This window comes from Astatotilapia calliptera, chromosome 15 (assembly GCF_900246225.1).
Source record: "Astatotilapia calliptera chromosome 15, fAstCal1.2, whole genome shotgun sequence".
In the NCBI taxonomy this organism is placed as follows: Eukaryota; Metazoa; Chordata; class Actinopteri; order Cichliformes; family Cichlidae; genus Astatotilapia; species Astatotilapia calliptera.
Window position 1 is genome coordinate 39,970,790 of NC_039316.1, and position 125,994 is coordinate 40,096,783.

The 125,994-nt window shown below is 45.5% G+C and overlaps 6 protein-coding genes, 1 long non-coding RNA gene and 1 pseudogene across 12 annotated transcripts; 3 read left to right on the top strand and 5 right to left on the bottom strand.

Moving 5' to 3' along the window:
• Window positions 1-7,108: 7,108 nt before the first annotated feature.
• Window positions 7,109-25,407, bottom strand: cd59a (CD59 molecule (CD59 blood group) a). Its single transcript, XM_026142471.1, has 4 exons — window positions 25,249-25,407; window positions 24,032-24,133; window positions 23,800-23,873; window positions 7,109-8,199 (listed from the first exon to the last, which is right to left on the bottom strand). Exons 1-4 carry the CDS (start codon window positions 25,307-25,309, stop codon window positions 8,077-8,079), a joined length of 360 nt encoding a protein of 119 aa, XP_025998256.1. The 5' UTR covers window positions 25,310-25,407; the 3' UTR covers window positions 7,109-8,076.
• A 14,472-nt stretch (window positions 25,408-39,879) lies between these two features.
• Window positions 39,880-48,157, top strand: dytn (dystrotelin). Of its 5 annotated transcripts, XM_026142392.1 has the most exons (15): window positions 39,881-40,068; window positions 41,098-41,123; window positions 41,948-42,022; window positions 43,563-43,761; window positions 43,889-43,974; window positions 44,099-44,178; window positions 44,245-44,316; window positions 44,387-44,550; window positions 44,625-44,736; window positions 46,326-46,459; window positions 46,536-46,695; window positions 46,784-46,830; window positions 46,968-47,109; window positions 47,192-47,603; window positions 47,866-48,157. In XM_026142392.1, exons 1-15 carry the CDS (start codon window positions 40,034-40,036, stop codon window positions 47,988-47,990), a joined length of 1,869 nt encoding a protein of 622 aa, XP_025998177.1. In that variant the 5' UTR covers window positions 39,881-40,033; the 3' UTR covers window positions 47,991-48,157. The 5 variants fall into 5 exon arrangements, with proteins under 5 accessions (XP_025998175.1, XP_025998176.1, XP_025998178.1 ...); XM_026142390.1 differs by having other exon boundaries at window positions 39,880-40,068; window positions 44,099-44,316; XM_026142391.1 differs by having other exon boundaries at window positions 39,880-40,068; window positions 43,892-43,974; window positions 44,099-44,316.
• zdbf2 (zinc finger, DBF-type containing 2) lies at window positions 47,963-69,199 on the bottom strand. 2 transcript variants are annotated; one of them, XM_026142389.1, is made up of 11 exons: window positions 68,911-69,199; window positions 61,132-61,320; window positions 59,325-59,359; window positions 59,197-59,227; window positions 59,015-59,111; window positions 58,783-58,934; window positions 51,646-52,186; window positions 51,454-51,570; window positions 51,033-51,379; window positions 49,469-49,631; window positions 47,963-49,397 (listed from the first exon to the last, which is right to left on the bottom strand). In XM_026142389.1, exons 3-11 carry the CDS (start codon window positions 59,344-59,346, stop codon window positions 48,609-48,611), a joined length of 2,259 nt encoding a protein of 752 aa, XP_025998174.1. In that variant the 5' UTR covers window positions 59,347-59,359; window positions 61,132-61,320; window positions 68,911-69,199; the 3' UTR covers window positions 47,963-48,608. The 2 variants fall into 2 exon arrangements, with proteins under 2 accessions (XP_025998174.1, XP_025998173.1); XM_026142388.1 differs by lacking the exon at window positions 68,911-69,199 and having other exon boundaries at window positions 61,132-62,084.
• Window positions 69,200-70,181: 982 nt separating this feature from the next.
• eef1b2 (eukaryotic translation elongation factor 1 beta 2) lies at window positions 70,182-74,838 on the bottom strand. The gene is made up of 7 exons (XM_026143150.1): window positions 74,709-74,838; window positions 74,233-74,355; window positions 74,026-74,158; window positions 73,889-73,955; window positions 73,590-73,715; window positions 70,416-70,483; window positions 70,182-70,288 (listed from the first exon to the last, which is right to left on the bottom strand). Exons 1-7 carry the CDS (start codon window positions 74,786-74,788, stop codon window positions 70,202-70,204), a joined length of 684 nt encoding a protein of 227 aa, XP_025998935.1. The 5' UTR covers window positions 74,789-74,838; the 3' UTR covers window positions 70,182-70,201.
• A 3,316-nt stretch (window positions 74,839-78,154) lies between these two features.
• LOC113006979 (collagenase 3-like) lies at window positions 78,155-80,025 on the bottom strand (annotated as a pseudogene).
• A 3,754-nt stretch (window positions 80,026-83,779) lies between these two features.
• LOC113037132 (uncharacterized) lies at window positions 83,780-84,426 on the top strand. Its single transcript, XR_003274586.1, has 3 exons — window positions 83,780-83,837; window positions 83,970-84,082; window positions 84,302-84,426. It is a non-coding gene; the product is annotated as an uncharacterized LOC113037132 (long non-coding RNA).
• A 28,180-nt stretch (window positions 84,427-112,606) lies between these two features.
• ebpl (EBP like) lies at window positions 112,607-114,079 on the top strand. Its single transcript, XM_026142786.1, has 5 exons — window positions 112,607-112,723; window positions 112,880-113,056; window positions 113,257-113,326; window positions 113,496-113,634; window positions 113,712-114,079. Exons 1-5 carry the CDS (start codon window positions 112,631-112,633, stop codon window positions 113,956-113,958), a joined length of 726 nt encoding a protein of 241 aa, XP_025998571.1. The 5' UTR covers window positions 112,607-112,630; the 3' UTR covers window positions 113,959-114,079.
• Window positions 114,080-124,173: 10,094 nt separating this feature from the next.
• LOC113006485 (uncharacterized) lies at window positions 124,174-125,028 on the bottom strand (the record flags this gene model as incomplete). The annotated part of the gene is made up of 1 exon (XM_026142483.1): window positions 124,174-125,028. A coding segment is annotated over exon 1 (855 nt), but the record flags the coding sequence as incomplete, so codon positions are not given.
• Between the last annotated feature and the right edge of the window lie 966 nt (window positions 125,029-125,994).

Here is a 125,994-nt window from a genome sequence, read left to right on the forward strand (position 1 = left end):
CAAAAAAAAAAACAAACAGAGGAGACAGCAAACAACAAAGAGCAACATAATAATAGAGAAAACAAAGCACCATCACAATAAACTAGCTAGTCATAGATATCAATATTTACTAAATAATAAACGATATTGTGCAGCACGCAAGAGAGACAGCGCACAGTGTGCTTTGAGGCAGCAGCCAAGAAAGCTGTAGTCCGCGTCTGTGAATACCCATGTGTGCATACCTGTGTGGATCAGCATGCTTGCATTCCAAAGGTTTCTCCATGTAATGATCTGCTAGGGAGTGTGGGGGGGCCACAGCCCCGTCCTCCAGGGTGTGAAGCGGGTATGGAGGAGATCAAAACTCCAGACATCCAGAGGCCCCCAGAACACAAGAGCACCCTTTAAAACTTTAAAGAAAATTACTACTAATCCCTTTGTAAAAAACACTGTTGTTGTTTGGCATGAAGTACAAAAAATGTTGAATGAATCTTCTGAGTTGTCCTGTTTCTCCCCAATTTGGGGTAATGAACTCTTGGCCCCGGCTAAGAATGACATGGGCTTTAAAGCTTGGCTGAACAAGGGCATTGCGAAACTACAGGACGTATATGAGGAATATTCTCTAATGTCATTCAGTGAATTAAGGGCAAAGTTTGATTTACCGCAGAAACACTTTTTTAAGTATCTGCAACTTAGAAGTTTTATTCTGGCACACTTAAACAATTCAGTGCACCAACCCTCACTCTCCATCCTAGAAACTCATGTTACAAAAAACTGTTTTGGTAAAAGACTGGTGTCCCAGTTTTATAGCCTGTTAGTTGAACACCATAAGGATAACTCTGATAGTAAAAGACGGGAGTGGATTAATGACTTACAAGAAGATATTTCATATACTGAATGGGGTAAAATATGTTCAAAAACACACACTCAGACCATTAACACTCGTTTGAGAATGATACAATTTAATTGGATAATGCGAACATACATATCCCCTGTACAATTAAATAAATTTGATCCTAATATAATTGATCTATGCTATAAGTGTAATAGGCATCAGGGTACACTATATCACTGCCTGTGGAAATGTGAAGAGATCCAAAAATTTTGGAGCTCTGTGTTAAAATATATCTCTCAGATCACAACTTCTCCTGTACTGCTTTGCCCTAAGTTATGCATTTTAGGCTTGTATCCAGATGACTACTCTGTCTTGTGAGGAAAGAAAAATGGTCGATCTTTGTTTGCTACAGGCCAAACGCTGTATCGCCTTATGCTGGAAGAATGTTGGTTGCCCCTCTTTTAACCACTGGTTAAATAACTTAACATCGAGTTTAGCTCTTGAGAAACTGACCTATATTGTTAGAAAGAAGGCTTCTGAATTTTACAACATCTGGAAGATATTTTTGGATCTACTGAGGAGTGGGGATGTGGGGGGGGGGGGGGGGGGGGGGCGGGCGGTGAGTGAATAAGACAACTAGATAATGAATAATGTCTGACTTGCTGTTGGGAATATACTAGGTAACCTATATTATGATTTATTTTTTTATTTTTGTTTATTTATTTATTTATTTTTATTTATTTTTTATTTATTTTTATTTTTTTAATTGTATTTATTCGTATGGTTTAATTTAATTTATTTAACTATGCATTTATTTGGAACCCTTTAGGATTAACACTTCAATTATCGTTATTACTATTACTATTATTATTATTATTATTAGTGTTGTTACTATTATTATTATTATTTTAATGACTGCCATACGTTCATTTTATGTTGGTGTTGATACTGTTGAAAAAACAAATAAACATACGTTTAAAAAAAAAAAAAAAAAAAGTACAGTTAAAAACTGTAGAAACACAAAAATAAACAGTGCGTCATAAAACTGTATGATTGTTGTTACAGTGAAACACACATGTGGGGACTCGGGCTTCACTCTGTCTGCTGTGTGTGGTCTCTGGGGGGCTGGGTGGGCTTGCCCTTCCCCAGCCAAACTACAGCTACACCCACAGGTTGGAGTAAACGCTCCTGAAATCTTAAAGTTTGTGTGTTTTCTGGAAAACAAAGACGTGTTGTTGATTCGGAAACAATTTCTTTGCTCTGGTCGATAAACGTTCGTCCTCTCTCGCCAAATGTTAAAGCATGTTGTTGCACACAGGTGGGGATGCTCACATAGGAGGAAGTAGAACTACAATCAGGAACTCCAGAAAACCAACCTTCACACTAAAACAGGAAGTAACCAAAAGACTAAACACACAGAGACACCAACACTGACCCAGGGAGGAGAGTGAACAGAGACAGGAGAAGTAACCTGTAAGCAGGAAGCAGCGCTCTAAGAGTGTCCCTGAAACAAATGAGTCACATTAGAAACAGGTAAACAAAGAGCAGCGCAGCAGGAAGATGAAAGTGAGTCAGCGTCATGTTGATGAATCCAGGGTCCTGCACATTTTTAAACCTCACAGCTGGAACTCAGAATGACTGCAATGATGTCAGTCATGTATAGGGTCACACTTCATGTTTCTAGACTCTATCAAACCTTTAAAATGCTGTTGGACATCTTTAATGACAGAATCTCAGTAATGTTTCAGCGTAAAATGTAACCAGATTACAATCAAACTGTCTCTAAGTCCATGTAGTTTAAGTCTTACGGTGTGTTCACACCGAATGCGATAGAGGTGGCCAGAGCGTCAGGTTTACATGTAAAGTCAATGGAAAAAGCGCGATGATGAAATTGGGAAGCAGATTTGTATCGCGCAAACGCGTGAAACGGGCGTCAGTGTACCGCGTCTGCCGCGTTTGGCTCGCAAATAAAACCACACGCGTCAGTTTTTGTGTTGCATTTGTGCATACGCGCGTTTCGCGTCTACCGCTCGAGTTGGAAAGATCTGAACTCAAGCGTCAAATCACGCCACGACAACCAATCAGGAGCCTGCTGACGTGGCTCTGACCAAAGGGGAAATGGTCAAAGGAGCAGGTCCAGCCAAAGCCCTTCATTCTTCATTCAGTATGGAGGAAAAGCTCATCACTGCCGTGGACCCTAGCAATCAGTCGTTTTCTGATGAGGCAGCAGCTCTCCAGGGCAGAAACAGTGCTGTTATTTTTCCCCTCCTTCTCCCTGAGGCTCTTCCACTCCAAGCTGGGTCCTTTTTATTCCTGTCTCTCTGTAAATAGTTACATTTTATATATTTATGTTTAATGTTTTTGTTAGTGAATTTATATATTTTTTCCAATAAACATTTGTAATGACTAATGTCTCTGTTCTACTACACAGCAAATATTGGCACCCGACTTGACACAAGTAGAATTTATTTCATATTACACTAATGAAAAAATATACCAATACAGTGGGATGCAAAAGTTTGGGCAACATTGTGAAAAGTAATTATTTTCCTGTACAAATCGTTGGTTGTCACAATAAAAATTGTCAGTTAAATACATCATACAGGAGACACACACAGTGATATTTGAGAAGTGAAATGCAGTTCACTGGATTTACAGAAAGTGTTCAATAACTCTTTAAACTAAATCAAGAAGGTGCATAAATTGGCAACACAAAAAAAGAGAAATGAAATGAATATTTAGTGTATATCAATGTGTGTGTCTCCTATATGATATATGCAAGTGACATTTTTTACTGTAACAGCGATTCATACAGGAAAATAATGACTATTAATAAGGTTGCCCAAACAGTTGCATCACACTGTATATAGGAACATAGTGAAGACAAGTTATTTAAGAGAGTAAAGAGAGGTCAGTTTATTTTGGAGTAGAGCTGCATTTATTAAGAAAAATTAAAAAAGACAGGAACACTCTTTAGAGGTTTGTGGGTGGCTCTTAAAAGAGCCGTTGTGGGGAAGTCACTCAGACTTCAAACAGGCTACTCCTTTGGTTGCCAAGACACAGCTCCCTCCGCCAAGAAGTGGGCCATGAACTTCTCCCTCACCAGGACAGCCTCTCTGGAGGAGTTGTTTGCTGCTACATGACCCAGGCCTTGCAACGGCTCCACCACAGCAGGTGCCACACCCCTCACAGCAGGTGCCCCTCTCTCATCCAAACAGCGCAGAAAATTGTGGAGAACACAAGTTGCCTTCACGCATTTCTCCGCAATTTCAGGACGGAGCTCCATGGAGCGCAGATACAACCTCTACTGTGATGGAGAGAGGGAAGTTCCAGCGCTCCTGGAATCCCTCTGCAATGGACCGCCAGTCTGCAGTTGAAGGCACAGCCATGAAATCATCCACTAGACAGTCCCAGATGGCCGTCGCTACCTGGGAGATGATCTGGCTCACCGTGGACACACCAACTCGAAAACTGAATGCGATGGTCCTGAAGGTAGGGCTGTTTGATATAACGATATATATCGGATGACGATATAAAAACGTCTATCGTTTCATTTTACGCTGTCGTTTGTTTCGTGTTGTTGCAAAATAAACTGTTTACGACAATATTTTCTCATGGTTCTGATGGTCCCTGTAGTGGTTATATTCATTTCTTAAAGTTCTCTCTTTCTCTTATATTTAATATAACCGCACTACAGACGGACAAGGGCCTGTTTTTGTGCGTTGTGGTTAGCAACAACAACGGTAACACCATCGCGTGTCCGCTTGTTTATGTTCCACATAAACCTTTCACAATAAAGCTCAAGATCCTGTTGAGACTTTTCAAAATAAACTGAATCACATGAAAGAGCAGATTATTTACGGATGAGAAGTAAAAAGAGCCGCCAGGTGCTAAAAAATAAACCTTAGACTCAAACGTTAGAACAGGCTTTTCCCCGCAGCACGCCGTGTAATAAATACAAAGAAAACGGCGGCCGTTACAACTTATGTCTCAAATGTATTGTTTCATGCATCGGTTAAAACACTCGACTCCAGCTACACGACGCGCAGCTGGAAACACTTCACGCAAGTCGAGCTGCCCGAGATTCACAGAATTGACAGAAAATGTTACATTTTTGTGATTTATATCGTTATCGGACGATAGATGTCTTATATCGGGATATGAGATTTTGGTCATATCGCACAGCCCTACCTGAAGGAGTCCCCGGTGGCAAGGAACCTGGACAAAATTGTTTAAAATTAGTATTATGTGTACTGCAGTTACAAAATACATTATTCCAATTCCAAAACACTTTTGTGATTCAGATTTAAATTACAAAGCATAAATCTTACATAAAACCTTTTGTAATTATAAGGATAATTACATAATGTATATTAGATATAATCTAAAACAGTCTGCAGGGATTATATACAAATATTCAACTATCCCAGAATTAAACCAGGTCTAAATAAAAGAAAGGAGTGAGTGTCACAACAAAGATTAACCCTGTGGTCCTCGTACGACAGTTTGATATCAGCAAACACCGAGAGCATACACTGATAGACACTACAGCCATGCTATCATTGCAAACACTGATAACAGCATAAATCGAATTAAATCGGGACTTGATGAGACCTTTCGAGTATCACTAGAAATATTATACACAGTCGTCTCCGTACCACAGTTTGCTTTCAGTAAACACCAACAGCATGCACTGTTATCATAGCACATCCATGTTACCAGTGTATAAACGGATGGTTTAGCATATATTAGCACAGGTATCAATAAAGGACTACCGTATTAAACACTTTTACTAACCTCAGGCAGACGGACAGGCGCTCTGCAGGTAGGATTGAGCGCCTGTAATTGGTGTCTAGGCGGGCGATGCTTGGACCAACGCGGGACAGCAGGTCCTCAAACTGGGCGAGGGGAAGATATCGCTGAAATAAACGTCATCCAGGTGCAGCTCCTGGAGCAAGTGGTGAAACTCACCAAACTGCTCACGCGTCTGGAGGACCTGATGGACCCAGGTACGGCGAGGACGTCCTTAACGCCGCTGCTCTGCTCTCCACAGTAAATAGAGAAGGGAGACTCTCTCTTCAAACGCTAGCTCGACAGCTGCCATGTAGCAAAGATACCGTCCGGCACAACTTCCTCCCACATCCCTCCCACATTTCCGGTTCACGCGCGTATTTTGACACACGAGGAATTCGCGTTGGACACGCGTCGAGGTGCGAATGTGCACACGTCAAATTAGGGGCGTCTGGGCCGTTTTCGCTCGCGTCTATCGTGTTCGGTGTAAACACACCGTTACAGACACAAGATAAACCAGATAACTCTGCACTGAGCTCCATCTGAAGGTTTAAGACAAGTTCAAATACGATAAAGCACAGAGGTAGCAAAAACAAGTCAGATGTCATGAAAATCAAAAACATGTCTCAATAATGAAACGAGCTGTTACACCGGAGACTCATACTGAGTCATGTCAGTGATTACTTCAGCTGTTTCCTGGAATACAGCTCCTTCCTGGAGGACTGAACGGGTGGAGGCTAGGATGGAGGAGCTCTCTGACATCCGGTGCTGACGGTCCCATCAGGGTAAAGGACGGCAGGTGGGCTGTGTTAACAATGCTGGTTTCAGACAGTGTTCCCGGGCACATTTGGTAAGCAGCACAATCATGCTGATGAGGAATGCAGTGTGGTCCACAGGTGTCCAATAAAGGAGTGCAGCCTCGTCCCACACACACACTCTGGTGTGACGCACTGCAGACCATGGCGAAGTCTTTGTGTTGTTTATGAAGTACTCCACAGTCTTTTAAAACCTCTGCCATCTTTACCTCTAAACATCTTTACATCTTTACCCCTAACCCTACCCTAACTTATTACCAGCTGAACCGTCTTGCTTTTTCAGACATTTTTACCTTGTGCCAACTTTATTGGGACCTGCAGCAAGCATCAAATATAGTTTAAACATTTGTTATTTCTGTTCTGTAGTGAATTGTAGTGAATCTTGCCTCATGTGACTGAAAGTCTTTAAATATTTCACATTGAAAGAACTTTTGTGGTTGTAACAGTCTTGTTTCCTCTGGGTTAAAAAATGATTCTGACTATGAAAGCTCAGCCACCGGGATCAGTCAGTTGTGTTGCCGATCGTGGACTAATAGTGATATCACACGATTCCTGCAGTAGAAGGAATTGATCGATAGATAGATAGATAGATAGATAGATATAGACGTCAAACCTGAGTCAGCCAGCAGGGGGCAATGCTGTCCAACTCTTCAGCATCATCATCAGCTTTTACAGAAACACAAACATCAGAGACTGCAGACTGCTCTGAAAGCAGCAGAAGGCCTTTAATCATTCAAATGTAGTCACACCATCAGAGATAACATTATTTTGACTTTATTTTGAAAGACAGGAGCAGAAACCTTTATTCATGTACACAGAGATGAGTGAGAGCAGCTTTCAGGGCTCGGCGTTAGCTTTGACTTTACTGAAGGTTTCCTCTTATGCTTTGTGCTTCTGCAAACAGCAGCAGAACAAACGCCACACAAATCATCATTTAAGGGTTTTAGTTTTATTTAAGCAGCTGCTTCGAGGAAGGCCTTCAGGCTTCTACAGAGAGCTAAACCTCAGTCACATATCAGCTCAGACGCAATGTTCAGAATCAGAGAGGCTTCCACTTCTTATCCATAACTGAACCTCCAGAAACCTGACAGAGAGAAACCCAGTCAGAACCTGCCTGAGAATCTGTCTGATTTAAGTTCCTGTCTGTGATGCAGAGACAGCCACAGGGAGCTGCTCACAACTTATTTTATTTTGAAAATCTGACTGAGAACCGCAGAAAGAGCTATGTTGAAGCTGTAGTGTGTAAGTGTGAAGTACACAAGTGGGTTAAAATGAATAAAATCTTCATGTTTTCTCACAAACACTGGCCTGAAACATCAATCACTCCCTCAGTGCAGGTCTCGGTCAGTCTTCAGGTGTTTGTGATGCGTCTTTGCTGAGATGTGACTGATCAGCGATCGATCAGGCTGAATATTCATGTTTGATCAGCAGCTGGGATGCTGCAGGATTCACTTTTAAACATTTATGGGAGCTTCGTGATCGATCAAAGGTCGGGATGTTGGATCTTTAAGGCTGAAACTGATCGATTAATTATCAATAATGTAACAAAGTGAGGAGGACTGGCTGATTGATCAGTGAGCATCAGTACTGCGATTGATGAGAAGCTGCCGTGGTTAAAGAGGACTCAGGGGGGCACCGCAGAGCTGCTCAGGTCGCCCTTCAGTGGATGCACCACCACATGACCGCCAGCGAGGCCAGTACACCAATCACAGAGCTTGTTGCAGAGGAGGGGGCGGAGTTACACAGGTCAGAGTTGCAGCACTTGAAGGTAAAACTGGAAACCTGGAAGTAATTGATGATGTCACAAATCAGTGATCAGACAAAACACGCACAGCAGTAGGAGCATATTCATAATCAATACACTAATTCCTCCTTGTTAGGGTATCGATCACACTGGAGTCTGGACTCCAGAAACTTCAAGAACTGCAGGAACCTTCAGGAACCTTTAAGGCGGTTCTAAAGGAGGGTTTTGAACATGCCAGAGGAGAAGAGTTTACAACAGCACTGCAGTTATGTGCAATGTTCCCTCTAAGCTGCACGCGTGCGCAATTGTGCACTGCTGGCTCGGTCTCTGCGCACAGAAAAGCTGCGCACAAAAATAAATCTAACCTGAATTGAGATTAAAATTAATACTTTAACAATTCAGTTTTGCAGTGTGAGTCAGTGACTGGCTGCTCCCGTATGGGATCAGAACGATGCCACCTTATCCCAAAGTCCAGCCAATGATGCGATGCACATTCGTATATATGCAGCTAATCAACGTGGTTGACAGGCTATGACAGCGTCCTTATGTGCTGGTGTTTTAGCGAGCAAAGCGGCTGATGTGGAGTGAAGCCACGTTAATGACAACGTGTACGACCATTGGAGATGTGAGCAGGACAGACGGAACAACTGACGGACAAAGTGTGGACTTTATACCAGTTTTTAAATTGTGTTGATCGGCCGCGTAAAACCAGAGTTATGATAAAATATCTGCAATGTTTGTTTTTCTTCCTGAATACTGTCGTTGTTTATATTTACTGCAGGAAGAAACGGTAAAAACGGCGTTTTATAAGGAAAACGCTGGAAAGCCTGTGAGCAAAAACACCCCCCCCCCCCCCCCCCCCCCCCACACACACACACACACACACACAAAAGGCATTTAGTTGTTAAGGGAGGGGGAAGTTTTAGGAGTGACGGCGTGTTTGAGATGTGAGAGATTTGAGACGTTTAGCACAACACAAATCTTGTGTAGTCAGTGTGTAGTCAGTGTGTAGTGAGTGTGTAGTCAGTGTGTAGTCAGTGTGTAGTTAGTGTGTAGTGAGAGTGTAGTCAGTGTGTAGTTAGTGTGTAGTTAGTGTGTAGTCAGTGTGTAGTTAGTGTGTAGTTAGTGTGTAGTTAGTGTGTAGTGAGAGTGTAGTTAGTGTGTAGTCAGTGTGTAGTTAGTGTGTAGTCAGTGTGTAGTGTAGTCAGTAGTGTTGTTGTGTGTCAGAACAATGAGGCGCCTGCTGAGTGTTACAGGTGTTACAGCAGTGACACATCTGCTGTTGTCAGGCCTGCAGGTATCAGGCTGTTGTTCTCCTTCATCTCATAGTGGACAGAAATTATTTTTGGAGCGGCACAAATAATTTGTGTGGCATCAGATTTGATGCAGAACAGCTGATTGTTCTGTAAATAGTTTGAAATGTTTGTTTAAAAAATGCCTTGGCTGCATTTTTAGGTAAACAGCTGCAAAAAACTTTGTTGTTTGCAAAACTCAGTTATTTTTTTGAAGAAGTAACTATATAATTAATTGCCCAACATTGGTCATTATTTACTGTATTTTACAGACAGAGTTACAGACTCTCTAACTGTTACGTTCCCCTGAGGGGTCTAGGCGTTGAGGGGGAAGTAACAAAAAGTGTCCAGGTCAGAAAAAGGAGACAAGGCATGAGGGTTAAATTAAGGAGTTTTATTAAAGTAGTGTGGAGATTAATTTGTTATCATATGTTACCTTATATATGAGATCAAAGTAGTTGCATTATAATATGGTATGTAGTTTTAGTTTGCATTAGACCTCTGACTTAGAAGAGTGTGAAAATCATTAGATCTGTTGGATTGACCTGTATTATGTTGAATGTCTTACATTGTTTCAAAGGAGTTGTTAGGATAATGGATGTTATTTTAATCTCACTGATATCATTTACATGCACTGTTGTAAGTTCATTATTACTTCATTAGTCTGCATCAGTTTATCAGTTTCTTAGTTTCTTAGTAAATCGGCTACAAGGTAATTCTCCACCAGCTTACTTTCTCTCTGCTTAAACTGTTGCAACATCACCACTCCACTCGAGCTGGACTGTTACATTCAGTTATGCACGTAGTCAGGCCTCACTAACGTGCACATATATACAGACTTATGTAACACACGCACGTTCCCTCACATAAACACTTATTAACAAAGGGAGGTCGTCTCAGGACATCCTCTCTAGTGGACTCACAGTTTCACAAAATGCACAACAGATCACACACTTGTTTTTCTCTAAAAGTACCATCTGATGTCTATATAAGGAAGACTTTTGGGATTGTGGGGACTTGATATCATTTCCAGTAAGGTCTGTGTGACGTCATCATGAATAATATAAAAGATATGGAGAGCCGCCGCCCGGCGGAGATCTGTGGCTGTACGCTTGTCTTCCCATGCTTCTGTCTTAGAAGTGTGTAATAAAGATCACTATTCTGGCATCTACTGAGACCATGCAGTCGTTTGTCTTCTCCTCAAAACTCGAATCATGACAGTAGCTCAACTAAAAGAGACGGACAAGCCGCTATCACCATTTAAGGAAAACAAACAAAACTCAGGCATTGGTCAATAAAGTACAACCTAAGTCAAAAAGAGTGCAGCTCACTAGCTGTAACCACACTAATGGCACTCTGGCCCAGAGCTCACCTTTCCCTGGGCTTAAATACTTTAAATTACTGATGTGAGTCAGCTGTGTAACAGGGAAAGGTGGCACCTCAGGCAGAAGAGGTGGTGGGACACGCCCACACAGGCACCTTCAGGAGGAGGCCCTGCTAACCTCCACCATCCAACAAAGAACCTGTGTTTTGATTCATTGCTGTGTAGAGTTTCTTTGACAAAGTTATTTGCAAGTATAACCTCGTGTGTGTGTGTGTCTGGCGTTAGTACTTCAATTTTGTAAATAGCTGTAAATAGATTTGTCAAGTAGCTATCGTGTATTTTGTTCACCTTGTATATATCCTTCACTGCAGCAGCCTAGTAGGCGTGAGAAGCCATTTTTGTTGATTAAGTTTTCTCCTGTTTTTCATTTAGAAAGTTAGGTAAGTGAATTGTCTTTTGTTTGGTTTTCATTTTGTGTAGGAAAGCGTAGGGACCATTAGGGAGTTTTGTTTGTTATTTTTGGCATTGCTCACTGCTGAAGAAAATAAATGGCTGCTTAGCACTTTAAAAAGATATTGTTGTTGGTGTTCTTGCTTGGGTGGTGTGTGAGTGGGCCAGCTTCTTGTTGCGTTCAATACTCGCCTAGACTAAGAACGTAACATTAATTAATTGCATAACTCAGTTACTTTTTTGAACAAGTAACTATATAATTAATTGCCCAACATTGGTCATTATTTACTGTATTTTACAGACAGAGTTACAGACTCTCTAACAGACCACAGACTCATAATACAAGTCAGAGCTTTATAAATATATAAAAAAAGAAAGTTGTGTTTTCAAAGTTGGAGTTGAAGTTATTTTTCCTTCCAATAGTGTTAACATGCTGCACAGGTCATCAACAAGATCTTCTTTAAATTTTCATTGTAAGTGGGCTGAAGCAGTTAATTAAAAGTAGTCTAACAGAAATGCTGTAATTTGATTATTTTAATAAACATGTAACTTGGATGCTGGCGTGACCACAGTGCTCACGTCTGCTGTTGCTCACAGTGGTCCAAGTGTCGGCTCAGGGAGTTTGTGTGTTCGCTCAGACACGTGAAACATTAGAGGGAACATTGTTTATGTGATGTTATTTCTTCAGAGAAATCTCGAAGAACTGAGTTCAGATTTGTTTTTACATTTTGGATTTTGGATTGTTTGTTCAGCCACAGCTCTCTGATTTTTACAGGTTTGTGAGGAGGACTCATGAAGCACAGACTGATTATTGAAAATGTCTGTGCGGGTTCTCTGTGGCGGTCTTAATCAATGGAAGTGAAAAAAAAATGAAGATGCCTCTTTGATAAGAGGTGAAATAGCTTCATGAAACATCTGTTGAGCTGTGACTTTTTGATTATTCGAGGGTTTTTTTGCAGTGAAGTAAATCATCTGCATTTGAAGCAAAGCTTTCTTTAAACTATCAGCAGCCTCACTTTAGTGTAAAATACAGATGGTGTGTCTCAGTGACGTCCATGGATGCACAGAGTTAGCTAAACCCTCTCATGTGTTGGTCCAGACATGGGATGTCAACCTCATTTTACACTGTGGGCTGGAAGTTGACCTTAGGTGGGCCAGATCCTCTTTATTTACACATTTAATGCCTGACATATATAAATAGTTAAATTCCAACAGCATGTTTGCATGATGAAGAAAAAAAATGCTGCTCGGATTACATTTACAAAACATTTTTATAGTTAATAAGGAAAACATGGAATTTTTCTATTATTTCATGACTTTCATGAACCGTCATGGGGGAGGTTTTTATGAGTAACAATAAACCTAAAAAACTTGTGAAAATACAGTTCAAAATTTAAAAAAATCATGCCCTTCTGTACATTTTGCAAAGGCTTCATGTGGGCTTCTTTGCTGTGCCTGATTTTGGCCCCCAGGCCTTATGTTTGTTACCCCTGGTCTAGACTCTGAACTGAACACTTCCTTAGCAGAAAAAGTCCTTGCAGCTAAAATGTCCCAGAAATAAAGAAATGTTAAAACTTGGACATGTCCTTAAAGGAAATATTTGTGTGGCAGGATGAATGTTATCCCTCGGTCCAACCCACTTTCAGCCTGGCCCATTAGGGGGCGCTAGTATAAATAGTGGCCATTTGAGTGTCTCTGCATCGCTTGCCTGTGATCTCCTTTTTGGTCACCTGACTTCCTCGGTGTGGTAGAGATCGTTTGTGGGTTACTCCTCTAAAGTCTCCATCGCGGCTGGTCGTAGCTATAGAAGCCTCCTCTGAGCTATTCTGCTTACGTTCTGTGACCCGGCTTACTTGGTACGTAATCAACTTTTGTTACGCTCTCTGCCTTCTATTGTTCTTTTATAGTAATTATTTATTATGTTTCGCAGGAAGTGTGGACCGTAGTTTTGCGCCAAGCTACGCGAACTGAAGTGCTGCTGTTTTGCCTTGCTGTGCTTTTACCGTCTGTTCCCGTTGTGAGAATTCTTTCCCTGCTGCTGTCAGCTTTTACAGTGGACGTCGGCGTGGACAACGGCCATATGCATGCCGGTTATCGGAGTCAGCTGGCGTGCCTATTGATTGACTGTTAACTTATCGTCGTGTGGACGGCAAGTTGGAGCAGTACGGCGATTCCGTTTGCTCCAGATTTTAGAGTTTTATCCAGATTGTATGTTGTTTTATTGCTTTTGATTTGTACTTTGGATTTTTGTTACACCACTGGTGGGAGGCCCTTTTTCTAGCTGTAGATCACCAGTGTGGTCCTGCAGTTGGGTTATCCCCCGGTGCTACACATTAGTTTGTTGTAATATATTAAAATTTTCTTTGTTTCTTTTTATTCAGATGCGGAGTGCCGACGTGGAGGAGACTAGGGTGCCTTGGTGGTGGGATCCCTTGAGTGTACACACCTGCCTTGTTTAGTTTATTAGTGTGAGTGTGTGTGTGATAGTGTGCTGCACTTGTGTTTTGGGTGTGTTTTCTTTCTTTAGTTTGTGTGTGGCATCCCTGCCCCTCCACTGGTAAGCCTCAGCTCTGAATACCTTTTTAAGCATATTTGTACTTGAATATTTATGATTGTGCTTTTATATGGTGTTTTAAATAATTATTAATAAATTGTGAATTTGTTGATCATTGAACCTCGTCTCTGGACTGAGTATAGCGAACCTAAGTGCCTTTCTGGTGATTTAGTGTCATTTCCAGTATTCTCTGGGTGAAATTCCCAGGGTGGCGTTGTCTTTTTAAAACTGCAAAGAGTATTTACTTTATATCCCAACCTCGTCTCGCCACAAACTTGGCGTTGTCGACAGGATATACTCTTTAAAACAGAGACGTGTGTTCTTCTTTTTTGTTTGGTGTAACGTAAATTGTTTTTTTATATTATTTTGTACAGAATAAAGGCAAAGCAGCAGCTACTTTGGTGTGGGATTTCACAGCTGTCTTACAGAGATGGAGGAAGAGTTACAGGAACTCAGGGACTTGATCGCGCAGCTGAAAGCAGACAACGAGAGGCTGCGTCAGGAGAGGGCTGTTGGGTCAGGTACTAGTGCTACACCTTCTACTTCAACTGCATCATCTGTTAACCCCCCAACGGCTGGTGTCTCTGTAGCAGAGAGACTAGTTTTTGTGCCCCGTGACAGAAAGTGCCCTATGTTTAGAGGAAAATCAGGTATAGGGTTGAATGAATGGTTGGAGGAATTAGAAGGTTGTGCTAGAGCACGTCATTTGTCTTTGGCTGATAAAGCATTTTTCCTGTTTGACCACCTAGAAGGAGAAGCACGTGAGGAGATTAAATATCGCTCTAGTGCAGAGAGGACTGATCCTGCTAAGATAATTACTATATTGCAAGAACTTTATGGCTGTTCGGACTCCTATGTAGCATTGCAGGAAGCTTTCTTCTCTAGAAAACAGCAGGAAAGTGAGACGCTGCAAGAGTTTTCCCTCGCTCTCTTGGGTCTTATGGAGAAAGTTAAATCGAGTGCCCCCAATGGCATGCCCAATGCTGACGTTTTATTAAGAGATCAATTTGTTGAACAGGTCTTAGATAGTACCTTGCGGCGGGAGTTAAAGCAGCTAGTAAGGAGGCAGCCAACACTGACATTGCTGGAGATTAGAGGGGAAGCTATTAGGTGGGAACGTGAAGGGTTGCCTAGTGGCGTTAGGCATAGAAGCAGTTCTGTCCCTTCTGTTTATGGCATTCAGTATGGGGTCCATAGCGGTCCCTCAGGAATAGCTCAGTCTACCCATTTGTCTGAGATGAGCGAGATGAAGGAATTGTTAAAGCGCCAGCAGGAGCAACTTAATCAGCTCACTCAGAGCATTGCTCGATTGCAGGGCCCCCATCGAATGCCTCGCTCAGGACGGGGCGACTCCATTATATGCCGTCGTTGTCAGCAACCTGGACATTTTGCTCGGGAGTGTGATGGGGAACGCGTTCCTCGTTCCCGGCCTCCTTCGCAGGCCCCTCTGCATAATCGCAGGCACTCTCCTTTAAATACGGCTTCGGAAAACTAGCACCCTCCGTATTGCCGAGCCACAGTTCGGGTGGGGTGTCTATTGGCTCAAGGGTTGTTTCTAATGGTCCAGAGGCAGTCTCGAAATTAATTTCATCCTGTCCTCATATAGATGTGGACATGGGCGGTATAAAAGTACCTTGTTTGGTTGATACGGGGTCCATGGTCTCTACCATTACTGAAAGTTTTTTCCGCCAGCATTTTGAGTCCTGGGGTCAAGAGCGTCTCCAAGCTTGTCATTGGTTGCAGCTTAAAGCGGCTAATGGGTTGTCCATTCCTTACCTTGGCTATATCGAGCTAAGTGTAGAGCTCTGTGACAAGTTTCTTCCACAGTGTGGCGTGTTGGTCGTTAAAGATCCTCCAGGTGCAGGACCTTCCACGGTTCCGGGTGTATTGGGGATGAATGTCATTCGGAAGTGTTACCACGAGCTTTTTGGGCAACACGGTGAAGCATTGTTTAGTTTGGGCTTTGTCACAGAGGCCCCTAAACCCCTTGTGCAGGCGCTGCAAAAGTGCCATGACGTTAGTATAAGAGCCCCACTGGATTTGTCTGGCCATGTGAGAGTGAGGGGTAAGCGAGCATGTTGCATTCCGGGTGGTGTAATGAAAGTAGTGGCCGCCACCTGTTCTGAGCAATATTCAGGTGCCACTGTGTTATTTGAACCTACTGATGTTAACTTGCCTGCTGGACTTTTAGCGTCCCCTGCATTGGTTCGAGTGGTTAGAGGTACTGCATACATACCAGTTGTTAATGTAGGGACTACGGCGGTCTTGCTTTACCCTAGGACCGTTATAGGGACCCTGGAAGATGTTCATGTGGTCAGTTTGCCCGCTGGTGTGACAGAAATACCCCCTAACGTAGCCACAATGGCATCTCACACCGCCACTCCTACTGTGCAGGATCAGATGGAAGGGATTGATTTGTCTAAACTGTCAGCAGAGGAACAGGGACAGGTGAGGTCTCTCCTTAAGAAATACAGCTCTGTCTTTTCTGCTCATGACACTGATTTGGGTTGCACTAACTTGATCTCCCATGACATTCCACTCTTAGACGATATCCCCGTGCGGCAGCGTTACAGGCGCATCCCCCCTTCAGAGTACGAGGTTGTGAAAGAGCATATTAACCAGTTGTTAGGGGCCGAGGTGATTAGAGAGAGTAGCAGCCCCTATGCTTCTCCCATTGTGCTCGTTAAGAAGAAGGATGGCAGCCCGCGCATGTGTGTTGATTATCGGCAACTGAACAACAAGACAAGGAAAGATGCATTCCCCCTGCCGCGCATTGAAGAATCCTTAGATGCGCTGACTGGTGCCCGTTGGTTTTCCACCATGGATTTAGCAAGTGGCTATAATCAGGTCCCAGTTACGGAAGAGGATAGGCCCAAGACTGCCTTCTGTACTCCTTTCGGCCTATTTGAATGGAACCGAATGCCATTTGGGCTCTGTAATGCCCCTAGCACCTTCCAGAGACTAATGCAACGCCTTTTCGGTGATCAACAGTGCCAGTCTCTGCTTCTCTATCTTGATGACATTGTAATCTTTTCATCAACAGTATCGCAACATCTTGAGCGGCTGGATGTGGTGCTAGGTCGGCTTCAGCAGGAAGGTTTAAAAGCCAAGCTTGCCAAATGTGCCTTTTTCCAGCGGGAGGTTCGCTACCTAGGCCATGTCATCTCCGATCAAGGTGTCTCTACGGACCCTAGCAAGGTGGAAGTGGTGGCTAACTGGCAGCCTCCTAAGACTGTTTCGGAACTACGCTCCTTCCTTGGGTTTGCCAGCTATTATCGCCGTTTTGTGGAGGGTTTTGCCAAGTTGGCGGCACCTCTGCATAGACTGGTGGCAGAGTGGGGAGGCAGAAAATCAAAGAAGAGGTCAGAGCATGGTGTCGTGGAGAACTGGACTGCCGAGTGTGCTCAAAGTTTTGAGGCATTAAAGACTAAGCTGACGACAGCACCAGTGCTGGCTTATGCAGATTTCTCTTTGCCTTTTATTTTAGAAGTGGATGCCAGCCATGCCGGCCTAGGGGCAGTGCTTTCCCAGGAGCAGGGAGGTACAGTGAGGCCAATAGCCTATGCCAGTCGGGGTTTGAGGCCCACTGAGCGCAATATGCTAAATTATAGCTCCATGAAGCTGGAGTTTTTGGCACTTAAGTGGGCCATGACTGAGAAATTTAGAGAGTACTTGTTGGGCCATAAGTGTATTGTTTACACCGACAACAATCCTCTTAGTCACTTGTCTTCTGCTAAACTCGGGGCTACTGAACAGCGCTGGGCAGCTCAGCTCGCTTCGTTTGACTTTGACTTAAAGTACAGGTCAGGAAGGAGTAATAAGAATGCAGACGCTTTATCTCGCCAGCATCCACCTGATCCTCAGGAGATTAAAGCCATGGTTCCTGGTACAGCCTTGCCTGGACCTCTTCAACAAGCCTTGCGGCTGGGACCAGCTGAGGTATCACAAGCTGCCATTACAGTTTTGCCCCATCTCACTACTCCTGATCTTCATACCCTCCAACAGGTCGACTCAGTGATAAAGGAGATCTTGGTGTTCTGGAGACGGAAGCAGCGACCCAGCTTTGAGGAGCGGCAGCAGCTTGCTCCACTTGCTCTGGTGCTGCTACGACAATGGGATCGTCTGATCGAAAGGGAAGGAGTTCTGTATCGTCAGGTTCATCGCCCTGACGGTGCCGAGGTGGTACTTCAGCTTTTGCTGCCTAGTGCACTAATTGAGCAGGTGTTGACTCATGTTCATCAGGAGCACGGCCATCAAGGTGTGGAAAGGACCCTAGCGCTTCTCCGCTCACGGTGCTATTGGCCAGGTATGTCTGCTGAGGTAGCTCGTTGGTGTCAGAGATGCGAACGTTGCCAAGTTGCAAAAGACACCCAACCAGCAGCTCAAAGTTTCATGGGACATTTGTTGGCTTCTCGACCAAATGAAATCTTGGCCATTGATTACACCTTGCTCGAACCTTCCCGGAATGGGCTGGAGAACGTTTTGGTGATGACTGATGTTTTCAGCAAGTATACATTGGCTGTCCCCACTCGTGACCAATGTGCTGCTACAGTGGCCCAGGTTCTCGTGACTGAGTGGTTTTCGAAGTTTGGTGTACCAGCGCGTATCCATTCCGATCAGGGTCGTAACTTTGAAAGCTCCCTGATCCAGCAGCTCTGCAGGTTTTATGGTATCGAGAAGTCCCACACTACTCCTTATCATCCGGCTGGAAATGGTCAGTGTGAACGTTTTAATAGGACTTTGCACAATTTGTTGCGGACCCTGCCAGTATCCAGAAAAAGAGACTGGAATGTATGTTTGCCCCAGTTACTCTACTGTTATAATACCACTCCCCATCAGGCTACTGGGGAAACCCCATTCTTATTGATGTTTGGGCAAGAACCCAGGTTGCCAGTGGACTTTCTGTTGGGCAGAGTACCGGACCCCATCAGTGGAGATGTGCACGAGTGGATTCAGGAGCATCAAGCCCGGCTACAGGTTGTACATGAAGGAGCCAAGGAACGATTGCAATTGGCTGCCGACCGCAGAAAGAGGCACCATGATAAAAAGGTGAAAGAGGCACCATTGAACAATGGCCAGTTGGTGTTCCTGCGCGATCTGAGTGGAAGAGGGAGATGTAAAATCCAAGATCGATGGAAACCCGTGGTATATAGAATCCTGAAGGCACCTAAAGGAGGTGGGGCAGTATATACCATTGCACCTGCAGATGATCCCAGCAGTGTGAAGCATGTTCATCGTACCTTGTTGAAGGCTGTGGTAACGGCAGCTACACCATCAGAAGGGCCTGCTCCAAGCAGTAGCTCACATGGCCCAGAAATATCCTCCCCAGAACCAGGACATGACTCATCACGTGACAGTGACCTGTTATTCCTGAGCATAGGAGCTCCTCAAGTAAATGTTTCACCATCTTACAGCCCAGTGGCAGTGATTCCAAGTAGCCCTGAGTTGTTGCTTCCACCAGAAGACCGAACTTCCGATGTTCCAGCCACTTGTACAGTTACTCCGAGTGTAGCACCAGTTCCATCTAGCTCTCTTCCTGCTCCCTCTACGAGTTCTGATACAAGAAATGTGGTGGTGCGAAAAACAACCCGGTCCACAGCTGGCCAGCATTCAAACATCCATCATCTCCCAAGACCAACAGGGGAGGTGGCACAAGGGGCTGCTAACTCTGTTTCTGAGCCTAGGGTACATGCTGTCTCTGCATTTTTTAGGCCTTGGGACTAATCTGGGTGTCTTTGTAATTCATCGTCGGGGCGACGATGCAAGAAGGAGGGGTAGAATGTGGCAGGATGAATGTTATCCCTCGGTCCAACCCACTTTCAGCCTGGCCCATTAGGGGGCGCTAGTATAAATAGTGGCCATTTGAGTGTCTCTGCATCGCTTGCCTGTGATCTCCTTTTTGGTCACCTGACTTCCTCGGTGTGGTAGAGATCGTTTGTGGGTTACTCCTCTAAAGTCTCCATCGCGGCTGGTCGTAGCTATAGAAGCCTCCTCTGAGCTATTCTGCTTACGTTCTGTGACCCGGCTTACTTGGTACGTAATCAACTTTTGTTACGCTCTCTGCCTTCTATTGTTCTTTTATAGTAATTATTTATTATGTTTCGCAGGAAGTGTGGACCGTAGTTTTGCGCCAAGCTACGCGAACTGAAGTGCTGCTGTTTTGCCTTGCTGTGCTTTTACCGTCTGTTCCCGTTGTGAGAATTCTTTCCCTGCTGCTGTCAGCTTTTACAGTGGACGTCGGCGTGGACAACGGCCATATGCATGCCGGTTATCGGAGTCAGCTGGCGTGCCTATTGATTGACTGTTAACTTATCGTCGTGTGGACGGCAAGTTGGAGCAGTACGGCGATTCCGTTTGCTCCAGATTTTAGAGTTTTATCCAGATTGTATGTCGTTTTATTGCTTTTGATTTGTACTTTGGATTTTTGTTACACCACTGGTGGGAGGCCCTTTTTCTAGCTGTAGATCACCAGTGTGGTCCTGCAGTTGGGTTATCCCCCGGTGCTACACATTAGTTTGTTGTAATATATTAAAATTTTCTTTGTTTCTTTTTATTCAGATGCGGAGTGCCGACGTGGAGGAGACTAGGGTGCCTTGGTGGTGGGATCCCTTGAGTGTACACACCTGCCTTGTTTAGTTTATTAGTGTGAGTGTGTGTGTGATAGTGTGTTGCACTTGTGTTTTGGGTGTGTTTTCTTTCTTTAGTTTGTGTGTGGCATCCCTGCCCCTCCACTGGTAAGCCTCAGCTCTGAATACCTTTTTAAGCATATTTGTACTTGAATATTTATGATTGTGCTTTTATATGGTGTTTTAAATAATTATTAATAAATTGTGAATTTGTTGATCATTGAACCTCGTCTCTGGACTGAGTATAGCGAACCTAAGTGCCTTTCTGGTGATTTAGTGTCATTTCCAGTATTCTCTGGGTGAAATTCCCAGGGTGGCGTTGTCGTTCTTTAAAACTGAAGAGTATTTACTTTATATCCCAACCTTGTCTCGCCACATTTGCATCGGTATCCCGGCGCACCCACTGACCGATCCCACTGACTGGGATTGGTCAGTGGGTGCGCTAATGGAAACATTTTTTTGGGAAAGGTTCACTTCAGGCTTTTAATGAGCCACATGAGGTGATAACATTTGTTCTGGCGGGTTTTGAAAAATCTGCCATTTTACTGTGAAAGATGTGACTGTGCCACTGTAACACATCTGACCACCACACCATCCTGCTGGCCTCTTGATGGCTAGTCATTGATGGCTAACACTCTGTACAAACTGGAACAACTAACTCCGGACTCTCCCAAATTCATCCTGGGTAATTTCAACCACTGTTCCCCTGACAAGTCGCTTAAAGGATACCAACAGTATGTTACATGCAGCGCACGTCAGGGGAAGACTCTGGATAAAAGCTACGGCTCTGTACCAGATGCATTCAAAGCCTCCCCCCCCCCCCCCTCTCGGCTCAGCAGACCACCACACCATCCTGCTGGCCCCTGCTTACAGCCCAGTCATCAAGAGGATTAAAAAGGTCACCAAAAACATCAAGCAGTGGACAGAGGAAAGTATCCTCACCCTACAAGGATGTTTCGAAGCCACTGACTGGGACAGCCTTCTTTCTCCCTCTGATGACATCGACAAATAGGTTGACACGATGACATCATACATCTCCTTCCGTGTTGACAAGATTATTCCCTCAAAAACAGTCTCCATCTACCCCAACAACAAACCCTGGATCACCAAGGAGCTCAAGGAAATCCTTAATTAAAAAAACAGGACTTTCTTCACCGGCTCTGCACTGGATAAAAAGGAGGTCAACAGGGAGGTCAAGAGGGCCATAAGAACTGCTAAACTGGAGTACAAAAATACTGCTGAAAAAAAATTCACCACCCTGGCAGGGCCTCAAAACCATGGCCTCTGTGAATACTGTGGTCACCACCCCCAGAACCATCCAGGTGGAGGGCAGAAACCCCTCCTGCCTCCCTGACGACCTCAACGCTTTCTACACCAAGTTTGAGACGGACAACATGGCCCAGCTTGAGGAGTCCAGATCCTCACTCAAACCTGGCAGCTCTGCACTCACCTTCAGACTGAGGACGTGGTGAGAGCCCTCAGGAGGATCAGGGAGAGGAGCTCACCTGGCCCTGACAACATCAGCAGTCAAGTTCTGAGGCACTGTGCAGGGCAACTAGGAAGTGTGTCCTGGACTCTATTTGAACACTCAGTTGACAGTCACACCGTCCCCCAGCTGTGGAAACACTCCACAGTCATCCTCATCCCCAAAAGAAACAACACAAAGTCTCTGAATGATCTTCGTCCTGTGGCCCTCACCTCCCTGGTGATGAAGGCCATGGAGAAGATCATAAAACAGCACATCGTAAGAGCAACTGACCCCCTGATGGATCCACTCCAGTTTGCTTACTGTGCACGCAGAGGTGTCGATGATGCAAAACTCTTCATCTCGGACTCCATCCACAAACATCTGGAGCTCCCTGACTCTGCCAGACTTCTGTTTGCTGATTTCTCATCAGCGTTCAACACTCTGCAGCCTCACATCCTGGCCACTAAACTTTCCTCCCGATTTCACCTGGATGTTCAGTGGATATTGGACTTTTTGACCAACAGGACGGGTCAACAACTCTCTCTCCGGTCTCCATTCCACCTCCACTGGCTCCCCCCAGGGCTGTGTGCTCTCCCCCCTGCTCTTCATCCTCTACACTGATGACTGCAGATCCACACAGCCCAACTGTCACCTGGTTAAATATGCTGACAACACAGTTCTCCTGTCACTGCTGTCAGGCCCTCACAACACCACGGGCCCGCTCTGCAGGAGTTTGTAGAGTGGTGTGACAGCTCCAAACTTGAACTGAACGTGAGCAAAACCAAAGAGATGGTGGTGACCTTCTCGAGCAGGCAGAGGGATCTGGCTGCTTCAGTCACCACCACCATCCACGGGAAGCCAGTGGAGGTAGCTGAGGTGTACAAACACCTGAGAACCATCTTTGACAACCTCCTGAGATTCTCTGCCAACACAGAGGAGATTCTCAGAAGGTGCCACCAACGGCTATACCTCTTTAGGAAACTCAACTCCTTTTGAGTCAGCACAGCCGTCATGATGACTTTTTACTATGCCTTCCTGGAAAGCATCATGACCTTCTCCATCACCTGCTGGTTCCACTCCCTCAGCCTTCATACAGGAACAGACTGCAGCACACTGCATCAATGTGCTCTACAATCATTGGCCTGTCAGAACCCTGGCAGGTTTTCAGCCAACAGGCCCTCAGACAGGCAGCCAAAATCATCAACGACCCCTCTCACATTCTTCACCCTGCATTTCAATGGCTCCCCTCTGGGCGACGCCTCCACTGCATTTCCTGCAGGACTGAGAGGAGGAGGAGCGCCACCTTTGTCCCCAAAGCAGCTCTGCTTTTTAACTCCAGCCGATGAGGCCATTTCCCACACCCAGAAACATAAACTACTCTACACTCTTGTTATACTGCCGACACTTTACTCACTTTTAGTCACTTACAGTTATTTATTCACCTATTCAGTCACTTTAATTTTAAAACTGTGTATGTATTGTATATTCTGTGTATTTATTATCTCATTCTTATTACCTGTTTGTGCCCTGTCCTTATCTTCAACGTCATGCTGCTCTGTTGTATCTTAATTGCCCCTTGGGGATAAATAAAGGCTATCTGATTCTGATTCTGTACTGGTGTCAGTGGATGCTCTGATGGCACAAAGAGGAGCTTCATCACATCAACATCAGCAGCAGAACAGAGCGGCTCAGTCTGCGGGGGCCTCAGCACTGATGCTAGCTGTTACCATCAGAATAATGACTGGAGTTGAAAACCAACGGGTTATTCTATTCAATTCAAATACTTTATTGTCCCACAAGTGGAAATCTGTTTAGCAGCAAGGCAACAATAAGAGTGAACAAAACAATAACCACAACAACAACCACTTCCACTCTAACCCTAACATAGTTCCACTGAGGCTCAGGGGTTAAAGGTCAGAGGTACCTGGGGGAACATCTGTGCCAGCCGGCCGTACTCACAGTCCGAGTACTTCATACACTGACGGTACGTCATCCCACCTGCAGGACAGAAACATTAGAAACATGAGTAGAACCTTGGAGGTAAGAGCTGCTGGGCTGATTTGCATCCAGCTGGAGGATCAGACGTGGAGCCTCCAGACTTACAGAGGTCAGGAACAGTTCTATAGGTGAACAGGTAAAAGCAGGTGTGACTGTACCTCTCTCCCTGAGCGTGAGGCAGGCGTCGTCATAGCTACACTCTCGCTCTTTGGTGCAGCTGGCTGTGTAGTCCTTACAGCTGTAACAGCGGATGGCTGATCCTGAAACACACCACACATCTGGATTACAACATGTCCACTCAGGGCTCTGAAGGCCATCTGAGTGGGAACAATGATCAGAAACATAAAAAAGTGTTCCCTGCCTTCTAAAATGAATCAGAATCAAGACTTTCAGTCCACACTAGTTCTTCATCTGATCAACGTGAAACCAGCTCCAGCCAGGATGAGGGTCCAGGTCATTAGGGTCGTCAAATAATTACAGGTTAAATGAGCAAGAATCTTAAACACAGTCGGACTTTCAGCTCTGCAGACACTCCAAACATATTGAGTCAGGTAACAACAGGTCATCACTGACAGAGGCTGATTATTCCCATAGAGCCAGTTCCTGTCACAGTACAGCCTTTCTGTTAATGAAACGTTAACTGTAGACTCTACATGGACCTACAGCCTCCTCACACCTGACCGCAACATCTGTGGTCACATCTGCAGTTTTATCCCATCAATCACCTGAACCCGTTAACCAGACTCAGACCGATTCACCATCTGCCAAATGACTCTGACTGTATCGGAACTCGGGCTTCACGTCAGACCCCAGTTTACTCAGAACAATCAGACCCTGGATATGCATACATCACGACTTCCATTCCTTAACTTTCTGTTATCTGCAGTCAGAGAGCAGTGCCCTAGTTTAAAACCAGCAAGAGTGTACGAATAACTGTTTCCACGTGGGACTCGAACTACAGTTTGGAAAAAGAGAAAAACGTCATCTTTTCTAAAGCTTCATGAACAAAAAGCCACATTTAATCTGAAGCTCTTCTTTTCAGCCCACAGTATCCTCATAAATGTGCAAAACCTTATTTCTTTATAACCATTTTCATTAGTTATGATTTAAACCAACAGCTAGCAGCCGCACCCATCACCCATCCCACTCACTGTGAATGCTTCCTATTCAGCACTTTCAGTATCGTTCAGATACACAGGGACTGTTGAGCTTTTGTATTCAGTTTCATTTACACAGCAGTAAATCACAACAGCAGTCTCTTCAAGGCTCTCTCTGTTTTACAGTAAAGACCCTATGTTTATAAGTATATATGTATATGTTTAAGTATATGTATATAAAGTCTACAGAGTCAGACATGTGAATGAATCAAACATACCCAGTCCGATCAGAGTGCAGCAGATCACCAGACAGATCCCCAGGGTGCTCTTCATTTTCATCTCTGCACAGCTCACAAACTCATCTGTCAGAATAACAGAGCAGGTCCACGGCTCATCCAGCAGCAGCTCTGATGATGATGATCAGGAGGAGGAGCGATGACTGACTCTCATCAAGGCTGAGTGTAGCTCAGAGGCCACACCCACTGGATGGAGCCTGTGCCATCATCTTATAAACAATCACATGCATTATTTCCATGGGTCTGCGGTCTGCAGTCACCATGAACACAGGCGTGTCCTCAGTACCAGCAGTCACAGAACCTCTAGTGTCAAACGTTCGGTCCGTTTCTTTGGTGAGTTTGTTCCACTGCAATGTTCAAACTGACACGTTCAGCAGGAAGTTTACAGTTTGCAGTTTCTGTGGTGTTCGTACAAACCAAAGAATGAAAACAGAGAGGTGAAAGCACCAAAGGATTACTGTCTCTCTGTGGGAGCCGTGGTCAGAGGTGGGCGAGAAGACATGACTTACACCAACTTTCTGCTTGACCTTTCACATTTAACCTCGAATCAACTCAAACTGCTCGACCGTCTCCACGAAGCTTTCGTGGTTCAAACCTTTAACATATATCAGGGGGTGCATAATATCATATCAGGCCTCACGGAATAAAAATAATAAATTAGAACAGTTAAAATTAGAAAAAATGATCCACAATTTGGACACCAATAATGCAAGGGCTCCCTCCTTAGATAAGTACAACACTATCTGTGCATTAAAATATAAACTAAATCAAATACTAACCAGCAACATTAATACAGCGTTCACCTTTGTAAGACAGAAGTACTTCGAATTTGGGGACAAGCCACATAAGTTGTTACCTAGACAACTAAAGAAGTTAGAAAATGACAGAATGATTCACAAAATTAGATCACACAATGGAAACCTGGTTACATCACATAAAGACATTAATGATAACTTTAGACAGTTTTATGAATCTCTCTATACTTCTCATTCCACTGCAGGGCCTAAAGATATTCAGGACTTTTTAGATAAGTGTGATCTCCCTGTGTTAGATCAGGTGGATCGCAAGATTTTGAATGCCAAGATTACAACTGAAGAAATTATTAAATCTATTGGTTTATTAAAAAATGGTATGCATCCAGGCTGGGACAAGATTTTATTTCCTGGATAAAATTACTCTACAAGAATCCCACAGCCAGAATCCTTACAAACCAAACATTATCCACTCAGTTTAAGCTCAGCAGAGGGACACGTCAGGCATGTGTTCTTAGTCCTGTTCGCTCTGGAACCCCTGGCACAGACGATTCGTACTCACCCTGATATACGTGGCTATGACACAGCATATACTTCTAATACTATATCGCTCTATGCTGATGACATTTTACTATACATAACAAAACCCCAAACCTCCGTCCCGGCAGCCCTCTCCGTTATTGACAAATTTGGCACCTTCGCCGGTTACAAGATCAACTGGAAAAAAAGTGAAGTATTGCCCATCAAATTGGAAAGCAATGAGTGGTTTGCATCTCTCCCATTTAAAATAACTTGTGAAAAAATTACATATCTGGGCATCACAATAACAAGAAAATATATTTCCTTAGTGAAAGAAAACTTTCTCCCTCTACTGGAGAAGCTAAAAAACAACATCCAGTTTTGGAGGACACTCCCTATCTCCTTGATAGGAAGAGTGAACTCAGAATGGTATTTCTCCCGCAATATCTGTATTTGGTCCAAAATATCCCAATTTTCCTGCCCAAATCTTTCTTCAACAAGCTGGATGACATTATTATGCCGTTTAAATGGAACTACAAAACACATAGAATAAAAAAAGAACATCTATGTAAACACGGATCCCTTGGTGGACTTGCACTACCTAACTTTATGCATTATTATTGGGCATCAAATTTAAGAATAATTTACCTCTTACTGGATGATACAGCGTTACTCCCCCATGTTCTGCAGATGGAGCGGGAGGACTGCCTTCCTTACTGTGTTGGTGGAATATTACTTTCTCCTACTCCCTTGACAAGTGCACACTATAACTATAACCCAGTGATCCATACCACAGTGCGAATTTGGAAACAAATAATTAAGCACTTTAAACTGAAACCATTATCAATGAGTATGCCTGTTACAGCTAACCCCTCTTTCCTTCCATCATGTGCAGACGGAGCCTTCAACGTGTGGCAGGAATTGGGAATTCGTAAATTAAAAGACATATTCAAATGACACCTTCATGTAATTTCAACAATTAATAGATAGATTTGGACTACCGTGCAGCCATTTTTTTTAGATATCTTCAACTACGAAATTATATCCGCACACATCTGCCGCAGTTTGAAAGCATGTCGTCTGACACCTTGGATAGATGCCTTAGTGATAGCTGGGGGTCCGAACAGAGAATTTCATTATTCTATAACTCAGTACAGGAGATTAGTATACCTTCAACTTTCTCAATTAAAGAGGAGTGGGAAAAGGAATTTGGGATTTCCGTATCGGAAGATTTTTGGCAGGAGGTCTTACGCAACATAAATATGCTTTTTATTAATTCCCGTCACTCTTTAATTCAGTATAAAATTGTACACAGGTTACATTGCTCAAAGGAAAGACTTCACAAAATGTACCCAGACTGCTCTCCTCTCTGCGAAAAACGTATGACACATTATGGAAATCTGTTAGATAGTTTTGCACTTTGTCCAAGGCTTCAGGGTTTTTGGTGTGACATTTTTACTTACCTCTCTAATATTTTTAAAAACAAGATTGAGCCAAATCCAACAGTAATTATCTTCGGGATCTCCAAAGAAACACAAAGTTTACAACATTCTCAAAAAAGGTTTATGTCATATGCATTGATCATCGCAAAGAAACTGATCCTGCAGCTTTGGAAAGGCAAAGAGGTTCCTGTGTTAAAGATGCGGCTTGCAGAACTTACAAATACTCTTCACCTTGAAAAAATAAGATATACCACGAATGGCAATGTGAAAGATTTTGAACTAATCTGGCACCCTTTACTTGCATATCTTGGGAAAATTTAAATTTTTGGCAGTTGGGGGATCGGGGCCCATAGAGGGTGTTGGTTTTTTTTTCTTTTGTTTGTTTTGTCTTGTTTTGTTTAGAGAAAAAGGGGGCATAAGTTCTATTAATTTGTAACAACTGTGATACTTGCTTCTAATAAAAGACATTTGAAACAAACCTTTAACATATATAATGATTGCTGTGAAACTTTAAAATCAAAAACTTTTCAAGATGTTTCTGAAAAACGATCCGTTGAAATCTGAGGGAAAGTTTGAAACTGAATATCTGAAAAACTATCAAAGATAAAAGCCTGAAACTTCACTGCTCTTTCTCGTCATCAGAATAATTCAGGATCTGTGATTTGGGATGTCTCTGAGCAAAGGGCTTTGATCAGTGGTTGTTGACAATTGTTGACAATTCAGATTTTGACTGATTCTGATGAAAACTCCAGGCTGTTATTTCTAGGGTGTTTTAGATATTCTTGTGCAGACATTTTCAAACTAATGACCTGAAAGTAGGTCGATGGACTGTTTTTCAAGGACACACATCTAGAAGTTTTTGATGTATGAAGCTAAAATTTCACAACACAAATTAGTTCTGTGAAAATCTTATGGAACAACGTCAAGCCTGAAATGTTTTAAAATGTACTGATTTCAGGAAGAATGACCACCTGGACAAACCTCAGGTCATAAATCAGGGGACTAGATCTCATGAATATTTTACAGCCTGTCTGAGAGCTCAGAGCTGGATGTGGAGTCTCTACAGAGTAACAGCATCTCAAAATGGCCTTAAAGCTCATGTTGTCATGTTTCTTTGACCAATCAAAACCACGGTCTGAGACACATACCAGATAAGAGTAACTTTCATGCCCCCCCTCCCCCCCACAGGGAGAGCACAGAGAGGCCAACCTGTCATCAGTGTTTGAATGCCGCAGAAACGTTGTTTTTTTAAATAGTGCCTTTTCCTTCATCAGCTCATCAACTCTAGTAAATTGAAAACATTATGAAAGAAAGCAGCTTCACAGATGTTCAGGATCAACTCTGATGATGCCTTTGTCTCCAATGGCGTGTCCAGCGGGGTGGCCTGGGGGGGCACAGGCCACCCCCCAAACCAGACTGGCCACCCCAGGTGCCACCCCAAAGGCAAAACAATAAAATTCAATCAAATATCAAATGTCCGATTATGTTTTCACGGTGACGCTCAGATATCCGAGTGTAAGTGAATGCAGCATCGCTTCTGCGCTATGCGCATCACGTTAGCAAAGGTAGGAGAGCCAAGCACGAAAGACGGCACTGCAGGAAACAATTTTTCGGTGAAAGAAAATGAGGACAGAATAAATGTCCCGGTAAGTAATATTAAGTTTGTTGAGTTTAGTAAACTTCGGTGAAATTAGAATACCAAGGAAAAAATAACACTTAAAGAATTATTGCAGCTGTGGAATATTTCTGACAGTATGCTACTGAGGGCAGCTAACATAAGAGTTATGCGTTATAAGATATAATCTAAGTCGTAACATTGCTGTATGGAGCTGCAGATTTGGTTGCAGGTTAACATCGCTGGACTGGCCATCGGGCATATCCCCAGTGACTTATTTTTTATTTTTTTTGTAATGGCATGAACAATGAGAGGTGGTGGATTGGCCAGATGCAGGTCGATGTGTAGAAATAACTCCGTTGTTTGGTGGTGGCTATGGCGGGGCTTCCACAGAGGCAACAGGTGGATGAGGGAAGGGGAGGCAGGAGGAGAGCCCCGAAGCAGCCACCAGTCCGAGTGTCAGGTGAACTGAACTTCAGGTAAGAAGTTATGACCTGCAGTCTATCTGGGTCAGATATAAACCAAGTTTAGGTGGAGTTTATTTTCATGTTGCTGACTTTTTACTGTCAGTTGCAATAACTCATACTGCGTTCTAGCCAGTTTGACGGAGTTTTTATACAGCTGGGTGGGTGCTATGATGTTACTGATAGTGAACTTTATTTTATTCATAAAGTTAGTAGAGTTGCCAACGGCTCCTTAAAAAAATGGAATGGTCCCTCATTCAGAGAAAATATTACACGTTTCGTATTGAGCTGAGAAGAGACGCAGTTTGTCCCGAACTTCAGCTAGAATGGAAAAAAGGCACAAAGCTGGATTTATTCTGTCTTTATGCTGCACAGCTGCCTCTTCTCTCATTCTCTCCCCCTCCCTCTCCTGTTGCTACTTCAATCATGAAACTGATCGATGATCAGCTGATCGTCTCTCTTGTTTGTTTATCGCCCACTTTGCGCCAGAAAGAGGAAACCAGCAGATGTCGCGCTAAACAACAGCAGCACGTTTAAGCTTGATCAGCTGTTGTTAGAATGTATTTAATATTAATTTCTAGTATCAGCTGATGTTTGCTGGAGCCACAGCTGTAAAGCTGCTGGTCATGATGTCTGTTTAGATATGTGGTGAGAGGGAAACATGAAGACCACCCACCAGGATCCTTTTTTATGTAGCTGACAGCTGGTAACTGTGCAGGGGCGGGTCTAGCAAAGTTTTGCCAGGGGGCCAGGTAGGGAATTAACAGGGAAAGGGGGGCACAAAGAAATACTTTTCTTTCTTATTCTCATTTAAAATACCTAGTTTTTATTAAATAATTATCTAAATCTTACAACCAAAGTTTTTATCTGACGTAAAATGTATAGAAATCATACATATACCAACAAGACTGTACATCACTGTCACAACAGGGTTTGTTTTCATTCAAAGGCTTTATGGCTTTACTACCTGGTGGGTCGGTCTGTAGTAAAAATGCCCAATTTTTTTGTCCCAGTCCAGCCCTGCAGGTTATACTGGCAGTGTCACCATGCCAGCTGACTGTATTTTATCATCAGCCAGTGTTGTTCTTTATCAATATTACCAAAGTTTACCATCCATAAGGCAGCATAGAAAGTATTTACTTGCTTTCAGGTTTTATTCAAATGTTAGTCTTTTCAGTTGTTTCTCCACTTTTTTCCTGTTTCAAAATCAAACACCAGTTTGTGAGAAGATTATCTTCTTTTTTTAACAGGCAGATAAAGTTTTGCATTGGAACTGGCTAATTTGTCAATTGTTTGTTACAAATGTTCGTATTTTAATTTTCAAAAATGTTTTTGCCCAAAACATATGTGCACTATATGTCAGTAAAAATACTATGCAAATATTGCTGTCCTTGACTGCTGAGTAAACACTGACAAAGCACTGATTGTATCTCTTGTACTTTATCAACGCAGTATCTAAAAACTTTGCACCGTAGTGGTTAAAATCTCATTCTAATAAGAGTTAAAAGTGCATTTGGTTATTAGGTTTATAGGATTATTGAATTATGGTTAAGGGTTGGTAGAATTTTTTTTTAAAACATTATCTGCCAATTAAATCTGCCACCCTTCTCCAAATCTGTGCCCCTACCTGGCCCCCCCAACAAAAATTTTCTAGACACGCCACTGTTTGTCTCCTCCTCAGCCTCAACTACACACTCTAGACCAGGGGTCCCCAATCCCAGTCCACGAGGGCCGGTGTCCCTGCAGGTTTTAGATGTGTCCTTGATCCATCACAGCTGATTTAAATGGATAAATTACCTTCTCAACATGTCTTGAAGTTCTCCAGAGGCCTGGTAATGAACTAATCATGTGATTCAGGTGTGTTGACCCAGGGTGAGATCTAAAACCTGCAGGGACACCGGCTTTCGTGGACTGGGATTGGGGACCCCTGGTCTAGACTCTCGGTAGGAGTTAAATAAGAGTGTCGCTGCACGGCCCTCGGGGCTGATGTGATGGTGGCGTTCGATGACAGTCGTTTAACTCAGAGTGGCAGAAGAAGAAAAGCTCAGTGTTGGTACTCGAACACTCCAGAAACAAACAACAAGCTTCATTGAAAGAGAAACAAAGAGGAGAGGAGGTCAGCGGGCAGCAGAGACAGAGAACAACAGCCAGTTCATGGCCTGGCCACAGCAGCTGCTTTGTTCTCCAGCATCAGGCCATCAGCCCCTCATTGAGCATTCATGTCAATCAGCTGCTCCACCCGCAGAGCAAACACGCTGCTGGACAGGTCCAACAAGGTTCAAGAACACAATGGAGAAATGCACCAAGCCCCCAGTATGTCAGTCCTTCATATACGTTCCACAGACACATGTGCTCAACACTGATACCAGATATGTCCCATGATGCTTTGGGTTTTAGACCAGGTGCAGAGCTTTAGTAACACACGATCAAAAACAAGGAAAACACCATAAAAATGCAGAGTAATTGATTTCCACATTTTTAGGGTTGTTGTTTTTGTTCTGTATAGCCAACACTGAAAACATTGTCATCTTTTCACATTTCCTCTTTAGTTAACCCGTCAGTCTAAGTTTGCTCTTCATCATCATCTTCCTGATGTAACCGTCCGCACTGTATCTCTGATTCTACTCTTTTATATATCGATTTCATCACCTCTTTATTTATTCTCGTTTACTGCTCACTTCATCTCTCACCCTGCTCCAAATCATTGATCCTGATAAATTGTGTTGGCACCCTCTGGTGGTCACAGTCTGCAGCAGCAGCCTTCTGTGGTCAGCTGACTCTGAAGTCTGAACCAATTAAATCAGAGGAAGACTGAAGCAAACTGTTTCTCTGATGATGAGAACAGTGGAGGTAAGTGCTGTGTGACGGACTTTCCACCATGTTATATGGACCAACCTTTGACCTCCCCAAAGGAGGACTTTTGAGGATTTGCATTTTTTCCCCTCTCAATATTAAACACCTTCATTTTGTGTTTACTTGTGTTATCTTTTCTAACACTTAAATTTGTCTGACGATCTAAAACCTTTAAGTGTGGCAAACACAAAAAGAGGACGTCAGGAAGGGGGCGAACACTTTTTCACACCACTGTAACTCAAAGGATGAACCAACAGCCAGTCTGTGAGACACAGAGGGATATGTAGAGTTGGATATCTTGAGACCGGTCTTGCTGTCTCAGATTGACATAGTGGTCGGGAGATTTGGAGTCAACAGTATCCATGAACGTAACGTTCGATAATGTGCCGTGCGCAGAAGCATCAGCTCTAAGAGCCGTGCTTACAGAGCGCTTTGTAGTGAATCAGAAGAGTCGACTCCCATTGAGCGAGAGCCACTCCTCACTTAATTTCCTTTGGCTGCTCAGCTCTCACACAGTGGCTCAGCTATGCTCCAATCCCTCCATATTGTGGCCAATCACATGTGAGGATATAGGATAATATCATTATGTGAAAAACAGAGAGGGTGAGAGACACGACAGTCAAGTGGAGCATACGTCTGTCCTCTCAGTGAGTGATTGAGACAGTAGACAGCGGTGAGGAGGGCTGTGCCAGTGCAAAAACACATACAGTGGGGCAAAAAAGTATTTAGTCAGCCACCGATTGTGCAAGTTCCCCCACTTAAAATGATGACAGAGGTCAGTAATTTGCACCAGAGGTACACTTCAACTGTGAGAGACAGAATGTGAAAAAAAAATCCATGAATTCACATGGTAGGATTTGTAAAGAATTTATTCGTAAATTAGGGTGGAAAATAAGTATTTGGTCACCTCAAACAAGGAAGATCTCTGGCTCTCACAGACCTGTAACGTCTTCTGTAAGAAGCTTTTCTGTCCCCCACTCGTTACCTGTATGAATGGCACCTGTTTGAACTCATCATCTGTATAAAAGACACCTGTCCACAGCCTCAAACAGTCAGACTCCAAACTCCGCCATGGCCAAGACCAAAGAGCTTTCGAAGGACACCAGGAAAAGTATTGTAGACCTGCACCAGACTGGGAAGAGTGAATCTACAATAGGCAAGCAGCTTGGTGTGAAAAAATCAACTGTGGGAGCAATCATCAGAAAATGGAAGACATACAAGACCACTGATAATCTCCCTCGATCTGGGGCTCCACGCAAGATCTCATCCCGTGGGGTCAAAATGATCATGAGAACGGTGAGCAAAGATCCCAGAACCACACGGGGGGACCTGGTGAATGACCTGCAGAGAGCTGGGACCAAAGTAACAAAGGTCACCATCAGTAACACACTACAACGGCAGGGAATCAAATCCCGCAGTGCCAGACGTGTTCCGCTGCTGAAGCCAGTGCATGTCCAGGCCCGTCTGAAGTTTGCCAGAGAGCACATGGATGATACAGCAGATGTTATGATATTTTGATACCACGGTAAGCATTTACAGGATATTGTTTTATACAGGAAAACTGTTACTCAATAAGGCCGATCTACTAGTTGTTTTTCTCTTTCTCTGTGACCCAAGAATTAATGTGTAAGACTCACAAGCTGGTACCTGAAGGTCAAAAACACCACAGAGATGAGACCACTTCCTTACTCCCATCCTCCCTTTTTCTTTATCTCCTGGAAAAGGCTCGTTAAAGGCTAGGTGGTTTGTTTCAGAATTCACTGATGAAAGAACTCTGTATTCTATGTCTAGGAGTGTATTTTGCTGGGATGATCATAAATTATAGCTGAACTGATAAACTACACACAGGATACTTCTTGGCTCACAAGGCAGGAAGACGTTTCCTTATTTGGTCTGTACCGGTTTGAACTGGGAAAGCTGACACACGAACCTTTTTTCATCTATATAAACTGCTGTGTATCAAATAAACCTTTGAGTCGATTTGGGAAGACAACCTGAAGCAGTCTGTGTTTCCTTGTTCTCCCAAGCTGCTCCCGACGTCGTAACTAACCCAGCTGAATGGCATACCTGAGTGTTACTTTAAATAATTAGGAATCTTATAAGGAAAGGACAGAACTCTGCTTATCGCTCACGCCACGGAGGAAACCCGGGAAGGCAATTTCCTTCAGCAGAGGATTGGGAGAATGTCATGTGGTCAGATGAAACCAAAGTAGTACTTTTTGGTATAAACTCAACTCGTCGTGTTTGGAGGAAGAAGAATACTGAGTTGCATCCCAAGAACACCATACCTACTGTGAAGCATGGGGGTGGAAACATCATGCTATGGGGCTGTTTTTCTGCCAAGGGGACAGGACGACTGATCCGTGTTAAGGACAGAATGAATGGGGCCATGTATCGTGAGATTTTGAGCCCAAACCTCCTTCCATCAGTGAGAACTTTGAAGATGAAACGAGGCTGGGTCTTCCAACATGACAATGATCCAAAACACACCGCCCGGGCAACAAAGGAGTGGCTCCGTAAGAAGCATTTGAAAGTCCTGGAGTGGCCTAGCCAGTCTCCAGACCTCAACCCCATAGAAAATCTGTGGCGGGAGTTTAAAGTCCGTGTTGCTCGGCGACAGCCCCAAAACATCACTGCTCTCGAGAAGATCTGCATGGAGGAATGGGCCAAAATACCAGCTACTGTGTGTGCAAACCTGGTAAAGACCTATAGTAAATGTTTGACCTCTGTTATTGCCAACAAAGGTTATGTTACAAAGTATTGAGTTGTATTTTTGTTATTGACCAAATACTTATTTTCCACCCTGATTTACCAATAAATTCTTTACAAATCCTACCATGTGGATTCATGCATTTTTTTTTTCACATTCTGTCTCTCACAGTTGAAGTGTACCTCTGGTGCAAATTACTGACCTCTGTCATCATTTTAAGTGGGGGAACTTGCACAATCGGTGGCTGACTAAATACTTTTTTGCCCCACTGTAAATATGCCCGACACCCGTAAACGAAGCAGCATCTGGCTGCAGTTTAAAGACTTTTTTGTCTCCGCCTCAGTCTTGGTCTTGTCTCAACTTTGTTTTAGTCTTGACTCGGTCTGTCTTGGTCTCGATACCCTCTGGTCTTGGTATTGTCTTGGTCTTGGTTTAGGCGATCTTGACTACAAGTCTAGGAATATGTTTGGTGTCTCTGGAGACTTCATACGTTCTCCAGGTTAATCTGATTTGATTATTGAGAGATAAGTTGGCAGCTTTTATTACTCCATAAAAAAGAGAAATAAAATGAAAAGAAAATCAATGTAATGAACATTATATTATTTTATATGACAGAACAGAACACACCAATATTTAGATCACACACTAAAAATTGATTGAAATGGTTAGGAATGGAGTTACTAATGAGATAATACATGTTTATTGGAACTTTTTGGTTTCTGGATAACTAAACACACCCCGGGTCAAACAGACCCAGGAACATCATTGGTGTACCTGAGCAGGGTTAAAAGGTGATTCTGAGCTCATCTTCTCAGTGACTGCTGTAAAATAAAATAAATAAATAAATAAAATTATAAATGAACACGCAAAGCAAATTATTGTGCAACAGTTGCAGAACAAAGAGGGAATAATGCAAATGTACACTTACAATTTAAAACAAGATAAAAACGTGTATTTATTAAAACCGAAGAGAAATTTGGTTTAAAAAAACCAAAAAGAAATGTTTCTCCTAAATTCAGCCAGCAGACAGGTTTATATATTTAAGGTTTATAAACTTTGTTATGTATGTCGAGTATAAAATGTGTTCATGTACATGTGTTTGACTGTATTAGACCTAAATCTGAAGAAGATATGTGTTTCTACTTGTCCTACATTAGATATATTAGTATATTTACATTAGCTAACGTTGCATAAACAGTCTGACTGCAAAGCAACAAATGAAGCTAAAAACAGACAAACTGATGATGACTTTGTACACATGATGAAGACAACAGGTGTTACCTGTTCAGTCTGTACCGTACTTTTCTGCCATCTCTCTGAGACAACTGCACAGATTTTGCACAGATATGAGATCTCATGTGATTTCATGATATCACAGGAGCTTCTGCCTATGAGTCACATGACCACAGCCTGGCTAGATTGTATCAAGTTATATCAACATGACTGAATTTAACAAATGTTAAGTAAACTGTACATGATTTAACTACTTTCATTGTGAAAATTTATAATTGTTTTGTTTAAATTACACTACTTGTTAACAAAACCACCAAATTTCACTTTATCTCACTCCACTCAGATGTCCAACAGAACAAATGTTAATGAATAATCTTAAAACATTAAATTCAGCTAAATTTTGACTGAGCTAAATCAGTGGCTCATGCCCCACATGCCTCTGTTAGTAAGTTTTGTTAGCCGGGTCTGTTTATAATAATGGATTGGATTTATATAGCGCTTTTCTAGGCACCCAAAGCGCTTTACAATACCACTATTCATTCACTCTCACATTCACACACTGGTGGAGGCAGCTACAGTTGTAGCCACAGCTGCCCTGGGGCAGACTGACAGAAGCGAGGCTGCCATATCGCGCCATCGGCCCCTCACCAGTAGGCAAGTAGGGTAAAGTGTCTTGCCCAAGGACACAACGACCAGGACAGAGAGCCCAGGGATCGAACTGGCGACCTTCCGGTTACAGATGCGATTCCCAACCCCCTGAGCCACAGTCGCCCTTTTCGGTGTGAAGCCAAACGAACTTAAACATTTTAGGATAAACCGAGCAGACAGTTCACTCTTTAAGCTAAGTGTATTTATGGGAGCCAAACAGCTGCCCGTGGACTGTGGTGAAGACACAGACTCAACCATGCTGTGCTGAAGTTTGTCCTTAAAGTGCTCTTATCCAGTATAAACCACTAATAATGAGACAGACAGTAGATGGAAAAGTCCTCCTCCTGTTTCTTTTGTTGTTAACTGCCATGGTTTGTTTTCTTTCTGCAAGTGTCCAGAGTCAGAAGAGACTGAGAAGGTGAGAGGAGATGGGACACTGGCTCTCCATTCTTTGCCATTATTCGCCTCTTCCTCAAAGCCATGCTCACCTCAGCTATCAATGTACCCGCTCCATTCCAGTCACACCTGTCAATTATCAGTTTACCCTCACTGACCCACGGCCACGTCCAGCTCTAAAAACACTTTACTACGAATAAATCTGTTTTCTTAATGAAACACTGTAAAATGTATGTGCTGTCTCTGCGTTTGAGTCCAGTTTTTCCTGTCGGCCTGTGACACTGCATCCCTGATGATACACCAGGACAGATCCAGCAGTGTGTGAGGAAGAGGAGGAGAAAAAGGAGCCAGCAGCAGCTGAGAGATGGAGAGGAGAACAGGGGGAGTACAGACAGCCGTTCTCTGTACTTGTTAAAAACAATTAAAATACATTCTAGATATTTCCAACACAAAATATAACAGCTACCTATACAGTGGCAAATACGTGGTGACAAAGAGAATCCAGATCAACTGGAAAATAAGACTGTTTTTGTAAAATGAAAAGTTTTATCAATGTAGCAGAGCAGTGAGTCCCTGCTGCTGCTGCTACTGGACAAACACCTCCTTGTCCATGTTTCTGTGTCTGCAGACTGCCAGGACAGGATGGATCTGTTAAGGAGGAAAAGATGGACAGACAGCTTTGATAATACTTTGATTTACCCAGAATTCATTTAATGAAAATATTGTTTTCAAAGTGGGATTGTGCTGCTTTCAGTGGGAAAGGTTTACAGCTCTTCTAAATAAAAAAATGTAGCTACAATATGTTCATGAACCTGAAGTTTGCAAGTATCAGCATCAAATCATGAATGTGAAACTCATGGTGTTTCATGTGTCCTGATGCTCAGTCATCCAAGTAAACAAATGCCAAAAATGCTCATCTGGACATAGTGTTTTCTGGGACATGGTGTTTTCTGGGGCATGGTGTTTCACACAAATATAAATAAAATAAACACGCTGTCCAACACATCTGTAGCTGCTGCTGTCACACATGCTCGGTGACAGCAGCAGTGTGTTATACCTTCTTGGTCTTCTTGACCTTTGAAGCCTGTCACCAAATTCCAGCAGATTCTTCACCAGGACCCTTTGTGATAGTTCAACCCAGGAGCGTCAGGTAAATGACGCTCCTGGGTTGTGTGAAATCCCAGAAATAAACCTTAGACAAAGTGAATCTGTGAACTAAGGTGTAGGTCTGTTAGGTTATGTTGCGGTGATCCTCGATTTGGGGGATTTGTGTTCATACTGGAGTGCAAAATTAAAACCAATAGAAGATGGACAAGAAACTTTCAAAGCCATCATGTGCTCAGTTTAGAAAAAATAAAAAAGAAGAGGAGGAGAAACGAGCAAAAGATGCAGGTAAGCAGATGTGTGATTGGATAATGGCAGGTCATCCTGAAACAATCAGAATCAGAATACTTTATTAATCCCTAAGGAAATTATGTGGATTACAGTTGCTCCAAGAAGAAATGGTAAAAATAGTAACAGTAACAGACTAAACTCCAAACATTATGTTACAGATTTTTAATATTAATTAGTCACTGTCAGTTGTTGATATGTCCTGTTCTCATTGTATGATGAATTATGATGGCTGTTTGCATTCAAATCACACTCTTTCTCTCTTCATGTGTGTGTTTCTCTGGTGAAATTCAGTCTGGTTCCGACAACAGTTTTATGTTAATGTACAATCCTTAATATGTTTTATGTGTGTGTGTGGAGGGGGGGGGGGGGGGGGGGGGCAGAGGGAGTGTTCGCCCGGGGTGCCAAACAGGCTAGGACCGGCCACTGGCCCTGACAAGCTCAGCTGAAGCTCTTCTTCTCAGTTTCTCTGGCAGACATTCATAAATGTCTCTGAGCTTCACCAAAGGCTGATGGCTGGGTTTTGGCGCCCTCTCATGTCAGAAGCTCAGAATGCATGACTAAAGCTGTGACTGGCTGGGAATAGTTAGTCGGAGATTAAATAAATCATGAAGCTCTGGCAAGCAGCTGATGTCACACTCTGCTGGCTGCGGATTGGTCCACAGGCAGCAGGTGATTAGCAGGTGTGCTGACACCTGAAACCTTCATCCATCAGCAGCTTCACTTTGTGTCTTCAGCAGCCAATGCTTGGGTTTCAACTGGGACAGAGTGAACGGAGGTGAGTCTGTGTCTACTTAGACTCTACTGTCTCTGTCTGTCTTTGTTTCTATGGTTCTCACTGACAAACTCTCTTCCTCCTCCTCATGGATGAGACAAGAGTCCACCACAGTCCAGAGTATCTGTGCTGATCCAGGAGCAGGGTTAGCCTAGAAAACAAAGAACGCTAAAGTCTGACTCAGTTACCATGGTCACTGACCTGCTTCCTGTCTACTCCTCCTGCTGAGCCCAAAGTCTGATCCTCGGTTTATTCTGGTGCTGAAATCATGAGAGCATTTAAAGATCTGCGCTCGTTCCTTGATGAGTTCCTGACCGAGTGTCACTGTTTTTGTTTCATAATCTATAACTAATGTGAGATTCACTCTGACCTCACATCTCCATAAACACCACGACACAGCAGAGCAGCATGAACTCTGTGCTTTCTATTCACAGCATGTGCAGTACAGTTTTGCAGTAATCCAGTGAGGATGATCAGAGAGGAAACATGGAAGACAGCAGTGTTAGAACTCATCTGTTTAAGTATTGTGATGATATTTGAACGATCAAAACTTTAGTAGTTTGAGTTCTGCAGAGTTTCCTTGCCTGCTCGGTGGCACTGATGATTCTCACATCTCCACCCATCTGAAACACAAGTTTGTTTGCTCTGTTTTTATTTATTTATTTCTATCCCCCCAGTGCGCAAATATAACTGAACCTCTGTAACACAGTAACCACATACCTGTAATCTGATTACTGATGGATGTAATGTGAATACTTTGGAACAGCCTTTTAGTTAGAGGTTAGTAAGTCTGAGTCTCTGTGAACTTCATAAAACATAAATTCATACATGAATGACTTAAAGTATCATTCATGAAACTAAACAAACAGTCAGCACTTTAAAACACACTGAAGTTACTAAAGTTTCTTTTCTCTGTTGAATTAAACTGTAACTTTAATCGTGATCAATCATTAATCACTGGCAATAATCATGTTCTGAATGAAACACAAAGAGCTGCTCACTGATCAACAATGAGCTTATTCTGTGTTTCAGACTCATCATGGATCCAGACTCCATCGGTAAGATCGCCTCACTGTTCAGTGAAACCTGAAACCCGCTGAGCTCAGGTTCAACTACATGTTTAAAAAACAAAAGCCTGTGTGTGAGGAGATGACAGCAAACAGAAAGCAAATAGAGACAGAATAGAAATATGTCTGTTCTTTGTTCTGTTCGTTAAGATCAACATCCTGAAAGTAAAGTGTCACACTGTCTTCAATTATGTATTCAGAGCAGGGTGTTTGTGTAAGATGATCCCTGAGTGCTGCCTGACAGGTGAGCCTGAGTTCAGGGAGGATGGAGGAGCTCTGATAGCAGTCTGAATGAGATCCTTTGACAGTGCTGATGGTCATCATAAGACTCAAACATCTTCACTACAAACGGCTTACTTTCATGTATTTGTACACACAAATACATGTTGTTGTTATTTTTGTTTTTTTCCTTGTTTGTTTGTTTGTTTTGTTTTTGCTTTGTTTTATTATTTGCTTTGAGCCCTGTGTACAGGAGCTGCATGCAAAAAGATCTTTTGTTAAAAGGGTTGGCGTAATAAGCAAATGCTTCAGCCAGTACCTTTTGATTAGCCTTGTCTCGTGCTTTCTTGCTTTGTGGTAGATCTTTGTTCTGGCTTCACTGAGATATTTGAATGCTAATCAATCAAATCAATCAATCAATCAATCAAACAAACAATACATATATGTACAAAGAGTAAGAAGAAAATGAAGCCTGATGTACATGAACCTGAGCATTGACACAGAGACGATGAAGTTCACACAAATGTTATGTTCACCAGCGTTTCCAGATGTTTATGTTCCCCAGTGTTTCCAGATGTTTGCTTCCTGTTTATCAGAGAGTTTCAATCAAATCTGTCCATCGGGCTACAGAACTGCCATGAAGCTCCAGGCTCTGCAGAGACTCTGTTGCCGTGGGTAACAGTGCACTGAGTGTATTCTCTGTACCACATGTACTGCAGTATATGTACTGTACTCTGTGTAGTAAATGTACTGCAGTATATGTATAGTACTCTGTGTAGCACATGTACTGCAGTACATGTGCTACACAGAGTACTATACATATACTGCAGTACACTTAATGTACTCTGTGTAGCACTGCGTGTACTCTTGTACAGTCAGATGTTCAGCTCTAACACTGACCCTGAGACATACTTGCCAACCTTGAGACCTGAGAATTAGGGAGACATTCCATAAAGGGGGGAGGTTAGGTATACATATACAGAAAACTTGAATTTCACAGTGTTTACTTATTTAAAATTGTATTTAAAGTAAGTTATTACTGTCCCCCAGCCGGGGCTGTCCAAATTCAGAGGCTGCATCCACCTGAGAACCCGGCCTTCATGGTCTAAGTGGGCCGGGTACCCTGAAAGCCAGGTAGGCCAGAAGTGAGCGACTGTGCCGGTCTAGCCCTCAAAAATATGTCACGAGCTTTCTCAGTGGAGTGAAACTCTGCCTTCTGCTCCTTGCTACCTAAATATAACCGGACGCTGACATAACTTCTCGACCATCTCACGCTTCTTTTTCATCAGTTTTCTGTTTGACGTTTATTCAGCTGTGTGAAAACCCTGAGAGGAACCCTCCCGAGGGATTAATACAGTTTTATTTAATCTAATCTAATAACTTTAATCTCAGCCAAACCGATTTACTCAGGAACAAATAAAACACTGAAAAAAGTCAAACAATAACATTTTTAGGTTATCTGTGTGCCTTATATATCACGTTTAACCTGAGTAGCCAAAGACCGCTGGGGTTTGAAAACGATCTGCCGGGAGTTTACTGTTCTCGCCGGCTTAGATATTTGAAATTTACACAGCTACATTCTCGCCTGAAAATATGCTAAAAGTTTATTTTGCAACCCAGAAAGAGTAATAAGAGTAATGTTAAAACTAAGTAGCTGCCGCCATTGGTGGGATGGCTGTAGCTCAGGTGGTAGAGCAGGTCATCCACTGATCGGAAGGTTGGTGGTTCGATTCCTGGCTTCCCCTAGTCTATGTGCCAAATATCCTTGGGCAAGATATTAACCCCAAATTGCTCTCCGATGCATCCATCGGAGTATGAATGTGTGTGAATGTTAGCTATGAAGCACTTAGAAAGATGTGCTTGTGTGAATGCACTAGTTGTGTAAAGCGCTTTGAGTGCTCAGATGAGTAGAAAAGCGCTATATAAGCCGGTCCATTTACCATTTTTGGAAACTGGAATTGGCTGGGCCGCGCTATGAATTCAGGGATATGGTTTTTCATTTTTGTTTTCATTTTGTTTTGGTGGAAAATCAGGAGAAATTCGGGAGAATGGTGGCTCCGGGAGATTTTCGGGAGGGGCACTGAAATTCGGGATTCTCCCAGTAAAATCGGGAGGGTTGGCACGTATGCCCTGAGAGTCAGCTGACTTCATGAGCTCACCTCTGACCTGTACATGTTCAGATGTTACGGTGACATCGCTGTCTGTTTCTAGTGGACACCGTGTTGGTGCGACACGTCACAGCGGCTCTCCACTCGGGGGGTGGAGCTCAGAGTGACGTCGCAATGAGCAGACAGGAAGTGACCTGCGCTCTGAACAGGATGTTCCACAGCGCATCACAGGACGTGCCATTTCATGTGACTGCAGCAGCTACCGAGGAGACATGCAGTCTGATGTTCAGGTTGTTTGACCGGTCAGTGTACTCACAGTATCACATTACTTGTAGTGCTCATAGTACTAACAGGACTGCACCCAGTCAGAGTAACAATCTGTGTGCGTGTGTGCGCGTGTGTGTGCGTGTGTGTGTGTGTGTGCTGCAGCAGTCAGTCCGATGAAGTTTCAGCTCGCTCTCTTCAAACTGCTCTTATCGCTCTGTCCTCAGATAACCTGCTGCTAAAGTACAGAGGTGAGGACAATACACTGCTCTATAACAGGCCTTCACAATAAAATGCACAGCACTTCACAATAAAATGTACAGCCCTTCACAATAAAATGCACAGCCCTGTAGAATAAAGCTCGGGTGTTTTCAGGTCTGCTGCAGGTCTCGACAACCCCTTCAGGATCCATCAGCAAGCCTGGACTCAGGTGTTTGCTGATGGACCTCATCCAGGTAAAAAGCTCACACTACATTTCCCAACATGCCTCTGCTGCTGCTCTCTGTAACGTGTGTTTTCAGGTTCCTGCGGCAGTTCAGGAGGAAGTCGTGTTTGACGATTTGGAGGCGGCGGTTCAGTCGTGTTTTAAAGGGGTGAGAACACAAACGCACACCTGGCTGTGATTGGCCATCGTCATGGTTAACATGTTATGTGTGTTTATAGGTGTTGACCCCAACGGTGAGCAAGCATCATCTGTTGTCATGGCTGCAGAGTGAGCCATGCCTGTTGCTATGGTTATCCACTCTGTACCGGCTGTCAGCCAGTCAGAGCGTCCAGCACAACGTTCGCTGTCACATCTGTAAGACCCGCCCCTTCACTGGGCTCAGGTGATGTACATTTTAAACTGGAAACTGGGTAAACACGGTCCAGATGTGTGACGAAGATTTACCTGTGTATTCAGGTATCGATGTATGAAGTGTGTGAACGTCCATGTGTGTCAGAGCTGCTTCCTGACTGACCGCCAGACCAGGAAACACAAAACCCACCATCCAGTGCTCGAGTTCTGCAAGCAGGTAAGAACACACGTAACCGGAAGCACAGGGAACAGAACAGGTATCAGGGGGCACAGGTTAGAGCTGGGCGATATGAGATTTTTTCATATCACGATATGTTTTTTTCATTTCAGGCGATAACGATATCTATCACGATATAAGCCAAATAACTATATTTGTAAGATTTAAATGTGCCGTTGCTCACAAGTAAAATGTGAAATAATCAGCAGCTTGTTTTTATTTAAATATTTATTTCCCATAATAAGTTCAACAGGGTAGATGTACTTAAGGAACATGAGACTTTTTCAGATAAATAAAGGCAAATATTGCAAACTACACAAAAGGCAGCCGCTAAAGCGTTTAAGTTTCAAAATAAGACAAACGAAACAGACTAAATTGTCAATTCCACTTAGAAACAAAATATTAATTCTAAAAATAAATCTCAGTTTGTTTTACAGAAGAACAGACAAAACTGACTAACTTTTGTCAATATCAAATAAACTGAGAACTAAAAGGAAATTCTCAATCTCTCCTTGTTGTATAGCTGAGCTTTTCAAACAGTTTTAACAGTTACTTTAGTCTGACAAAAGTCGAATGACGAATTAGCGCTTCCAGTCAGAGACTGAGGCTACGTCCACACGTACACGGGTATTTTTGAAAACGGAGATTTTCCATTTTCGTTTTAAAAAATAATCCCGTCCACACATAAAGGCAGAAATGAAGGAAAACGCTGCTATGAACATGCCAAAGCAGCAGGTGGCGCTAGATTCCTAACCGTGCCTAAATGTTGGCCAATCAGAAGTCTAGAAGCCTCGGTGGGAAAAAGTAAACAAAGCTGGGGCATAGAAGCAGAACCGAGTCGTAAGTGTGGAGGGACAGTAACTGTGTGTATATGTAAGCATTTAAACACTGCAGAGAGTAGAATTAACAGTAACAGTATTGTAGAAATTCATTTCACCGAAACAATAACGTGGCGCACAGTGTGACGCATGCACCAGTATTTCCAGACTTGCTTTCGGCACAATTTACAGTGCACGCTACTCTATTTTTGTCAGACTTGAAATAGCCGAAATACCTTCACACTACGGAACTTCTATGGCTCTTCCGTTTGACAATCTCTCCGGCATTGGAACCATCATCTGTTTTCTCTTCGGTCACGCTCGGTTGATTTTTCTAGTCGGCACACTCATTTCCTCCATTACCCGCTGGCTGCTTCCCAAACAGTGCGGTTTGGCACTTGTGCTGTACGTAACAAGTCACGCGACGTGACGCTGCGGCCGTGACGCTGCGGCTCTGCGCTACTTAATTTGGATTGGCTGACCTTTTTTTTTTTTTTTTTTTGAGGACAAGAGCGGCGAGGTCTATCGCGATAGCTTAATTTCTCTATCGAGTAAAAGTTATATCGCGATACATATCGTTATCGTTCTATCGCCCAGCTCTAGCACAGGTAAGAACTCATTTAACAGTACAGGTAAGAGGAACAGGTGAAGCCTGACAGGTAAGAGGACGCAGAGAGGAAGCAAGGGGTAAATCCCCACAGGTGCACATGGAGGGGTAACGCTTGTAGAAGACGTAATAACCTGTTCAGTTCAGTTGTCATTCTATACCAGCCCACCTGGAGAGAGTCTCTAACCTCGTTGGTGCGCAGTGCTCATCACGCCTTGCTGCCACGGCGACACACTCAGAGAGAAGCTAATTGGAAGAGGGTCCTAATGTGGGAGGAGCCAAGCGAGACGGAGAACAGGTGTGAAAATAACACTTTCATAATACGACCCCCCTCGTTAGGTATCTTATTATAATTACATTTCTTTTCCCCTCAGAGCACCACCTGCTTCTGATGCCTCAACACGATTGGCTGGCTCGTCTCACAGCCCCTCCTCTGAGAGGGGTGTTTCACATGCCGCCTCAGAGGCTCCTCCTCCTCACTGCTCTTCTTCGTGTAAATCTCTGCAGACGAATGAGGACACGTCCAGTCAGCAGGTGACGTGATGAACTCACTGTGTACTGTGATGTCATAAAAATTATGTAATAGCAACAGTCATGTGACTGTGTGTGTTTGGCGTTGAAGACAGTGGCGTTGCTGACAGACGTGAAGAACCTACAGAGGGACCGATGGTGAGAACAAAGAAAAACAGAGCCAGATGGTTTTATCAGCCTCGTGTTTATGTTTGTTTGTTTCTTTTTATCTTGTTTTGTTTTAGTATTCTACCTTATGTTGTTTGTTTGTTTGTTTGTTTGTTTTTCCCCATCAGGCTGTTGGAGCAGGAGCTCCAAACGTTTCGGCTCACTGTCCAATCCGAGCAGGGCATCCTGGAGGAAAGGTGCTCTGAGATGGAAGTTACTGTGGAAACATTGACGCGGTACAATGCTCAACTGCAGGGCATGCTCACACAGGTGAGTGGATGTGGGCGGAGTGATTGGCTGATGACTGCTGAGGTGCCTTCTATTAGTTGTAGCTGAAAATGTTGTTCTTCAGGCTCTGAACAAGATGGAGGCTCAACAACACGCCAGCAACATGCCAAACACAGAAAGAGGAACCATCACGCCAACTTCTGACACTCTGAAAAGCACAGAAGAAGAAACAGAGGAGGAAGAGGAGATAGAGGATGAGTGGAGCCAGGAAGAACTTCAAACTCAAACATCTCCCACAATCCACCAGGGCTCACCTCCCTCACCTGATGGAGACTGTGAGGAGTCTGCAGGTCGCATGTCTCCACATCATCCAGTAGAGCTACAGCATGGCCCTGAGGAGGCGGAGCTACAAGGACAACGAAACAGTCTGTCTGAAGAAGAGGAGGAACATGGGCCACGTAGTTCAGAGACGCTGCTGCAGGGGACTGTAGAACGACTGAAGGCTGCGCTGGAGACACACAGGTGGACTCAGACAGGTGAGGCACAGACAGGTGACTGAGACTGCAGAAGGAAACGGAAATGACTGCCTAAGGTCAGACTCACCTATCAGGTGAGCACAGACCTGACAGTCAGTACCTGTAACAGTCAGTGCATCATTTACACCTGCTGCATATCCTTTCCAGCTCAGTCTCTTTGCCAAGCCAGTTAGCACAAGTCCTTTCTTCTTCATCTCTTTGATAACTTTGTCCTTCAAACACTAAAATTAATGTTACATCATGTTTCTAACTCTGTGTCCAGGTGAGAGGACGAGGGCGGAGCTTCTGCAGGCTGCTGAGCAGGTGGGAGACTCGATGCTCCACCTGGTCGACGCTATGGAAACAAACTCACCAGCTGATTCGTCCAGCTTAGAAAACTTTATTTAAACATTAAATAAATGCACAGATACAAAAAGTATCAAAGTTCACCTGTAGAAAAGTTACCAAAACATAACGTGTTTCTATGGAGACGTGAAGCTGCCAGGATCATCATCAAGTCGTCATGTTTCATGTGATGTTTTACAAACATGAATTTAAATAAAACATGAAATTTCTTTTGTCATATTTTTTTAACATTTCATCCGAATTTTGTTTACACACAATAAATAAAATCCATTCATAATTTTTATTCCAATGCTTCCCAAATAAAACTTTAAAATAATTAAATTAAAACAATAAAAGCTCTTCAAAATGGACAGATTAAACTTTATATTTAGATTTTTAACTTTAAAAATTAACATTTTAAAACAATCAGATTTGAAAACATCATTATGGCCAAAACAAACCTGGCATTTAAAACACACCTGGACAGGCAAGTCGTACTACAAACACAGTAAAAATGATAAATGGATTCAGTTTTCATTTTAAAATTGGCACCAGCAGGCTTCCATACACTTCTAACAGCCTAATTAAAGGCTACATTATCCAAGAATAACTGATCAATAACCCATCAATAACCAGCACCATCAGGTTTCATGAAAAATAAGACTTCATTTTGAAAATCAGCTATCGCCGCGACCTGCGGCCCCTCCTCCGGCGTGATGACAGTAAGGGGGCGGGGCCTGCAGAGATTGGGGGTTTCCTGCCAGGTCCAGCCCGGCGCAGCCCCTCCCTCCTTGGGTGAAGGGGTGTGGCCTGACCCCTGGTTTGTATCTGGGAGGCTGGAGGGAGTGCCCTCTCCCTTCTAGCCCCTCTTCTGCTCTCTGACAGCCTGTTGAGGGGCGGAGCCTGAGTTATGTCGGACTGAGCAGAGTCCCTGCTTAGCGTGCTTAGCAAAAGGCTGCTGCTGTGACCTTTGACCTCTGTGGGCGTTCTATCAGTGTTCAGGTCCGGGCTCAGACTCCTGAACAGCTGACGAACACAGGGCGGCGGTGGCCCAGAGGGGGTGGAGCCTCTGCGCCATAGGAGGCCTCTGGGTGGGTTCTTGAGGATACGGTTGGAGGCGGGGTCGTAGAACCGGACAGGAAGTCGTTTGTATTTGACCTTTAACCCCTGCTGCTCCAGCGGGCGCCGTTTCTTTCTGCAGCGTTTGTGGGTGGAGCCTAACGCTGACATGCGGTTGGGGGCGGAGCCTGATGGGGAGGAGAGTAGGTAGACCAGCGAAGTGCGTGGCTGTACAGGTGTGATGATGCTGGAGTACGACGAAGGGAGAGAACGCCACGTTGGCACAGGTGTCCTCTCAGCTGCCTCTGGATTGGCTTGTGGGTAGTCGATGGGTGGGGCCTCAGGGGATAGCTGATGCACGGCGGGAACGACCAATCGGACTGTCTGAGTGCTGTGACTGACCTTCACCACCTGCAGGAACAGTGCAGATGAGACCTTGTTCTTTTGCAGGAACTGACAGCGCTCTAAGTCACACGACTCACCTGACACCTTGATGCCAGTCTGAAGCTCCGCCTCCTTCCCCTCCTTCTTCTCATATACACATAGTCCCCCTCGTCTGGGTCCAGCAGGGGTAGCATACCTGCATCTGGCTCCACCTCCTCGGGTTCAGCATCCCCCTTCATTTTCTGGCTCCGCCTACCATACCTGAGTTTGATGACATCAGCAGAGAGAGTCATGGGTGTGATTTACGACCTGAACATGGATTACCCGCAGAATAAAAACCTCGTTTTAGTGGAAAAGTTGCGTGACAGCGACCACTTCAGCTCTTATACCTGAAGTATCTTAATCCAGGACATCTTTAACCAGGATGTTATTGGCTACTTTTACTACCTAACTCAAACTGCAAACTTAAGGAGACTCAGGCAGGTCTCTAGACTAACGTTTTGCCATGGCTGCACTGGTGCACCTAACAACAAAAGTAACAAAAGTTACGTGCACACAAATTTTTCAACCACATCGCTTAACGCCGCAGCTTTACATGTTCACTTTGTTTTTAACTGCTGTCCATACAGACAATATTGATTTGTAAGTGATTAACTAACAATCTTGTCAACACAAAGTTCTTTATTTGGAGCACATTTCTACAAGAAAGATAAGTTACCGTATTTTTCAGACCATAAGGTGCACGGGTTTATAAGGCGCATTAAGCGAAACCAGTCAGATAAGTCTTTAATAAACTTTACTTAACTCATTCTTCTTGCTTCCTCTACTTCTGTATCATTGATTCATTAATGTTGAATTCTCTCAGCTGCTCTATTCCTGCGTGACTGATAAGAGTTTGAAATCCATGTCGTAAGCATGTCTCTTAACAGGAGCCATTTTGGGGTCCTTATACACACACAATACGGTAATATTATGCTGAAGCACAGTGCGTATCACTACACGAGGCTCCTGACTGTGGTAGCAGCTGTGCTCCAACAATCTATCAAGCGGTGCGGCTTCATAGCTTACCAAAGAGATGCTGAACCATTTTCACAGATCTTTGAGCGCCGTGTACATAAAATCGTTTTGTGGTCAGTAAGCACAACCAGAATTCATACATAAGGCACACTTTTGAGGAAATTAAAGGATTTTAAGTGTGCTTTATAGTCCTAAAAATACGGTGCAGAAAAAGTTCTTGTGCTTAAAGTGCTTCACTGAGCTGAAATTTAAACTTAAAATATCTTAAGATATATAAAATTAAAAGAAAGTCAAAATTAAGTGCCTCAAAGGTTTTGAACTGAACATCTCAATATCTGAACACCTTACCTTGTGCATGGGCACCTGAGAGGTCCCGACCTTGACTATCTCGGATTGGTTTGGACCACGATATGGGCATAATGTTGTCTGTTGTTGGCCACACAGAGACTTTCAGAGTTGCGGAGACTTTTTTTTTTTTACTTGAACCTAGGATTTTTTTTTGTCGCACCTTTGAGAAATTAGGTCGCATTTGCAACCAAACTGGTCGCACTCTAGAGCCCTGTCAGGTAAGCTCAACTAGCTTTATGTAAGCTCAGCTGACTTCTTGTTTCCTGTGGATTGTAATATTGGCAGGTTCTGGCTCACCTGGCGAGGGACTCTGTGTCGAAGTAGCAGATGAAGCGCCCACGCCTGAACTGTCTCACCAGCCTCTCCACCTTCTCCTCGTCCTCCTGCTGGATTTGGGTCCAGGTCTTCCCCCTGAAGGATTCTGGGATACGCTCCGGGGCGGGCCTCACCTCCTCGATGGGTAGGGTCCAGAACCCCTCCTCCGTCCTGTCACCCGGCCCGTGGAGGGCAAAGTGCAGCTGCTGTGAGTACACTCTATCTTCCACGTCCACCTGCGTGTCCATCAGATGGCAGAGGTCCCGCCCCTCCGCCTGACTCACCTGCGCAGGTGTGTCACTGAGAGTTCGCGCTCGTTGCAAAACCACCTGCAAGGTGACATCAGTGATCAGTGTCTGCGCTTGTCAGGACACGCCCAATTCTTCCCTGGACCCACAGGTACCTGCACAGGCGAGTCCCAGTCTTCACTCGGTGTTTCCATGGAAACAGGGAGGCTTAGCTGGAAGCTGTCTGTATCATCTTGGCAGGAAATGGCGCCATAACAGCACCTTTGAATCACCTGCGGGTGGAACAGAGAGACTGGTTGACAGGAAGTCCACCTGGGAACCATCAGTGTACTGGAACAGGAACTAACCTCCTCGATGGTCTGGTCCAGAGGGTCCGTGTGGCCTGAGGAGAATGCATCCTCTCTGTGGGCCTCCCTCCTCTCCCTCTGCCAGGTGAGCCAGGGCCTCTCACCTGGACCAGGCCTGTGGTCTGTGGGGGTCAGGTGGGGTTGGGGGCCATGGCCTGGACCTCCAGGGCGCTGCGAGGAGGACGAGGACTCACTGGTTTTCCTCCTGTTCGTCTTCCTATGGGCTTTCCTATGGACAGGGGGCGGAGTCTCCAACTGAGAGGCCGGCGCTCTGCGGTAAGGAGAGTGGGTGTGATCAATGATGCCTTCGTCCTGCTCTCTTATAGGTACAGACAGCCTCTCCTGGCCCACTCTGTCGCCTGACTGGCTGCAGGCATCATCTTCTTCCATCGGACGGGCTGGGTGACAGGAAGCGTCATCAGAGCTGGGCAGGCATTCCCGGGTACCTTGAGACTGGCTGTTGTCGGACAAACGGACTTCATCGAGCTCCGCTTTTGGCAATGGGGGGGTGGAAACTGATGGGAGGTCAGTGTGAGACGGCCTGAGGCGGACAAACAATTGGACAGGTAAATAAACAGGTTTGTTTGAGTTGTCAGAGGTCTGCGCTATGAAACCCTGAAGCTACCTGTCCTATCCAGGTAACTTCAGGGGTGACTGTGGATTTACAATGAAGGTAGTTCACTTATTACTGGGGTGTCTACCTCCTAAGTCTTGTGTGATTAGCTGTCTCAGGGTGCAGACTGTTGTAAACTCTAACTTCCAGGGATCCATAAGAAACAGGATTTATTAAGTTTCATGTAGCTAGAGGTTAGCAGGGAGTTAAAAGAAGTCCCATAAATGAAGACAGAAAACTAAACAGCAGTGATGTTTGTAGGGTGACTGAAGGTGGTCCACCTTCAGTCACCCTAGGTCAGGGGCCCCCAACTCCCCCCAGTTTTTAGATGTGTCCGTGATCCAACACAGCTGATTCAAATGGCTGAATTACCTCCTCAACATGTCTTGCAGTTCTCCAGAGGCCTGGTAATGAACTAATCATTTGATTCAGCTGTGTAGACCCAGGGTGGGATCTAAAACCTGCAGGACACCGGCCCTCAAGGTATATTGGTGTTCTACCTACAGAGCTATGGTAATATAAACACATTAGCACAGTGAAGCTGGACGACACAGCTAACTTTCCCCCCTCAATAAAAGTTTATGTGAGAGTTCCTGATGGGCAAATGCAAATGAAAAGATACTGAGAACAGCCCAAACTTCATCTGAGATCATCCATCAGCAACATGAGGTTAGTCACTGTGTGGTCTGTCCTGATGCTCAGCTTCATGTACACGTTCAAATCTTTGTTAGCCTCAGAGTGACTCTTTTCTCATCCACTAGAACAGGGGTCGGCAACCCTAGGCACGCGTGCCACAGTTGGCACGCGAAGGGTTAACTGATGGCACGGCCATAGCTGGACTGGCCATCGGTGACCCGATGATTATTTTTTAATTTTTTTTTGTAACGGTATAAACAATGAAAGGTGGTGGATTGGCCAGATGCTGGCCGGTGTGTAAAAATAACTCAGTTGTTTGGTGGTGGCATCGCGGAGCTTCCACAGATTCAGTAAAATTAACAAGTGGTGGAGGCCAGCACGTGGATGAGGGCGATCGGAGGCAGGACGAGGAGAGACCCGAGGCGGCCGCCGGTGTTCCAGATCAACTGGCGTTTAGATCAACTGGCGTTTAGATCAACTGGCGTTGGTCGAACAGATGTGTGGCAGACTTGCGTTTCAGGAGCTGCTACCTACAGACCAGCAAAAAAACGCCAAATGTGTCATCTGTGACACTTGTGAGGTTATCTCAAACACACTCAGTCAGTCTTGATGCTGTTGAACAACAAAATGTTTAAAAATGTGGCGAGTTTACCTGGTGATATCCTCATGCGCGACGCGATCGCGAAAACAGCAAACAAGTAATACCGCGCCGATGTCGTTCACAGGACAGCAAGAGTAAACGATCAGGAGACTCTAGTCGTCGTTATCGTTCCGCTCGCACGTTGTATTTCTCCGGTTTCAGCGTTTTTGCTTCACAACTAAAGCGTGCAGTTTACTTTGTGTGCACCAACATGGACTCGAATCAACCAGCGCCACCTCTGGCCAAGTGCCACAGCCTACAGCCAGATCAACATGTGACACACATCTGCACCACGTTTGAATTCGTGTCATGCACAACACATTTGTACCGTTCAATTGTCTCTGTTTGTGCGTCATGCAAATAAACCTTTGAAATGAATGAAATGATATCATGTTTGTATTATCAGCATACATTTGTACAAAATGCCAAATTATATACACAAAGTCATAAGAATCACCACCCTTGTTCATCATGATATCAATACTTTTGCCCATCAGAAAAATGTCGTGAACAAATACATGACACACTAATATTTCACCAGCGTCAGGTGAACTGACCTTCAGGTAAGAAGTTATGACCTGCAGTCTATCTGGTCAGATATAAACCAAGTTCAGGTGGAGTTTATTTTCCTTATACTGACTTTTTAAAGTCAGTTACAATAACTCGTACTGCTACCAGCTAGCATGACGGAGTTTCTATACAGCTGGGTGGGTGCTATGATGTTACTGATGTTGAACTTTATTTAATTCATAAGGTTAGTTAGTATAGTTGCCAACCGTCCCGTAAAAAGACGGAATCCTCCCGCAAAATATTACGCGTTTCATGTTGAGCTGAGAGGGGACGCAGTTTGTCCTGGACTTCAGCTAGAATGAAAAAAGACACAAAGGTGGAGTTATTCTGTCTTTGCTGCACAGCTGCCTCTTCAGCTGTATCCCAATTCAGGGTCTGCAGCCTTAAAGGCCGCACTTTAAGGCTGATTACGTCACAGCGACACGACGAAGGCTGTCCCAATTCAAAGGCTGCTCGAAATGCAGCCCTCAAATGCGTCCTTCATTTCCCTGAATTTTAAGGATGTGGCGGTGTAGACTTCGTGGCCCAACATATCCCAGAATGCATAGCGCGGCGGTGGGTGTGGATAATTTTGCCGAAAATAAACGGCGGATGAGGGGCGCCCGAAGAGTAAACTTTAAGTAAGTGCTGAATATGACGTCACTTCTTTATGTGCAAATGTTTAATAACGAAGAACATTAAACATTACTGTTGGCCACGTGTTGGCAAAATTATGTGATATGACGTTTGTACTAAAGCCTTTACTTTAAAATATACGCCGTTCAATAGCTGAGCTTAATCTTACAGAGAATGATCAAAGCTCATGTAGAAACAAACAAATGAACAAAAGATTTTCTCCTTCATTTCTGTCAAACACAGCTGTATGACACGTTTCCAGCTGTTAGTATCATGGTTGCTAGGCAACCTGGGCAGCGCGACGGAGGCTAGACCGTCCCATTTCACAAGCCTCGCACTTCCGGCCTTAGCGGTCTTTGAGTACGCGGCCCTTGAGGATCGTTAAGGCTGCAGACCCTGAACTGGGATACAGCCTTCTCCTCTCATTCTCTCTCCTGTTGCTACTTTAATCATGAAACTGATCAGTGATCAGCTGATCGGCTTTTCTCTCTTGTTTGTTTATCGCCCACTTTGCGCCAGAAAGAGGAAACCAGCAGATGTCGCTGTAAACAACAACAGCACGTTTAAGCTTGATCAGCTGTTGTTAGAATTTATTTAATATTAATTTCTAGTATCAGCTGATGTTTGCTGGAGCCACAGCTGTAAAGCTGCTGGTCATGATGTCGGTTTGGATATGTGGTGAGAGGGAAACATGAAGATGAAACCAGGAGACGTCCTTACTGAACCATCAGAGCTGAACAGGTGATGGAGAAACAGGTTTACCTTTTAGGTGACATGAATGAGTTGAAGTTATGAACTGTTTCTGAGAGACAAATAACACCAGGATCCTTTTCTAAGCAGCTGACAGCTGGTAACTGTGCAGGGGCGGATCTAGCAAAGTGTTGCCAGGGGGGCAGGTAGGGCATTAACAGGGAGAGGGGGGCACAAAGAAATACTTCCTTATTGTCATTTAAAATGTCTGGTTGTTATTAAATAATTATCTGAAGCTTACAACCAAAGTTTTTATCTGATGTAAAATGTATAGAAATCATACATATACCAACAAGACTGTACATCACTGTCACCACAGCGTTTGTTTTCATTCAAAGGCTTTATGGCTTTAATACCTGGTGGGCCGGTCTTTAGTCAAAATGCCCGGGCTGCTAAAAATAACTTACTGGTGAGAGGGACGTTGTTAGCTTTCCACATTCTGACATTTCAAAAGCTTCAGGAGCTTTCTGCTCAGCACAGCATCAGCACCACGGAGATACATGGATACATCCATAGACTCGAGACACAATGCATTTTTGGGACTTTCAGGTGTTTGGACCAATGTTTTATTTTCTGATCAAACCAGAAATCTTTAATGAGCAGCTGGATTTGTCTCACATTAACTGGCTGAGGTAATGCCAGTTAATGCAACATCGAAGCAGCTGGAATCCACAGCTGTGCGTGTTCATGGAGCTGCATGTTCACCTGCTGGACATCACTACCTGACAAGTTTAACTGTCTTCAGAACATTGCAGAGGCCTTATTGACAGTATTTGGCTCTACATATCTGTGTGAGCAGATTTTCTCTCACATGAGTGTCCTCAGGTAGCCTCTGAATGCTGGACACTCAGAGACCTGTGCCTGGGAGACCAGAGATCACACTAACATGTGTGTCTCTGTATTAACAGACATGCCATATTGGCTTAGTTTTCTTATCATTCTTGTGAGGAGACCATATATAGCATTTGTATTTTCTGTTGTACAGTCCATTTGCTGTTATGGAGTTCTTGTTATGGATAAAAAGTGTCTTTTTTTGTTTCAAAATAGCTGATAACTATTCGCTGATAGCTGCCAACATCTGCGAACAAAAATAATTCTATAAAGTGGTTCTACAGGGTGGGCCATTTATATGGATACACCGTAATAACATGGGAATGGTTGGTGATATTAAAGTCCTGTTTCTGGCACATTAGTATATGTGACGGGGCAAACTCCTCAAGATGGGTGGTGACCATGGTGGCCATTTAGAAGTCGGCCATCAATGGCGTGTTATGTTACGTTACGTTGAAACCAAGCACACCATTGTTTTTCTTGTGACATTACCAATAAGTCTGATGTGTCACATGGCCCTCTTCCTATCCGGTTGTTCAGTGATGACGCGACGAATCCTACTTCCGGGTCTAAAGTAGTCTGCGTTTAATATGGCTTTTGTGTTGTTAACATGTTTAATGTTATGTATTTTCTTCTATTTGATCTCAAAAAGCTCCTAAAACAGTCAGTGATCCCTGTTGACCTCCCTCGGCTTTTATTACCACTAATCATTTATTTAAGCTCAGTTTTTAAAACCTTAGGATGTAACTACAGCCCAGCCCATGCAGCAGTATATGAATGACTAACCTCGTATTGTGGATGGATTATCTCAGTTGTTCTCCTGGCTGAAGTTTGGTCCTTTTACAGCATCCTGCCATGCGATTACATTTGTTTCTGACCACCGAGAAAACTCACGTTAACTTTTATCGAGTGGAAAAAAAAAGTTAGCTTGTTTATATTATGCTAACATAGCTATGTCGCTAGCGGTCACGTAGCACATCATTATATACCAGCTAGCCCAACTTCAGTAACCCTACAAACGTCACTGCTGTTTAGTTTTCTGTCTTCATTTATGTTGGAAGTGATAGCAGAGCTGTACGTTTTAATTTGTTTCCAAAACCCTGCAGTCAGGACATGCTATATTGTATTTAGATAGAAGCTAGCGAGCTAACTCCCTGCTAACTTCTAACTCCGTTAAATGTCATAAATTCCGTTTTTATGGATGCCTGGATGTTAAACTCAATTGTTACACCTGGTAGAGCATAACGCTGATCATTTTATTAAAGATGAAAGACTTTAGACAGTTTTTCAACTCTCAGTAATGCCACAGTGATCGTTTGATATATGGACCTGCAGCGGAGTTTAGACCCAGACACGGCTAGTGACGTCAGACTGAACAACCGGATTGAAAAAACAAAAGTTGTATCCACGATGGCCGACTTCTAAATGGCCACCATGGTCACCACCCATCTTGAGGAGTTTGCCCCCCTCACATATACTAATGTGCCACAAACAGGACTTTAATATCACCAACCATTCCCATGTTGTTACGGTGTATCCGTATAAATGGCCCACCCTGTATATAGTGTGTAACTGTTAATATAGAGCGTTATTAAGTTGATTGCTAATGCAATCATATGGCACACTGACCTCTGAGGAAATTTTAAATGGCACTCGCCATCAGAAAGGTTGCCTACCCCTGCGCTAGAATATTTGGTGTCTGGCAAACCAGTCACAAAGCTCTGGCCACTGTTACCAGGGTCCCATGTTACCAGGGTAACAGCGGACAGATGATAAAAGGAGAGGAGAGGGAAGGTGAGACTGAAAATACAGAAAAACAAACATATTTCAGTCATCCAAGAGAGATCCCATATACCACATAATAACCACAGTGAGTTTCTACTACTGGAGCCACTGTGGAGTTTTTCCCTCCGTTTACCTCAGCTGTCTATGTGAGAAGCCCCCACCTTTATTTACTCTGGAACAGGCTGAAAACGATGTGAGTCAGAGAAGCTCACTGCTGACAGCGATACTGAGGCTATCCTGAAATTTTCCGTGGGTAAGTGTTTTGCTCACTTAATCCCGTTAGCTGTTTTTAGTTTGCATTAATGAATTTGTCTTTGAAGTAGATCTAAGTTTGTTGGACAAAGTTGTAGGATGTGAGGAAGTAATCAAACTGAGGGAAAGCGTAATTTTTAGGACACTCGAGCCTAACAGGAGGTGGCCTAATGTTAGCTTATAACAGCTCTTTTTGTTTAGCCGGCTCGCTGTCACGGAGACAGGACGGTCACATGTCTAATCAGCTGACAGTGACAGTACTGGTGTGCAGTCATAGACATTAATTCTCAGAATATTTCACTGGTAGGGTTTTAATCCTCTGATAGTGTCATGTTTGTAGCAGGTGACACTCACGGGGATCGTGTTCTGTCACATGGTGCCAGCTCCGCCCCTTTCATATGAACACACAGGTTAAGACTGTCACAGGTGCATCTATGTGGGTTACCTGGGGTCGTCGTAGCGATGTGGGTGGTGCTGCAGAACGTCCTCGAGGAAGCGCTCCAGCAGAGTCAGTCTGTTTCTGCCGCTTGCTGAGGTGGACCCTGAGCCTCTGGAGGACGCCCGGACTGAATCCAGGTGTCTGAGACTGGACAGGTGCTGGAAAAGACACACAACGTGATCAGAGAGTCACATGACCTAAGGGCACGTTCAGGTTCTCCTGTGACGTGTGTGCATACCTGGTCCAGGTTCCTGTACAGGACTCTGCAGTAACCACAGTAACCCTGTCTGCTGGGCTGACACCTGGATGGGCCAGGCTGAGGCTCCGCCCACATCCTGTCACACAAACAACACATGTGACCACACCTATCTCACCTATCTCTGATACAGAAGCTGAACGCTCCTGCACAGGTACACTCACCTGCTGGTAGGCTCAGCCTTCCTCTGGTCATCTGAAAGAAACACACAGTGTGAGACAGATATCACCTGTGTGTGTGTGTGTGTGTGTGTGTGTGTGTGTGTGTGTGTGTGTGTGTGTGTGTGTTCTACCTTCATCAGAGGAGTCGGACATCCTGACTGGAGATCTGAAAACAAACAGGTGAGAGTCACACCTGTAGCTGTCAGCACACACGCAGGTACAGTGGGGCAAAAAAGTATTTAGTCAGCCACCGATTGTGCAAGTTCCCCCACTTAAAATGATGACAGAGGTCAGTAATTTGCACCAGAGGTACACTTCAACTGTGAGAGACAGAATGTGAAAAAAAAATGCATGAATCCACATGGTAGGATTTGTAAAGAATTTATTGGTAAATCAGGGTGGAAAATAAGTATTTGGTCAATAACAAAAATACAACTCAATACTTTGTAACATAACCTTTGTTGGCAATAACAGAGGTCAAACGTTTACTATAGGTCTTTACCAGGTTTGCACACACAGTAGCTGGTATTTTGGCCCATTCCTCCATGCAGATCTTCTCGAGAGCAGTGATGTTTTGGGGCTGTCGCCGAGCAACACGGACTTTCAACTCCCGCCACAGATTTTCTATGGGGTTGAGGTCTGGAGACTGGCTAGGCCACTCCAGGACTTTCAAATGCTTCTTACGGAGCCACTCCTTTGTTGCCCGGGCGGTGTGTTTTGGATCATTGTCATGTTGGAAGACCCAACCTCGTTTCATCTTCAAAGTTCTCATTGATGGAAGGAGGTTTTGGCTCAAAATCTCACGATACATGGCCCCATTCATTCTGTCCTTAACACGGATCAGTCGTCCTGTCCCCTTGGCAGAAAAACAGCCCCATAGCATGATGTTTCCACCCCCATGCTTCACAGTAGGTATGGTGTTCTTGGGATGCAACTGAGTATTCGTCTTCCTCCAAACACGACGAGTTGAGTTTATACCAAAAAGTTCTACTTTGGTTTCATCTGACCACATGACATTCTCCCAATCCTCTGCTGTATCATCCATGTGCTCTCTGGCAAACTTCAGACGGGCCTGGACATGCACTGGCTTCAGCAGCGGAACACGTCTGGCACTGCGGGATTTGATTCCCTGCCGTTGTAGTGTGTTACTGATGGTGACCTTTGTTACTTTGGTCCCAGCTCTCTGCAGGTCATTCACCAGGTCCCCCCGTGTGGTTCTGGGATCTTTGCTCACCGTTCTCATGATCATTTTGACCCCACGGGATGAGCTCTTGCGTGGAGCCCCAGATCGAGGGAGATTATCAGTGGTCTTGTATGTCTTCCATTTTCTGATGATTGCTCCCACAGTTGATTTTTTTCACACCAAGCTGCTTGCCTATTGTAGATTCACTCTTCCCAGTCTGGTGCAGGTCTACAATACTTTTCCTGGTGTCCTTCGAAAGCTCTTTGGTCTTGGCCATGGCGGAGTTTGGAGTCTGACTGTTTGAGGCTGTGGACAGGTGTCTTTTATACAGATGATGAGTTCAAACAGGTGCCATTCATACAGGTAACGAGTGAGGGACAGAAAAGCTTCTTACAGAAGATGTTACAGGTCTGTGAGAGCCAGAGATTTTCCTTGTTTGAGGTGACCAAATACTTATTTTCCACCCTGATTTACGAATAAATTCTTTACAAATCCTACCATGTGGATTCATGGATTTTTTTTTCACATTCTGTCTCTCACAGTTGAAGTGTACCTCTGGTGCAAATTACTGACCTCTGTCATCATTTTAGGTGGGGGAACTTGCACAATCGGTGGCTGACTAAATACTTTTTTGCCCCACTGTAGATAGATAGATGGCGGCGTGTACGGGCGCAGCGGCGTCAGAGTGGAAGTTGTGTGTGTTTGTGAGGGACTATGTGAAACATCTGGTGTGTGTGTCTGGTTTCAGTACTCACCTGGAGGACGTGCAGTCAGTGACCTCTCTCTCCAGTCACAGTGCTCCATGCTGTAACCAGTGGTAAGGTGAGTGTGTCCATGAGCCTGGAGCTACAAACGGGAAGTGATTGATTATGGGTCAGAAGTCAGCGGAACACACTGGCCTGTCTGATCATGAGACAGGAAGCCTCTGATTGGTCCAGGTAAACCTGCAGCACAGACAGTCCATTATGCAGCCAGGTTGGAAACACCTGAGGGTGCTTATTTATCGCATCATACACACTCACAGCTCAGTAATGTGACTGGCTGTGTGAGGACGGGGCTTGTACAGCCCTAGTGAGGGTTTGTGATGTCACAGCTCACAGGTAATATGGCTGTTGAGTTGGAATTATTAAGGTTAAAGGTCACAGAGCCTGAAACAGCTGTTTCTTAACTGTGAACACTTCTAACAGCTGCCAACAGGACAGCCCACCTGAGCTTCACGGGCCAATAGGAACACTGGTAAACCCGCCCCCTTGCAGAATGAGGTACTCCCATTGGCTGTTATTCTCTGTCACTCACTTTGGTCAGCCTGGTGTGGGCGGGGCCAGCAGCTGTTTGATTTAAAGTTAAGGAAGCATACCGTTGGCACGGGAACCATCTGACTGCACATATACAGTCAGACACACACACCAACACAGCATCAGCACCAGGGACTTACCTGGCTGCGTCACCATGGTACATGATCAGAACACCTGGTTGGGATCAGGTGATGTTCAGATTACGATCGCCTGCTGAGTCACAGCTGATCCCTGATAACTGATCATTAACGTTAACAGACGTCTTTCAGTAGAATGTCAGAGGCTCTTCACGAAGCTCTATTCATCTGCTCAGAGACGTACCTAAGGAGGCCTTTGACTCCTGCCTCGTGGTCACATGACCTGTTACACATAGGGATGGGTACCGGTGTCCGTTCTGACATAAACGGTAGTGACCAGACCGAAAAGCAGCGCACATTTCGGTGCTTTATTTCGGTGATTTTTTTCCCTGAGCTGTGATACGCTTTAGATTCTAGCCAATCATTTTACGTTTCCGAGGATAGTGGGTGGGGCCAGGTACGTACGTTCTTTTAGAGCAGAGCTACAGATTAAAAATGCCCAAGGCGAAGCGGTCAAAAGTCTGGCTGTACTTCACAGCAAAAGATGCAAACTCAGCAGCCTGCAACAAGTGCTTTAAGCTGATACTGTGATACTGTCAAAGGAGGTAACACCTTGAATCTGATGAAACACCTGGCGACGCAAAGCGTTTTTTTTTAAAGCCGAGAAATGCACCGTATTTGATAGCTTGCTGCGAGACCTCACACCGAGCACATCTACTGCGGGTGTGGTGCCTGTTATCGGACCCGGAGTTAGCAACATCCCCCAAAAACCCGAAGAGGAGAGTCCTGGCCCCTAGCCCTGCCAGTGTAGCAGAAATGATGAGGATGATGATGCAGCAGCAGCCGTTCTTCTCTGGTGAGTAGCTTAAAGTTGTTCGTGTGTAATTTAGGTTGAGTAGGCTAACCACGTTATTACATTAATGCATGTAAGGTGAACTAGCAAACACCCTCGTAGTTACATGCGGCTGTCTTCTTGTTTGATGGCAGATACTCCCTTCACCCTGGCCAAAAAGGCTAAAATGACCAAAGAAAAAGTGGAAAACAGCTAAACATGAGAGGTTTTTGGACAAAGTTTGTTTTTTCCTTTTTTTTTCTTTTTTTTTTTTTTTTTTTTTTGTCTGTCCCGTTTGGCTCTTTTGCCATCAGGATTGTTGTCTAAAGGAAAAGAAAGATGCCCAACGGATTTACTTTACCAAATTGACCATCCCAGCCTTGCCATAATGGTCCATTTGATTCACCTTTTGTTGTTTATTTTATTTTCACTTACTGAATATGGGACAGACTTGACTGGGGGAAAGAAGGGGAGAAAGAAAGAGGGAAAGAGAAACAGCTGAGAAGAGGGACGGGGGAGAAGGGCAAAAACCAAAAACCAACAGAACGGGCAGAGTTTGTGGTTGTGATCACCCGTGTGTACACCTGTGAGCATGGACGCGTTTGTTTTTTGTTTTTTAAAAGGTTCCTTCATGTAATGATCTGCTAGAGGGTGTGGGGGGGCCACAGCCCCGTCCTCCAGGGCATGAAGCAGGTATGGAGGAGATCAAAACTCCAGACATCCAGAGGCCCCCAGAACACAAGAGACCAAGGAAGACCAACAGAGGGGCAGCCGCGCCACTGTCCCAGAAAGAGCTGAGGAGAGTCCCAGATGAGGGCTCACTCAGCAGCCGCGGAGCAGAAGCCAGGGGGAGTTGCAGTGACGCGCCCGTGAGTTCCGCCGGCAGCCAGCCGTGCCTGAGTGACCGAGCCCTAGGCCGAGAGGCCGGGGGCACCCCACCTCCGAAGTGGCCCGAGCAAGCCCCAGGCTCCAGGCCCCGATAAGCGGCCGCCAAGGAGTGAGCCGGCGTGTACCTGGACGCCCATCCCCGGACACAAAGAACCACCAACGCACCGATGTCTGAGGGAGTCCGCCACTGGCAGGGGAAGTGGTGGTAGGGGGAGATAGGCCTCCATACCTTGGAGGGCCTAAGATGTCCCCAGAGAGGTGGCGCCTGACACCCAACCTGACATATAGACACAGAAATACAGGCACACACATATACAAACATCCATTCCCACCCTCATGCTCTCATATACACTTACTCCACACTCAACCAACGTGGAGACAGACATAAAGAGACGCTGTACACATGATCACACTCCCCAAGTGTACTCTAAGCCCCGGGTCTAGGTACCCTTGCCCCTGGAGGGGGGGAACTGCACCCAGACCCAGGTGGTGTTACCCTTTTCCCTGCGGTGGGGGGAGGCAGACCGCCCCGACTCCGCAGCAGCAGGGAGGCCCCACACTCCAGACCGCAGTCGGACGGCCAACTCCTCCTCCTAGCCCCCCCGCTCCAGCAGGTCGCAGAGAACGGGGGTGAGAGAAAACTCCAAACCTCCCTCCACCCGCTCATTGTAGTGTTGATGCATGTGTGTTCTAAGGTGCATTTAAAACCCAGGAGGGCATGGAGCTACCTGCCAGAGAGCAGCAGGTAAGCGCATGGTCCCTCCTGCTGGCCCTCAATCTCTACGTGTATTTAACATTGAGAGGTGGGCAACGACGCCAGGGGTGGGGTGTACACCCTGATGGTACTTTGGATTCCGTGTATCGTGCCCACCCCCAAGATCCTATATGTATGTGTAATGAGAGTGTGAGTAATGTGAATGTCTAAGTTGTGGGATAAAATTGAGGCAGAGGCAGCCAGAAGGGGACGGGGGGGGGACGGGGGGGGGGGGGGGGGTGTCTCCTCTGCACCCTGGTGACATACCCCTACTCCAAGGTCCTGCATGTGTGGGTGGTTGTGGTGGAGCGGGAAGAGGGAGGCAGCTGGAGATGGGGAGGGAAGGAAGGGAGGGGCAAGTGACCCCTCCCTGGGGCCAGCTCCCCCGCTGACCCCAGTAGGCACCCCCATACTCCGCGACCCACCAGGGAAAGGGGGCCCAGGCCCATCCAGACCGGGGCCCAGTGCAGCAGCGCCTCCCGGCCCCACAGAGCCCAGGACAGTCCACCCAACCCCACCACAGAGAAAACTGCACCCACCCCACCATCCACTCTTCTTCCAGACTACATAAGACAATAAACACCCAGGCTGAGATCTTCCTCCACCTCTCCTGTATCTCCCCCTCCTGTAGAGAGAGCCCCTGAGGAGAGGAAAGCTCCTGCAAGATGTGACAATCTTCCCCACCAGTTGAAGAGCCCCCCAGGTGGCTCGATGCACCGGCGGCACCCTGCTCCAGGGCTGGGCCCCCATGCACCCACCCGCCCACAACCCCAGCAACACACCAACCAGGACCCAAGCCCCCGAGGCCCGGCCCGGGCCCCAGCCCAGAGATGGAGCGCCCCCAGAACCTCACGCCCATCCCGGACCCACCCAGGGGCAGCCATGCTACCAGGTCAATAACCCACGTCCGTCACCACAGACCCTCCCCTAGTCCCGCTGCACGCAGCCGCGAGGAAACAAGTCACCTGAGAGCCAACAGAGCCCCTAACCGGACATGACCGCTACCCCGGGTTGAGCCCCCCAAGGAGAATGCCTCCGGGGAACCCCCCGACGCCCTAAGCCTGTCCCTACCCCCACACCAATCACAACAGTGAAGGCGGGACCAAACTATGACCCCCCACCCCCACTAGGTGATGGAGCTGATCAAAGGAGCCCAGAGCAATTGATCTGATGTGGTGGCAGAGGCTGTATCAAGACTAATGTAATCTAATAGATAATTTCTATATTGGTTAGAATTAAGATTATTTTTATTTTTCCAGTTCATGAGAACTGTTTTCTTGGCTATGCATAGGGCAGTGAAAACCATATGGGCGATATTCTTTTCTGAAGTGACATTATCTAAGCTGCCCAACAAACACACTAAGGGGGAAGTTGGAATGTTACATTTCAGACACTTCGATAAGTCTTCACATATCTCGCGCCAAAACTTCTGAACTGGTGGACAGAACCAAAGAGCGTGGATATAATTGTCCGGTGAATTGGTTTGGCAGTGTGAGCAGTTGTTGGTAGACGTAAAGCCCATCTTGAACATCCGATGACCTGTATAGTGCACTCTATGTAATATTTTGTATTGAATTAATTGAAGACTGGGATTTCTAATTAGATGAAAGGTTTTTAAGCAAATCTGAGACCAGAAGTTTAGGTCTAAGTTAACTGATAAATCCGCTTCCCATTTTGCAATAGGAAGTGATATTGATTCATCTGTTTTAGAAAGCATTCTGTATATTTTGGATAGTAATTTGGGGGTTTTAAGAGTAAGAAATTGAACCACACTTGGTGGTGTTTGTAGTTCAACTTGACCCGGTTTAAATTTCTTTTTTACTATGGATTTAATTTGTTGATATTCTAAAAATCTTTTCTTGTTGATCCCATATTGTGTAACTAGTCTGTCAAATGAAATAAATTCTGTTCCTTCTAGTATATGTTCTAAATATTTGATTCCTTTACCACTCCAATCTGAAAAGTTTATCATATTATTGTTTTGTAATATGTCAGGGTTGTTCCAGATAGGTGTACGTTTGCATGGGATTAATGAAGACGCTGTCAATTTTAGAAACTCCCACCATGCTGTCAGAGAAGCGCTGATGTTGATGCTTTTAAAGCATTCATGTCGTTGGATGTTTGAGCTGATAAATGGTAGGTCTGAGATCTCTAGATTATTGCAAAGTGCTTGTTCTACATCTAGCCAAGGTTCATCTAAGAGGGTATGTTTTAGCCATCCTGAGATAAACTGAAGCCTGTTGGCTAAGAAGTAGTGCTGAAAGTTAGGCAGTTCTAGTCCTCCTTTATCCTTGGTCTTTTGTAGTGTTTTTAAGCTTATACGTGGGGGTTTATTTTTCCAAAGGAATTTGGACATACATGAATCTAGAGATCTGAACCAATCTTGTGGCGGTTTAGTTGGGATCATTGAGAATAAATAATTTATTTTTGGTAAGACCATCATTTTTATAGCGGCAACCCTTCCCATGAGTGATATGGGTAGACATTTCCATCTAGCCAGATCATCTTCTACCTTCTTTAAAAGTGGGATATGGTTTAATTTAGTTAGATCTGCAAGCTTGGGAGAAACATTAATACCTAAATATTTTATATTTCCCGATTGCAGTGGTGTAGAAGAGGAATTATGGAGGGAGCAATTAATCGGTAGAACTGTAGATTTTGACCAGTTAATTGAGTAATCTGATATTCTTGCAAAAGAGTTTATCAATTCAATCACCCCAGAGATATTGGTTTGTGAATCTTGGAGAAAGAGTAACACATCATCCGCATAAAGGCTGATTTTATGTTCCACGTTCTTGCATTTTATGCCCTTAATTACTGAATTCTGTCTAATTGCTGCTGCTAGTGGTTCAATAAAAATTGCAAACAGTGAAGGGGAGAGTGGGCATCCCTGCCTGGTGCCCCTCAAGAGACAGAAGCTGGAGGATGTCTGGTCATTTGTTCTAACACAAGCTGTTGGGGAATTATATAATATTTTTAACCAGTTTATGAAAGAGGATCCAAAACCAAATTTGTGTAAAGTTGCAAATAGAAATTTCCAGTTAACTCTGTCGAATGCTTTTTCTGTGTCTAAAGAGACTATTGTAGTTTCTAGGTTTTTACTGTATGAGTAGTCTATCAAATTAAGTAATCTACGTGTATTTGTTGATGAGTGCCTACCTTTTATGAAACCAGTTTGGTCAGGATGAATTAAGAGGGAGGTTATTTTCTCCAGTCTCTTTGAGAGAGCTTTGCAGATTATTTTAAGGTCTACGTTTATAAGGGATATTGGACGATAGCTTGAGGGATATACAGGGTCTTTGCCTGGTTTTAGCAGGAGATTAATGTTTGCAGAATTCATATTTGATGGGAAAAAAAAAAGTTTGTTTTTTCCATTGTTTAAGCACTGCTTCCAGCCAAGAGTGATACCATATATGCCCTATAGCTGCAGAAAAGGCTAACATTGTTATCTTTTTACAAAAAAACAGCTGAACATGAGAGGTTTTTGGACCAATTTTGTGTTCTCCATTCTTTAAGCACCGGTTTGAGCACCGTTTAAGCACCGGCACCATTTCAAAAGTACCGGTTTGGCACCGGTATCGGATAAAACCTAAACGATACCCATCCCTAGTTACACACCATGTCAGCGGGGAGGAGTCCCATACATGAGCATATGTGAGTGCAGTACAGGCGATGCTGTGCTGTGATTGGTGTTTGAGTGCAGGTGTGTCTGCTAATAAAATGATTCATATGTAAATTAAACAGCCTCTTGTGTGACCTCCACTTACGCAGAGCTGCTTTACTGACTGAAGGACCGCTGCTTCAGGTTAACCCAGTGTTTAACCTGCATGCTTACATTCAATTCTATTTTATTTATATACGGTCAAATCACAACAAAAGTCGCCTCAAGGCGCTTCATAGAGAAAGGGGCGGGGCTACATCTTCTTACCAATCTAATTGTGATGTTCAGAGTTTCAGGTCAGCTGACCTTGTCACTGATTCTTTGATTTCCAGATGTTTTCAGTGAGACTTACTGATTTCATATGAACCACTGACTGAAGCTTAGACTGAGCGTCTCACTGTCACACCGCTGTGTTACTGAAACTGTTTATTATGTTGTGTGTAGATCTTTATCACCATCTGATGAAATCTCTGGTGTCTCTCATAGGGATCATTTTCTGTGGAAGATTCACATGACCCATGAAACACCTGTGATTGGTTCAACACTGCCAGCTCCACTGCTTTTATGTGACTGGCGGTTAACGCAGTGTGTTTATAACCAGCTCCCGTTTCCATGGTAACTCTGAATAAACAAGCAATTATGTCAGTTATTTGTTTGTAAACAAAAGGCGCCTTCGACTGACCACTCACAGCCCTGCTCTCCCTGCGCTCTGATTGGCTACTGTCGCCTGAACCGAGCTTTTAATTGGTTGATTCTGACTGAAACTAACTAGCCGCGTGCTAACCTCCCCTCTTAAGCCTGGCTGGTTAAACTCACGCTAACCCCGACTTAAACCGGACTCGCGGTAACCATGACGACGCCGCTCGTCATGCTGCCGGTGACGTGGCTTTACCCTCACGGCAGCTGTTAGCATTAGCACCTGGCTATGCGGTAGCATGGTTAGCCCGCTAGGTCAGGCCGAAAGAGCAGCTGAGTGGCTGTCTGCGGGCTCGGTGCATTCACGTCAGGGCGGACAGAAACCGTTTACCTTCCGCTGTTTGTTGTTCTTCTTGCTTTTGTTCAGTTTCCACAGATTTAAAAGCGCTCCGCCGTCGCGCGTTGCTACCCCCCTCTGTTTAAGTTCCGGTCCGACTCTTCTTCCACGGATCCATTCGCTGCAACACAACGGGGGCGTGCCGCCGCCAGCAGGCCGCACGGAGAAGTGCAGCCTCTACAGCCCGGGTTCCAGGGTTTAAAAAATAAAAGTTACTTGTTTCTGTCCTCCAATCACAGCTCAAGTTGCACATTACATCATGAGCTTGGGATGAACATCATCACTCTGCACAGACTAATACAATGATTGATGAACTAGCTCAGGTGATGAAACAGACTTTAATTGAATCCACTGAAGAGGATGCGTCAACTGAGTGTGCCCTAAATAAAGTTTGAGCTGACTAAGGCTATGTTCACACTGCAGGTCTGAATGCTCAATTCCGATTTTTTTTGTCTGCTTGGTCACACTACAAATAAAATGCGACAGCAAACGCGCACTAGTGTGAACGCTCAAAGCGGCCGCATGCGCAAAAGAAGACGTCACACACACAACGTGCTCTGTTTAGACCCAGAGCAAACAGTATTGTTTGACTGATGGCCTTCATATAAAGACTTTGGACTTTACGTTTCCCAATTTTTGCTTGAAGTTATTTTGTTATTTACATAATAATGTAGATAACCTAATAATGATCCTTATTGCTGTTTTAGAGGAGCGCTGCTTCAAAGGATAGCTGCAGGTTTCTGTCAGAATCTGCAGATTATACAGAACAAAGAAAATGTTCACGTTTCTCCAACGTTGTCTTCCCAACAGTTTCACTGACATCTACACTGGATGGCCAGGAAGCGTTGGCGATGTGTTCTCGGGCACTGATAATTTGTGTCTGTCTTGTGTCAGTGACGTAAAAGACTGATATAATGCAACATGACCGTTCAAACAGTAGTCACTTTCTAAAACATCGGATATGTATCAGATTCAGTACCACATACGAAAGGGACCCAGATCGGATTTGTGCTGTTCACACTGTCATACCATGGTCGGATATGGGTCGCATAGGGTCAAAAATAAAATTAAAATAAAATCGGATTTGATGCGCTTTCGCCTGCAGTGTGAACGTAGCCTTAGTGGTTTAATCTTAGGCTTACTTGCACCTGAGTTTAGGATCACCTTTGAGTTTACCTGAAAGCACCCCTGAGCTCCACCTGCTCAGTGCTACAGGTCCCTTAACCACAGGTGTGAGTGTGTGTACAGGTGAGTCAGACACAGTGTATGGTGCAGAGCTTTTATTTCAGATTTTATTGAATGCAGCGACGTCCATCGACTGTACGAAGTCCTCGAACTCCGTGATCTTCTCCTCCAGGATGTCAGTGCCCACCTGAGACAGGTGACATCACACAGGTGAGCTCACACACAGGTAACAGCATTTACTGCTGCAGGTGTGTCACAGGTGATCTAATCAACCTGACAGACACCTGATCAACAAGCAGTAACAGGCCACTCACCTTGTCATCCTCCACCACACAGTTGATCTGCAACTTCTTGATGCCGTAACCCACGGGAACCAGTTTGGCTGCAGGACAGATTAAGCAAAGTTATCGATCAGTGACTACAAGCTGCAGCCATCGGGTTATTGGTCAGTGATCAGAAGCTCTCAGATCAATACGAGTCCATCAGTGATCAGCCGAAAGATGGTGAGTTAGATCATCAGTGAGCCTGATCAATATTACACACACACACACACACACACACACACACACACACACACACACACACACCAATAACCTATTATCAATAAACAGTTCAGAACATCAAAATGAGCCTGTACTAGAGCAGGGCGATATGACCAAAAATATTTATCACGATATACATTCAAAAATTTGCAATAACGCTATAACTGACGATATAATTGACACGAGACAAAATACTTTACAACTCCACAACTTTATTAGGGCAAAACAAATAAAAATAAAAACAATGTATTTTGATTGATTGATTGAATCTTTATTTTGAACATGTTGAAAAAGTATAAAAAAAAAATAGAATTAAAAGAGACAAATGAACAAAGCAAACAAAAGGAAAACGAGCAACCACAACTCCAAATAACGTCCATGTTCAAAAAGGAGCAGGAAGAAGCATAAGCTTATTTAATCCCACCCCTTTTCCACTATCTAGTATCAATAGACTACAGAAATACCTCCTTGCAATTACATTATATGTTATGTGTAATTTTTTTTTTTTTTTTTTTTTTTTTTTTAAATATATACACATATATGTTTCTATCTATCCATAAACCGCTTTTTAAACTGCACCATGCTTGGACATTGCTTCATATCTTTACTTAGTCTGTTCCACAGCTTCACTCCACACACAGAGATGCAAAAACTTTTTAATGTTGTACGGATACGAGGATGTTTTAAATTTAATTCCCCCCTCAAATTGTATCCCCGTTCCCTTTTAGAAAACATTTTTAGAATATTGTCAGGAAGCAGGTTATTTATTGCTTTATATATAATTTGTGCTGTGAGAAAATGAACCAGATCTGTGAATTTTAGAATTTTTGATTTTAAGAATAGTGGATTTGTATGATCTCTGTAACCAGTTTTATGGATTATCCTTATGGCCCTTTTTTGTAATATAAAGATTGATGATAGCGAACATTTGTAAGTATTGCCCCAAACCTCTGCACAGTAATTCAAATACGGTGCAATCAGGGAACAATAGAGAATGTGGAGTGATTTGTGGTCCAGAATGTGTTTTACTTTACTCAAGATTGAGACACTTCTTGAAATTTTGTTATGTATATGATTTATATGAGACTTCCAGTTTAATTTATCATCTATAATCACACCAAGAAACTTATGTTCAAGTACTCTTTCAATTTCCACACCATCTACATGAATCTGCACTTGTGCATTTCTAAGGGAATTCCCAAATAAGATAATTTTAGTTTTACTTAGATTTAGCGATAGTTTGTTCCTGTTAAACCATTTTTTAATTTTGCACATTTCTGAAGTAATTGTATCCAGCAGCTCCTTTAGATTCCCCCCAGAACAAAAAATATTTGTGTCATCTGCAAATAATACTAATTTTAATATATCAGATGCCTTACAAATATCATCTATATAAATAATAAATAATTTTGGACCCAGTACAGAGCCTTGTGGAACACCACAAGCAATGTCCAAGCATGATGAGGAATGGACACCCAGCTTCACAAATTGTTTCCGGTCACTTAAATAATTTTTCACCCATTGCAGTACAACCCCCCTAATCCCATACCGTTCCAGTTTATTAATTAATATGTCATGATTGATTGTGTCGAATGCTTTCTTGAGATCCAGAAATACTCCAGCTGCATACTGTTTCTGATCTATAGCATTCGTAATCTCCTCAATTGATTCGATTAATGCCAGAGATGTTGATCTTTTTGATCTGAATCCATATTGACTGTCAGAGAGTAATTTATATTTATCTAAGAATTTGTCTAATCGTTTATTAAACAGGTTTTCTAGGATTTTGGAGAATTGTGGTAGTATTTTCACTTCAACAAGCAGCCGGTTTTTATGTGCATCAAAGTTATATAAATATTTAACAGTGCAAATGCAAATTCTTCGCTGACAGTTTAACCAAAAGGCATTTCCAGTGGAAACTGGCCGACATATCCTCAGCATAACCATGTATAATGTCCACAACACTTAAAAAGAGGTTACACACACACACACACACACACACACACACACACACACACACACACACACACACACACACACACACACACACACACACACACACACACCTCCGCTTACGATAGCCGTAATGCTCCGACAATCCATCAAGCGGTGCGACTTTGTAGCTTAGCAAAGTCGTACTGAAACATTTGACAGATTTTCGAGCGCCGTGTACATAAAATAGTTTCGAGGTCAGTAAACACAACCAGAGTTCATACATAAGGCACACGGGATTATAAGGGGCTCTGTCGATTTTCAGAAGAATCAAAGGACTGATTTTAAGTGTGCCGTATTTTCCAAACAACATGGTAATAACGACGGCCCGCTAGCATGCTCTACCAAAAATAGTGCTTTGTTGTGTATCTGACAGACGAAAGCTAAACCAGTTCCACACCACTGAGGTTGCAGCATTTTTACAAACCAACTTTCGCCCTTCTCATTCTCAGTCATGCTTTTGGCACCATGTGCGTATGAAAACAAAGGCACTGTGCATGCGCGTTTTTCCCATATTCTATCGCGATATTTCATTTTCTTTTTGTTGCCCAACATTATACCGGCATTACCGTGAACGGTATGATATGGCCCAGCCCTAGCCTGTAATGATATATAATCATTACTTCAGGTGTCACAGGTATACTGATCCACCCAATAACTGATCAGCTCCATTGATCCATCAGTACTCATCTATAATCAATGATCACAGCGTTATCAATGACTGAACTGACAGAGTACTGATCAGTACCTCACTACTGCTCCGAGTGTTAGACACTACTACTACCACCACATCATCTGGTACAATGATTACTGTAATGCTACTGCAGTGCTACCAGTAGTATTACTCTGTGCAGTACCCACACCAGCCCATCTATCCAAATACTGACTCCAACCCTGTGTGTAATACTTTGACCCCACAGTGGTGTGTGTAGTAGTGTATGCAGTAGTACTCACACTGGCCCCACACCAGCCCGTCCATCTGGATACTGCGTACGCACTCTTCGAGCTTCGCCATGTCAGTCTCATCGTCCCACGGCTTCACGTCCAATAGAATCGAAGACTTGGCGATGACTGCGGGCTCTGCAGGACAGGGGAGTGGTTAGTTACTGTGGAAACTGAGCGAGCCACGAGCCGTGCGAGGGTGGGACTCGTCAGGCAGAAAAGGCGTCCATCAGGCGTCAGCCGAAAGATGGTGATTGGTTAATCATCACAGAGTCTGTATTATGCATTGGCTGCGAGGGGGGCGGACCTACTTTTAGACTTCTTGGCAGCGTAGGCGGCGAGACGTTCCTCCTTCAGCCGGGTCGCCTCAGCATCTTCCTGTCAAACAAAACTCAGGTTAGAGTGACCATGACACTGTAGCGTCATGGTGACATCACCACCTCCTCACCTCCTCATCTGAACCAAACAGGTCGATGTCATCATCGTCCTCGTCTTTGGCTGTGGTGGGGGCGGAGCCTGAGGTGGTGTCGGCCACTCCGAGGGGCCCGTACTGACCCAGGGGCTTCTTCACACCTGGAAGACTAAAACAGGAGGCGGGGCTTAGTTGCTGCCGCCAGCACACCGGTATTCACCCCATGATGTCAGCAGCGCTCACCTGCTCTTCTCGCTCTGGTAGGACCGGATGTGGTTGTACCAGCGAACTGCGTGGTACAGGTCAGCAGGGGGCGGAGCCGAAATAGCTTCGAAGACCGCCACGTCAGCCTGGGAGGGTACGTACCTGAGGAGAGAACACATGACCTTGGTTAGGGGTACTCCAAGAGCAGGTGCAGGACTTCACTCAGTCCACGTGAGTCAGCGCGCAGCCTCGCGGCGCGCAGCCGTTAGCAGCATGCGGCTAACAAGCTAACAGCTTGTCACGTCAAACGGAAGTGAATAAAAACGGCATCGGCCCGGACCCTACCCCTCCTTCCAAGACTGGTGCACCTCTCGCGCCAGATTACCGTCCCCTTTCCGGTTTCCTTTCTTTAGCGATTTAATCAAGGCAGCTAACTGTTAGCTCAGCATGGACCCAACATGACGGCTATTTTGGGTCGCAGTTTCTCCCGCTTTACGGCGGTTCCCGGCACTCACCCTTCGATGTAGCTGCGGTCGGACAGGAAGTCATTGAGCACTTTGAGGCCGGAGGCTGACTTCAGGTCACCGAAACCCATGATGAAGAGGAACCGCGAGGATCCGCCGGAGGAGAAAGAAGAGGGAGGAGGAGGAGCGGGGATCCTCTTTATAGGAGGAGACAGACTCCTCCTCAGAGGAGTGCTGGCGCTCCGCCCCGAGGAGGTGGGAGGAGGAGGAAGGCGTTCCCAGTCCAACTTTATTTAAAAACATCTGCTGACAAGAGCCGGAGAGCGCGGGTTCGAGTCCAGCTCAGGACAGGTGACAAACGTTAAAGAGCGACCAATGAAGAGGCAGCACGCTCTGTAGCCTTATTTAGTGAATCATTAGAGCAGACCGAGGAGACTGTGGCTTTGGAGCTGTGTAAATAAAGTAATTATTACCTGTATGTATTTACGGTTACTTCATCATCAGCAGCAACGATCCAGCTCAGCTGCTCCTCTGACTGATGTCAGATCAGTCAGACATGAATAATCGATGGTCCGTTTCATGATGGCGATGTCTCAGTCCTCCTCAGTAACCTGATAAAGTAACTCCTCCTGCAGGTGTTGGGGTGCTTCAGTGTTTCTGCATCTCATCGTGTACCTGAGCTCAGCTAGTCCTGGATCAGCATCAGTATCACATCACCCACAGCTCACCCACAACAGTCAGACCTTCATCTTACATAAACTTCATCCTGCTGTCTGATGTCACAGATAATGTCACTGATGTTGTATATCATCATCTCCATCATCTCCAGCCTGATCTCCAGAGAGAGTAAGATGGACGCTGCTGTCAATGACCATAACATCATCTCCATCAGCAGCAGCGGCATTCACTCAGAGTATTGTTATAAAATCATGCAGATCAGTCTTCACTGTCGCACTTTGATGACATCACACAGCCTGAGACAGGCTATGACAGGCAGGTGAGAGGGAGCAGGTGGTCAGAGTCAGTGACAGATATGAAGCTGAGGTATCGAAATCAGCAGGTCATCAGACTGATGTGACCTCAGTAACGGCTGTGGGGGTTCGAGCGATCCCTGGCAATCCCAAAATGTGACCTCAGTAGAGTGCACACCATCAACTGGCCAGTCAGGGCTAGAAGAACTGCAGGTCTGTTTTACTCAGACCTGCAGTTCTTCTAGTTCTTTTTCTGGAGAACAGCAAACACTAGCCTTCCTGCAGGCACGCAATAAGAGCACACTCAGTGAAGATCATCAGTTTTATCCTGTTCAGACATCACACTCCTCTGTAACATGAGCCATTTTTATTTCAGTTCTACTTGAACTGATCCTAGTACAGTATTTAACTACTGTAAAGTACTACACAATACAATTCTGGTAACAGTAACAGTTCTCAGCTCACTTCCTGTTTCTGAGCCTCTAGTCAGACTCACCTGAAGCTTGGCTCAGGACACAACAGGAGATGGTCGCTGCTACACTTTGTACCTGAACAGATGTGCGCACAGCTGGTTTAAACCTCTGATCAGATCACACCTTCTGTTGCTCTAAATGATGAGCTCTTTATAATGACATCACTGACATTAACAAACAACTACAGCGTTTATGTAAAAGCACTGCATTACTTTCCTGTCTCTAAGATAGCTGTGAGTCCTCAAACCGACATATGAAAGCAGATGTTTCTGTCACCTGTCCCAGGGTTACCCACAGGTGTGACTCACACCTGTCCAGCTTCACTTTCATTGGCTGTCTGTGTGGTTCAAACTCAGTGTTTCCATTCAAAGTAAGATCAGCAGCTGCTTGCAGTTTGTTCACAGGTCCAGGAGAGGGCACTCTCATTCCACTCTACATATTGACCAACCTGCTAAAACAAACTTTTATTTATTTCATTAATTTAATTCTGACTGACTCTCTTTCCCATGATGCACCACTACTACCAGTTCTGTGGTTCTTCCATCTGCCAAACCCCACTGTACACTCTCGTTTACCTGTCCAAGTGTGGAGGCAGCAGTAAATACAGATGTTCAGTCAGACCCTCAGTTTAAATAAAGTTTGTGTTACCATATTCTGATATGAGTATCACCTGAAACGTACAGGTACTGGTTTTGTACTCTAAGTATTTTTGCCCCTTTATTCAAGTAAAGTTGTACTTGTCCCTTAAATACCGTAGTGTGTACCTGTGCCACCTCAGGCTGTAACACACCTAGACATGATGTATTTACCGTAATTGTCGGGCTATAAGCCGCTACTTTTTGCACAAGCTTTGAACCCTGCGGCTTTTAGTCAGGTGCGGCTTTTCTATGGATTGTCCATGATTTTTGTCATATCGTAAGGTGATTTGTTTTGTTTGTTCCGCTGTTGTACGGCACTACGTTGCCTGGCAGAAGGGCATGTGATCAGACACACAGTATCGGGGTTCAAGAGTGGTATGTTGGTCACATGTCCGTCCGCCAGGCAACATAGTGCCGTACAAGTAGCGCGAAAAACAAACTTCAAAGTAGCGCTACGCGTTCAGCGGGAGGCGTGGATGACGAGCAGCGATAAACTTGCGAAAAGCAAGTTATGCTCAACTCCACTGGTGGATTCTGACAGCGTGGAAAAGTGTGAAAACATCCATGATCACCTACGGATTTCGAAGGGCTGGACTGCTGCATGATGGAGAGGACACCGCCACGGCCCTTCTGAGGGTGTTCGACTCTGACACTGGTTTTGAAAGTGACAACGAAGGAAAGGAGCCGAGAGTGGATGACGAAGCCATCCTGAGCCTGTTCGTTTCCGACACTGGAGAAGAGGACTTTGGTGGTTTTAGTGCGCGGGAAGAAGAGAAAGATGGTGGTGAATGACTGACTTTTCTTCTTGTTAAAGCCGTGTCGCTGCACCTGAGCCTAAAAGGTAGTCTGAATCTATTTTTCTGGTGTGCTGTAGGTTATTGTTATGTACTACATTTGTTACTCATTTATGAAGCACAGTACATGTTTCGTACTTGTAATTACCGCTACTTGTACATATACCTAAAAAGTTATGCAAATATGTACCCGTAACTTGTTTTTCAAAATATTAATAAAAGGGGTGTGTCTCCAAACAGCCATCTCTTTCCTGACAATTCCCTTTGTGCATATTCTCTTACATATGATAAGTCAACATTGAAACACCTGCGGCTTTTAGTCAGGTGCGGCTAATGTATGTACAAAACAGGATTTCCCCCTAATTTTAGCTTGTGCGGCTAATATTCAGGTGCGCTTTGTAGTCCGGGAAATACGGTAACTGGTTTGTGTTTGATGTGTGTGATGTTCACAGGTTGACTTGCAGCAAATAAACAAGGACGACTGTGCCACAGGGAAATTTATATTGAAAACTTTATAAAGCAGTGACGTTACAGAAACACCTGAGCTCAGTGAAATCATTAAAAAATTATTGGCTCTTCTTCTCCTTTAATTTGGGATTTTGTGTGAACTTGTCAATGGGTCTAGAGTTTGAAGCAGGACAGGAAGTAGCTGTTCCTCAGCACACGGAGCAGCTTCCCCGTCCTCTGGCTGAACTCGTACATGTATGGTCCACTGTACAGGTAGAAGAAACCTGCGGGACACACGTCACCTGTTTGTTCTGCATTACAGCCCAAAGACCCTGAAAACAGCTGGACAGATGCTCACCTCTGTACAACAGAGCCGCTGTCACTCCGGAGCTCATTTCCAGGAAGGTGTCATCCACTTGTTTGGGGTTTCCGTCGTCCATGTCCACCCTGGCCTCGTCACAGCTGGAAGAGAAATGGGATTAGGCAAGATATTCCCCAGGTGTGACCTGAACATACCTGTAGTAACTGCTGCCTACAAAGAAAAGAGTCTTCCTGGTCTGTGGGTCATTTGGGGGCGGCATCCTTTTCCACTGCTGTGGGTAGACCAAAGCTGGGTATGGATTTAGGATACCCGGTCACGAGGTCATAGCCGCTGAACGCCCAGACGCAGCAGCCTGCAAACAGATGTAAAGAGGATTTCATCGCGGACCTGTGTGAGGGAGGGATGAAGCGTGCTTCAGCAGATGGACACAGACCTTTAAAAAGAAGGACTCGGTCTGACTGTGGGCTCTCGTATGCAGCGTCGATGATAACTGATGCGTCGGGCCAGAAGTTTGTGATGACAGCCTGCTGAGGGGTCACAAGCTGAGGGTGGCTACACCAGAAGAACCTGATCACACACAAATGATCATCTCAGCAACACCATGGAGAAAAACGCTCCACATGGATTTGTTTTACTTTCCTGCCCTTGAAGAAGAGCATCTCTCCTCGCAGTCCAAAACCAGGGTCACGTCGCAGGCGTCGGGCTTGACGGGCGCCCTAGGGGTCATCATTTGGACCTGGAGGTCATTTCATCAATGTGACATCACAGACAAGCTAGTGCACAAACTAGTGCACAAGTTCGCTTAATCAAATAATGACTCAACATTTGTAGGCCCATCTAGCTTCACAATGACAGAGCAAGTCTAAACTTTGTAATAAAATACCTTCAAGTTAGCCAAGGTTAAGTCACTCCATAATATGACCCCGAAAAAGTACAGTGTTTTTTAATTATTTATAGATAAATATAATTGATGGCATCCATTCAATAAAATTACAGGGAAATTATGCCCTTAGTTGTAGACTGTGTTGTAGAGTGTTACCACAAGTTTTGGTCAAATTGAAAGTTTTTCATAAAGGAAGAAGTGAAGACTCACTGTAAAGGGACTTGATACCTTTAAGATCCCAGGGCAGAACAAAGGTGTCCAGGTTACTGTATGAGTACATTGAATACATGAGAGCGCCAGGGTCATCAGAGTGAGACAAGCCCAGAGAGTGACCAAACTCGTGAGCAGCGACCATGAACAGGACGTAGCCTAGAGCAGAAACTCAGAACCACAGGTCACAGTTTAAGGTAGTCAGGCCACATCCTGAGCAGTAATCAGGAACAAAGTCACAGAGTCACCTGTGTTTGAGTGGAATGTGAAGGTTTCATCATCATCAATATGGGCATCTCCTCCAATCCCAAGTGCCTGGCCAAAGGCGTGGGGGAGATTGCCATCGGGGCCATCCAAGGGGCTGCCGTCACCATGACCTGTTGGAGGGTAATCAGGGTAGACTAAACACACACACCTAAGATTGCATTGGTCTTTATGGGATAATATTACTGTGTGCTTTGTGGACTCACCACTGCGGCTGAAGGAGATCATGATGTCAGCAATGCTGCTATAGATTCTTCTGAACCTCAGGGGCGTGACTTTGGCCCACACCTGCAGAGCTTTCTCTATGGAGTCATCCACCTTCGCCACAGACATGTCAGGTATATAGTACCTTTGCCAAACTTGCATCTTTCTGGGCTGAGATATCGGCACACAGTAAACTGAGTGCCAGGCTCAGCAGAGCACTCAGGCTCAAAATCTTCATGCTTCCTCATGTCTCAGGCTGGTGGTCGAGAAGCTCTTATATATGCTACAGGCTGGAGGAGCTGAGTGACTACCTGCTGTCACCGAGGAAGCGGTCCTTTTATGGATCACAGAGGAAGTCTGGTTTTGATCACATCACGCATACATATTGCCACATCGCTACCGCGGTTTATGGGGAAAATCTTCATGAGAAAAATCACATTAGGAAGTTCTCTACTTGGACAATCATCAGCCTTCAGTGCACTCTCCTGATTTTGTGTTCTCCACAGGAAATCAAAGTGTTGTTGATGGATTAGTGACTAGATTAGACCTCAGGGTGAAGTCAGAGTTACTCTTTTCCAAAGATACAATAAAAACTACTCAAATCTTCAAGGAAGAACACTTTCCTCTGACAATTTTTTTGACAGATTAGATTTACAGTTCGTATTTTTACGTTAGTTTTAGTTGGTTTCCAGGACAGGCTTCTGTTTACCAATCACGCCGTGTTACGATGTGTGAAATAATAACACAGCCATGTCTGAATCTTTGAAGAGCTACCCAGAAGTACCCGGAGGATGATTTGTCTGAGACCCCTGCAGGAAGGTGATTCCACTGATGGGGTGGTATAGGACACACTAATGCGTTTTTGTTTGAAAACGCATTGTTTTCTCTTCGTTTTGGCCTCTTGTCCACACTGAGACGGTGCTTTCCCCAAGGGAAAACACTCTCGAAAATGCATACATTTCAAAACGGAGCTGTCCCGTCGCAGTGTGGACACTCGAAAACACAGACTTTCTAAAACGATGACGCATTTTAGTCATGCTATAAACAAAGATAGCGGAGGGCATTATACAGCAGTTGTTTTGATTGCTCTCAATTTTGACAGCCCTAAAAGAGATTAAGATCAGTTTGTACATGCTCCAGATAGCTTTTCTTCAAATGTGAAGTTTAACCAAAAAATGTGGTTAAGCTCCAACACAGAGCTTAACCACTCTGTGACTGATAAGTTCAAGGAGTGTTTGTGCTCTCTAAGGCCCATTAATCATCTGAACTTTCTAACTTCATAACCGTAATTCTCTTTTTCCAAACCCTTCCATACATGAAGAGGGGGGAATTATTGACCGTGCAGCCCAGGATCTGTTCATATACCTGGCGGAGAAGACGAAGGAAAGTGATGTTGTGGATGTCACAGTGAAGGTTTCCTACATTGAGGTGTACAAGGAGGAACTACGAGACCTGTTGCAGCGGCAGACCACCCACAAAGAGCTTCATATCAGGGAAGATGAGAGGGGAAACACGGGTAATCAACTTTTTCTACCTTTACTTTACTTATATTTTAGTATTCAGAGTGGAAATAAAAAAGTAGAAACCATACACCTTCAGAGATGACAAACTGCGTCCTATATTTTCGACCATCCATCTGAGTATCATCCTATTGATAGACCGTTGTGATATTATTAACACTTATGTATTTCAGGATAAAAAGTTTGAGAGAGCGCACTGGAGAAATCACAAGTACCGCAAAAGATATTATATACTGTGTAATCATTTACAGTCAGCGGCTCTGTGGTGCACCTACTTGTAATAATATGTAAAATTGTTTTTAGCTCATTTAATGAGTGAATGATAAATGATCCAGTGAGATTAGGCATTTTGTGTGAATGTCTGCCTACAGGGGAAGCAACAGTCTTGTTTCATTGACTAAAAAGTCTCTGTGTGATTCCAGTGGTGGTGGGAGCTGAAGAGGTTGTTATCACCTCAGCAGAGGAGCTGCTCAGCATTGTAAAGATGGGAAATGCTTTGCGGCACACCAGCACCACAGGAATGACCGAGCGCTCCAGTCGCTCTCATACCATCCTCACCCTTCAGGTCGTGTTATCCTGCCACAACAGCAAGAACTCTTCCTCTAAGCTCTGTCTGGTTGACCTGGCAGGCTCGGAACGTGCTAGAAAAACTGGGAACACCAGGACACAACTGAAAGAGTCTGCTCATATCAACACAGGCCTGTTTGCACTGTGCAACGTTATCCGTGCACTTTCAAACCGAAGTCAAAATCGGCACAGTAACAACTCCGGCAGTGCACACGTACCATACCGTAATCCCAAGATCACTCGACTCCTTCGTGACTCATTAGGAGGCACATAAAAGGAGCATTTTCCTAGAAATGTTGAACATGGTAGGCAATCATGATCCTGTGGTTAAAAGGAGACTGGAACAACAAGCCAAAAATGCTTTGTATACCAGTAAAACCATCCAGAATGAAATTGTTTCATGTTTGGCTGAAATGGTTGCTGAGGAGATCATGCGAGAAGTTAAAGACAGTGCACAATTTTCAGTCATTGTAGATGAGACTAAAGATGTCAGTAATTCAGAGCAAATTTCCACCCCAAAAAATCTTCTCTAGATCCGCCCCTGAGGAGGCAACGCCCACACGCTAATGGTGGCGTGTGTAAGCCCCTCCCACCACTTTGTAGCTGAGACCCTGGCCGTCCTGCAGTTTGCATCCATTGCCCAATACGTTCAGAACCGTCCAAGTCCTTCTTTCAGGCAGCGGCTGCAGGAGAGACTCAGAGCTGTCAGTCACTCACCTCCAACTCGTATGGAGTGTTCAAAGGAGGAGGGAGACCATTTTGCTCCATTAAACCTCAGAGAAGAGCTAAAAAAAATGCCAGGTAACTATAAAAGATTTTAAAAGGGATGCTGCCATTAAGAGATCGCAAACACTTTGATTACAATCAATTGATAAAAAGTAAAGCAAAAAAACTCTGAGATTTTTATTTGGTTGCCTTGAAGTGTAAAAGATGGTTAGTGTCTCCAACATGTGGACATGCCTGACACATTAAACAACAACAAATGAGCTTGGTGTTTTATTTATATATTACTGTACCCTCTTAGATACCTGCTATTCAGAATAGGAGAAGTGTATTCAGACTGAAATCATTTCAAACTGCTGATGGAATTGCCGTTAAAGAACTGAAGTGTAATATGGATTTTTTTTAAAAAACCACAGATATAGCTAATGTAAACTAAGAATGACTGCATCCCGTTTAGATTTGAGGCTGTAGAAAGAAATAAAGCCATGGGTATATCATTGGTTATTCTTTTGTTTCCGTTACAAGTTGTCAACATTTTGTCTGGAACATCTTATCCTCTGAGAGCTTATGAGAAGATGATGTGAATAAACGCAGCATGGCTCAAATGGATCAAACTGTTTACATAGACAAAAGCCAAGTTGTACAATTTTATAGGCTTGCTATCCTATCCAGTTTCTCTTTTGTATGCTTAGGAAGCTCTCCACATAGACAAGCAACTGTTGGAGCAGAAAGATGCAGAACTGAGATGGGTAAAAGAGGAACTCGAGAAACTCCTTCAAGAGAAGAAAACTCACCTTATGTTGTTAGAGGAAGAAAAGCAGCGATCACGCATACAGGTGAGGAGGAGAACAGTGCAATAAAGAGCTGCTCTGTGATGCAGAAATCAGTATATTTTATTTACGGGGAAAAAATTAAAAGATGAATTTAATGCATGTCTGCTGTGTTATCATTTGTTCTTTAAATGTGCGCCTCTGTGCAAATGTTTAGACAGAACAACTGGTGAACCAGCAGATAATGATTGATCGCCTTCGTGGCGAACTCATGACCTTTCGGGGGACAGCCTCAGGGGCAACAGTGGAAGTGGGGGGGTCTGAGTACTCAGGCAAGAGACCCCCCAGTGTCCCTCTGATCACACACAGCTGCATGTGGAGGCCTCCCAGGAAGGTAGGAAGCAGTGGGTAGTGTGTGGGTTAGGTTGATGTCCATAAGTGAGGGTTTTTTTTGTTGTTGTTGTTTTTGTTTGGTCTGTTATAATGGGTTTTTTTTGTGACTTTTATTATCCGTGATCCTAAAAAGTGTGCCTATAGACTGGAGAGGGTAATGGCAGCTTTTAAAATCCATGGCCAACTCGTGCTGGCTGAAATCGAGGAAAAAGATGACGTGTACTGCCCGCTCTTAAGTGGGTCTGGGTGAGTGAAGCTTTTTGTTAGTGTAAAGCTTTTTAATGACATATTTAATCCATGATATATCTTATATAGCATGTCTCAGTTTTTCTACATGAAGAAAAATATAGAAAAGGTTCTGGTAGACAGGTGATGTATTTATGGAGATGTCAGGAACAGTTTCTGTAGTAGACCTCCTGATATCCATAAATAATTGTGTCCTTTCTGCAATTTTCTGTTTCACAGGGAAACAAGAAAGGCAAGTAAGGATCAGAGGCAGATGGAAAATGCCTGAAAACAAAATGAAATAAACAAATGAAGAAACCCCTGAAGAATATTCCCACTATTGATCGAAATCAGGGTTCTTTTTTTATTTTATTTTTAAATTCTTAGACTCCTGATCAGCCTGTAATGCATGCCCTCCCTAAACACACACACACACACACACACACACACACACACACACACACACACACACACACACACACACACACACACACACACACACACACACACACACTAACAGAAAAAGCTAGATTTGGTACGATATGTTACACAATTAAATAAGATTTACAAGAGGCTTTCTGAAATATCGACAAACGTTCTAAGCTTGTGTTAAAGTAGCTGCTTGGCAAATCAAATAAATATGGGAACATTTCTGGCTATTTGTTTTTTCTGTCATGGAAACAACAAATTCAATCTTTCTATCAGAACTACATCTTTTTGGTGTAGTCACAACATTTTGGTGTCAGTGAGACAGTGGCAACACGATAGAGGTGTTTTTGATGCAGATTTGTTGTTGTTTTTCATGAATTCTTTTTATGTATAGTAATGATTTAGCACGTAGACAGTGGCTGTGCTCTGCTATGGAACGATCTGTGGAAAATCATCAGAAGACTCCGTGCAGTCCTGTGATTTAGTGGCTTAAAGAAGCACTTTTTGCAGCAGTAACTTGAAGTAATACTTTTCCGTGTGACTTTGTCAGTCTCTCACATTGTTGTGGAGAAATTGTGTTCCACTCCTCTTTACAGCTTCACTTTATTGAGTTCTGTGTGCACTTGTTTGTGCACAGTTTTCTTAAGTTCATTATACAGTATTTAGTCAGCTTGAACCACCTTGATTCTTTTCTTTTCCAACTATTCAGCTGTAGATTTTCTGAGGGACTCATATTTGACTCTAGAATACTTTGGTTTACAGAGAAGTTCATGGTCGATGTGATGAATGCAAAGTACCCATGAAGGTGATGTCCAGGTGAATATAAGTCCAATTCATCACCCCTCTGCCACTGTTGATATGAGGTGTTTGTCCTGATATGCTTGTGTGTGCATTATTAAATTATAACATCTCCACTTTGGTGTGGTGTGTCAAAAGGATATTGTTCAAAAAGTTTTGTGGTTTATTTAAATGCCTAAGCTGTGCTGCCATGACCTTTTTATAGAGAAGAGGTTTTCTCCTGGCAGCCCTTGCAAATAAGAAAACCAACAGGCTCAACTGTGTGTCTCAGACAGTGTTAATGGAGCGTGTTGTTTTGTACACGTTTCAGTGATTTAGGTCTGTGGTTGGAGTGCACAACCAGTGTTGCATGCTGACAAACTATTAATTGTTACCACCTGTGCCTATTAGGGATTAGGTCCAGGTAGTGTTTTGTGGATGGCTGCACCGACATGTGCATTAGAACTGCTGAGGAAAGCCTTGTGCTAAATTGCATTTGTTTTTTTCTTATTATCTAGTAATATTAAAGATTTTATACATGAAATTGTGAGTGCTGAAGTTCTTATTCATAAGTTAATACTTCCAAACAAGTTATATTTGTTCAGTCTTCTTCTAACTGTACTGTCATGAACTTAAACATTGAATTTGTTAACCGAAGTCTGCAGAATCTGAAGGTTTTGAGCTTTTGGCAGTTTCTCTGAGCACTGCACAGTCTGAACTGGAAATCCACTCTTGGAAAGACTGTTGCATTGTTTTAACACAAACTGAAAACTTCTGCTTTTACACTTCCAGATAATCAGTAAATCAAGTCCATTTGATTAGTATCTGGCTGCTACTTAGTCACATAATTCCTGTGGAAGCAGAAAGGGTGTATTTAATGTGACGTCAACGTCAAATTGGTTTTTTATTTGTTTATTAATTCATTAATTTATGTTCGTGTTGCTGTGTGTGTTTCTGTGTTGTTCACAACATTAGAGTTCAGCTTTGATTGCAATTTGTTTGTAGGATTATTCAATTATTTTGTGTTTCCTAACATGTTAGCATTATAGTTACTGTAGGAAAAAAATTAATATACATGTTGTTCCATGGTTTACTGGTGTTGAGCTTCCACTATACCCCCTGTTTCTGGTTTATTTGTTAGTTTATTTTAACTGGTGGTTTCTTCTTTAATTGGATGTAATTGTTATTCGTTTTTGGTTTTCGTTTCAATTAATAAGTGCTGTATTGGAATGACATTTTTATTACCGTTTGTTTTCACTTTCCTATTACTTAGTGTTCCTAATGTGTTAAAGCAGATCTCCTCCCACCTGTTTCCATTTGGCCATTATCCTTTTTTTTAAATTATTTTTGAATTACAACATTTTTGAAATTTGACGCTTGAAAATGGCATATTATCAGTGTTATTGTTCTTGTACAAGTTATTCAGCAGTTCTTGGAGACTGTTTGGGATATAATGTGCCACATTTAACCCTTCTTGATGATGCCCAACAAGTTTGAAGCAGAAATATTGTTTCAGTGACAAGTTATAGGCCACAACCACTTTTTGGCAGCTTGAAAATGGCATATTATCAGTGTTATTGTTCTTGTACAAGTTATTTAGCAGTTCTTGGAGACTGTTTGGGATATAAAGTGCCACATTTAACCCTTCTGGGTGATATCCAATGGCGTGTCCAGCGGGGTGGCCTGGGGGGGCACAGGCCACCCCCCAAACCAGACTGGCCACCCCAGGTGCCACCCCAAAGGCAAAACAATAAAATTCAATCAAATATCAAATGTCCGATTATGTTTTCACGGTGACGCTCAGATATCCGAGTGTAAGTGAATGCAGCATCGCTTCTGCGCTATGTGCATCACGTTAGCAAAGGTAGGAGAGCCAAGCGCAAAAGACGGCACTGCAGGAAACAATTTTTCGGTGAAAGAAAATGAGGACAGAATAAATGTCCCGGTAAGTAATATCAAGTTTGTTGAGTTTAGTAAACTTCGGTGAAATTAGAATACCAAGGAAAAAAATAACACTTAAATAATTATTGCAGCTGTGGAATATTTCTGACAGTATGCTACTGAGGGGAGCTAACATAAGAGTTATGAGTTATAAGATATAATCTAAGTCGTAACATTGCTGTATGGAGCTGCAGATTTGGTTGCAGGTTAACATAGCTGGACTGGCCATCGGGCATACCGGGCATATCCCCAGTGACTTATTTTTTATTTTTTTTGTAATGGCATGAACAATGAGAGGTGGTGGATTGGCCAGATGCAGGTCGATGTGTAGAAATAACTCCGTTGTTTGGTGGTGGCTATGACGGGGCTTCCACAGAGGCAGCAGGTGGATGAGGGAAGGGGAGGCAGGAGGAGAGACCCGAAGCAGCCGCCAGTCCGAGTGTCAGGTGAACTGAACTTCAGGTAAGAAGTTATGACCTGCAGTCTCTCTGGGTCAGATATGAACTAAGTTTAGGTGGAGTTTATTTTCATGTTGCTGACTTTTTACTGTCAGTTGCAATAACTCGTACTGCGTTCTAGCCAGTTTGACGGAGTTTTTATACAGCTGGGTGGGTGCTATGATGTTACTGATAGTGAACTTTATTTTATTCATAAGGTTAGTAGAGTTGCCAACGGCTCCTTAAAAAAATGGAATGGTCCCTCATTCAGAGAAAATATTACGCGTTTCATATTGTAACGACCGTGGGTTAGTGGAGCTAAACTGGCTAAACTGCTCACTAGCTAAAACGGCTAGCGGGGCGCTAGCGGCTATCGCTACACTTCACAGCGAGTGGAGAGCGCTCGTGCCTCATACACCGCACGACCCCGAGCGTCTCAGCAGCAGACTGATAATCCCCAAATGATCCAGCAGGAGGCAGTAGTGGTTCACACCAGTCATTTATTTGCCGTATTTTTTTCACACACGTAACACTGCTGACACCGAACCCCTATCACGCTCCCACCACATAGAGTCGCGGTGTCAGCCAACTATGCCAATTCACCCCCCTCCACAGAACACACATCAACTTCACTGTGGCTTACATTAACATAACACTAACACAACATGCAAATCAACACATATGAACTAGCAGAACGATAGAAAACACAGAGACAACACAATACCCAGAATGCACCTGGCTAACAACCCCAGCCAGGTCATTACACAGCCCCCTCCCAAAAAGGTTTAGTGTCCCCACAACCTTAACTGTCCACAATGTAGTCCAGCAAATGTCCGGGCCGGCGTCGAGTACGCTTCGGCCTCGACTGGGAATCCATGGCGCCCCCCTCCGGGCCGGGCGTAGGGGGCGAGGAGTCCCCAGGCTGCACACCAGCCTGCGGGTTGGGGGCAAGCGGATGGTATGGCGCCAGCCGGTCCTTGTGTAGCACCACCCACCTTCCCCGCCCCGGCATCCGGACTCTGAAGACCACCTCCGACAGCTGCTCCAGGATTTCGCCCGGGCCTTGCCAGTGGCTCATGAGCTTGGGGGTCAGCCCCCGCTTCCTCTGGGGGCAGAACACCCAGACCCGATCTCCGGCCCCCAGCATAGGACCGTGCGCACGGGTATCATACGCCCGTTTCTGGCGGGCCCCGGCTCCCTCCAATGTCCGTCTTGCCAGTTGATGCACCGTGTGCAACCGCTCCCTGAGCCGCCGGAAGTAGTCCATCTCTGGTCCACCAGCAATCTCCGGCTCAGGGGGCGCTCCGAACACCAAGTCCACCGGGGTCCGGAGCTCCCTTCCGAACATCAACGCCGCAGGAGTACACTGACTTGACTCCTGCACTGCTGTTCGATATGCCCACAAAACAAGGGGCAGGTGTTGGTCCCAGTCCCTCTGATGTTGGCTGGTCAGGATGGCCAGCTGGGTGGCCAACGTGCGGTTGAACCGCTCAACCAGACCATCGCTCTGAGGATGGAGGGGGGTGGTCCTCGTTTTTCTCACCCCCAGCCTCCGACACACTTCTCCCAGCACCTGGCTCTCAAAGTTCCTCCCTTGGTCGCTATGGAGCTCCTCCGGTACACCAAACCGCGTGAACATCTCATCCACCAGAGTCCGCGCCGTCGTCACCGCACTCTGGTCCGGCACCGCGTACGCCTCTGGCCACTTTGAGAAATAATCCATCGCGACCAGGACATACCGGTTGCCGGCATCAGTCACAGGGAATGGACCCAGGATATCCACTCCAATCCGCTCCATTGGCGCCCCAACTAGGTATTGCTGCAATGGGGCATGGGAGCGCTGGCTGGGACCTTTCTGCGCCGTGCAGTCGTCACAGCAGTGGACGTGGATCTCCACGTCCTGACGACACCCCGGCCAGTAGAACCGCCGTCTCAGCCGTCGCAACGTCTTGCCATTCCCAAAATGGCCAGTACCTGCAGCCCCATGGACCCAGCGGAGGACCTCAGGCCGCAAGGCCCGGGGAACCAGGAGCTGGAGTATGTCGCCTCCCCCGTCTGGCGCTCGCCACCGCCGGTAGATTACACCGCCATGGAGCTCCAGGCTGTTCCACTGGGAGTACAGCGATTTTGTCTCGGGCCCTTGGGAAGACACGGCGGACCAGTCTGGCCGTGTCCCTGCCTCCATCCAGTCCCTCACCATCTCCAGCGCTGGATCGCTCACCTGGTGCTGCTGTAGCTCCGCCGCGGTGAAAGGTTCCTGCCCTTCACCCACACCCTCAGGTTCTGCTGCTGCCGATGTCGGACCCCAGTCCAGCTCCTCCATGCGCCTGCAGTACCGGCACTCATCCGCAGAACAGGGGCGCCTGGACAGGGCGTCAGCGTTGGCGTGTTGCCGCCCTGGTCGGTGCTGGGCCTCAAAGTCGTACTCTTGTAGTATTTCCAGCCACCGGGCCACCTGACCCTCTGGCTGGCGAAAGTTCAGCATCCAGGTTAGGCTGGCGTGGTCTGTCCTGAGCAGGAACTTAGTGCCCAGGAGGTAAGGTCGGAAGTGACGAACCGCCAGGACCACAGCCAACAGCTCACGCCGGGTAACACAGTAATTCCTCTCGGCCCGGCTGAGGCTGCAGCTGTAGTATGCCACCACTCGCTCCTCAGCCTCTCCCCTCTGGGAGAGCACCGCTCCGACCCCCACGTTGCTGGCGTCGGTGTCCAAAATGAAAGGCTGGCTGGGGTCAGGATACGCCAAGACCAGGGCACTCACAAGGGCAGTTTTCAGCTGCTCGAAAGCCGTTGCACAGCCCTCCGTCCAACCAAACCGCTGACCCTTGTTTGTCAACTGATGCAAGGGGCTAGCGACGGTGGCAAAGTCTTTTACAAACCTCCTGTAATAGGAGGCCAGCCCCAGGAAGCTTCGTAGCTCAGCGACGTTCGATGGGGTAGGCCAGTCCCCCACAGCAACCACCTTCTCGGGGTCAGTAGCCACCCCCTGTTCGCTCACCACATGTCCCAGGAACTTCACCTGGCGAGCAAGAAGGTTGCACTTGGCCGGGTTCAGCTTTAGTCCGGCCCCGCGGATGGCAGTCAGAACCTCTCGTAGGTTGGCCACGGCCTGTTCAAAGTCCTTAGCATGAGTCAGCAAGTCATCCAAATAGACCACGCAGCGGGCACGGGGAATGTCTTTGAGGACCCTTTCCATTAACCTTTCGAACGTGGCTGGTGCATTGCATAGTCCAAAAGGCATCACCTTAAACTGCCACAGTCCTTGCCCTATGGTGAATGCAGTCTTGGGCCGCGCCTCGGCAGCGAGCTCCACCTGCCAGTACCCACTGCGGAGGTCTAGCGAGCTGAACCAACTGGACCCAGCGATGTAATCCAGTGCGTCATCGATGCGAGGTAACGGGTAAGAGTCCTTGCGGGTGACCGCGTTCAGACGCCTGTAGTCCACACAAGGGCGCCAGCCCCCTGTTTTCTTCCGCACCATAACCATAGGTGCGGCCCATGGACTATCCGAGGGTTCAATGACGCCATTAGCTGCCATCTCTTTTATCAGTCCCTCGGCAGCTTGGCGTTTGGCGAGGGGCAGGCGGTGGGGCCGCAGCCGGATTGGAGCAGCTGCTCCAGTGTCTATAGTGTGTTGCACCAGGCCCGTCCTTGTGCAGTCCTCTTCCCTGGCGGCGAAAGTGTCCATAAACTCTGCCAAGAGGCTCTGCAACTGCTGCTGCTGTGTCGCACTGAGGTGCACCCCACTTCGCCGCCCAAGCTCCTCTACTGCCGCGACAGTCTCAGGTGACGGGGAGACTGCCGAGCTAGGCGGCGACTCTGGCTGCGGGATGTTGGCCCTGCTTACGTCCACCCCCTGGGTCCTCTTCCGCACCCTTGCCGCCCTCGGCCCCTGGCTGTGGCATGGAGCTGCGGGGCGTAAGGGCTTTGAGGGTGCTGGTGGGGTGGGGGTCTGTCCCTGGCTACCGCGGCCCACTTGAAGCTGCACGGTCTCAGCACCAAGGTGGATGGCAACTCCCGGTACATCGACCCGTGCCCCCCAGTGGGCCAGCAAGTCCAGTCCAACAATGCACTCGTCTGTTATGTCGGCAAGCCAGAACTCATGGTTCACACTGTTCGTTCCCACCACCACCTGCAGAGTCTTTTTCCCCGGCATCACGGTCTTTTCTCCTGTGACAGTGTACAACGCTGTGTGAGTAGGGGTCCAGTCTTTTGGCAATGAGCCACCCGTCTCCGGGAGCACCCCCCTTCGCAGCAAGCAGATGGTGGACCCCGTGTCTACCAGGGCCCGGCAAGACCGTCCATCAACTATACAGTCCAGGTACAGTCCACGGGTGGACCCACAGCGGCCCACTACGGGATGAGTGTCATGGAGAGGGTTTAACGATTGGGGTGGGGGTTCCCTCACTGTCCCACCCCGTGGCCGTTTCCCGTCGGTGATGTCACTCGGCTCCGAGGACTAGGTGCGGGACAGTTCCGGGCGAGGTGACCAGGTTCCCCGCACCGATAACAGCAGTCCGTCCGGCGCCTCCGACGTGGAACTGCCTCTGATTGGGCTCGTCTGGCCTCCTCCTCCTCATCCGACTGGGACGCGTTCATCTCTCGCTCGACCATCCTGGCCGATCGTCGGGTCCCTGGCTCGCCCCGCAGCACCTCCTCAGCCCGCTCAGCCTCCCTCAGCGCCTCCTCCAGGTCTCGGGGGGATGACAGCCGGACATGCTGTCGCAGCCTCTCCGGTGTGAGGCCCCTCAGGAAGGCGTGGAGACCCAGCTCCTCTCGTGCCGCTCCTGGGAATGTCGGGTAGCCCCGTCGGGCATAGAGGCGGACATCCGCAGCAAAGGACCCCAGGCTCTCTCCTTCGCGTCGGCGTCGGCAAGCCAGCTCCTCCCTGCTCTGTTCGGCTGGTGGTCTCTGTCCAAACCGTCTGCCGAGCGCCGTGGTCAAGGCCCGGAGGTCGCGCTGCTCCTCTGGGGGCAGGTCCAGCAGAACCTGGAGCGCTGGGCCCTCCAGTGCAAGCGCCAGGTGGGTGGCAGTCTCTTCTTGACCCCACCCGTTGTGAGTGGCAGCCAGCGTGACTTGGGCCAGATACGGCTCCAGCTGCGTCGCCCCAGTGTAGTGCTGTAGCTTAGCAGCCGTCCTGCCAGGAAGCTGTGGTGCGGCCCCAGGAATCCCCTCCCGTCGCAGGGAGAGCAGGGGGTGGCTGTTCCGGGGCGCGCTGTGGCCCTCTGGCCGCCCCAGCTCGGGTCTTCTCCGCTGGGTCTCGGCAGCCATGCTTTCCAGAAGCGAGCTGTTGTCTCGGATTACGCGCTCTAATTCGCCTATGGTCGGCTCCATAGTGTCTGCTAGACACTCATGAATCCCACTTCTGACACCAATTGTAACGACCGTGGGTTAGTGGAGCTAAACTGGCTAAACTGCTCACTAGCTAAAACGGCTAGCGGGGCGCTAGCGGCTATCGCTACACTTCACAGCGAGTGGAGAGCGCTCGTGCCTCATACACCGCACGACCCCGAGCGTCTCAGCAGCAGACTGATAATCCCCAAATGATCCAGCAGGAGGCAGTAGTGGTTCACACCAGTCATTTATTTGCCGTATTTTTTTCACACACGTAACACTGCTGACACCGAACCCCTATCACGCTCCCACCACATAGAGTCGCGGTGTCAGCCAACTATGCCAATTCACCCCCCTCCACAGAACACACATCAACTTCACTGTGGCTTACATTAACATAACACTAACACAACATGCAAATCAACACATATGAACTAGCAGAACGATAGAAAACACAGAGACAACACAATACCCAGAATGCACCTGGCTAACAACCCCAGCCAGGTCATTACAATATTGAGCTGAGAAGAGACGCAGTTTGTCCCGGACTTTAGCTAGAATGGAAAAAAGACACAAAGCTGGATTTATTCTGTCCTTACGCTGCACAGCTGCCTCTTCTCTCATTCTCTCCCCCTCCCTCTCCTGTTGCTACTTCAATCATGAAACTGATCAATGATCAGCTGATCGGCTTTTCTCTCTTGTTTGTTTATCGCCCACTTTGCGCCAGAAAGAGGAAACCAGCGGATATTGCGCTAAACAACAGCAGCACGTTTAAGCTTGATCGGCTGTTGTTAGAATGTATTTAATATTAATTTCTAGTATCAGCTGATGTTTGCTGGAGCCACAGCTGTAAACCTGCTGGTCATGATGTCTGTTTAGATATGTGGTGAGAGGGAAACATGAAGATGAAACCAGGAGATGTCCTTACTGAACCATCAGAGCTGAACAGGTGATGGAGAAACAGGTTTACCTTTTAGGTGACATGAATGAGTTGAAGTTATGAACTGTTTCTGAGAGATAAATAACACCAGGATCCTTTTTTATGTAGCTGACAGCTGGTAACTGTGCAGGGGCGGGTCTAGCAAAGTTTTGCCAGGGGGCCAGGTAGGGCATTAACAGGGAAAGGTGGGCACAAAGAAATACTTTTCTTTCTTATTCTCATTTAAAATACCTAGTTTTTATTAAATAATTATCTAAATCTTACAACCAAAGTTTTTATCTGACGTAAAATGTATAGAAATCATACATATACCAACAAGACTGTACATCACTGTCACAACAGGGTTTGTTTTCATTCAAAGGCTTTATGGCTTTACTACCTGGTGGGTCGGTCTGTAGTAAAAATGCCCAATTTTTTTGTCCCAGTCCAGCCCTGCAGGTTATACTGGCAGTGTCACCATGCCAGCTGACTGTATTTTATCATCAGCCAGTGTTGTTCTTTATCAATATTACCAAAGTTTACCATAAGGCAGCATAGAAAGTATTTACTTGCTTTCAGGTTTTATTCAAATGTTAGTCTTTTCATTTGTTTCCCCACTTTTTTCCTGTTTCAAAATCAAACACCAGTTTGTGAGAAGATTATCTTCTTTTTTTAACAGGCAGATAAAGTTTTGCATTGGAACTGGCTAATTTGTCAATTGTTTGTTACAAATGTTCATATTTTAATTTTCAAAAATGTTTTTGCCCAAAACATATGTGCACTATATGTCAGTAAAAATACTATGCAAATATTGCTGTCCTTGAATGCTGAGTAAGCACTGACAAAGCACTGATTGTATCTCTTGTACTTTATCAACGCAGTATCTAAAAACTTTGCACCGTAGTGGTTAAAATCTCATTCTAATAAGAGTTAAAAGTGCATTTGGTTATTAGGTTTATAGGATTATTGAATTATGGTTAAGGGTTGGTAGAATTTTTTTTTTAAACATTATCTGCCAATTAAATCTGCCACCCTTCTCCAAATCTGTGCCCCTACCTGGCCCCCCCAACAAAAATTTTCTAGACACGCCACTGGTGATATCCAACAATTTTGAAGCAGAAATATTGCTTTTAGTGTTGTCAATCCACATTGCTGGCATTGCATCTTTCAACATGTTTGTAGGTGGATTTGAATGCACCAGGTGTAAGTGCAGCCACTCAGCCTCTACTCAATGTGATCATAGAAGCAGGTGCAGATGTGTGTCACAAGTTAATCTAGTAGTAGGCTGTGGTTCTTGGCCACAGGTGGCAGCAGTGGACTCACCTCCATTGGAGACTGCTCTAGCTGCTATGTGGTAGTCAGTAGATGGATTCCAAATTGAAGATCATATGCAAGTTTTGGGGACTGTTTATTACTAATCACTGTGTAACTGCTGTAAATTCACAGTAACTGCCATCTCCTTACAAATGTTTATTGGATTAACCACACTTATACAGACTGTATAGAACTACCAACTCTAAAATGTTTGTTTGCAGAGAAAAGATACAGACAGACTATGCTTACAGGATGTGATGTGACAACACTAATGAAATATTGATGTGTCATTTTTGTTCAAGACGTTTTTCTTATGGGCAAAAATATTAAGATCATGATGAACAGGGGTGGTGATTCCTATGACTTTGTGTATATAATTTGGAATTTTTTACAGATGTGGTCCAAAATAGATACATGATATCATATCATTCATTTCAAAGGTTTATTTGCATGGCTGTCTTTGTGGTGTCCCAGAAACGATGTGGGCTTCATAGATAATTGGCAAACCTTCTGGAGGAAACCTGGTCTTGTTAGGAGAGACGGCATCCATCCCACTTTGGATGGAGCAGCTCTCATTTCTAGAAATATGGACAAATTTATTAAACCCCCCAAAAAATGACTATCCAGAGTTGGGACCAGGAAGCAGAGTTGCAGTCTTACACGCCTCTCTGCAGCTTCTCTCCTCCTGCTACCCCCCCAAAAACCCATCTCCATAAAGACTGTGTCAGCTCCCAAACAGACAAAAAACAAACTAAAAACTAGCAACAAACAACTTAAACATAAACAATTACAAAGAAAGAACAATAAAGTATCCACATCTGAACCAAAGAGTAAAACAGTGAAATGTGGATTATTAAATATTAGATCTCTCTCCTCCAAGTCTCTGTTAGTACATGACTTAATAATTGATCAACAAATTGATTTACTCTGCCTTACAGAAACCTGGTTGCAGCAGGATGATTATGTTAGTTTAAATGAATCAACACCCCCGAGTCATTCTAACTACCAGAAATCTCGAAGCACAGGCCGAGGGGGCGGTGTGGCAGCAATTTTTCACACGATCGCCCCATGAGTCTAATAGACTCCAGTTTGTGCATGTAAATGGAGAGTCCTCTTCACACACTGAGGTTAATTATAAAGTTCCACAGGGTTCAGTGGACGACTGTAATTCATTATTATCAGGATGTCCAAAAAACTCACTGAAAAGCCTTCAGCTAATCCAAAATGCTGCAGCAAGAGTCCTGACAGGGACTAGAAAGAGAGAGCATATTTCTCCCTTTTTGGCTTCCCTTCATTGGCTTCCTGTTAAATCCAGAATTGAATTCAAAAAACCACAGTTTGCTCGAGGACGAACAAGCAGGGTTGGGTAAGTTACTTAAAATAAGTAACTTAGTTACATTACTAGTTACTTCCATCAAAAGTAACTCAGTTACTTCAAGTTACTCGTTACTTTCAAAGTAACTAGTTACCAGGGAAAGTAACTTTGGTTTTACTCAGACTTCTCTTGTTAATGTGTTGCTTCCATAACTTTGCCAGTCTTCTGGCTTGCTTACTTGCCACAGTGCACTGTGCCACCTACCAATAGAAAGGAAAAGATAATGTGCATATTTCCACGAGAGAAATCCCACGCCTGGACCGTCGTTGACCGCCGCCATGATTCTAGCCTACGTCACAGCGTCATGTGCGCTTTTTACATCCAACACAAAAACTGCAGTCGTGGTGCTTTCGATTATACTCAGAACTCAGAAATTCTGCCTTCTGAATAGGAAGATGTACTGTACTTAAGAGAGTAAAAAGAGGTTAGTTTATTTTGGAGTAGAGCTCCATTTATTATGAAAATTTTTAAAAGACAGGAACACTCTTTAGAGGTTTGTGGGTGGCTCTTAAAAGAGCCGTTGTGGGGAAGTCACTCAGACTTCAAACAGGCTACTCCTTTGGTTGCCAAGACACAGCTCCCTCCGCCGAGAAGTGAGCCATGAATTTCTCCCTCACCAGGACAGCCTCTCTGGAGGAGTTGTTTGCTGCCATACGACCCAGACCTTGCAACGGCTCCACCACAGCAGGTGCCACACCCCTCACAGCAGGTGCCACACCCCTCACAGCAGGTGCCCCTCTTGTCCGGAAGTGATGCTCTGCATCCACAACCGCAAGGAGAACAATGGAAAAAGTTTCCTTGTAGTTGTGGAACATGGATCCTGAGTTGGGGGGTGCCTTCGTCTGGATGTGCTTCCCATCCAGAGCTCCACAGCAGAGAGGGAAGTTCCAGCGCTCCTGGAATCCCTCTGCGATGGACCGCCAGTCTTCAGTTGAAGGCACAGCCATGAAATCCACTAGACAGTCCCAGATGGCTGTCGCTACCTGGGGGATGATCTGGCTCACCGTAGACACACCGACTCGAAAACTGAATGCGATGGTCCTGAAGGAGTCCCCGGTGGCAAGGAACCTGGACAAAATTCTTTAAAATGAGTATTATGTGTACTGCAGTTACAAAATACATTATTGAAATTCAAAAATTACAAATTACAAAACATAAATCTTCCATAAAACATTTTGTAATTATAAGGATAATTACATGATATATATATTAGATATAATCTAAAACAGTCTGCGGTGATTATATACAAATATTCAACTATCCCAGAATTAAACCAGGTCTAAATAAAAAAAGGAGTGAGTATCACTACAAAGATTAACCCACAGTGGTCCTAATACCAGTTTGATATCAGCAAACACCGAGAGCATACACTGATAGACACCACAGCCATGCTGTCATTGCAAACACAGATAACAGCATAAATCGAATTAAATCGGGACTTGATGAGAGCTTCTGAGTATCACTAGAAATATTATAAACAGTCATCTCCGTACCACAGTTTGCTTTCAGTAAACGCCGACAGCATTCACTGTTAGCATAGCACATCCATGTTAGCAGTGTATAAATGGATAGTTTAGCATATATTAGCACAGGTATCAACAAAGGACTACCGTATTAAACACTTTTACTAACCTCAGGCAGATGGACAGGCGCTCTGCAGGTGCGATTGAGCGCCTGTAGTTGGTGTCTAGGCGGGCGATGCTGGGACTGACGCGGGAAAGCAGGTCCTCAAACTGGCCGAGTGACAGCTCCTGGAGCAAATGGTGAAACTCACCAAACTGCTCACGCGTCTGGAGGACCTGATGGACCCAGGTACGGCGAGGATGTCTTTTACGCCGCTGCTCTGCTCTCCACAGTAAATAGAGAAGGGAGACTCTCTCTTCAAGCGCTAGCTCGACAGCTGCCATCTTGCAAAGATTCCGTCTGGCACAACTTCCTCACACATTCCTCCCACATTTCTGGTCGCGTTTGTAACATGTTGACCTATGTTTGTATCAGCCACGAGATGGCACTGTGTTGCTGCAAGGTGTGTAATTCACTGGCGAGCAAGAAGCCCCAGAAAAAAAAATGAGAATAGGAAATAAAGTGGGAATCGGAGCAGAGATTGGTGTGTGCGTGCATTTAATAAGAAGCTCGGTATACAGACAAGGATAACGCATGGTGTCAGAGTAGCGGTTTTCTACGCAATCCCTCGCCATCGGACAGCGCAGACATGGAGGCTTACGGCGTTCCCACACCGCGCATGGATTGGGACTCTAGCAACCTGCCCGAGGCATGGCGGCGTTTCAAGCAGCACGCCGAGCTAATGTTCACTGGTCCTCTTCGGGGGAAGGAGGAGGCAGACAAGTGCAGCTACCTTCTTCTATGGGTCGGTGAGAAAGGACGGGACGTCTACAACACGTGGACACTCACCGCAGACGACTCCCGAAAGCTTCAGACGTACTACGATAAGTACACTGATTACATCATACCTAAAGCTAACCCAATCTACGCCAGATATAAGTTCCATGAAAAGATGCAGGGTGAAAATGAGGCGTTTGAACAGTTTATTACGGAACTGAAACTGCTTGCTAAAGACTGTGGGTACCCAAATACAGATGAAATGGTCAGGGATCGCATGGTATTTGCCACTAACTCGCCACACGTCCGAGAAAAGCTACTCAGCCAAGGCGCAGAGCTCACGCTAGAAAAAGCTATAGATATAGCACGATCACACGAGCTAGCAAAGCAACAGCTAAAATCTATGGGTCACTCCAGGGGCCAAGAAACTGTGCACGCCATCGGCAGGAAACCGCACAGACAAGAAAATCAAACAAGAAGCGTGAAACCAAAAGAACACGCTAATGCAACACTAAAAACGTGCAGCTATTGTGCCGGACAACAGAGTAATAAAGACACCTGCCCAGCAAAAGGGAAGCAATGTGCAAAATGCAAGAAAATGAACCATTTTGCAAGAGCATGCAGGTCAAGACTCTCTTCGCAGACAAAAGCCCACCTCAAATCAGTACACACTGTGAGAGAGAACATAGAAATGATAACTAAGGACACAGATGAGGAGCAAGACTGTTTCTACATTGATAGCATCACCATAGAAAATGAAGGAAGAAATGATGAGCAAGCATATGCAGACATGCAACTCGGTTCCCCCCCACAGACAGTGAGGTTTAAAGTTGACACTGGGGCGCAAGCAAACACAATTCCAGCCAACATGTTCCAGACACTCTTCCCACATGTGGAAGGGAAATGCCAGCGAAAATGCAAACATGAAGACAAAACCTGCACGTTGGAATTCCATGTTGTTAACACAAGCGCCCCACCTGTATTAGCAATGAAAGCTTGCCGTGACCTTAACCTGGTAAGCATCGTGATGGCAGTGACGGAGGAAAGAGACAAGACAACCAACAGTTCACAGGCAATACTAGACGAGTATGCTGACGTATTTAAAGGGATAGGAGAATTTCCTGGTGAATGCAGTTTCCATGTAAACCCAGACGTTGCATCCACAGTCAGCCCACTTCGTCGGATTCCTATCGCTCTGCGAGCCCGACTCAAAGACGAGCTCGACAACATGGAAAGGAATCAAATCATATGCAAGGTCACAGATCCTACGGACTGGGTGAATGCACTTGTTGTCGTGGAAAAACCCAAGACAGGCAGACTCAGAGTATGTCTGGACCCCAGACCCCTCAACAAGGCTATACAAAGACCCCATTACCCTCTACCCACCTTGGAGGATGTCACCACAAAACTTGCTGGGGCCAAGTATTTCAGTGTTTTGGACGCCAGATCAGGCTACTGGGCCATTAAGCTAAGCCACGAATCATCTCTGTTAACCACATTTAATACTGTGTTTGGCAGGTACCGCTTCCTCAGGCTGCCATTCGGTATAATCTCAGCCCAGGATGAGTTCCAGCGACGCGTGGATGAGACCTACGAGGGCCTGAGGGGCGTGGCAGCCATTGTGGACGACGTATTGGTCTTCGGAGAAACCAAACAGGAGCATGATGACTACCTGAGGGCCATTCTGCAGCGCAGCAGGGAGAGCGGTGTAAAACTGAACCCTGACAAGTGCACCATCTGCGTCAAAGAGGTCAGTTACTTCGGTCACACATTGTCACACGAAGGACTAAAACCAGATCCACAAAAAGTAAAAGCAGTCCAAGACATGGCGCCCCCACAGAACAGGGCAGAACTGGAAACAGTGCTGGGGATGGTTAATTATTTAGCAAGATTTGCCCCACACCTGTCAGAGATAAACGCACCGCTCTGCCAGCTGTTAAAGCAGGACAGTGAGTTTGTATGGGACAAGAACCATGACAGATCCTTTCAATGAATGAAGGACCTGATCACTAGAGGACCAGGCCCAGTTCTCTCCTTCTTCAACCCCAAGAAAGCGCTACGACTCCAGGTCGATGCATCCAAAAGTGGCCCCAGTGCTGTGATGCTGCAGGACGGCAAGCCAGTCGCCTACGCATCCAAGTCACTTATCAGCACTGAGCAGAACTATGCCCAAATAGAAAAAGAGCTGTATGCTGTTCTCTTTGGCTGCAAGCGATTCCACGAGTACATGTACGGTCGACATGTAACCATTGAATCGGACCACAAGCCACTTGAGTCCATACTCAAAAACCCACTAGCATCAGCACCACCACGGCTACAGAGGATGATACTACAGCTGCAAAAGTACGACATCAGCATCATCCACAAACCAGGGAAAGACACGCTCTCCCGGAAATCCATAGAGTTCCACGATAAATCACTATGTGACGGGATGGATGCGCAGATCCACTCAGTCCTCAGCAACATGCCTGTCAGTGATCAGAGACTCTCAGAGATAAGAAACGAAACAGCCCAGGATCCTCAGCTCAACACTCTGAGAAGGACCACATTGAGTGGATGGCTGGATAAAAGGTCTCAATGTCCGCCTGACATCCAGGAGTTTTGGAACCACAGGGATGAGATCTCACTGATAGACGGGATCATGTTTAAAGGAGAGAAAATGATCATCCCAAAAAGGCTCAGAAAGGACATGATAGATCGGATTCATTCCAGCCATATGGGTATAGAAAAGAGTAAAAACAGAGCCAGAGACCTTCTGTTTTGGCCAGGCATGGGAAAGCAGATTGAGGAAGCAGTCGGAGCCTGCAGCACATGCCAGGAGAGACAAGCTGCTAACCCCAAGGAACCGCTGTTGTCACATGCAATACCAGAACGACCGTGGCAGGTCATAGCCACCGATCTGTTCACTTGGAACTCGGAAGACTACATCATCATCGTAGATTACTACAGTAGATTCTTCGAGTTGGAAAGACTGCACAGCTGCACTGCAGAAGCAGTGATCCACAAACTAAAGTCAGCCATGGCTAGGTATGGTATTCCAGAGTCAGTGATTAGTGATAACGGCCCGTGCTATGCTTCAAGTAAGTTCCAACAGTTCGCAAAGTCATGGAGTTTCACCCACACCACTACTAGCCCCCATTACCCACAGAGCAACGGCCTAGCCGAGAAAACGGTCCAGACAGCAAAAAAACTTCTGGACAAGGCCAAAGCTGAACATAAGGATCCCTACTTGAGCCTATTAGAATACCGGAACACCCCTGTGGACAACTTAAAGTCACCTGCACAACTACTCATGAGCCGGAGACTCCACTCCATCCTCCCTGCAACACCAAAACAGCTGGAACCCCAAGTAGTTTGCCAGCAAACAGTGCGTGAAAGGAGAGAAGCCTGCCAGCAGCGCCAGCAGACTCATTTCAACAGAGCCGCCCGACCTCTGCCTCAACTATATCCTGGCACACCGGTCCGGTTCCGGCAACAAGCTGGTTCCTGGAAACCAGCTGCAGTCACAAGTTGTGCCGACACGTCCAGAAGCTACAACATAACCACAGATACAGGACAAGTTTATCGCCGTAACCGCCGACACCTCCGTGAAGGCAGAAACAGCGTAGGAGGTGAGGAGTTCATTCAAACAACAGTCAACAGCGATGACAGCTCTGTGGTTTCTCAGCCCCCGCCTGTGGAGCCCCCTGATAAAGACATTACAACACCCGGATACACGACTCGATATGGGCGTGTTACTAAACCAAGACAGGTCTTGGACCTGTAATATTGTAAAGGTAAAGGGTGCAGGCGGATCGCTGGCTTAAAAAAAAAAGAAAAAAAAAGGGGGGGGCTGTTTACATGTTTGTTGTTCCAATGATGTCACTAAATGCATCTGTATATTATGGTTATGATGTAGCGAGTATTGAGTCGAATGCTATGATAGTAATTGATGTTGCTCAGGATGTTATTCCTGTAATTTCAGTTGCCTTAGAAATTTTACAAGCCTGAGTTGTTTTGTTGTTGTTGTTTTTTTTAAGAAGGGAGATGTAACATGTTGACCTATGTTTGTATCAGCCACGAGATGGCACTGTGTTGCTGCAAGGTGTGTAATTCACTGGCGAGCAAGAAGCCCCAGAAAAAAAAAAGAGAATAGGAAATACAGTGGGAATCGGAGCAGAGATCGGTGTGTGCGTGCATTTAATAAGACAAGGATAACGCAGCGTTGAGACGCGAATGTGCACGCGTCAAATTAGGGGCATTTGGGGTGTTTTGTTCACGTCCATCGCGTTTGGTGTGAACACACCGTTACACGCCTCTCTGCAGCTTCTCTCCTCCTGCTAAAAAACCCATCTCCATAGAGACTGTGTCAGCTCCCAAACAGACAAAAAACTAACCAAAAAACCAGCAACAAACAACTTAAACATAAACAATTACAAAGAAAGAACAATACAGTATCCACATCTGAACCAAAGAGTAAAACAGTGAAATGTGGATTATTAAATATTAGGTCTCTCTCCTCCAAGTCTCTGTTAGTACATGACTTAATAATTGATCAACAAATTGATCTACTCTGCCTTACAGAAACCTGGTTGCAGCAGGATGATTATGTTAGTTTAAATGAATCAACTTGTCTTTCTGAAAGTGCTGTAACTAAGTTTAAAAATATAATCCACCCACTGTTATCATCTTCAATGCCCTGTACCAACACAGGGCAGAGCAGCTATCTGAACGCTACTCCAACAGAGGTTGATTATCTTGTTAATAATTTCACCTCCTCACTACGTACGACTCTGGATACTGTAGCTCCTGTGAAAACTAAGGCCTCAAATCAGAAGTACCTGACTCCGTGGTATAATTCTCAAACACGTAGCCTAAAGCAGATGACTCGTAATCTGGAGAGGAAATGGCGTGTCACAAATTTAGAGGATCATCATTTAGCCTGGAGAAATAGTTTGTTGCTTTATAAGAAAGCCCTCCGCAAAGCCAGAACATCTTACTATTCATCACTTATTGAAGAAAATAAGAACAACCCCAGGTTTCTCTTCAGCTCTGTAGCCAGGCTGACAAACAGTCAGAGCTCTGTTGAGCCAACCATCCCTTTAACGTTAACTAGTAATGACTTCATGAACTTCTTCACAAATAACATTTTTATCATTAGAGAAAAAATTACCAATAATCATCCCACAGATGTAATATTATCTACAGCTACTCTTAGTACCATTGATGTTAAGTTAGACTCTTTTTCTCTAATTGATCTTTCTGAGTTAACTTCAATAATTACTTCCTCCAAACCATCAACGTGTCTTTTAGACCCCATTCCTACAAAACTGCTCTAAGAAGTCCTGCCATTAATTAATGCTTCGATCTTAAATATGATCAACCTATCTATAATAATCAGCTATGTACCACAGGCCTTCAAGCTGGCTGTAGTTAAACCTTTACTCAAAAAGCATCTCTAGACCCAGCAGTCTTAGCTAATTATAGGCCAATCTCCAACCTTCCTTTCATATCAAACATCCTTGAAAGAGTAGTTGTCAAACAGCTAACAGATCATCTGCAGAGGTTTATTTGAAGAGTTTCAGTCAGGTTTCAGAGCTCATCACAGCACAGAAACAGCTTTAGTGAAGGTTACAAATGATCTTCTTATGGCCTCTGACAGTGGACTCATCTCTGTGCTTGTCCTGCTAGACCTCAGTTCGATACTGTCGACCATAATATCAATCAATCAATCAATCAATCTTTATTTATAAAGCACTTTTCATACAGAAAAAATGTAGCACAAAGTGCTTTATATAGTTAAAAGCAGCCCACCCCACCCTCCAACTCACTCCCCACACTCTCAATACACATATATCCCCCCACCCCCACACACACATACACACACGCGCACACTTAAAGAGTAAAAATTGGGCTGGGCTCGCATGAGCCAAGTGAGGAAACATTATAACAGAGAGCCGTCTGCACCGGGAGCCGGTCACAGACCGCAGCCTCCGGGCTGGGCACACAGCCGGAGGGAGGCAAAGGAGCCCCCCAACCAGGCTGAGAGGACCCCAGAGACCCAGCAGCCACGGTCAATAACAGCCCCGGTGCAGAGAGCGCCCTCCGAGGAAACACTGGAGATATGACGCAATACGATGTATACAGGGTAAAATGATAAAATAAATAAGAACAGGATACAATATAAATATAAATATAAATAGAGTAAGAAGATTAAAAAATGAATAAGAATAAAATCAAGAAATATTAGGTAAATCCTAAATTAATAATAGAATAACAGGATAGAATAAATAAGCATAAAAAATAAATAAACGCTAAGTAAAAGCTAAATTAAAAAGGTGGGTCTTGAGCCTGTTCTTAAAAACATGTACGTTCTCTGCGGCCCTGAGCTCCTCCGGCAGGCTGTTCCACAGACGAGGACCATACCACTGAAAAGCTGCCTCTCCGTGAGTATGTGTCCTGACTTTAGGGACAATCAAAAGGCCAGTACCAGAGGACCTCAGGGTCCGCGAGGGTTCGTATGGTAAAAGCAGATCTGAGAGATAAGAAGGCCCAAGACCATTAAGACATTTAAAAACCAATAAAAGAACTTTAAAATCGATCCTGAAACACACGGGGAGCCAGTGCAGCGATTCTAAAACCGGTGTAATGTGGGCCCGCCCTCTGGTCTTCGTCAGCACACGAGCTGCCGAGTTTTGCAAGAGTTGTAAAGTTGAAATATTCTTCTTAGGAAGACCAGAGAGCAGGGCATTACAGTAATCAATGCGACTGGTAATAAAAGCATGCATCAGCATCTCCGTGTTGGCCCGAGAGAGAATAGGGCGGACTCTGGCTATATTTTTTAGATGATAAAATCCAATTTTGGTTACATGTTTAACATGTGGGATAAAACCAAGCTCAGAGTCAAAAATAACACCCAGGTTTTTCACTTGTAGCGAAGGACATAGTGAAAATGCCTCTAATTTAGACAAGAGTTTCTCTCTCTGAGCCTCAGGACCGACAATTAAAACTTCAGTTTTGTCCTGGTTAAGCTGTAAAAAGTTTTCTGCCATCCAAGATCTTATATCCAAGATACAGTTAAAAAGGGCATCCATTAGTCTGGTGTCATCAGGAGACACGGAGATGTACAGCTGCGTGTCATCAGCGTAACTGTGGAAGTTCACTCCATGCCTCCTGATGACACTGCCGAGAGGCAACATATACAAATTAAAAAGTACAGGGCCTAGAACCGACCCTTGAGGCACACCACATGTCATTTTATGGATCTTAGAGGAGCATGTATCCATACTCACCATAAAAGATCTGTCTGAGAGACAGGAAGTGAACCAGTTGTGTACAGCACCAGAGAGGCCCACCATGTGTTTTAGTCTGTTTAAAAGAATAGCGTGGTCTACTGTATCAAAGGCTGCGCTTAGATCCAGTAGCACCAGGACTGAGAGCTTTTGGGCGTCCCAGTTACATCTAAGATCATTTAAAACCTTTAGGAGAGCCGTCTCTGTGCTGTGGTTCACCCTAAATCCAGACTGGAATATCTCCAGGATCTGTCTATCATTCAGAAAGTCATTAATCTGAGTAAAAACAAGTTTTTCTAAGATTTTACTTAAAAATGGTGAGTTAGATACAGGTCTGTAGTTATTAAAATCATTACAATCCAAATTGCTCTTCTTCAGAAGGGGCCTCACCACCGCCGTTTTAAAGGCAGCAGGGAAGACACCCAACTGAAGAGAGCAATTCATCATGTATAAAAGCTCAGCCTCAAAAAATCCATAAAGTGTTTTAAAGAGTGAAGAAGGAATTGGATCTAAAAGACATGTGGTGGGTCTCACTGTGGAGAAAACCTTCTGAAAGTTCTCAGCATTAACCAGGACAAAGCTGTCCAGTGTCTCCTCAGGTACAATCGAGCCCTCAGATGTGTTTACAATCATATCGCGATTAGATAAAATATCAGATCTGATGGCGCTGATCTTTCCCCTGAAGTGGTCTGCAAACTGCTCACAGAGCGAGTCTGTGGGGGTTCTTTTGGAGCTTTTAAAATCAGGGTTAAATAAATGATCTATGGTGGAAAAGAGGACCTTGGGATTATTTTTGTTAATACTGATTATTTTGGCGAAGTATGAATTTCTTGACTTCCTTAATGTATTATTGTACATTTTAAGTTGCTCGGAAAATATTTGATGGTTGATATTATTTTTATTTTTCCTCCATCTCCTTTCTGCTGCCCTGCAATTTCTTTTGAGTTTTTTGACTTCTTCGTTTCTCCAGGGTGATGCATGTTTTACGTTAATCTTTTTGGTGGTGAGTGGAGCAACGGAGTCAAGGCTTTTCTTCAGTTTGCTGTTAAAATAACTAAAAATCAAATCGCAGGGTGCAGGTAAAATCACAGGGGGGCATTTGACTAAAACCCTGGTAAAATTTGCAGCCACTTCAGAGGTTAGATAGTGCCTCCTCACAGTTCGCACCGAGGTCTTCCGCTGAATAAAACCGGTGATGTTAAAAAACACACAGTAGTGGTCAGAGACAGCCAAGTCAACAACAGAGGACACGCTGGTGGACAGCCCATGGGTGATGACCAGGTCCAGAGTGTGTCCTCTGTTGTGAGTCGGCTGCGTGACGTGCTGGATAAAATCCAAACAGTGAAGAATGTTTAAGAATTCTTTTGTTGCAGGGTCAGAAGGATTATCTATGTGCAGGTTAAAATCACCGGTTAAAATTATCATATTATACACTCAACAAAAATATAAACGCAACACCTTTGTTACTGCTCCCATTCCCCATGGGATGGACGTAGAGACCTAAAATTCATTCCAGATACACAATATAACCATCCCTCCCAAACAGTGGTCACAAATCAGTCCAAATGTGTGGTAGTGGGCACATCTGCCATATTGAGATAATCCATCCCACCTCACAGGTGTGCCACATCAGGATGCTGATCTGACATCATGAGTAGTGCACAGGTGTACCTCAGACTGCCCACAACAAAAGGCCACCCTGGAATGTGCAGTTTTTTGCGCTATTGGGGGTCTGGGGACCCAGAACCGGTCAGTATCTGGTGTGACCACCATTTGCCTCATGCAGTGCAACACATCGTTGCATGGAGTCTATCAGATTGTCAATTGTGGCCTGTGGAATGTTGGTCCACTCCACTTCAATGGCTGTGCGAGGTTGTTGGATATTCGTGGGAACTGGTACACGCTGTCGTATACGCCGGTCAAGCACATCCCGAACATGCTCAATGGGTGACATGTCCGGTGAGTATGCTGGCCATGCAAGAACTGGGACATTCTCAGCTGCCATCTGCCCTGAACAATGTGAACCATGATTCATCCGTGAAGCGCACACCTCTCCAACGTGCCAGACGCCATCGAATGTGAGCATTTGCCCACACAAGTCTGTTACGGCGACGAGCTGGAGTCAGGTCAAGACCCCGATGAGGACGACGGGCATGCAGTTGAGCGTCCCTGAGACGGTTTCTGACAGTTTGTGCAGAAATTGTTTGGTTGTGCAAACCAATTGTTCCAGCAGCTGTCTGGGTGGCTGGTCTCAGACGATCTTGGAGGTGAACCTGCTGGATGTGGAGGTCCTGGGCTGGTGTGGTTACACGAGGTCTGCGGTTGTGAGGCCGGTTGGATGTGCTGCCATATTCTCTGAAACGCCTGTGGAGACGGCTTATGGTTGAGAAATGAACATTCAATGCACGGGCGACAGATCTGGTTGACATTCCTGCTGTCAGCATGCCAATTGCACGCTCCCTCATTGCTTGTGGCATCTGTGGCATTTTGCTGTGAGACAAAACTGCACATTCCAGGGTGGCCTTTTGTTGTGGGCAGTCTGAGGTACACCTGTGCACTACTCATGATGTCAGATCAGCATCCTGATGTGGCACACCTGTGAGGTGGGATGGATTATCTCAATATAGCAGATGTGCCCACTACCACACATTTGGACTGATTTGTGACCACTGTTTGGGAGGGATGGTTATATTGTGTATCTGGAATGAATTTTAGGTCTCTATGTCCATCCCATGGGGAATGGGAGCAGTAACAAAGGTGTTGCGTTTATATTTTTGTTGAGTGTATTTTGAATGTATGTTTGTTAAAAATTCTGAGAATTCCTTGATAAAAGCAGCGCTGTCTTTAGGTGGTCTATAAATTGTGACAGATAAAACTGGAGGGCTGCTGAAAACAATAACATGGAATTCAAAAGTGGTAAAATGATCAAATAAAATTTGTTTGGTGGTGAGTTTGTTGTTGGCTAAAGATGCAGTCCCACCACCTCTTTCACCACTTCTAATAGAAAAAGAGAAATTAAAATTTGGTGGGGAGGCCTCAGTGAGAACAACTGGTGCATCCGAGCCCAGCCATGTTTCAGTTAAAAATAAACAGTCAAGTTTATTATCTAAAATTAAATCATTAATAATAAAAGACTTGTTCGACAGAGAGCGTACATTTAAAAGTGCCATAGTGATTGAGACTGGTGGATTATTGACAATAGAGTTGAATGGATGTTGATATTTTTGAAGAGGCCGGAGGTTATTAATGTTTTTGGAGTTACTGGATTTATGATAATTCTGTTGCTCTCTGTTTGTGATTATGACGGGTATTGTGTTGACTGTGGGAGAGAAAGGTCCTAGTCCAGAGTTTTGTGTATTACTGTTAAAAGTGGAACAAATATAGGAGCTGGGACCAGGGGAACATCAGTCAGTAGCAGACAGTGGCGATGTGCGGGAGTGCTGTACGCCAAATGCCAAATTGGCGGACAGCAAACGGCGTCCCCAGGCGTTGAGGTGGAGCCCGTCTGCCCCAAAAAGATGCCTCCTCTCCCAGAAGGCATCAAAGTTGTTAATAAAACCCACGCCGTGGGAGATACAGGCAGAGGAAAGCCAGGTGTTAAGGCTGAGCAGCCGGCTGAAACGGCCTATCCCTCTGCCACAGGTGGGGGTGGGCCCAGAGATAAAAGCACTCACCTGCAACTGACCAAGGAGGCTGAAGAGTTCGAGGAAGTCCAACTTTAGCAGCTCAGATTGCTGTTTGGGGATGTCATTGGTGCCGATGTGGATGATGAGCCGGTTAACCTGTGGGTGGGATGCCAGAATGTTGGGAATTCTGTCCACTATGTCAACAACAGTGGCTCCCGGGAACGACAGCGTGAGCGCCCCCCTCATCCGCACGTTCCTGACGATGGAATCCCCGAGGACCAGCGTGGAGAGAGGAGGTGCCACCGAGGGCTGTTGGCCATCTGAGACGCCCGCGCCGCGACACCGGGGGTGTTCAGATGGAGATGCACCAGCCGGACTGCGTGAGTGACTCCCAGGTAGCCGCGCCGTGGGTCCTCTTCTCCGAGGAGCCGGGGTAAAGCACAGCTCTCCGCGGTGAGTTTGCACCACAGCGTCGGGTTGCCCGCCGCGGCTCCGGGGGCGTAGTGGTGGAGATGGCGCAGACCTCAGCGACACAGCGGGATGGCGAGGGCTAGCGGTCAGAGGAGGAAAGTCCACAGGATCCAGGACATTGAATTTATTCTCCAATACTACCGCACCGGAGGGGTGAGGGTGCGAGAGACGGATCCTCCTGCCCCCTCTGCAGCCACCACGCGTCTCAACCATGGTCCATGGCGCTGGTTGGAGTGGAGTGGAGCTGACCAGAGCCTTGGGTCTGGCCCCTAGCTGAAACCAGGGGTTCTCGTCCTTGGCAGAAGCACCAGCGACGCAAGTTGAGAGCCTGTGTTGACTGTTGGCGGGATCTTGGGACACAGCAGCTGGATGGTGCACTGTGTCGGCTAGCTCAGCGCTAGTAGCGGTGGTTTGAGCTTTGCCAAGGAGGATCGTGTCAAGTTCGCATTCAGCCCCCTGGATTTGGTATAGCGTGGATATCCTTTGTTCCAGCTCGATCACTTTTTGGCTCAGGTTGATGCAGCTTTCACAGCTGGATGTTGAGGTAAGTGGTGCCATTCCGGAATCTCGTACCGGCGACAGCGTCAAAAACAAAAACAGACACTGCCACTTTAGCTTACATTAGCTAAAAAGTCAGTCGTGACACAGCAAGAAAAGAGTTTTCAGATCAATATCCAGCAAATGCAAAACCAAGCTTTCGTCAGCCTTGATAACTTTTAGCCGAGCAAAATATCACAGATCCGCACGGAGGTTACGGTGGAAGTCAACCTCCTCTTCATGGCGGCAGACAACAATTGACTGCCGCCATCTTGGATTTTTTTTAATATCCTATTAGAGCGATTAGAACATGCTGTAGGTATTACAGGTACTGTGCTGCAGTGGTTTGTATCACATCTATCTAATAGACTCCAGTTTGTGCATGTAAATGAAGAGTCCTCTTCACACACTAAGGCCAATTATGGAGTTCCACAGGGTTCAGTTCTAGGACCAATTCTGTTTACATTATTACTTTACATTTTTCAAAAAATGCCTCTCTGTGCAAAATGGGTTTAAAAACATAATCAACGATGGGATACTGTTTGTCAGTGATTTGAACCAGGCAAATTGTGGCAGGATCAGCCTGATGTTATTTGTATCCCACTGTAACTTTACTGTATAAAGAGCTAACATCTCCAAAATGTCAGGAGTAGTTAGTCATTACAACAAGTGTTTGTGAACTAAAAATCAAGAATGTGGGATACTGTTTGTCCGTGATTTGGAGAGCCCAGCGCTGCTCCCAACGCAGGTGAAACAAAGGGAAGATTTGCTTCACCATATTTTCTAGTCTTTGGCTTAGAATGAAGTTGGTTTGGAAACATAGTCAGCGGTGCTTCATCTCCTGCTTTGCGTTTGTGTGGGCGCACCGTGCTAGCAGTGTCCAAGCGTTCTTTGTGTTTTTTTCCCTTTTCATACCGCGCTCCCCCTGCAATGGCTCTGTGCCCCCCCTAGGGGGCGGGCCCCACACTTTGGGAAGGTCTGTTAATAGATCTCTCTGCATTGAATCATATTTGTTATTAATCTCTGTCTCTCTTCCACAGCATGTCTTTATTCTGTTTTCCTTCTCTCAACCCAACCAATCACAGCAGATGGCCCCGCCCCTCCCTGAGCCTGGTTCTGCCGGAGGTTTCTTCCTGTTAAAAGGGAGTTTTTCCTTCCCACTGTTGCCAAAGTGCTTGCTCATTCAGATTCAGATTCAGAAGACTTTATTTATCCCCGAGGGGCAATTGAGATACTGACCTTGCCGACCGTACATACAATATACAAACATCATATTGGGGAGACAGGTCAGGCTACGTAGCTGGCAGGTCAGCCGCACGAACAGCGACCCAGAACCGAACAATTGAAAATACAAAACATCAGGAAAGACAATGAGGAAAAAAAGAACTCCCCCCAGACTGCGCTCCAACAGGAAGATCAGTTTGAGAACAGAAAAAAACCCACCGCTGCGCATAGGGGTTCATATGATTGTTGGGCTTTTATCTACTGTACAATATAAAGCGCCTTGAGGCGACTGTTGTTGTGATTTGGCGCTATATCAATAAAATTGAATTGGATGTACCAAAGAACTGCTGAAGTACTGTTTGTATTTTTTTAATGAGATTTGGGTTTTATTCCCCTGTTTGTTTATTTGCTTGTTTTAAACACTGAGCTCCTCATTTTCTTCTTCTGTGGTCAGAATGAATGTTAACGTTTAGCTTCAGATAAACATGATGTTCATCTGCTGCTGACCTTTGACCTCAGCCGTTTGTGAGGGAGGAGGCGGGAACAGGGAGTGGAGTGTTCTCCTCACCAGTGAATGGGAGAGTGTGGGGCGGGATTTAGAAACAGCAGTTCAATAGGGAATGCCAGGGGGCGGAGCCTGAGACGTCCATTTTCACACAGAGCAGTGGTGAGCCTACACAGAATGACTGCATACAGCATTTCTGCAATATTACTACACTAATCCTAAAATAATTTTACTGTGGCATATTTGAAGTACAGTCTGTAGTACTGGTACCTCTTCTATATGCTGTTCCTTCTCTTCCTTTTTCTTCTGTGGTTGCAGATGGACTCATCGGCGCCTCCTGGCCTCTCTCTGGTCTCCGTCTTGTCTCTGTTAGCATGCAGTGGCCAGCTGTTGGCAGCTGTCCTGCTAACACGCAGGTATTGTGGGCGGAGCTCTACACAGAACTGGTGGATCTTGCTGTGGCTCTTTTATGATGTCATTGTCCATCTGACGCTGGTAGGCGGTGCTTTATTCTTAGTTATTCCCATCTTCATCATGATGACAAAAAACGTTATTCAAGTTTCAGCTCATCTTCAAAATTAGACTCATTTCATAAACACTTAGTTTTTGTTTATTCTTGTTTATTTTTTATTCTAAACCTAAAGGTTTTTAGGAAGATCCATTTGTTTCCATGTCTCTGATTTTTGTTTTTTTAGGAGGGTCCGTTTGTTTACATGTCTCTGGTTGGGACAGTGGAGGCTTCTGAAGGGCCACTGGCTGAGCTCTGTGAGTATTTTGTAAATACACTGCAGTATTTCCAGGCAGTGTTAGTTTGATCTGAAGTCCAGTATGAGAACAAAGTAATGAAGTACTTTTACTCACAGATACTGTAAAAACACACTATTTGGTACGTCATTTGGGATGTTTGACTTCTTCTCACCTGTCTTACCTGTAGGGAAGGAGTACGGGAAAGCCGACAGTCGCTGGCTGGTTTCTGATCCGACGATCGTCTCCATCGAGATCCTGACCGTCGTCCTCGACTCGCTGCTAGCTCTCCTGCTTATACACGCAGTACTGAAGGACAAGTACTACAGGTAACACTTCCTGTACTGCAGTTACTGTGTTGCTGGTACTGCTTGGTACTGATGTTAATGGTGAACCAATCTGTCAGACACTTCCTGCAGATCGCTCTGAGTGTGTGCGAGCTATACGGCGGCTGGATGACCTTCTGTCCCGATTGGCTGATGGGCAGCCCTCACCTGAACACATCCTCCTTGCTCTACCTATGGGTCTACCTGGTCTTATTTAATGGAGTCTGGGTCCTGGTCCCAGTCCTGCTGCTGCTCCAGTCCTGGTTCAGCCTAAGGAGTCTGCACGTGCTCAGAGCGGACCAAAGCAAAGCAGCTAAAAGACAGTGATGTCAGTTATATGGTTTAAACTGATCGATGGGGCCGAGTCCGAGGATCATTTAAATATTCATCTGATGTCAGAATCAATCACCACGATCAATCGTTTGAAAAATAAACATTTTATTATAGATACAGTTTCAGTGGCTTAAATTATTGCTTTGGAACATCTAACCACATTCAATTCAATTCAATTCAATTTTATTTATATAGCGCCAAATCACAACATAAGTCGCCTCAAGGCGCTTCATAGATACAGAGAAAAACCCAACAATCATATGACCCCCTATGAGCAAGCACTTTGGCAACAGTGGGAAGGAAAAACTCCCTTTTAACAGGAAGAAACCTCCGGCAGAACCAGGCTCAGGGAGGGGCGGGGCCATCTGCTGTGATTGGTTGGGGTAAGAGAAGGAAGACAGGATAAAGACATGCTGTGGAAGAGAGACAGAGATTAATAACAGATATGATTCAATGCAGAGAGGTCTGTTAACACATAGTGAGTGAGAAAGGTGACTGGAAAGGAAAAACTCAATGCATCATGGGAATCCCCCGGCAGCCTACGTCTATTGCAGCATAACTAAGGGAGGATTCAGGGTCACCTGGTCCAGCCCTAACTATATGCTTTAGCAAAAAGGAAAGTTTGAAGCCTAATCTTGAAAGTAGAGATAGTGTCTGTCTCCTGAATCCAAACTGGAAGCTGGTTCCACAGAAGAGGGGCCTGAAAACTGAAGGCTCTGCCTCCCATTCTACTTTTAAATACTCTAGGAACAACAAGTAGGCCTGCAGAGCGAGAGCGAAGTGCTCTAATAGGGTGATATGGTACTACAGGGTCATTAAGATAAGATGGGGCTTGATTATTTAACTCATTCACTGCCATTGACGTCTATAGCCGTCAATTGCAGTGCATGAGTCAATGGGTTTAACTCATTCACTGCCAATGGATGGCAGTGAATGAGTTAAGACCTTGTATGTGAGGAGCAGGATTTTGAATTCAATTCTGGATTTAACAGGAAGCCAATGAAGGGAAGCCAAAACAGGAGAAATCTGCTCTCTCTTTCTAGTCCCTATCAGGACTCCTTGTCACGGCTGCCGAGGCGAGCCGTGTGGATTTAGAAGGAGGACCCAAGATGCAGGCAGTGGATGAGATACCGGTGGCTTTATTTACAGAGGTGTAGTGGCAAACAAACAGTGGGGCATAACAAATAACTAAAGACACCTAAACTGGGAGAACTAAAAATAACAGACCTGGGAGCATATGACAACGGATGATGAATAGCAGAGAGACGCAGACGAGGAACAGGACACCGTGGAACACAGGGTAACAGACTGACACGGAGTTACACAGACTGACACGGAGGAACACAGACTGACACGGAGGAACACAGACGAACCGGCAACAGGCAGGAGAACACACAGGGCTTAAATACACACACCATCCTGGCCGCTGTTTACATCCCGCCAGACGCAGATGCGCAGGCAGCTCAGTGCGCACTCGCGGAGCAGATTCTCCACACGGAGCGGACATTCCCGGACTCTCTCATCATTGCTCTTGGGGACTTTAACAAAGCCAATCTGAGCCATGAGCTTCCAAAATATGAGCAGTATATTAAATGCCCGACCAGAGAGGAGAGGACATTAGACCACTGTTACAGCACGATCAGCGGGGCCTATCGCGCGGTGCCCCGCGCTTCACTCGGACTTTCTGACCACGTCATGATCCACCTAATCCCCGCGTACAGACAGAGGCTGAAGCTCTCCAAACCTGTCGTGAGGACTAAAAAACTGTGGAGCAACGAGGCTGTGGAGGAGCTTCACACGTGTTTGGAGACCACAGACTGGGACACATTGAAGGCTGCTTCTAACAGCTTGGACGAGTTTACGGACACTGTCACCTCCTATATCCACTTCTGTGAGGACAGCATTGTGCCATCACGCACCAGGGTGAGTTATAACAATGACAAACCCTGGTTTACTCCTAAACTCAAAAAGCTGTGGCTGGAAAAGAGAAAGGCGTTCAGAAGCGGAGACAGGGACTGCTACAGAGAGGCCAAGTACAGGTTCACTAAAGAAGTGGACATTGCTAAACATCAGCACTCTGAGAAGATGCAGCAGCAGATCTCAGAGAATGACTCGGCCTCTGTGTGGAAAGGTTTTAGGAATATCACAAACTACAAGCCTAAAACACCCCACTCCACTGATGACTTGCTCTTAGCCAACACCCTTAACGACTTCTACTGCCGTTTTGACGAGCCATCAGGCAGCCTTCACACCTCCAACGGCCCCAACAATAGAGACACTTTGGACACTAATTCCCCCACCTCTCCCCCCTCCATAGAGCCAACACCACCTTCAAACCGTTCACCTACAACACCCCCCTCCTCACCCCACACAAAAGAGGATTTCACACCACCTCCTCCCACCACAACTCTTCATATTCATGAAGCAGATGTGAGGAAGCAGTTTAAGAACCTGAATGCTCGGAAAGCTCCCGGCCCAGACGGTGTGTCTCCTGCCACCCTCAGACACTGTGCAAACGAGCTGGCCCCAGTGTTTTCTGGCATTTTCAACTCCTTACTGCAGGCATTTCATGTGCCTGCCTGCTTCAAGTCCTCCACCATAATCCCTGTCCCCAAGAAACCTAGGATCACTGGACTAAATGACTACAGACCCGTGGCTCTGACATCTGTGGTCATGAAGTCTTTTGAGCGCCTAGTTCTCTCCCATCTCAGGACCCTCACGGCCCCCCTCCTGGACCCCCTGCAGTTTGCATATAGAGCCAACAGGTCTGTAGACGACGCCATCAACATGGCCCTACACTTCATCCTGCAGCATCTGGACTCCCCAGGAACCTACGCCAGGATCCTGTTTGTGGACTTCAGCTCTGCCTTCAATACCATCCTTCCAGACCATCTCCGAGACAAGCTTTCCCAGATGAATGTGCCTGATCCCATCTGCCGGTGGATCACTGACTTCCTGACGGACAGGAAGCAGCATGTGAGGCTGGGAAAGAATGTCTCGGACTCCCGGACCATCAGCACCGGCTCCCCTCAGGGCTGTGTTCTTTCTCCTCTGCTCTTCTCCCTGTACACCAACTGCTGCACCTCCACCCACCAGTCTGTCAAGATAATCAAGTTTGCAGATGACACCACCGTTATTGGACTCATCTCGGACGGGGATGAGTCTGCCTACAGGAGGGAGGTTGAGCGTCTGGTGTCCTGGTGCAGCCACAACAACCTGGTGCTGAATGCCCAGAAGACAGTGGAGATTATTGTGGACTTCAGGAAGCACACAGCCTCACTCCCCCCCATCATCCTGACTGACACCCCCATCACCTCTGTGGACTCATTCCGCTTCCTGGGTACCACCATCACCCAGGACCTGAAGTGGGAGCCCACCATCACCTCCGTCATCAAGAAAGCCCAGCAGAGGATGTACTTCCTGAGGCAGCTGAAGAAATTCAACCTGCCAACACGGATGATGATGCAATTCTACACTGCAATCATCGAGTCCATCCTCACCTCCTCCATCACCGTGTGGTACGCTGGAGCCACTATCAGGGACAAACAGAGACTGCAGCGTGTTGTGCGCTCTGCTGAGAAGGTGATTGGCTGCAGACTCCCATCTTTGCAGGACCTGTACACCTCCAGGACATTGCGGCGTGCAGCTCGGATCTCAGCTGACCCTTCTCACCCTGGACACAGTCTGTTTGACCTGCTCCCCTCAGGCAGGAGGCTCCGGTCCATTCGCACCAGAACCTCTCGCCATAAGAACAGTTTCTTCCCCTCTGCTGTTGGACACATGAACAATAACCATATGACTGTACCCGCCACTAACACATGACCCTACGCTGTGTCACTGCATCATTCCATGTTTGGCACTGATCACCACCTGCACTCATGTATATATCTTTCAACGTAGCGCTCTTAATTCTTATTCTCATGTATATATCTCATGTATATCTCATGCACATATCTTTCCACGTAGCACTTTTAATTCTTATCCCTACTTTTATTTTTTTCCATGTCTATTTAAGTGCTATTTATGACACTATATTTGCACTGAAGCACCGCAGCAATTTCCTAATGTTGTAAACCTGCTCAACATTTGGCAATAAACCCCATTCTGATTCTGATTCTGATTCTGATTCAGTAATCAGGGGATGAGAGACAGGAGGGCAACACAGCTGGGAGGAATCTGGGCTGACGGGACAGGGGAAACGTAAACTGATCACACTCACATATGACACGGACCTTCACAATAAAACAGGAAACTCAGATACATGGAACCAGACAAGACATTGAACTAAACAGACAGATTCACAAACAGATGGGGAGACACCATAGACAGACAGATACAGACGCAGACTCAGAGGCAGATCGAAAATAACACAGAACTTAAACAATCATCTAGAAAATGATAACAAACTAAAAGCGCTGGGTCACCAACCCAGGACCATGACAGTACCCCCCCCCCCCCCCCTCTCAAGGGCTGGCACCAGACAGCCCAGCAGAAACGAAAAAACGGACCAAAACAAAACAGAAAACAACCCGACCAGGGCGGGCGGAGGGGGCCCAGGACGGAGGGACAGAGTCCAAAAAGGCCCAGATGGTCAAGTTCAGGAGGCCAACCATGCGAATGGCAACGGAGCAGGTCCGGATGCCGGCCACGCAGTAGGCAGTGGCGTGGAAACAGTTCTGGGGGCCGACCGTGCGGACGGCAACGGCGGCGTGGAAACAGTTCTGGGGGCCGACCGTGCGGACGGCAACGGCGGCGTGGAAACAGTTCTGGGGGCCGACCGTGCGGATGGCAATGGCGGCGTGGAAACAGTTCTGGGGGCCGACTGTGTGGACGGCAACGGCGGCGTGGAAACAAGTCCGGAGGCCGGCCACGCGGAAGGCAGTGGCGACGTTCAGGAGGGCGTCCACAGTGGCGGAGATGCCCAACAAGCGGCCTGGCAGATGACCGACGATGTGGAGGTGGTAGTAGGGGACCTGAAGGCTGCGTGGCCCCTGCAGCCCCAGGCGAAGCGGAGGCTGGACCAGACGGGGCGGAAGCGGAGGCTGGACCAGACGAAGCTGATGAGGACGCTGAAGCGGAAGCTGGACCAGGCGATGCTGATGCTGAAGCTGAAGTTGGACCACGCGACGCTGATGAGGATGAAGACACGGAGGCTTGACCAGACGAGGATGATGAGGATGCGGAGGCTGGACCAGACGAGGCTGAAGCAGAAGGGGAGGCTGGACCAGGCGAAGAGGCTGAAGCAGAAGCGGAGGCCGGACCAGGCGAAGAGGCTGAAGCAGATGCTGAAGCGGAGGCCGGACCAGGTGAAGCAGCTGATGAGGATGCTGAAGCGGAGGCCGGACCAGGCGAAGCAGCTGATGAGGATGCTGAAGCGGAGGCCGGACCAGGCGAAGCAGCTGATGAGGATGCTGAAGCGGAAGCCGGACCAGGCGAAGCAGCTGATGAGGATGCTGAAGCGGAAGCCGGACCAGGCGAAGCAGCTGATGAGGATGCTGAAGCGGAAGCCGGACCAGGCGAAGCAGCTGATGAGGATGCTGGAGCCGGACCAGGCGAAGCTGATGAGGATGCTGGAACCGGACCAGGCGAGGCCGAAGACTCTGAGGCCGCAGCAAGCGAGGATGATGAAGCTGCAGCAGGCGAGGGTGATGAAGCTGCAGCAGGCGAGGGTGATGAAGCTGCAGCAGGCGAGGGTGGTGAAGCTGCAGCAGGCAAGGGTGATGAAGCTGCAGCAGGCGAGGGTGATGAGACTGCAGCTGGTGATGAGACTGCAGCTGATGGCTGGACGGGCTCCTCAGGCCCCCCAGCTGACAAGGCAGATGGCTGGACAGGCTCCTCGGGCCCCCCAGCTGACGAGGCAGAAGGCTGGACGGGCTCCTCGGGCCCCCCAGCAAAAACAGTCTCAGAACCAGTGGGCACTGGAGCCCCTGGCACACACAGAACAGAACCAGCAGGTGCGGAGACCTCTGGCAGGAACGCAACCGAACCAGCAGGCACACGGGCCTCTGGCAGGAACGCAACAGAACCAGCAGGCACACGGGCCTCTGGCAGGAACGCAACAGGACCAGCAGGCACACGGGCCTCTGGCAGGGACAGAACAGGACCAGCAGGCACACGGGCCTCTGGCAAACACATAGCGGCCTGCAGCTGCGCAGAGCATTGACCCAACGACAGCTGGGTGCAGTCCTCAGCTGGCTTCTTAAACTCCAGGGGTCCAGAGTCTGATGGGGGCTGAAACCCAGCCTCTGGGGAGGCCCTGGAGTGCATCTCAGTCTCAGAACTGGCCAGCCTTTGAGGAATGTTGACATTGTTCTTGGGTTTGTCTCTCTGCTTAGAGTACGAAGTTGTTGAACTGTCCGTTATGGGTTGGACTGACATGGCTTGCTGTACAGGAGGAGTAGGTGATGGCTGAACAGGTGGTGGAGCAACTGACACAGGATGCAGGGCTGGTGACTGCTGAACAGGAGGCTGCACTGAGGATAAAGCTAATGATTCTTCTGCTAACCGGGCTACTGACTGGGCCATGGATTGTAACAGGGTTTGTAATAAGTCTGGCTGTGACTGTAATTGAGCTATGGATTGTGAGGCTGAATGTGGCGGAGGTGGCGACTGGGCTTCTGGCCGGGCGGCTTACTGAGCTCCTGGCCGGGCGGCTAACTGAGCTTCTGGCTGGGCGGCTAACTGAGCTTCTGGCCGGGCGGCTAACTGAGCTTCTGGCGATAAACAGTTTTTGTCCTGTGCCGTACAGAACATCACCCCTGAGTAAACGGTCCCACAGTTCAGACCAATAATACTGTCCTGTCCACTCACCACAGCTGGCTGCTCGGAAATCCCCAGGTCCGACTGTGGCGAGGAGCGTCGGCAGCGTGAGCGCCGTTTCCCCCTCGAAGGCTGGGTCGACGGGCCGGGCAGAACATCCTCTGTCGGACTGGGCAGTGAAGCATGAGCTGCAGGGTGGGTGGTAGCAGCCGGGGGGTGAAGACGGAGTCCATTCAGAATGAAATTCTGTGTGAGCGGGTGAAGTGAGCTGAGCAGCCAGGGGAGACCAGAAACCAAGCGCTGTAGCCGATTAGCCACGGCTTGGCGAAATTCTCTCCCCTCGTGCTCCAGCCACGCGTTGATTAATTTGTCCACGGAGTAAACAATGTCCTCCCGGAGCTCCTTGGGCGGGTTGAATGCTGCTGGGTCCATAGTGGCCGGTTCGTACTGTCACGGCTGCCGAGGCGAGCCGTGTGGATTTAGAAGGAGGACCCAAGATGCAGGCAGTGGATGAGATACTGGTGGCTTTATTTACAGAGGTGTAGTGGCAAACAAACAGTGGGGCATAACAAATAACTAAAGACACCTAAACTGGGAGAACTAAAAATAACAGACCTGGGAGCATATGACAACGGATGATGAATAGCAGAGAGACGCAGACGAGGAACAGGACACCGTGGAACACAGGGTAACAGACTGACACGGAGTTACACAGACTGACACGGAGGAACACAGAATGACACATCATTAATTGTGGGTGATCGTGGCTCAAGAGTTGGGAGTTTGCCTTGTAATCGGAAGGTTGCCGGTTCGAGCCCCGGCTTGGACAGTCTCGGTCATTGTGTCCTTGGGCAAGACACTTCACCCGTTGCCTACTGGTGGTGGTCAGAGGGCCCGGTGGCGCCAGTGTCCGGCAGCCTCGCCTCTGTCAGTGCGCCCCAGGGTGGCTGTGGCTACAATGTAGCTTGCCATCACCAGTGTGTGAATGTGTGTGTGAATGGGTGGATGACTGGATATGTAAAGCGCTTTGGGGTCCTTAGGGACTAGTAAAGCGCTATATAAATACAGGCCATTTACCATTAATTAAAAATGTTTTCCCAGCTAAAGATATAACATTTAATAAAGCCACCTTAAGTGTTTTAGCGGTATTACTTGTCCCCTCGTGTTTGGGAGCAGTCTGTGGCACACAAGGTATGTTTAATATATTTAAAGATCTTTTAGAGTGCATTTCTCTGTGTTTTGACCAGGCCACATGTCTCCTGTCACCTAAAAGTACAGAGATTTTAAAACCTTCTAGTAAACAGGGTCCCAGCTTCTCCTGGGAAAAGTCACCACTGCCATAATCCTCGCAGCCCGGACCCTCCACACATCACACATCAGACTTCGGAGACAGAGCATGAAGGTGGTAAGGAGAAACTAAGGGGGGCGAGGCTGAGCAATGTGACTTCGATTGCTCTGTTGAGGGTGGGGCTCGATGGCGAACCTTTTGCCGCTCTGGTGGGGGGTTTATGGGGGACAAAAAGGGATTGGGCCGGGGGGTAGATCTGAGCCCAGCATTGACCCGCTCCATCATCTCCTCAGTGAATTTCAGGTGTGGGGAGGAGGGAGAAAGGGAGGGGGAGGAGGGTGATGGGGGTGATGGCCTGTCAGGGGTTTGGGGGACTGGGGAAGATCGTGGTCCCTGGTCCTGGTCGTTGGTGTTGTTGAGAGAGTTGGAGGCAAATAGGGACCCCTCTTCTTGCCTCAGATGTCTCTCCTTTCTGAGGCTCTTCCCGGGTGGGGGCAAATGGAGCTCCTCCTCAAGGTTTCTGCTGGGCTTTGTCTGTTCTTGGAGTACTGTTTGTTCCTCTTTATGAGATAACTCCTCGTTTATCTCAGCCTTGGCACCAAGCACAGATGGATGACGTATGGAACAAAACAAGTTGGAGGTGAACAGTTTCACCCCTGACTTGTTAAAATTAAATCCATTTGTTTTAAACAGATGCCTGCGTTCCCAAAAAATATTAAAGTTGTTGATAAAATGCACTGAGTGGTCAGCACATGCTGATATAAGCCATTTATTCAGTGTAAACAACCTGCTGAATCTCTCGTCTCCTCCTCTGATCGGCAGCACAGGTCCACTGATGAATACAGCTGCATTCAGAGAGTTTGCAGTATTTAATAATCCAGTAAAGTCCTGTTTCAGAACCTCCGACTGTTGTTTGGACACATCGTTTGACCCTGTATGCAGAACAATGTTTGTCACAGTTGGATATTCCTCTGCAATTTGAAGAATTCTCTCCTTCAGATTGTTGACCATATCGTTAGGAAAGCAGAGGACTTTAGATTAGAGACCTTAGTTTTCACAGGAGCTACAGTATCCAGAGTCGTACGTAGTGAGGAGGTGAAATTATTAACAAGATAATCGACCTCTGTTGGGGTAGCGTTCAGATAGCTGCTCTGCTCTGTGTTGGTACAGGGCATTGAAGATGATAACAGTGGGTGGATTATATTCTTAAACTTAGTTACAGCGCTTTCAGAAAGACATCTACTTTGATAAAGTCTACTCTCCACCGCTGTGTAATCAATTATTGTAAATGTAAATGTTATCAGGAAATGATCAGACAGGAGAGGGTTTTCAGGAAACACTGTTAAATGTTCAGTTTCTATGCCATATGTTAAAACAAGATCTAGAGTGTGATTAAAGTGGTGGGTGGGTTCTTTTACATTTTGAGAGAAACCAATTGAGTCTAATAACAGATTAAATGCCATGTTGAGGCTGTCATTTTTAGCATCTACATGGATGTTAAAATCACCCAAAATAATTATTTTATCTGAGCTCAGAACTAAATTAGATATAAAGTCTGAGAAATCAGACAGAAACTCTGTGTAAGGCCCAGGTGGACGATAGATGACTGGTTTCTGAGTTTCACAGCTGGGGTGGACAATGTTAAGCATCAGGCTTTCAAATGAATTAAAAGTCTGTCTTGGTCTTTCATTAATTAATAGGCTGGTGTGAAAAATTGCTGCCACACCGCCCCCTCGGCCTGTGCTTCGAGATTTCTGGTAGTTAGAATGACTCGGGGGTGTTGATTCATTTAAACTAACATAATCATCCTGCTGCAACCAGGTTTCTGTAAGGCAGAGTAAATCAATTTGTTGATCAATTATTAAGTCATGTACTAACAGAGACTTGGAGGAGAGAGATCTAATATTTAATAATCCACATTTCACTGTTTTACTCTTTGGTTCAGATGTGGATACTGTATTGTTCTTTCTTTGTAATTGTTTATGTTTAAGTTGTTTGTTGCTGGTTTTTAGTTTGTTTTTTGTCTGTTTGGGAGCTGACACAGTCTCTATGGAGATGGGTTTTTGGGGGGGTAGCAGGAGGAGAGAAGCTGCAGAGAGGCGTGTAAGACTGCAACTCTGCTTCCTGGTCCCAACTCTGGATAGTCATTTTTTGGGGGGTTTAATAAATTTGTCCATATTTCTAGAAATGAGAGCTGCTCCATCCAAAGTGGGATGGATGCCGTCTCTCCTAAAAAGACCAGGTTTCCTCCAGAAGGTTTGCCAATTATCTATGAAGCCCACATCGTTTCTGGGACACCACTCAGACAGCCAGCAATTTAAGGAGAACATGCAGCTAAACATGTCACTCCTGGTCTGATTGGGGAGGGGACCAGAGAAAACTACAGAGTCCCACATTGTTTTGGCAAAGTTGCACACCAATTCAATATTGATTTTAGTGACCTCTGATTGGCGTAACCGGGTGTCATTACTGCCGACGTGAATTATGATTTTACTGAATTTACGTTTACCCTTAGCCAGCAGTTTTAAATTTCCCTCAATGTCGCCTGCTCTGGCCCCTGGAAGACAATTGACTATGGTTGCCGGTGTCTCTAGCTTCACATGTCTGAGAACAGAATCCCCAATTACCAGAGTTTGACCCCCGGCAGGTGTGTCGGCGAGTGGGGAAAAACGGTTAGACACATGAACGGGTTGGTGGTGTACCTGGGGCTTCTGTTTAGGACTATGCTTCCTCCTCACCGTCACCCAGCCGCCCTCTTTCCCCAGCTGCTTGGGGTCTGCCGGGGAACAGCTAGCGGGGCCTACGCTATCTTCAGCTGCACCAGCTATAGGGGCCTGGCTAGCTACGGGTGAATGAAGGGTGCGAAGCCGAGTCTCCAATTCAGTAATCCTGGCCTCCAGAGCTGCAAATATGCTACATTTGTTACAGATATCATTACTGCTAAAGGAGGCCGAGGAGTAACTAAACATCTGACACAATGAGCAAGAAAGTGCAGGAGGGACAGGTGAAGTAGCCATGGGCTGTATCCCAATTCAGGGTCTGCAGCCTTAAAGTACGCATTTCAAGGCCGATTACGTCACAGCGGCGCGCCGAAGGCTGTCCCAATTCAAAGGCTGCTTGAAATGCGAAACTGTGAAAAGTAAGTACTGAATATTATGTCACTTATTTATGTGCAAATGTTTAATAACGAAGAACATTAAAACATTACTGTTGGCCACATGTCGGCAAAGTTATGTGACATTGGTGACGTTTGTACTAACTTTGTTTTAAAGCCTTTACTTTAAAATATTCGCCGTTCAATAGCTGAGCTTAATCCTACAGAGAATGATCAAAGCTCATGTAGAAAGAAACAAACAAATGAACAAAATATGTTCTCCTTCATTTCTGTCAAACAAAGCTGTATGACACGTTTCCAGCTGTTAGTATCATGGTTGCTAGGCAACCTGGGCAGCGCAACGGAGGCTAGACCGTCCCATTTCACAAGCTTCGCATTTCCGGCCTTAGCGGTCTTTAAGTACGCGGCCCATGAGGATCGTTGAGGCTGCGTACTTTAAGGCTGCAGACCCTGAATTGGGATACAGCCACGGTGCTAACGAGTCGGCTACGAGCTAAGCTAAGCTAGCGAAACAGTACAGAGACAGTGAGTGAATACTTTGGCTATTAATTAGGTAGTGAGTACACAAAAAGTGTGCTTCGGATGAAGCAGGTGAAGATTATACTATGAAAAACGAATGTATTTAAAAGTTGTTAATTAAATTGCTAAGCAAATAAGCTACTCAGAAACACCACTGTGTTTGAGCAAGAACAGGAAATGATACTCTACCGCAGAGCGAGCCCATCTTGATCATCTTGTTGACGGAGTTGAAGGCCCGCTGGAGGCCGAGTCCCTTCAAGGCGCTGCAGGCCTGAATCTCCCATAGTCTGTCTGTGTAGCTGGGGAGGTCTAGCGCAGTGGACACCTGAGGGGGAGGAGTCAGAGAAAA

What these genes read in the sequence shown, in the direction of transcription:
- cd59a (XM_026142471.1), bottom strand. Translation starts at nt 25,309, where the DNA reads ATGAAAATGAAGAGCACCCTGGGGATCTGTCTGGTGATCTGCTGCACT. An exon ending in CTGCACTCTGATCGGACTGG is followed by an intron (nt 24,134 to 25,248) that starts GTATGTTTGATT and finishes GGTGTGTTTCAG; the next exon opens with GATCAGCCATCCGCTGTTAC. An exon ending in CCTCACGCTCAGGGAGAGAG is followed by an intron (nt 23,874 to 24,031) that starts GTACAGTCACAC and finishes TCTGTCCTGCAG; the next exon opens with GTGGGATGACGTACCGTCAG.
- dytn (XM_026142390.1), top strand. Translation starts at nt 40,034, where the DNA reads ATGCTTGGGTTTCAACTGGGACAGAGTGAACGGAG. An exon ending in TTCAGTCGTGTTTTAAAGGG is followed by an intron (nt 44,317 to 44,386) that starts GTGAGAACACAA and finishes GTGTGTTTATAG; the next exon opens with GTGTTGACCCCAACGGTGAG. An exon ending in CGCCCCTTCACTGGGCTCAG is followed by an intron (nt 44,551 to 44,624) that starts GTGATGTACATT and finishes CTGTGTATTCAG; the next exon opens with GTATCGATGTATGAAGTGTG.
- zdbf2 (XM_026142389.1), bottom strand. Translation starts at nt 59,346, where the DNA reads ATGTCCGACTCCTCTGATGAAG. An exon ending in TGTACAGGAACCTGGACCAG is followed by an intron (nt 58,935 to 59,014) that starts GTATGCACACAC and finishes TGTCTTTTCCAG; the next exon opens with CACCTGTCCAGTCTCAGACA. An exon ending in CATCGCTACGACGACCCCAG is followed by an intron (nt 52,187 to 58,782) that starts GTAACCCACATA and finishes TGTCCGCCTCAG; the next exon opens with GCCGTCTCACACTGACCTCC.
- eef1b2 (XM_026143150.1), bottom strand. Translation starts at nt 74,788, where the DNA reads ATGGGTTTCGGTGACCTGAAGTCAGCCTCCGGCCTCAAAGTGCTCAAT. An exon ending in CGCTGCCAAGAAGTCTAAAA is followed by an intron (nt 73,716 to 73,888) that starts GTAGGTCCGCCC and finishes CCTGTCCTGCAG; the next exon opens with AGCCCGCAGTCATCGCCAAG. An exon ending in CGGGCTGGTGTGGGGCCAGT is followed by an intron (nt 70,484 to 73,589) that starts GTGAGTACTACT and finishes TCTGTCCTGCAG; the next exon opens with CCAAACTGGTTCCCGTGGGT.
- ebpl (XM_026142786.1), top strand. Translation starts at nt 112,631, where the DNA reads ATGGGAGAGTGTGGGGCGGGATTTAGAAACAGCAGTTCAATAGGGAAT. An exon ending in CATTTTCACACAGAGCAGTG is followed by an intron (nt 112,724 to 112,879) that starts GTGAGCCTACAC and finishes CTGTGGTTGCAG; the next exon opens with ATGGACTCATCGGCGCCTCC. An exon ending in CTGAAGGACAAGTACTACAG is followed by an intron (nt 113,635 to 113,711) that starts GTAACACTTCCT and finishes CCAATCTGTCAG; the next exon opens with ACACTTCCTGCAGATCGCTC.